The 144,179-nt window shown below is 42.9% G+C and overlaps 4 protein-coding genes and 1 pseudogene across 36 annotated transcripts; 2 read left to right on the top strand and 3 right to left on the bottom strand.

Annotated features, from left to right (window-relative positions):
- Positions 1–6,924: 6,924 nt before the first annotated feature.
- LOC107129948 (small ribosomal subunit protein eS27-like) lies at positions 6,925–8,324 on the bottom strand (annotated as a pseudogene).
- Positions 8,325–35,313: 26,989 nt separating this feature from the next.
- MARVELD2 (MARVEL domain containing 2) lies at positions 35,314–68,215 on the bottom strand. 3 transcript variants are annotated; one of them, XM_005557093.5, is made up of 7 exons: positions 67,579–68,215; positions 62,389–63,552; positions 59,378–59,413; positions 47,617–47,765; positions 47,199–47,370; positions 39,109–39,159; positions 35,314–38,061 (listed from the first exon to the last, which is right to left on the bottom strand). In XM_005557093.5, the coding sequence occupies exons 2-7, from the start codon at positions 63,535–63,537 to the stop codon at positions 37,939–37,941; spliced, it is 1,680 nt and encodes a 559-aa protein (XP_005557150.1). In that variant the 5' UTR covers positions 63,538–63,552; positions 67,579–68,215; the 3' UTR covers positions 35,314–37,938. The 3 variants fall into 3 exon arrangements, with proteins under 3 accessions (XP_005557150.1, XP_005557152.1, XP_005557151.1); XM_005557095.5 differs by having other exon boundaries at positions 67,955–68,215; XM_005557094.5 differs by having other exon boundaries at positions 68,157–68,215.
- Positions 68,216–68,528: 313 nt separating this feature from the next.
- Positions 68,529–116,202, bottom strand: RAD17 (RAD17 checkpoint clamp loader component). Of its 30 annotated transcripts, none has more exons than XM_073993579.1 (19): positions 115,836–116,202; positions 115,712–115,754; positions 114,452–114,555; positions 113,795–113,975; positions 111,936–112,193; positions 111,315–111,398; positions 103,853–104,009; positions 100,693–100,829; positions 99,313–99,365; positions 99,103–99,228; positions 98,941–99,010; positions 96,237–96,348; positions 93,391–93,573; positions 92,178–92,263; positions 91,918–92,064; positions 88,563–88,712; positions 83,724–83,844; positions 72,691–72,748; positions 68,529–69,303 (listed from the first exon to the last, which is right to left on the bottom strand). In XM_073993579.1, exons 4-19 carry the CDS (start codon positions 113,801–113,803, stop codon positions 69,042–69,044), a joined length of 2,013 nt encoding a protein of 670 aa, XP_073849680.1. In that variant the 5' UTR covers positions 113,804–113,975; positions 114,452–114,555; positions 115,712–115,754; positions 115,836–116,202; the 3' UTR covers positions 68,529–69,041. The 30 variants fall into 30 exon arrangements, with proteins under 30 accessions (XP_073849680.1, XP_073849682.1, XP_073849678.1 ...); XM_073993581.1 differs by having other exon boundaries at positions 116,063–116,202; XM_073993577.1 differs by having other exon boundaries at positions 116,122–116,202.
- Positions 115,966–138,009, top strand: AK6 (adenylate kinase 6). 2 transcript variants are annotated; one of them, XM_045393832.2, is made up of 5 exons: positions 115,966–116,350; positions 120,088–120,180; positions 134,181–134,239; positions 134,342–134,487; positions 137,480–138,009. In XM_045393832.2, exons 1-5 carry the CDS (start codon positions 116,326–116,328, stop codon positions 137,670–137,672), a joined length of 516 nt encoding a protein of 171 aa, XP_045249767.1. In that variant the 5' UTR covers positions 115,966–116,325; the 3' UTR covers positions 137,673–138,009. The 2 variants fall into 2 exon arrangements, with proteins under 2 accessions (XP_045249767.1, XP_045249766.1); XM_045393831.2 differs by lacking the exon at positions 115,966–116,350 and adding an exon at positions 116,488–116,544.
- TAF9 (TATA-box binding protein associated factor 9) lies at positions 116,456–122,244 on the top strand. Its single transcript, NM_001286228.1, is given in 3 exon segments — positions 116,456–116,544; positions 120,088–120,180; positions 121,223–122,244. A coding segment is annotated over 1 exon segment (795 nt). The 5' UTR covers positions 116,456–116,544; positions 120,088–120,180; positions 121,223–121,239; the 3' UTR covers positions 122,035–122,244.
- Positions 138,010–144,179: the final 6,170 nt, after the last annotated feature.

Genomic DNA, 144,179 nt, shown 5'->3' with positions numbered 1-144,179 from the left:
CAGGATATCCCACCACTGATGATTAGCACAGGATATACCACTACTGATTAGCACAGGTTATACCACTACTGATGATTAGCACACAATATACCACGACTGATGATTAGCACAGGTTATACTACTACTGATTAGCACAGGTTATACCACTACTGATGATTAGCACACAATATACCACTACTGATGATTAGCGCAGGATATACCACTACTGATTAGCACAGGTTATACCACTACTGATGAGCACAGGTTATACCACTACTGATGATTAGCACACAATATACCACTACTGATGATTAGCGCAGGATATACCACTACTGATTAGCACAGGTTATACCACTACTGATGAGCACAGGTTATACCACTACTGATGAGCACAGGTTATACCACTACTGATGATTAGCACACAATATACCACTACTGATGATTAGCGCAGGATATACCACTACTGATTAGCACAGATTATACCACTACTGATGAGCACAGGTTATACCACTACTGATGATTAGCACACAATATACCACTACTGATGATTAGCGCAGGATATACCACTACTGATTAGCACAGGTTATACCACTACTGATGATTAGCACAGGATATCCCACTACTGATGATTGGCACAGGATATCCCACGACTGATGATTGGCACAAGATAGCCCACGACTGATGATTAGCACAGGATATACCACTACTGATTAGCACGGGAGTTTTGAGTTGCTCCGTTTCCAACCTGGGCCAGTTCATCCCTCCTTGGGCAACCTAGTGGTCCCCACTCCCAGAATGTCACCATATTGAGGCAGAACTTAGTGAGGACACCCAATCAGCATAGTGCACTACATCCCAAAACTCCTAGGCTCCAGTGATCCTCCTGCCTTAGTCTTACTAGTAGATGGGACTACTGGTACCCCCACATAGGCACCACTGGGCCTGTCATCACCTCCACTTTATAAGTAAGGAAATTAAGCCTCAGAAGATTAAGTTATTTGTTTAAAGTGTCATAGAGTTGATAAATACTGAATTTGGGAATCAAAGTAGAATCTTTTGATACCCTGGCTCCCTTACCCACTATACTGACAGAGGGAAGAAGGTGAAGGTGCTCACTCTGTGCTGTGACACTCTTTTTTTTTTTTTTTTTTTTTTTTTTTTTTTTTTTTTTGAGACGGAGTCTCGCTCTGTCCCCGGGCTGGAGTGCAGTGGCCGGATCTCAGCTCACTGCAAGCTCCGCCTCCCGGGTTTACGCCATTCTCCTGCCTCAGCCTCCCGAGTAGCTGAAGGTCTCACTCTGTTGCCCAGGCTGGAATGCAGTGGCGCCATCACGGCTTACCGCAGCCTCAGCCTCCCTAAGCTCAGGTAATCCTCCCACCTCAGCAGCCCTCTTGAGTAGCTGGGACCACAGGCGCCCACCACCATGCCTGGCTAATTTTTTTGTAGAGATGAGGTTTTGCCACGTTGCCCAGGTTGGTCTCGAACTCCTGGACTCATGCAATCTGCCCGCCTTGGCCTCCCAAAGTGCTGGGATTACAGGCATAAGCTACTACGCCTGACCCGTGACATTCTTTTGCTTAAGGAAAAACACGCAGGAAGTCATAAGACCATTATTTGCCAAGATTATCTTCTTATGTCTCTTTTACTAAACAGACATTTCCATTCACCTTCACTGACATAGACCAAAACATCCATATCCAAAATGGCCAAGTTAATCACAGTGATTTCATTAGGATAGGCTAGGTTATGCTGAGGGAACAAAAACTCAACACAATCTTGGTGTCTTAGAACAACAAAACTTTCTTTCTTTCTCATGGCCATGTCCAGAGAGAGTTGGCTAGGGCATCTGCTTCATAATTTTGTTACTCTTGGACCCAGGTTGTTAGAGAAAACATTTCAAATGTTACCAGTCATATATATATATGTGTGTGTATGTCTATTAGATATATGGTGTGTGTATATATATGTATATTAGATATATGGGGTGTGTGTGTGTATGTGTGTGTGTGTGTGTGTATCTCAAAGGAGAAGAAAGCTCTGGAGGGTCTCACACTGGAAACTGAGTGCTTTGACTCAGAAGTGAATCACTTCCATTCACAAAAAATTGCCAGAACTAGACAGATGGCCCACCCAGCCACAGTCTTCCATGTGTATGGAAGGGGAGGAAAACTGGCTATCTCATCTGTGAACAGCAGTAAAAACCACATAATTGGTCATACATGGTAGAGTATGCCTGAATTAATACTCGTTCTTGAAATAAATCATAGTGACTGAGCGTGATAGCTCATGCCTGTAATCCCAGAATTTTGAGAGGCCAAGGCCAGAGGATCTCTTGAGCCCAAAAGTTTGAGACCAGCCTAGGCAACAAGAACCAGTCTCTATGAAAAATAAAAATAAAAAATTTAGCCAGGTGTAGTGGTGCATGCCTGTAGTCCCAGCTACTCAAAAGGCTCAGGCAGGAGAATCCCTTGAGCCCAGGAGTTTGGGGTTATAGGGAGCTATGATCATGACACTGCACTCCAGCCTGGGTGACAGAGCAAGACCCTGTCTTAAAAAGAAAAAAAAAAGCCTCATAGTTATTTAAAACTTACAGTTTGCAAATTTCATGGAACCCTTCAAAACACTTTACAAATGTATTTTTACAAACATTATGAAGGAAACCAAGATGTTTCACCACAAAACATATTTATTTCCCTGACATTGTTCAAGATATCTGTTCAAAAGGGCTAGAAATAGAAGAGCTGAAAGGCTGTTTGTTGTAGGGGAGATTTACATCTATAAAAATAAAGTCTACATCAGTCCAGTTAGGTTTTTTCCTAGGGCCTTCCCTTCTCTGACCTAAAACAAGTTAACCGAGAGTCCGACAGTTTTAAAGATCTGAAAAAAACCTTCACCATCTATTCTCTGTGAAGGCTGCTGCCTGTGAGGTTTTGCCAGGCCTCCTCTTCTCCCTCTCCCATAACCTGTTTTGCCACTATCCAAACCCCCATTCTTTATGGAACCTCAAGATGATGCATAAACTTCTACACCCTATTGGGAGCTTGGAAGTAATCGCTCTATGTGCACATTAATCCATGTATATGCCTTTTCTCCAATTAATCTCCTTTTGTGAGTTATTTTGCTTTTTTTCCGTTTCTTTTTTTTTTTCTTGAGACAGAGTCTTGCTCTGTCGCCAAGGCTGGAGTGCGGTGACGCGGTCTTGGCTCACTGCAAGCTCAGCCTCCCGGGTTCAGGCCATTCTCCTGCCTCAGCCTCCTGAGTAGCTGGGACTACAGGCACCCGCCACCATGCCCGGATAATTTTTTGTATTTTTAGAAGAGACGGGGTTCCACCGTGTTAGCCAGGATGGTCTCGATCTCCTGACCTCGTGATCCGCTTGTCTTGGCCTCCGAAAGTGCTGGGATTACAGGCGTGAGCCACCGCGCCCGGCCTCTTTTTTTCCTTTTCTTTCTGTCACCTAGGCAGTGGTGCCATCTCAGCTCACTGCAACTCCGCCTCCCGGGTTCAAGCAATCCTCCCGCGTCAGCCTCCCAAGTGGCTGGAACTACAAGCGTGCGCCACCACACTTGGCTAATTTTTGCAGGGGTTTAACTATGTTGGCCAGGCTGGTGGCAAACTCCTGACCTCTGGTGATCTGCCTGCCTTGGCCTCCCAAAGTGCTGGGATTACAGGCGTGAGCCACCACGCCTGGCTGTGAGTTATTGTTCAACAAATCTTCAGAGGGTCAAGGGAAAGCTTTCCCTACAATTACCTCATTTTATATTCACCACAATCCTGTGAAGTATGTACAGTAGATAGATGATGATATCACCCTTTTTTTAATAGAACACAGAGGCTCATGGCGCTTACCTGACTTACCCAAGGATACAAGTAATTGACCTGAGATTCAAACACAGTTTGACTGTATATCTTACATTATGTCCAATGTACTACACTGCCTTTAAGAAACTATCTTCAGGCCAGGCACGGGGCCTCATGCCTGTAATCTTAGCACTTTGGGAGGCCGAGGCAGGCAGATCACCTGAGGTCGGGAGTTCAAGATTAGCCTGACCAAAATGGAGAAACCCCGTCTCTAGTAAAATACAAAATTAGTCGGGTGTGGTGGTGCATGCCTGCAATTTCAGCCACTCAGGAGGCTGAGGCAGGAGAATGCCTTGAACCCAGGAGGCGGAGGTTGCAGTGAGCCAAGATCGTGCCATTGCACTCCAGCCTGGGCAACAAGAGCAAAACTCTATCTCAAAAAAAAAAGAAAAGAAACAAACAAAGAAAGAAACTATCTTCACCACGGAGTCTTAGCACATCAATGTATTGTCAAACATAAGGGAAAATAATAGCCTTAGAAACAAAAAGATAGGTGAGGTTTCCTTTAGCAGACTCTACAACTCCATAAATCAATAGGCTAAATAGGCTGGGTACACTGGCTCATGCCTGTAATCTCCACACTTTGGGAGGCCGAGGTGGGAGGATCGCTGGAACCCAGGAATCTGGGATCAGCCTGGGCAACACAGCAAGACCTTATCTCCACAAAAAAGTTTTAAAATTAGCTGGGTGTGGTGGCAAGCACCTATACTCCCAACTACTCGGGAGGCTGAGGTGGGAGGATTGCTTGAGCTCAAGAGGTGGAGGCTGCAGTGAGCCATGATCACACCACAGCACTCCAGCCTGGGTGACACAATGAGAACCTATCAAAAAAAAAAGTTTGGGTGTGGTGGCTCACACCTGTAATCCCAGCACTTTGGGAAGCCAAGACAGGAGGATCACTTGAGCCCTGGAGTTCGAGACCAGCCTGGGCAACATAGTGAGAACCTGTCTCTATTTTTTAAAATAGTCTGAATAATCACCCATTATCTGTACCTATAATTAGCCTGAAAGTTAGAGATGACACATCATCATCCTGGCCTTCTAGGGACAACATATCAAACTGTCAAAGTAGTGAAATTGAATATTTCTATGTTCTTCCTTCCCTTTGATATCAGTTCTGGCAGCACGAGAGAAGAAAAGAGGGAAACATCCTAAGGAAACCCACTTATGAACTCAACTCTGTCAGAAATCAGCTGTGTAGTTTTTTTTCTTTTTAATTATACTTTAAGTTCTGGGAGACATGTGCAGAGCATGCAGGTTTGTTACATAGGTATATATGTGTCATGGTGGTTTGCTGCATCCATCACCTCGTCATCTAGGTTTTAAGACCCGCATGCATTAGGTATTTGTCCTAATGCTCTCCCTCCCCTTCCTCCCAACCCTCCAACAGGTGCTGGTATGTAATGTTCCCCTCTCTGTGTCCATGTGTTCTCATTGTTCAACTCCCACTTATGAGTGAGAACATGCGGTGTTTGGTTTTCTGTTCCTGTGTTAGTTTGCTGAGAATGATGGTTTCCAGCTTCATCCATGTCCCTGCAAACAATGTGAACTCATTATTTTTTATGGCTGCATAGTATTCCATGGTGTGTATGAGCCACATTTTCTTTACCCAGTCTATCATTGATGGGCATTCGGGTTAGTTCTAAGTCTTTGCTGTTGTGAATAGTGCTTCGATAAACATGCATGTGCGTGTGTCTTAATAGTAGAATGATTGATAATCCTTTGGGTGTATACCCAGTAATGGGATGGCTGGGTCAAATGGTATTTCTGGTTCTAGATCCTTAAGAAATCACCACACTATCTTCCACAATGGTTGAACTAATTTACACTCACACCAACAGTGTAAAAGCGTTCCTATTTCTCTCCAGATCCTCTCAGCATCTATTGTTTCCTGACTTTTTAATGATCACCATTCTAACAGTTATGAGATGGTATCTTATTGTGGTTTTGATTTGCATTTCTCTAATGACCAGTGATGATGAGCTTTTTTTCATATGTTTGTTGGCCACATAAATGTCTTCTTTTGAGAACTGTCTGTGCATATCCTTCGCCCACTTTCTGATGGGGTTGTTTGTTTTTTTCTTGTAAATTTGATTAAGTTTCTTGTAGATTCTGGATATTAGACCTTTGTCAGATGGATAGATTGCAAATATTTTCTCCCATTCTACAATGTAGGTTGCCTGTTCATTCTGACGATAGTTTCTTTTGCTGTGCAGAAGCTCTTTAGTTTAATCAGATCCCATTTGTCAATTTTGGCTTTTGTTGCAATTGTTTTTGGTGTTTTAGTCATGAAATCTTTGCCCATGCCTATGTCCTGAATGGTACTGCCTAGGTTTTCTTCTAGAGTTTTTATGGTTTTAGGTTTTATGTTTAAGTCTAATCCATCTTGAGTTAATTTTTGTATAAGCTGTAAGGAAGGGGTCTAGTTTCAGTTTTCTGCATATGGCTAGACAGTTTTCCCATCACCATTTATTAAATAGGGAATCCTTTTCCCATTACTTGTTTTTGTCAGGTTTGTTGAAGATCAGATGGTTGTAGATGTGTAGTGTTATTTCTGAGGCCTCTGTTCTGTTCCATTGGTCTATATATCTGCTTTGGTACCAGTACCATGCTGTTTTGGTTACTGTAGTCTCGTAGTATAATTTGAAGTCAAGTAGCAGCTGTGTAATTTTAAGCAAGTCATTTAATCTGCCTTTACCACTCACAATAAAATAATGTCTGTGTGTTAGTCCATTTGCATTGCTATAAAGAAATACCAGAGACTGGGTAATTTATTTTTTTATTTTTTATCCAAAATGTGTTTATTGAGGCCAGGCACAGTGGCTCACGCCTATAACCTCAGCACTTTGGGACGCTGAGGTGAGATCACCTGAGGTCAGGAGTTCAAGACCAGCCTGGCCAACATGATGAAACTCCAAAATTAGCCAGGCATAGTGGCGCATACCTGTAATCCCAGATACTCAGGAGGTTGAGGCAGGAGAATTGCTTGAACCCAGTAGGCAGAGGTTGCAGTGAGCCAAGCTCACGCCACTGCACTCCAGCATGGGCGACAAGAATGAAACTCAGTCTCAAAAAAAAAAAAAAAAGTGTTTATTGAGATAATTTCCCACTCATCTTGATTCAGAGTGCTTTTAGTGCTGCTTCCTCCTGAAGGAACATCCTTGTGTAAGCCTTGCTTTTCTTCCTGTAGGCTGGCAGAGGACAGTGGAGCAGCCAACACACAACATTTCTGTTAGTGCATGGCTAAGGACTGTGGTGATTTTATAGCATCCTGGGCATTTACACCCATGAAGTAGGAATTGGGGCTCTGCACCAGGCGCTGCTTCTTGTGTTTCCTCTTCTCCTTTTCTGGAGAGGGATGAAGGAGATCTTTTGTGAGAGAGACGTTCTTGTGGGTAGGTTGTCACCGCTGGAAAGAGACTGGGTAATTTATAAAGAAAAGAGGTGGCCGGCTGCAGTGGCTCATGGCTGTAATCCCAGCACTTTGGGAGGCCAAGGTGGGCGGATCACCTGAGGTCAGGAGTTCAAGACCAGCCTGGCCAACATGGTGAAACCCTGTCTCTACTACAAATACAAAAATTAGCTGGGCGTGATGGCAGGCACCTGTAATCCCAGCTACTCGGAAGGCTGAGGCCAGTGAATCACTTGAACTCGGGAGGTGGAGGTTGCAGTGAGCCGAGATTGCACCATTGCACTCCAGCCTGGGCAACAAGAGTGAAACTCCGTCTCAAAATAAAAGAAAAAAGAAAAAAAGAGAGAGGAAAAAAAAGAGGTTTAACTGGCTCACCATTCTGCAGGCTGTACAGGAAACATGGCACCATCATCTGCTTGGCTTCTGGTGAGACCTTAGGGAGATTTTACTCATAGCAGAGGGCAAAGCAGGAGCAGACATGTCACGTTGTGAGAGCGAGTGGCAGAGGTAGAGGAGGTGCCACACTTTTTAAAACAACTAGAGCTCATGACAGCTCTGAGAGCGAGAACTCACTCATCACTGTGAGGACAGCACTAACCCATTCATGAGGAATCTGCCCCCATGACCCAAACACCTACCACAAGCCCACCTCCAACAGTGGGGATCACATTTCAACATGAGATTTGGAAGAGACAAAACATTCAAACCTTATCAGTCTGTAAAAATGTTTGGAAGAATAAAGTGCTACTAGCAGTTGAGTCATTCAATATTTAAGGGCAAGCTGCTTCCATGGGCTTGGTCTTAGGAGGGAATTAAAGAATACCTAAGGTGAAACCAACTCAATAGTCCCATAGACAGTTCTGGTCTTAAGCTTGAAACTTACATTTGTATTATCTGAGTTCCTTCCTCAGGAAAGGATCCTCAAAAGCCTTCAAAAAGCCTGAAGAAAAAGAACTGAAAAGAACTGAAACTCACCAGGTCGTTGCATCCAGACAATGAAGACACCAGGCCCTTCATTCATCATGATTGCTTCCTTATCCCTCCTGAGTTGAGTTCCTGTTTTCCCATGCATAGTTACATTTCTTCCCTGCTAGATCAACCCCTAATTTTAGTCAGTCAGGAGATGAATTTGAGACTAGCTCCCATGTCTTTAGCTGAAGCACCCAATTAAAGCCTTCTTCCTCGGCAGTACTCATTGTCTCAGTGATTGACTTTCTGTGCTGTGAGGAGCAGGACTTAGATTGAATACCTGGTATTTTGGTAACAAAGGCATGGTCTATGCCAGAAGCATCTGTGGGTTTTCCATGACTAGCTTCTATTAAGAGCACACATGCAGCTTTTCATTTATAACTTACCCTTCTTCAGCCCGGTGCAGTGGCTCATGCCTGTAATCCCAGCACTTTGGGAGGTCAAGGTGGGCGCATCACAAGGTCAGGAGATTGAGACCATCCTGGCTAACACGATGAAACCTCATCTGTACTAAAAATACAAAAAAATTAGCTGGGCATGGTGCCAGGCACCTGTAGTCCTAGCTACTCGGGAGGCTGAGGCAGGAGAATGGCATGAACCCAGGAGGCAGAGCTTGCAGTGAGCCAAGATCACGCCACTGCACTCCAGCCTGGGCAACAGAGCAAGACTCCATCTCAAAAACAAAACAAAACTTACCTTTCTTCCACTCTGTGAGGTCCTGATGGGATTATGTTCTGCCCACGCATTAGTGGATATGAGATCCAGACTGGCTCATCTGATGTGGTGATTGGTTCAAAGATGGACACATAACCCAAATCAAGGCCTATCAGAGGCTTCCAGAGACATGATAGAAGGTTGCTGGAAGAGAGTCACTTCCCTTTAACCCACTATGTGCTTATGTACTGGAGCTGACACCAGCCATCTTCCACAGTTACACAGAGAAAGTCTAAACTTGAGAGCATGAGACTAAAATATGCTGTGAGAAGCAGTGAAGACGAGAGAAACAGACTGAGAGGGAACCCTGAAGCCAAGTCAGCTCCTGAACTTCTCAGTTCTCTAAGTCAAAAGATTCCCTTGTATGCATAAGCTGATTTGAGTTTCTGTTATTTGAGACCAAAGCTGTTCTAACACAGTTTCAGTCCTCAAATAATTCATATCTTATGAAATTTGATAGTTATTTACTTAATAATAATAGAGGCCATTTAAAAAATATCGGGTAATTCTAAAACATACAAGCTCAGTTTAAGTATCTTACAATGCCCTCAGCACCCTAGCAGGCCTCTTCCTAGACACTACTTCTGCTCTCAACAATGGAGTTGGCTGGTTAGCAATGGTTGTGTTGTACCTAAACCTGTTATTCCCACTTGTACTTGTTACTGTGTGTGTGTGTATGATTTAATTAAATATTATTTAAATGATAAAATAAGATGCAGGCCTGGTGTGATACCTCAGGCCTATAATCCCAGTACTTGCAGAGGCCAAAGCAGGTGGATCACCTGAAGTCAGGAGTTCGAAACCATCCTGGCCAACATGGTGAAACCCCATCTCTACCAAAAGTACAAAAATGAGTCAGGCATGATCATGTGCACCTGTAATCCATTGCCCCCCTTTTTTTTTTTTGAGATGGAGTCTAACTCTGGCACCTAGGCTGGAGTGCAGTGGCACGATCTCGGCTCACTGCAGCCACCGCCTCCCGGGTTCAAACGATTCTCCTGCCTCAGCCTCCTGAGTACCTGGGCCTACAGGTGTGCGCCACCATGCCCGGCTAATTTTTTGTATTTTCAGTAGAGATGGGGTTTCACTGTGTTAGCCAGGATGGTCTTAATCTCCTGACCTCATGATCCACCCGCCTCGGCCTCCCAAAGTGCTGGGATTACAGGCATGAGCCACCGTGCCCAGCTGTTCATTGCCCATTTTTATATCGGGCTGTGCTCGTTCTGTTGTTCAGTTGTAGGAGTTCTTTATATATTTTGAATTTGATTTAGTTTTGAACTTGGCTAAATCCATCTGTTTGTTCATCAGAAGAGTTGTAAAAATATATTCCGGAGGCCGGGCGCGGTGGCTCAAGCCTGTAATCCCAGCACTTTGGGAGGCCGAGACGGGTGGATCACGAGGTCAGAAGTTCGAGACCATCCTGGCTAACACAGTGAAACCCCGTCTCTACTAAAAAATACAAAAAACTAGCCGGGCGAGGTGGCGGGCGCCTGTAGTCCCGGCTACTCGGGAGGCTGAGGCAGGAGAATGGCATAAAAACCCGGGAGGCAGAGCTTGCAGTGAGCTGAGATCCGGCCACTGCACTCCAGCCTGGGCGACACAGCGAGACTCCGTCTCAAAAAAAAAAAAAAAAAAATATATATATATATATATATACATACATACATATATATTCCGGAAAATAATCTCAGCTAAATTATCTTTGGATACGAAAATAACATAATCTGATAGGGGGCTTAATGATGGTGGAGTTTATCTAGGGCAACAGATGTTACTGTTGGACTGCTGGTTGGGCTGGCCAGATAAGTAAAGTAGGTCACAAAAAAATTTAAAGTATAGAAGTTAAGCAACAAGGCCAAGACTCCTTTGAGACCTGCAACTGTGTTTTCTGGGTACGCAGTACCCAAGCCTTGTGCTTGGTACTTGTCCTCTCTACTCCAAACCTGGGTGTCTATAAATTGGGTAGAAAATGGCAGAAACAGCTGGGCGGTGGCTCATGCCTGTAATCCCAGCACTTTGGGAGGCCAAGGTGGATGGATCATCTGAAGTCAGGAATTTGAGACCAGTGTGACCAACATGGTGAAACCCCGTCTCTACTAAAAATACAAAAATTTGCTGGGTGTGGTGACAGGTGCCTGTAATCCCAGCTACTTGGGAGGCTGAAGTAGGAGAATCGCTTGAACCCAGGAGGCAGAGGTTACAGTGAGCCAAGATCACACCACTGCACTCCAGCCTGGGAGACAGAGTGAGACTCCATCTCAAAAAAAAAAGAAGAAAGAGAGAGAGAAAGAAAGAAATGAGAGAGAGAAAGAGAAAGAAAGAAAGAAAAAGAAAGAAAGAAAGAAAGAAGGAAAGAAAGAAAGAAAGAGAGAAAGAAAAACAGAGAGAAGGAAGGAAGGAGGGAGGGAGGAAGGAAGGAAGGGAAGGAAAGGAAGGAAGGAAGAAAAGGAAGGAAGGAAGGGAGAAGAGAAAGAAAGAAGGAAGGAAGCAAGGAAAAAGAAAGAAAAAGAAAGAGAAAGAGAGAGAGAGAGAAAGGGCCGGGCGTGGTGGCTCAAGCCTGTAATCCCAGCACTTTGGGAGGCCGAGACGGGCGGATCACAAGGTCAGGAGATCGAGACCATCCTGGCTAACACGGTGAAACCCCGTCTCTACTAAAAAAAAAAAAATACAAAAAACTAGCCAGGTGAGGTGGCGGGCGCCTGTAGTCCCAGCTACTCGGGAGGCTGAGGCAGGAGAATGGCGTAAACCTGGGAGGCAGAGCTTGCAGTGAGCTGAGATCCAGCCACTGCACTCCAGCCTGGGCGGCAGAGCGAGACTCCATCTCAAAAAAAAAAAAAAAAAAAAAAAGAAAGAAAGAAAAAAAATGGAAGAGACAGGTTTCACACATGTTTTGTAGCAGTGGGGAGGGAGTGCTTCAGTGAATCATTCGCAGATCCTCTAAGTCAAAAGATTCTGAAGAAAATAGAACACATCCTTGGTGAAACTGTTGTGGGACATGTGAATGAAATTAGGAGTATATGATGGGAGAGCCCATTCAGAGAACTGGGAGAATGGGGATTCAGGTATAAATATTGAGTAAGAGAATAGGAAAGTAGTTATCAGAAGCAAATACTTGGGATCAGGGTATTAACATTATCGTAAAACAAACCTCCTGATTCTACTTTCCATCTCCAGAGCTGGTTTCGGTATCACTATTTTACAGGAATATTGCACCTGGCAGAGTTAAGAGGCAATCTAAATATTTACTTTCATGCTGCAACCTTTGCCCTGTTTGCAGTCTATTTTTCCTAAGCCTTTAGAAGACAAGATACAAGCATTTGAATTTTGAGATAGTTTCATAACTATCGCAAATAACTGAAGCACCATGCTAACACAACCTGACCTTTTCAAAACAGCAACACAAAGATTGGTTATATCCTTTTTATTCTTTTTTTTTTTGAGACGGAACCTTGCTCTGTCGCCCAGGCTGGAGTGCAGTGGCTTGATCTCAGCTCACTGCAAGCTCCGCCTCCCGGGTTCATGCCATTCTCCTGCCTCAGCCTCCTGAGTAGCTGGGACTACAGGCGCCCGCCACCACGCCCAGCTAATTTTTTGCATTTTTAGTAGAGACGGGGTTTCACTGTGTTAGTCAGGATGGGGTTATATCTAATGTTATAGAAAGTAATTTTTATCTAGTTATCTCATTATAATAATTCAACATATATTCTGAATAGGAGGAAGGAAAACTACTTAAAATTTTACCAAACAAACCTTTTAGCTTTTTTCTTTTTCTTTGTTTGTTTGTTTGTTTTTGTTTTTGGCTATTTCAACTCCACATAAGCCCTTTAAATAAAATAATAAACACTTTGGGAGGCTGAGGTGGAGGATCACTTGAGCCCAGGAGTTTGAGACTAGCCTGGGCAACATGTCAAGACCCCAACCCCCTCAAAAAAAAAATCATCAAGGCCGGGCGTAGTGGCTCACATCTGTGATCCCAGCACTTTGGAAGGCTGAGGCGGGCAGATCACAAGGTCAGGAGATCGAGACCATCCTGGCTAACACGGTGAAACCCCATCTCTACTAAAAAAAAAAAAAAAAAAAAAGACAAAATTTGCTGGGCGTGGTGGCGGGCGCCTGTAGTCCCAGCTACTTGGAAGGCTGAGGTGGGAGAATGGCGTGAACCCGGGAGGCGGAGCTTGCAGTGAGCCAAGATCGCACCACTGCATTCCAGCCTGGGTGACAGAGCAAGACTCCCTCTCAAAAAAAAAAAAAAATCATTAAAAATAAGGTGGGTGTGTTGGCACATGCCTGTGAGCCCAGCTACTGGGGAGACTGAGGCAGGAGGATTGCTTGAGCTCAGGAGGTCCAGGGTGCAGTGAGCTGTGTTCATGCCACTGTACTCCACCCTGGGTGACAGAGGAAGACCTTGTCTCAAAACAAAAAACAACAAAGAAACCAAACTTTGTTATGTTGCTCACCTTTCTTTTCTGAGGGGCTAAGGTGGTGTGCATTGGAGGGGTGGCCCACCAGTTCAAAAGACCAGGAAGGATGTTACTTCCTTTTCTTTTCTTTTTTTCTTTTCTGAGACAAAGTCTTGTTCTGTCATCCAGGCTGGAATGCAATGGTGCAATCACGGCTCACTGCAGCCTCAACCTCCTGGGCTCAAGTGATCCTCTCACCTTAGCCTCCCAAGTAGCTGGGACCACAGGTGCACCTCACCACGCCCAGCCAATTTTTAAAAATTTTTTGTAAAGACACTGGCTCCCTATGTCGGCCAGACTGGTCTTGAACTCCTGGGCTTAAGTGGCTCCCCTGCCTCTGCCTTCCAAAGTGTTGGGATTATAGGCTTGAGCTACTGTGCCTAGCCACTTCCTTTTTTTGTTTTCAACATTTTTTTTTTTTTTTTTGAGACAGAGTCTCGCTCTGTCGCCCAGGCTAGAGTGCAGTGGTGCAATCTCGGCTCACTGCAAGCTCCGCCTCCCGGGTTCACGCCATTCTCCTGCCTCAGCCTCCCAAGTAGCTGGGACTACAGGCGCCCGCCACCACACCCAGCTAATTTTTTGTATTTTTAGTACAGACGGGGTTTCACCGTGTTAGCCAGGATAGTCAGTCTATTATTATTTTTAATCCAGGAAGAAGGAAGAGGGAAGAGTCCATGGCTCTAATTTGCAGCTCTGAATTTCCAGGGATATAACCTACCAAATCCAGCCACCAGGCTCTTCCGTCTGTCATGAAATCTCTTGTTTTATTTTCAACTGGCTTGTGGCAGCTGACTGTGCCTCCTCTCTTCCAAGCTCTGAGATGCCCCTTTTCCCTGAATGACTGTCTTAATCCCATCCAAATACTCAAAGAGGAGGGTGGAGAGGTCTCAGAGAAGCTAATTTTTCCCTTAAATGGAAAAACGGGTGGGGTTGGAGCTGTTGTTCTTTCTGAAGCTTGCTTCTGCTAGACTTTGGCATTGTCCTCCCAGTGAAAAGGTTTTAAGTTATAAAAGCCAGCTCAGCAGAGCCCCACCCACATGAATAAAACATTCGTGCAGAAACATAGCCTCTTGTTTTCTTCTCAGTTAGAAACCTATGCATATACTTCACTCTCCCCAGGATATACATAGATAAGTAAGAGGGGATCTATTATGGCAGTTGGCTCATGCAAACAGAGAGGTCATGAAGTCCCAGAGTGTGGTGTCTGTGGGCTGCAGCTGGAGAACCAGGAAAGCCAGTGGTATAATTCAATCTGAGTCTGAAGGCCTGAGAACCTGGAGCTTTAATGTCCAAGGGCAGGAGAAGATGGATATCCCACTTCCAGAAAGAAGAGCAAGTTTGCCCTTCCTCTGCCTTTGTGTTCTATCCAGGTTCTCAACGATGGGAAGATGCTCATTCACACAGGTGAGGGTGATCTTTACTCAGTTTGATTCAAATGCTAATCTCTTCTAGAAACGCCCTCACAGACACATCCAGACATGATGCCAGCTATCTGGGCATCCCTATGTCCAGTCAAGTTTAACACATAAAATTAACCACCACATGGTGTAAGGTAAGGGTCCAATTTTATTATCTTGAATGTGGATATCCAATATTCCCAACATCATTTGTTGAAAAAAACTGTCTTTCTCCATTGAATGGTACCCTTGTTGAAAATAGCTATATATTTTTAGCAAAACAATAAACATATTCTCAATGCCATATCACAATATGATACCACGATGTACACTAGGGATACAATTGATACGCTTTGACCCATAAACAAATTGGGGTGGATATGTTGCTGGATACAAAATATACAATCACTTGATATTTACTTCATAAAAGAATATGAGCTTGTTCACATGGTGTTACGTTGTACAAAGTGCCTTATACATTTAAAAATAACCCAGTCATCGGCCGGGCGCAGTGACTCACGCCTGTAATCCCAGCACTTTGGGAGGCCAAGGCCGGTGGATCGGATCACTTGAGGTCAGGAGTTTGAGACCAGCCTGGCCAATATGGTGAAACCCCGTCTCCACAAAAAATACACAAATTAGACAGGTGTGGTGGCATATGCCTGTAATGCCAGCTACTTGGGAGACTGAGGCAGAAGAATCACTTGAACCCAGGAGGCAGAGGCTACAGTGAACCAAGATTGCGCCACTGCACTCCAGCCTGGGTGACAGAGCAAGACTCCCTCTCAAAAATAAATAAATAAATAAATAAATAAATACCCAGTCATTTCATTACAACTATCTAGCGTCCATGTTATATAAATAGCGCAAATTCATGAGAAGCACATAACCAATGAAATGTCCTAGTGCAAGCATATTTTTAGGAAATTATAGAAACCTCTGATTTAGCAATATATATATAGAAGAATCCTATTAGAATATCAAACCAGCTGGGCGTGGTGGTTTACACCTGTAATCCCAACACTTTGGGAGGCCGATGCGGGCGGACCACCTGAAGTCAGGAGTTCGAGACCAGCCTGGTGGTAGGCGCCTGTCATCCCAGTTACTCAGGAGGCTGAGGAGGGAGAATCACTTGAACCCGGGAGGCAGAGGTTGCAGTGAGCTGAGATCACATCACTGAACTCCAGTCTGGGTGAGAGCAAGAGTCTGTCTCAAAAAAAAAAAAAAAAAAAAAAAAGAATATCAAACTATACACATCTTGAAGTCTAATTCCTTGAAAATTATGGCTTAAAAAGCCTACTTGGCTGGGCCTAGTGCTCACGCCTGTAATCCCAGCACTTTGGGAGGCTGAGGCAGGTGTATCACCTCAGGTCAGGAGTTCGAGACCAACCTGACCAATATGGAGAAACCCCATCTCTACTAAAAATACAAAAATTAACTGGGTGTGGTGGTGCACACCTGTAATCCCAGCTACTCAGGAGGCTGAGGCAGGAGAATTGCTTGAACCCAGGAGGCGGAGGTTGCAGTGAGCCGAGATCGTGTCACTGTACTTCAGACTGAGCGACAGAGCGAGACTCCATGCCAAAAAAAAAAAAAATGCTTACGCAGATGAGCATTGCAGAAACTATACAGTTGGCTAAAGGAAACACCAAATTGATAATAATGAAGTTAAACTAATAATTGACATGTTAAAGGAAAGACTAAGCCAACCTAATACCTAACGAACTGTCTGAGTCAACACATAAAGTGCTGATAACAAACCTATCTTTGTTGATAACAAACCTATCTAACTAGAAAGTTGAGGAATCCCAAGGATGTAGGTATTTGCGTAGTGGGAGCTTTACATAGTTACCAGTAGCTCAACTTTTCTTTTCTTTTTTTTTTTGAGATGGTGTCTCGCTCTGTCGCCCAGACTAGAGTGCAGTGGCACCATCTCAGCTCACTGTAACCTCCGCCTCCTAGGTTCAAGCAATTCTCCTGCCTCAGCCTCCTGAGTAGCTGGGACTACAGGCGCCCACCACCATGCCTGGCTAATTTTTCTATTTTTAGTAGAGACGAGGTTTCACTCCTGCATTTGTTCTTAAGAACCACGGAAAGGACTTCCAATTTGGAATCAGTGGGCTGCCCCTTGGGAGGTGCAGTCGGAGAACATAAAGCTAACCCTGAGAAGGATGAGGGAGGTGCTTCCTCCAAGGTTTTGAAATCTGAGTGTACAATGTGAGGAGAGGGAGTAGAGGATGTAAGAGGAGAGGGAGGGATGGCTCCACAGATCCTTTGAGAGAGAGGAAAGTGACCTACATTTTCTCAGCAAAAGCAGAGCTATCTTCAGCCAAGTTGGAAAGACTGTGAGGACCAGGACAGTTTGAGATTTATAAAGTGCTCTTTAAAATTTTTAAATTTTTAAAATTTGTATTATTTATTTATTAAAATAAAATTTAAAATTTAAAAATTTAAAAAGCATTTTTGGCTGTTGAGGAATTTTCTGCTGAGTTAAAGACAAGGGAATATTTACATTTAAATAACAACACAAGAAATATCAAGGCAGGGCACACTGGCTCACACCTGTAATTCCTGCATTTATGGGAGGCCAAGGCAGGAGGTTTGCTTGAGCCAAGAGCTTGAGACCAGCATGGACAGCATAGCAAGACCTCGCTCTACAAAAAATGTTTAAAAAATATCAGCCAGGCCGGGCGCGGTGGCTCAAGTCTGTAATCCCAGCACTTTGGGAGGCCGAGACGGGCGGATCACGAGGTCAGGAGTTCAAGACCAGCCTGACCAACATGGTGGAATCCCCCATCTCTACTAAAAATACAAAAATTAGCTGGGCATGGTGGCGTGCGCCTATAATCCCAGCTACTTGGAAGGCTGAGACAGGAGAATTGCTTGAACCCAGGAGGTGGAGATTGCAGTGAGCCGAGATCATACCACTGCACTCCAGCCTGGGCAACAGAGCAAGACTCCATCTCAAAAAAGATATATATATATATATATATATATATATATATCTTTTATATATATATATTTTATATATATATCTATATATATATATAAAAGCCAGATATGGTAGAGCAAGCCTGTAGTCCCAGGTACTCTGGAGGCTGAGGCAGGAGGCAGAAGGATCACTTGAGCCCAGGAGTTCCAGGTTGCAGTGAGCCATGATCTCACCACTGCACTCCAGCCTGGGCAACAGAGCAAGATCCTGTGAAAGAAAGAAAGAGAGAAAGAGAGACAGAGAGAGAGAGAGAGAGAGAGAAAGGAAGAAAGAAAGAGAAAGAAAGAAAGAGAGAAAGAGAGAGAAAATGAGAACGAGAAAGAGAAAGAAGTACTATACTTTTACATGTATATAGTCCTTAGTCCTTATCCTTTCTTTTTCTTTCTTTCTTTTTTTTTTTTTTTTTTTTTTTGAGACGGAGTCTCGCTCTGTCGCCCAGGCTGGAGTGCAGTGGTGTGATCTCAGGTCACTGCAACCTCCGCCTCCCGGGTTAAATGATTCTCCTGCCTCAGCCTCCTGAGTAGCTGGGACTACAGGTGCCCGCCACCATGCCTGGCTAATTTTTTGTATTTTTAGTAGAGACGGGGTTTCACCACGTTGGTCAGGATTGTCTCGATCTCTTGACCTCGTGATCCACCCACCTCAGCCTCCCAAAGTGGGGGGTTACAGGCGTGAGCCACTGTACCCGGCCCTATCCTTTCTTAAATACTTTTACATAGCTCATCTCAGGATTGACAGACCTTGATAGTGCCTTAAATCCTGGGGAGAGAGATTTCCCAAGAGGGTATAGTAGAATGGAATGGTCAGAACATTTCTGAAAAAAAAAAAGACCAGATAAGACTGCAACCAGGCATGGTGGTTCATGCCTGTAATACCAGCACTTTGGGAGAACGAGGCGGGAGGATCACTTTAACCCCAGGAGTTCAAGGCTGTGGTGAGCTATGATCACACCACTGTGCTCCAGCCTGGGTGACAGAGTCAGACTCTGTCTCTAAAAAAATAAAAATAAGGCCAAAGCGGGCAGATCACCTGAGTTCAGGAGTTCGAGACCAGCCTGACCAACATGAAGAAACCCTGTCTCTACTAAAAATACAAAATTAGCCAGGTGTGGTAGCACATGCCCATAATCGCAGCTACTCAGGAGGCTGAGGCAGGAGAATCGCTTGAACCTGGAAGGCAGAGGTTGCAGTGAGCTGAGATCATAGCATTGCACTCCAGCCTGGACGACATGAGCGAAACTCTGTCTCAAAAAATAAAAATAAAAATAAACATAAAAAAATAAAAATAAAAATAGTACAGGGTGGCCGGGCGCGGTGTCTCAAGCCTGTAATCCCAGCACTTTGGGAGGCCGAGGCGGGTGGATCACGAGGTCAGGAGATCGAGACTATCCTGGCTAACATGGTAAAACCCCGTCTCTACTAAAAATACAAAAAACTAGCCGTGCGTGGTGGCGGGCGCCTGTAGTCTCAGCTACTTGGGAGGCTGAGGCGGGAGAATGGCGTGAACCCGGGAGGCGGAGCTTGCAGTGAGCCGAGATCACACCACTGCACTCCAGCCTGGGAGACACAGCGAGACTCCGTCTCAAAAAAAAAAAAAAAAAAAAAAAAAAAAAAAGTACAGGGTGCAGTGGCTCATGCCTGTAATCTCAGCACTTTGGGAGGCCAAGGTGGGTGGATCACCTGAGGCCAGGAGTTCAAGACTAGCCTTCCCAACATGGTGAAACCCTGTCTCTACTAAAAATACAAAAATTAGCCAGGTGTGGTGGCAGGCCCCTGTAATCCCAGCTACTTGGGAGGCTTAGGTGGGAGAATTGCTTGAACCCAGGAGGTAGAGGCTGCAGTGAGCCGAGATCAAGCCACTGCACTCCAGCCTGTGGGTGACAGAGTGAGACCTCGTCAAAAAATAATAATAATATGGCCGGGCGCGGTGGCTCAAGCCTGTAATCCCAGCACTTTGGGAGGCCGAGATGGGCGGATCACGAGGTCAGGAGATCGAGACCATCCTGGCTAACACGGTGAAACCCCGTCTCTAGTAAAAAAATACAAAAAAATAGCCGGGCGAGGTGGCGGGCGCCTGTAGTCCCAGCTACTCGGGAGGCTGAGGCAGGAGAATGGCGTAAACCCAGGAGGCGGAGCTTGCAGTGAGCCGAGATCCGGCCACTGCACTGCAGTCTCGGCGACAGAGCAAGACTCCGTCTCAAAAAAAAAAAAAAAAAAAAAAAAATAATAATAATAAATAATAATAAATAAAAATAAACATAAACAAATGTCTCATTTAAGTGTACTCTGTTACCTAATATATTAGAAAGTCTTATCTTAAAGTTTTGTTGTCTTGAAGATTTTGTGTGGGGTCATAATTAAAATAAATCTTCCAGCTCCTAAGTAAGTTCATCCTAAGTAAGTTACCTCCTATTGTTCAGGTAAGATAATTTTGAGGTCAACAGATTGTTGCTCTCTTACCTGACACAGCTGGGATCAGTAATTAGAATGTCAATTCGAAAAAGTAGATTAAAGCTGAACATCAAAAAGTGACATATGAATGCCATAGTTTGTCTTAAATTTTTTTCATTTTTCATTTTTAATTAATTAATTTTTTTTAGAGACAGGGTCTCGCTTTGTTATAAAGGCTGCAGTGCAGTGGTGCAAACATGGCTCACTGCAGTCTCAACCTTCTGGGCTGAAGTGATCCTCCCACCTCAGGCTCCTGAGTAGCTGGGACCACAGGTGTGTGCCACCACGCCTGGCTAATTTTTGATTTTTTCATAGAGAAGGGGTGTTGCCATGCTGCCCGGGCTGGTCTGAAACTCCTGGGCTCACAGGATCCTTCAGCCTCAGCCTCCAAAAGTGTTGAGATTACAGGCATGAGCCATCCCACCTAGCCAACAATTTTTTTTTCCAAAGCAACATCATTTTGAGTCTTTTAACAATTAACTTGATTTTTATAGAAACACCTTTTGTTTGTTTGTTTGTTTGGGACTTAGTCTCAGTATGAGTCCCAGGCTAGAATGCAATGGTGCGATTGCAGCTCACTATAACCTCTGCCTCCCGGGTTCAAACGATTCTCCTGCTTCAGCTTCCTGAGTAGCTGGGATTACAGGTGCATGCCACCACTCCTGGCTAATTTTTCTGTTTTTAGTAGAGACAAGATTTCATCATGTTGGCCAGGCTGGTCTCAAACTCCTGACCTCGTGATCCACCCACCTCACCTCCCAAAGTGCTAGGATTACAGGCATCAGCCACCAAGTCCAGCCTAGAAACACCTTTCTGTTAGGGGTCATCATATTTTATTTTATTTTATTTGTGTGGTTTTTGTTTGTTTGTTTTTATGGGAGGGTTTCACTCTGTAGCCCAGGCTGGAATGCAGTGGCACAATCTCAGCTCACTGCAACCTCCACCTCCCAGGTTCAAGTGATTCTCCTGCCTCAGCCTCCTGAGAAGTTGGGATTACAGGCATGCACCACCATGCCCAGCTAATTTAGTGTTTTTAGTAGAGACGAGGTTTCACCGTGTTGACCAGGCTGGTCTCAAACTCCTTACCTCGAGTGATCCGCGTACCTCGGCCTCCCAGAGTGTTGGGATTATAGGCATGAGCCGCTGAGCCGCCGCGCCTGGCAGTATGGCTATTTATTAAAAGAGAGAAAGAGAAAATAACAAGCGTTGGCAAGGATGTGGAGAAATTGGAGCCCGCATGCATTGCTGGCGGGAATGTCACAAAGAGGAAGAGGACTTTCTACAGTACAGTCATTCAGTACCAATTCCTCCTCTTGAGAATAGGCGGGAATCAAGGAACTGTAGGGAAAGAGTGACTCTCTGAAAGTGACTCATGAGTTACTCACAGACATTTGGCACATTGACATCAAACACCTGCAATAATGTTGTTATAGTATGTAATCTCTCATATTCTCTAATTTCAAACCCTTAGCCCTGAGGGTTTCTTTTTCTTTTTTTTTTGAAATGGAGTCTTGCTCTGTTGCCCAGGCTGGAGTGCAGTGGCGCGATCTCGGCTCACTGCAAGCTCTGCCTCCTGGGTTCACTCCATTCTCCTGCCTCAGCCTCCCGAGTAGCTGGGACTACAGGCACCCCCCACCACACCCGGCTAATTTTTTTGTATTTTCAGTAGAGACGGGGTTTCACCATGTTAGCCAGAATGGTCTCGATCTCCTGACCTTGTGATCCGCCCGCCTCGGCCTCCCAAAGTGCTGGGATTACAGGAGTGAGCCACCGTGCCCGGCCAACCCTGAGGGTTTCTAAGAAAATCCTGGGTATCACTATAAACTCTATGAACAGTGGCAGTTTCCACCGCATTGTTGCATCTGGTCAGCTATATCACATGACATGTACCTTCCAAATACTTGGGAAGCTAGTTCTGAGTAACTTTGTCTTTTAACTTGGCTTTGCCCTTTGGCAATAGCAATCCCCAGAGTACCCTTGAATATTAACACTGGCAGGCTTACTGGTCACAAACAAGATTTAAATTGGGAAGGGCAACTATTGTTCACACATTAACTAACAACATTTTCCCCACCTGTCATACACCCTTCAGCCTCCTGCCCTATACACAAAGGGAACTCATAGGCTTGAATCCAATGATGTTGAATAAAAGCATTTAAACAGGTATAAATCATCTTTAGGCCCATTCACTTGCAGACTTTTTGCTTTAGAACCACTCATAGGGGAAAAGGGGACAAAATGGTTATATCTACCATCTTAGATGTGGGATTTGGCTTAAACTCATACACACACACACACACACACACACACACACACACACAGGCTTGGGTTTCAAATATGGCTCATGAAGCCAATAGTTGTAAGATTTTTGTTTCTCCAGAGCTTTGTGAATGTTTTCCAAAGATCACTAGAACACTACAGGCAGTTCCCAATTTATGACAGGATTGTATTCTTAAATTTACATTTTCTTTGGCTGGGCGTGGTGGCTCATGCCTGTAATCCCAGCACTTTGGGAGGCTGAGGTAGGTGGATGACCTGAGATCAGGAGTTCGACTACAGCCTGGCCAACATGGTGAAACCTCATCTCTACTAAAAATACAAAAATTAGCCGGGTGTGGTGGCTCACACCTGTAATCTCAGCTACTCAGGAGGCTGAGGCAGGAGAATCACTTGAACGCAGGAGACAGAAGTTGCAGTGAGCCGAGATCACACTCCTGCACTCCAGCCCAGGTGAGGGAGTGAGACGGTGTCTCAAAAACAAAACAAACCAAAACCAAAAACAAAAACAAAAACAAACCCCCAAAAAACAACAACAAAATTACTTAAAAAAACAAACACTGGGAACATACTTTTGTTCAAACATGTATACAGTAAAACTTAGAAATTGAGGGCCAAGCACGGTGGCTCACACCTGTAATCCCAGCACTTGGGAGGCCAAGGAGTTCGAGACCAGCCTGGCCAACATAGTGAAACCCTGTCTCTACTAAAAATACAAAAAATTAGCCAGGCGTGGTGGCGGGCGCCTGTAATCCCAGCTACTTGGGAGGCTGAGGCAGGAGAATCACTTGAACCCGGGAGGCAGAGGTTGCAGTGAGCTGAGATCGTGCCATTGCACTCCAGCCCAGGCAACAGTGCAAAACTCCGTCTCAGAAAAAAACAAACAAGCAAAACAAAACAAAACAAAAAAACCATTGATATATACCAGCCTGGGCAACATGGAAACCCTATCTCTTAAAAAAAAAAAAAAAATTAGCTGGGCGTGGTAACTTGCTCCTGTGGTCCCAGGTGCCCAGCTGCCCAGCTGCTCCAGAGTCTGAGGCTGGAGGGCTGCTTGAGCCTGGGAAGCAGAGGATGCAGTGAGTTGAGATCACATGACTGCACTCCAGCTTGGGAGACAGAGCAAGAACCTGTCCGGGCACAGTGGTTCACACTTGTAATCCCAATACTTTGGGAGGCCGAGGTGGGTGGATCACTTGAGGCTAGGAATTCGAGACCAGCCTGACCAATATGGTGAAACCCTGTCACTACTAAAAATACAAAAATTAGCCCGGCATGGTGGCACATGCCTATGATTCCAGCTACTCGGGAGGCTGAGGCAGGAGAGTCACTTGAACTCTGGAGGAGGAGGTTGCAGTGAGGCGAGATCGCGCCAGTGCACTCCAGCCTGTGCCACAGAGAGAGACTCCATCTCAAAAAAGAAAGAAAAAAATTGAGGTAAAATACATGTATAATATATGTACAGTAAAAGGCACTAGTTTTAAATACTTAGCTTGATGGATTTTAAAATATGTATATATCCTGGTAAGCAATGAACCAGATGAAGGTATAGTACCCAGAAAGCTCCCTCATGCTCCTTCCCAGCCAATAAACATCTCTCACAGGTAACCCCTATTCTGAATTCTATCATCAGAGGTTGGAGTTTTAAAATAACTTTTTTTTTTTTTTCCCAAGACTGAGTCTTGCTCTGTTGCGCAGGTTGAAGTGCAATGGTGCAATCTCGGCTCACTGCAACCTCTGCCTACCAGGTTCAAGTAATTCTTTTGCCAGCCTCCCGAGTAGCTGAGATTACAGGTGCGTGCCACCATGCCCGGCTGATTTTTCTATTTTTTAGTAGAGACGAGGTTTCACTTTGTTGGCCAGGCTGGTCTTGAACTCCTGACATCGTGATCCACCTGCCTCGGCCTCCCAAAGTGCTGGGATTACAGGCATGAACCACCGCACCTGACTAAAATAACTATTTTAAAACAAAATAAATCAAATGTAGTTTTATTTATTTATTTATTTATTTATTTGAGACAGGGTCTCACTCTGTTGCCCAGGCTGGAGGGAAGTGGCACAATCACGGCTCAAGGCAACCTCAACCTCTTGAGCTCAAGTGAACCTCCCACTTCAGCCCCTCAAGCAGCTGGGACTACAGGCGCATGCAACCACACACAGCTAACTTTTTTTTTTTGTAGAGACAGAATCTTCTTACTTTGCCCAGGCTGGTCTTGAACTCCTGGCCTCAAGCGACCCGCCCACCTCAGCCTCCCAAAGTGCTGGGATTAAGGGCATGAGCCACCACCTGACGAGTGTTAAAATATAAACAAAACCTATTTGATCTAGCAAAATCTTTTTATTTAAGATTAACTCAGTTTATTGTTTTAATAAGATGACTCAATGTCTTTCATAAATATGGACATTTATAAATGTGTTCATTGTGCATGTCAATGCTTGGGTAAAAAAAGTAGAAAAATAGGAAAATAAGGAAAAAGAAAACAAATTAAGTGAACAAACAAAAAAATAAATGTTTTTATTTGAACATAGAAGATGGAGTTTATTTTTCTCAATGTCTTTTTTTTTTTTTTTTTTTTGAGACAGGGTCTCCTCTGTCTGTTGCCCAGGCTGGAGTGCAGTGCTGCGATCTCAGCTCACTGCAACTTCTGCCTCCCAGGCTCAAGTGATCTTCCTACCTCAGCCTCCCAAGTAGCTGGGACTATAAGCACACGCCACCACGCCTGGCTAATTTTTGTATTTTTTGTAGAGACAGAGTTTTACCATGTTGCCCAGGCTGGTCTGGAACTCCTGAGATCAAGTGATCTGCCTGTCTCAGCCTCCCCAAGGGCTGGGAATACAGGCATGAGTCACGGTGGCCCACCTAAAATTTAATTATTTTTAAAGACAGCATATATATGCCAGAAAAGTAGGATCCTGAAGTAATAGAAAAATACTTCAAATGCTCCAAATAGCATTTGAAGCACAAGTTACTTGATTAACATATAAATTTATAATGCTTAAATATATTTTCCTTAATATGAGGTATTAAAACATATCTTTAATCATTCAATAGGTTTCTTATATAAAGAGAATGTTTTAAAATACATATTCAATAATTATTTGCTTAATAACTTATATTCTGTTTAAAACACTAATAAAATACTTTGTAATTGATATATAACAGGCACATGTTAAGTGCACAAGGATGCATCTCAAGGATAGAGTTCTACCATGTTTCATATGTATACATCCCGTAGCTGGGCATGGTGGCATGCACCTGTGGTCTCAGCTACTTGGGAGGCTGAGGCAGGAGGATCACTTGAGCCCAGGAGGTTGAGGCTGCAGTGAACCATAATGGCACCACTACACTCCCAGCCTGCACAAAAGAGTGAGACACCCCTCTCAAAAAATAAAAATAAAAAAGTATGCATCCATGTGACTTCCATCCAAAGCAGTATAGAGCCCTAGAGGCTCCGTCATGCAGCTTCCCAGTTCATACTTGCTCTTCCAAAGCAACCTCTATTCTGACGCAAATCGCTATCACTTAATTTTACCTATATGGGGTTTTATATAAATGGAACACTTTCTCTTTTTTCATTGTTTTTGTTTTTGTTTTTCTGAGACAGTCTGGCTGTGTCGCCCAGGCTGGAGTGCAGTGGCACAATCTTGGCTCACTGCAACCTTACACTACTGGGCTCAAGTGATCCTCTTGCCTCAGCCTCCCCAGTAGCTAGGACTCCCCAGTAGCTCCCCAGTAGTTCAGCCTCCGCAGTAGCAGACAAGGCGCCACCACACCCAGCTAATTATTTTATTTTATTTTTGTAGAGACAGGGTCTGGCTATGTTGCTCAGGCTGGTTTCAAACTCTTGGTCTCAAGCAATCTTCCTCCCTTGCCTCCCAAAGCATTGGGATTACAGGTGTGAGCCACTGAGCCCAGCCAAAATGCATTTGTCTAGCTTTTGTTCTAACCAGATTATGTTTAAGACAAAACATGATGTCATAGTTTACATTTAACTGCAGTTCATTCTTTTTTATTGCTCTGTAGTATTCCACAATGTGGCTTTACCAGAATTTATTTATCCTTTCTACCACTCTGCTATTGATGGACATCTGGCTTATTGCCCATTTGGGGTTATCATGAGTATAGCTACTATGAACATTCTTGTGTATGTATTTTGGCAAACAATTGTACTCATTTTAATGAGAAGTACAGGTGTATAAGAGCATATAATAGGAAGATTTTTTAATTTTTGAGACAGCGTCTTGCTTTGTCACCCAGGATGGAGTGCAGTGGCATGAATGGCTCATCACAGCCTCAACCTCCTGGGCTCAAGCGATCCTCCACCTCAGATCCCCAGGTAGCTGAGACTACACGTGTGTCCATCATGTCTGGCTAATTTCTTGTTGTTGTTGACAGGGGGTTTCACCATGTTGTGCAGGCTGTTCTTGAGCTCCTGAGCTCAAGTGATCTGCCTGCCTCAGCCTTCCAAAGTGCTGAGATTACAGCCTCTCCTAAACTGGAGAGGCTGAGAAATTACTGTACTGCAATGCTTTTGGGGTGATAACGTTTTCTGAATCTCAAAGCTGGAGGCCAGAAACACATCTTCTGTATCTATGACATCAGGGGGGACCCTTTCTGCCTTTCCTCTCAGCCCTGGAAGCTTTCAATTTGGGGATGTTCTGGCAGTGGCTGTCATTTATATATCTGACCCATTCATAAATGAATAAGATAATCCCCACCTACACTCATAGTTAGGACAACTAGTATTCTGTAGGAGATATTGGTTATTCTTTTTGGCTGTCAGCATAGAAATCCCGTCATCCTTTTGGGGAGTTCCCTACTGATGAAGCCGATGGGAAGCCCCGCCTAGTAACTGAAGCTATAGAGGCCCTTGCTCCCTGAGCCTCCCTTGCAACCGGAGCATGGCACCTGACCTCCATCCCACCAAGCCATGTCTCACATTGGATCACTCGGAAGCTGAGTCTTGGGGGCTTCCAGGATCCGAGGGAGACAGGAGGCTTGGTGAAGCACTTGGCATACTGGGTAGCAGGAGCAGGGGAGCTGTTTTCATCAGAGGGCCTTTTAGGTATGATTTTGGACATTGCACCTGCTGCATAGTCCCCAACTCAGAACTCCAGCTCTCCCAGCAATTCTGTAAGCTCTATGATGTGTGTTAATAAATTCCTCTTGCCTGGATGCAGCGACTCAGGCCTGTAATCCCAGCACTTTGGGAGTCCGAGGCTGGCAGATCACTTGAGGCCAGGAGTTCAAGAGCAGCCTGGCCAACATGGTGAAACCCCGTCTCTATTAAAAATACAAAAATTAACCGGACATGGTGGCACACGCCTGTGGTCCCAGCTACTTGGGAGGCTGAAGGAAGAGAATCGCTTGGACCTGGGAGGCAAAGGCTGCAGTGAGCCAAGATCGCACCACTGCACTCCAGCCTGGGTGACAGAGTGAGAGACTCTGTCTCAAAAGATAAATAAATAAATAAATACATTCCTTTTTCTTTTTTTTTTGAGACGGAGTTTCGCTCTGTTTTCCAGGCTGGAGTGCAGTGGCGCGATCTCTGCTCACTGCAAGCTCCGCCTCCCGGGTTCACGCCATTCTCCTGCCTCAGCCTCCCCAGTAGCTGGGACTGCAGGCGCCCGCCACCACGCCCAGCTAATTTTTTGTATTTTTTAGTAGAGACGGGGTTTCACCATGTTAGCCAGGATGGTCTCGATCTGACCTCGTGATCCACCCGCCTCGGCGTCCCAAAGTGCTGGGATTACAGGCATGAGTCACTGCGCCCAGCTTTACATTCCTCTTCTTAAATCAACCAACTTTGGTTTCTGTGGTTTAGAACTAAGAACCTCAACAGATAAATCCTCCTACCCAAATTTCCCCATAACTGATTATTACAGATATTTATTGTTTATTGATAGCATAAAAGGGTGCTTTGTGCAAAAAGATCAACACCTTGTATACCACTTACAATTCAAACTGTCTTGGTAAATGCCTATTATGGGTGTAATATCTTGCAATAACTTCAGTTCCTCCATAACCTTTAAGTGGTGGGGTTATCTATTAAACAAATTACAGGGTAAATAGAATTAAGTTTTTAAATACATGCCTGGAGGTAGAGTGCCTGATAAGCTACTTATATTTGGGGGACTTTAAAGAAGAAAGTAAGGTGTCAATTATTTATTTATTTATTTATTTGCCACGGGGGTCTCACTCTGCTGCCCAGGCTACAGTTCACTGGCACCATCTCAGCTCACTGCCACCTCTGCCTCCTGTGCTCAAGCAATCCTACCCCCTCAGCCTCATATGCCAGCCTCATATGCCACAGACATATGCCACATGCCCGGCTAATTTTCGTATTTTTGGTAGAGATGGGGTTTCAGCATGTGCCACCACACTCCACTGTTTTTTAGTTTTTAGAAGAAATGAGGTCTCCTTATTGTTGCCCAGGCTGGTCATGAACTCCTGAGCTCAAGTGATCCTCCTGCCTCAGCCTCTCAAAGTGTCATAACATGCTTACAGGTGTGAGCCACGGAGTCTGGGTGGTGCCAAATCTTTATTCTGTTTCCCAGCCTTCTCCTCTCTTTCCTCTTCATGCTGGCATATGAAGTTGTGGCTGTGGTCAAGTGAATCAATTGAAATGGGAATGTCATGTGAACATGTAAATGCCATCATGGATCTAGTAGACTGTACCGGTATGTACAAACATCCAAAGAAGGCCCGATGATGTGATAAACACTCAGGCCATCAGGTATTAATAATGAAGCATACTTCTGTTAATGAAAATGTATCAGTAACATTAGCAAAACAGAAACTGTAAAGCTAAATGTAGGGAATTTCATTGAGTTTTATGGTTTACAGTATGATTTGAGATACTTTTATCTCATGTGATTCCGCTGCATGGAAGAGTTAAGTGACTTACCTGAGGCCACACACCTATCTCCCATTCCCTCCTCTTTCCACCATACAGTATGAACATCATAACTAAAGCAATGATAATACAATGGAATGAAATAAATAGAAAACAAAGACTCAGAATTCAGAAAAATCACATGATCTAGTTTTAGCCAAGGAGAATAAAAACAGAATAATACAAAATTAGTTTTAGTAATTCTTAATTAAAACACAAAACACAATGTACTATACAATTTCACTTTTGTAAATGCCAAAACTCTTTCTTTAAGTGTATTAATGTTTGTATAAATGTAAACATGTTGTTAGAGTTTGGGTGTTTATCTCCCCAAACCTTAGCTGAAATTTCATCCCCAATGTTGGGGATGGGGCCTAACGGGAGGTGTGCGGGTCATGGGGCAGATTCACCATGAGTAGATTCATGCCCTCCCTGGGAAGGGGAAGAGTGAGTTCTTGCTCTGTGGGTTCCCCAGAGAGCTGGTTGTTTAAACAAGCCTGGCACTTCCCCCTTGCTCTCTTGCTTCCTCTTACCATGTGGACTCTCCACACCAGCTCCCCTTTACCTTCTGCCGTGAGTGGAGGCAGCCTGAGGCCTCATCACACACAGATGTTGGCGCCATGCTTCTTGTGCAGCCTGCAAAGCTGTGAACCAAATAAACCTCTTTTCTTCATAAATTACCAAGCCTCAGGCACTCCTTTATGGCAACACAAAGCAGACTAAAACAAATGAGGAAGATAAGAATGAAAGGATGTGCTCCAATATGTCAACAGTGACTATTTCTGGGGGGTGAAATTATGGACAATTTTATTTGAGTGTGCTTGGGAGGAGAAGATTAATTCATCTTTGGCCCAGTATGGTGGTACATGCCTGTAATCCCAGCACTTTGGAAGGCTGAGGCAGGGGAATTGCTTTAGTTCAGTCATTTGAGACAAGCCTGGGCAACATAGCGAGACCTTGTCTCTATAAAAAATACAAAATAGGGCCGGCAACGGTGGCTCACGCCTGTAATCCCAGCACTCTGGGAGGCCGAGGTGGGTGGATTAACTGAGGTCAGGAGTTTGAGACCAGCCTGACCAACATGGTGAAACCCTGTCTCTACTAAAAATACAAAAATTAGCTAGGTATGGTGGCAGGCACCTGTAATCCCAGCTACTCAGGAGGCTGAGGCAGGAGAATCACTTGAACCCGGGAGGCAGAGGTTGCACTGCAGCCTGGACAACAGAGTAAGACTCCGTCTCAAAAAAAAAAAAAATAGGGCCAGGTGCAGTGGCTCATGCCTTAATCCCAGCACTTTGGGATGCTGAAGAGGATGGATCACATGAGGTCAGGAGTTCAAGACCAGCCTGGCCAACACGGAGAAACGTTGTCTCTACTAAAAATACAAAAATTAGCTGGGTGTGGTGGTGCATGCCTGTAATCTCAGCTATTTGGGAGGCTGACACAGAAGAACCACTTGAACCTGGGAGGCGGAGGTTGCAGTGACCCGAGATCGCACTACTGCCCTCCAGCATGGGTGACAGAGGGAGACTCCACCTTAAAAACAAACAAACAAACAAATACAATATAATTAGCTGGGTGTAGTGGTGCACACCTGTGGTCCCAGCTACTTGAGAGACTGAGGTGGGAGGACTGCTCGAACCCAGTAGGCAGAGACTATAGTGAGCTGAAATTGCACCTCTGCCCTCCAGCCTGGGCAACAGAGTGAGCCTCTGTCTCAAAAATAAAACAAAACAAAACCCAAAAACTTCGTTTTCTAAACCTTCCTTTTAAAAAATTTTTATTATTTTAAAAAATTTATTTATTATTCTAGAGGTAAGGTCTTGCTGTCACCCAGACTGGAGTGCAGTGGTATGATCATAGCTCACTGCAGCCTTGAACTCCTGAGCTCAAATGATCCTCCTGCCTCAGCCTCCCAAGTAGCTGGAACTATAGGTGTGTGCCACCACACCCAGCTAACTAAAATTTTTTTTTGTAGAGACAGAGTCTCAATATGTTGCTCAGGCTGGTCTCAAACTTTTGGCTTCAAGTGATCCGCCCACCTAGGCCTTCCAAAGTGCTGGGATTACAGGTGTGAGCCAGAGCCACTGTTTCCAGCCTATTTTCTCAATTTTCCCTTCCTTCCTTTCCCTCCCTCTCTCCCTCCCTCCCTCCCTTCCTTCCTTCCTTCCTTCCCTCCTTCCCTCCCTCCTTCCTTCCTTCCTTTTCCCTTTCCTTTTTCTTTCTTTCTCCTTCCTTTCCTTCCTTCCTTTCTCTTTCTTTTCTCTTTTCTCTTCCTCTTTCTTCTTTCTCTCTCTCTCCCCTCCCTCTCTCCCCTTCCTTTTTTCTTTCTTTCCTTTCTCCTTCCTTCCTTTTTCTTTCCTTTCTTTCTCCTTCCTTCCTTTTCTTTTTCTTTCTTTTCTTCTTTCTCCTTCCTTCCTCTTTCTTTTCTTTCTTTCCTTTCTCTTTTCTTCTTTCTCTCTCTCTCTCTCTCACCTCCCTCTCTCTCCTTCCTTCCTTCCTTTATGCAGAGTCTTACTGTGTCACCCAGGCTGCAGTTCAGTGGCATGATCTCGGCTAACTGCAACCTCTACCTCCTGGGTTCAAGCAATTCTCATGCCTCAACCTCTCAAATAGCTGAGATTACAGGCATGCGCCACCACATCAGGCTAATTTTTGTACTTTTTTTTTTTTGAGACAGAGTCTTGCTCTGTCACCCAGGTTGGGGTGCAGTGGCATGATCTCAGCTCACTGCAACCTCCACCTCTGGGGTTCAAGTTGTTCTCGTGCCTCAGCCTCCCGAATAGCTGGGACTACACTGTGCGACAACACGCCCAGCTAATTTTTGTATTTTCAATAGAGATGGAGTTTCACCACGTTGGCCAGGATGGTCTCAAACTCCCGGCTTCAAGTGATCCATCCACCTTAGCCTCCTAAAGGGCTGGGGTTACAGGCATGACCCACTGCCCCTGACCTGATCAATTTTCTATAATAAATATATTACCTATATACTTTTTAAAAAAGCTTTTTGTAACTTATTATTCAAAACAATAGTCACTTTGAGAGTCTATAGCCACCTTATTATTTAACACAATGGAAATATATTTTGAGTATCTAGGCACCAGTTATTGAGCAAGGACCTTTGTGGTGTTTTACATTATTTAATTTTCACAACAATTTCATCAGGTATTATTATCGCCACGTCACAGTTAAGGAGGCTGATGGTTGGAGATGTTAATTTGTCAAGGTCACATAGTAAGAAATGGAGTCTTGGTTGTGATGAGCTCAGAAGTTCACCTTCTTCTCCTTCTGCGGGGCTAAACCATCCCTCCTACCTTCTGCCTACCCCCAGTTTGTCTGTCTATTATAGGACAGGTGGTCTATTACATGCTGGAGCAGATCTGTCATAACCTCCTTTAAAAACCCATTGAAAGCAGCCGGGCACGGTGGTTCACGCCTGTAATCCCAGCACTTTGGGAGGCCAAGGCAGGCAGATCACTTGAGGTCAGGAGTTCAAGACCAGCCTGGCCAGCACGGCGAAACCCTGTCTCTACTAAAAATACAAAATTGGCTGGGCACGGTGGCATGCGCCCGTAATCCCAGCTACTCAGGAGGCTGAGGCAGGAGAATCACTTGAACCCAGGAGGTAGAGGTTGTGGTGAGTGGAGATAGCACCACTACACTCCAGCCTGGGCAACAGAGCAAGACTCCATATCAAAACAATAACAATAAAAATCCCCAAAAAACCCATTGAAAGCATTAAAGTAGACAATTTTAAAGTGATTTTACAGCCAGGTGTGGTGGCTCATGTCTGTAATCCCAGCACTTTGGGAGGCCAAGGTGAGTGGATCACTTGAGGTCAGGAGTTCAAGATCAGCCTGGCCAACATGGCAAAACCGCATCTCTATTAAAAATACGAAAATTAGCTGGGCGTGGTGGTGCGCGTCTGTAGTCCTCACTACTCAGGAGGCTGAGGTGGGAGAGTCACTTGAACTCAGAAGGTGGAGGTTGCAGTGAGCCAAGATCATGCCATTGCACTCCAGCCTGGGTGACAGAGCAACACTTCATCTCAAAAATAAAATAAAATGTCTAAAGCCATTTTTGTAAACAAATAAAGTAATTATACACATCACAAAGGTCTGGGAAGGTATACTCCAAACAGTGTATACTGCCAGGGAGCAGAATTGACACTGGTGGGACATTTGTTTTCTATTTTCTAAGCTTTTATACTCATTATTTATTTATTTATTTATTTATTTTTGAGACGGAGTCTCGCTCTGTCGCCCAGGCTGGAGTGCAGTGGCCAGATCTCAGCTCACTGCAAGCTCCGCCTCCTGGGTTCACGCCATTCTCCCGCCTCAGCCTCCCGAGTAGCTGGGACCACAGGCGCCCGCCACCTCGCCCGGCTAATTTTTTGTATTTTTTAATAGAGACGGGTTTCACCGTGTTAGCCAGCATGGTCTCGATCTCCTGACCTCGTGATCCGCCCATCTCGGCCTCCCAAAGTGCTGGGATTACAGGCTTGAGCCGCCGCGCCCGGCCTATACTCATTATTTTTTAAAATTATAATAGTTAAAAAAAATGGTCAGAAAAAATTGTAGACTTTTCCTGTGTTGTATCTTTCAAACTTCGATGCATCTCAATATCAGAAACAATTTCTGATATGTACTTCATTACCATCCCCAAAGTCTCCACCTGTTTCACTGATTTCTGTATCTTTAATGCTAACACATCTGGCACAATAAAAGCATTTGACACGTAACTGGCAAATACTTTTTTCAAGTTTTAGATTTACTGACATATCCTCATGTTAATTTTCAAATTAGAATACATGTTAAAATAATATGGAAGGGCTGGGTGCGGTGGTTCACACCTGTAATCCCAGCACTCTGAAAGGCTGAGGCAGGGGGACTGCTTTGGGAGGCCGAGACGGGCAGATCACTTGAGGTCAGGAGTTCAAGAACAGCCTGGCCAACATAAGATGAAACCCCGTCTCTACTAAAAATATAGAATTTAGCTGGGTGTGGCAGTGGGTGCCTGTAATCCCAGCTACTTGGGAGGCTGAGGCAGGAGAATCGCTTGAACCAAGGAGGCAGAGGTTGCAGTGAGCTGATCACACTACTGTACTCCAGCCAGGGTGACAGAGTGAGATTCCATCTCAAAAAATAAAAGAAAAAATCATATGGAAGAAAGAAAATGTACAGGGAAGTACTTTTCCTTCTGAATCTTGTAACTTGCCAAAGGTAGCTATTGTGGCCTCTCAAAAAGATAATGCTGAAGTTCCTAACCTCCAGTATCTCAGAATGTGACCTTATTTGGAAATAGCATCCTAGCAAATGTAATGAGTTGACAGGAGGTCGTTCTGGAGAAGGTGGGCCTCTTATTCAATATGACTGGTGTGGCCAAGACAGGGAGAAGGCCATGCGAGAATGGAGGATTGGAGAGATGCATCTACAAGCCAAGGAATGTCAAACATGGCCAGCAAACCACCGGAAACTAGAAGAGGACTCCCCTACAGGTTTTCGAGGGAGCATGTCCCAGCTGACACCTTGCTTCCAGACTTCTAGACTGCAGGTCTGTGAGACAACACATTTCGGTTGTTTTGAGTGACTCAGTTTGTAGTACATTGTCATGGCAGCCCTAGGAAACTAATACAGTGGCCTGGACTTTGAATTGTTGCAAATAATGGGGGAAGGGAAACAGTGAGTCACCTGAGCACTGTGACCTACAGGTTTTCAATGACTTTCCAGTTTATTATCTGACAAGTGAAACTATTTTCAAGAACATGCACAGTGAACACAGGAATGCTAGAAAGGCAAACATAAAAGGGCACACACACACACGACAGGTGACTGAAACTTTAACGCACCTAAGGAATTGACCACAGCATTTATAAATCAGTGTTACTACACTGGTTTTTCAAAGATTAGCATTTACATTTATAAACTTTATTTTACACGTTTCACAAAATTCAATTTCCTTAACACTTCGACACGAATCTAACTCTACAATCAAAATGGTAATATTTTACCTCTTTTTTTTTTTTTTTTAAAGCACTAGTGCTCTTAAGTGAAATGTTAACACAGGGCTCAATACATAAAAGAGAAAGTGAAGTTGATCCATTTGGGGGGTCCCATAAGGGGCCTCATGCTTCCCTAGGTGTTACTCCTTCAGACACAGTACAGCCTGAGAAGCCATGGAATTAAAATATTAACAATGAATGCGTAAAGATTTCACTGACAAATAAAAACTAGGGAGTGTATTCAGTGACCACAACTTTCTAAGCTTCTGCTTTTCCACATGCTCTTCTTTGGTTTCATCACTTCAGAAAACTCTTTGAACATTAATTGTTTGAATAGCAGCTATATTAGTCAGAAGCTGTAATGCTACACCTGGGAATTTATCTACATGATAGATACTGCTGAATAAAATCCAACAAGAACGATTTTGTTTAAAAAAAAAAAAAACTTTGTTAAGGCGGTCTATTGTTCATACTAACAGAAATAAAACATTTCTCATGAATAAAGTCCAAAGCCAAGATAATTCTTAGAAAGATGAAGCATCCCTGCTGGGCATGGTGGCTCACACCTGAATCCCAGCACTTCGGCAGGCCGAGGTTGGTGGACCATCTGAGGTCAGGAGCTCGAGACCAGCCTGGCCAACATGGTGAAACCCTGTCTCTACTAAAAACACAAAAAATTAGCTGGGCATGGTGGTGGGTGCCTGTAATCCCAGCTACTTGGGAGGCAGAGGCAGAAGAATTGCCTGAACCCAGGAGGCAGAGGTTGCAGTGAGCCGAGATCATACCACTTACTTCAGCCTGGGCAACAAGAGCGAAACTCTGTCTCGAAAGAAAGAAAGAAAGAAAAGAAGAAAGAAAGAAAGAAAGAAAAGAAGAAAGAAAGAAAGAAGGAAAAAAGGAAAGGAAAGGAAAGGAAAGAAGGAAGGAAAGAAGGAAGCAAGGAAGGAAGCAAGGAAGGAAGGAAGGAAAGAAGCATCCCAAAAATTCAAAGGAAGTTTCCAAGGAAATGCCACATCGTGGGACTGTAGCACATATGTCCAAAGGGGATAGAAAAGGAATAACAGCTGGGCGCGGTGGCTCACGCCTGTAATCCCAGCACTTTGGGAGGCCGAGGGGAGCAGATCATGAGGTCAGGAGATCGAGACCATCCTGGCTAACACGGTGAAACCCCATCTCTACTAAAAATACAAAAAATTAGCCAGGCGTGGTAGCGGGGGCCTGTAGTCCCAGCTACTTGGGAGGCTGAGACAGGAGAATGGCGTGAACCCGGGAGGCGGAGCTTGCAGTGAGCCGAGATGGCGCCACTGCACTCCAGCCTGGGCAACAGAGCGAGACTCCGTCTCAAAAAAAAGAAAAGGAAAGAAAAGCAATACCATTCATACAATTCAATGTGTCCAGGGCAGGCTGGACTATGGGGAGATGGAGAGATGTACAGTCACACTGAAGAAAGACAGGGAGGCCATGTGGAACCCCAGGGGCCACAGAGACACAGGGAAGCATCAGGCTAAGGCCATGAGTTAACACCACAAAACAGAAAGGCACCAGACACTTAGGCTCTTGGTTAAGTAAGTTGGGCTTGCTCATTAAGGACCTTTTCTTGAGACTCATTCTTTATAATTTATTCATTTCACAAACACTTCCGTAGATTTCACAAACACTAATATAGTTCTTACCATATTAGTAACTCCTTTAATTCTAACAACTCTACGAGGAAGGGACTATTGTTAGTCCCATTTTACAGAAGAGGAAACGGGCACAGAGATATTAAGCAATTTGCCCAAGATCAGGATGTCTGAAAATGTTGATCTGGGATTCAAATACCTTTCAAGGAAATAAATAACACCTCTGAAAGATGTCACCCATTTTCCCTTAGAAAAATCCTTTAGAAATCCCCTAGGAATTTCTCTAGGAAGAGAAATTTGTCCTAGAAAAATCCTAGGAACCTGCCTGAGTGAAAAAGGAAAAACTAGCACCAGAATTGATAGTCCACTTGCCCATCACACCGCCAGGATACAATCTCTAAAATGATGACACATTTAAATGCGATAGACGAATATGAAATTGGTCACAGATGAACACAGGATTTTTTCCATTCTTAGCAAAGGCCCTTGGTACATCTGAATGTGTTTAAAAATGTCTGAGTAAAATCGTTAATGTTGCATACTGGTTAAACCAACTGGAAGCTGATTCGGGAAGCACTTGCTTACCTACCACAGAGGCTAGCATCAAAAAGGCAGTAAATAAATAGTAAATCTGCTATTAAAAAAAAAAAAAAAAGTAGTTCCCCAGCCTGACCAACACGGTGAAACCCCCTCTCTACTAAAGACACAAAAATTAGCTGGGCGTGGTGGTGCATGCCTGTAATCCCAGCTACTGGGGAGGCTAAGGCAGGAGAATTGCTTGAATCCGGGAGGTGGAGGTTGCAGTGAGCCGAGATCGTACCACTGCACTCCAGCCTAGGTGACAGAGCGAGAGTTCATCTCAAAATAAAATAAAATAAAATAAAATAAAAAGTGGTTTCAAATAAGGGTTAAGAATAACCTTGTACATCCCAATTCATTACTTTATCATATTCTTGAATTCTTTGCTTTATGTGAGAAAGTTTATTCTTTAGGTAATCACAGCGTTCTTTTTTTTCCAGAAATGTAGGATCCTGTAAAAGAAATATAAGCATTATTTTGGCTCTTGGCTTCCTCAGTAAAAAAAACCAGAAACATACATTGTCACACAGGAAATGATCATACACAACGAAAGTCTCTATAGCAGATTCCGAACTCAGAGTAATAGTTAAGCTCTTTACACACTTTTTAAATGTACTTTTTTTTAGAGCAGTTTTAGATTCACAGCAAAATCAAACAGAAGTACGAAGAGCTGAGGCACCTTTCATTTTACTATCTGATGTACATAAAAAAGTAAATAAAGCCAGGTACAGTGGCATGTGCCTGTAGTCCCAGCAACTCAGGAGGCTGAGGTGGAAGGATTGCTTGAGCCCAGGTGTCTGAGGCCAGCTTAGGCAATATGCCAAGACCCCATCTCTTTAAAAAAAAGTAATAAGTATAGAAAATATTAACAAATGGTCTCTACAGCCTTGACGGATTTTTTTTTTTCCTTTTGAGACAGGGTTTCACTTTGTTGCCCAGGCTAGAGTGGAGTGGCGTACTCTGTCTCCCAGCGCAACCTCTGCCTCCCAGGCTCAAGTGATCCTCCCATTTCAGCCTCCCAAGTAGGTGGGGCTACAGGCGTGTGCCACCATTACCGGCTAATGTTTGTATTTTTTTGTAGAGACAAGGTTTCGCCATGTTGCCCAGGCTGGTCTCAAACTCCTGGGCTCAGGCGTTCCACTCGCCTTGGCCTCCCAAAGTGCTGAGATTACAGTCCTGAGCCAGTGTCCAGCCACCTCTACTGATTTTGAGATTAAGTTAGAGCTGGAAAGATGTAAAATCAGTTCATCTTTTTGAAGGAACAGGTGGAGAATTCCTGATCAATGCTCATTTCCCTAGGTTGCTAAATCAGGACACAGCAAAATGTATTCAGAACAGACATGACAAGAAATGGCATCCAGCAGCCATTTTCCCTTAAAAGGAGCATCTCACGAAATACAAAAAGGAACTATTTTAGCTAACAGAATCTAGAGTCTGTCAATTATCACATATGTACCTGGATAAGAATACAGTTTGAAGAAGAAAACTGTTTTACTCACATTCTTTTTTTTCTTAAACTCTTCATGGATTCTTGAAATTCTCTCATGTTCCTAAAAATAATATATTGTATACTTAAGTTAAAACATTTGCATTTACTCAAATCATATCTCAAAGCACACTGAGAATTAGAACAAAAAACAATTTTAACTAAGAAAATAATGAAAACAGTGACACACAAAAATTCATTTCACAGGCAAATATTTGAGAGCTTACTATCTGCTAGGCCCAGGCAATAAAAGAAAGGGCCCTGACCACATGCAACCAGACCCAAGCCCCAGGCCCTTAGGGAGGATACACAGCTTGCCCAGGGTCACACAGCTGGCAAGCTCAGTTTCCTTATTGGAAAAATGGAAATAAAACCATAATGACCTCAAAGGGTTGTAAGAAGGTTCACTTATTTGAAATGATCCTTATAAAGTGCTTGCCACATAATAACCACATTAGTTATGATTATGTACATCCTTTTTGGAAAGTTCATCCCCTTTGGAAAGTTCTTTTTCGAGTTATTAGGTGTTGGGGTTAAGCAGTTTGACAGTATGTAACTTTTGAAAATAGCTAATATAAGGCTCCTTGTAACTTTTTCCTAAGTTTTATAATAAATATGAACTTTGTTAAGGAATTGAACGGTCTATCCAAAGGAAACAGATTACTACAGCAATGCCCTCATTCATCCATGCACACCTATGCATAGGGATTGTCAGACAAAGCAAACCTAATAAATAAATATAATAACTTATAGGTTTTTTTTTTTTTCCAAGACAGTCTCCCTCTGTCACCCAGGCTGGAGTGCAGTAGCATGATCTCAGCTCACTGCAACCTCCCACGTCTCTGGCTCAAGCTATTATTGAGCCTCAGCCTTCCAAGTAGCTGGAACTACAGGTGTGCGTCACCATGCCCAGCTAATTTTTGTATTTTTAGTAGAGATGGGGTTTTGCCATGTTTCCTAGGGTGGTCTCGAACTCCTGGCCTCAAGTTATCTGCCCACCTTGGCCTCCCAAAGTACTGGGATTACAGGTGTGAGCCACTGTGCCCAGCCAATAATTTATAGTTCTAAAAGCTTGTCCTACACCTGTAATCCCAGCACTTTGGGAGGCTGAGGTGGGTGGGTCACCTGAGTTCAGGAGTTTGAGACCAGCCTGGCCAACATGGCAAAACCCCCTCTCTACTAAAAATACAAAAATTAGCCAGGCATGGTGGCTCACACCTGTAATCTCAGTCACTCAGTAGGCCAAGACAGTAGAATCACTTGAACCCAGGAGGCGGAGGTTGCAGTGAGCCAAGATCACACCACTGCACTCCAGCCTGGGCAACAGAGTGAGACTCTGTCTCAAAAATAAATAAATAAAATAATAATAAGGCCGGGCGCGGTGGCTCAAGCCTGTAATCCCAGCACTTTGGGAGGCCGAGACGGGTGGATCACGAGGTCAGGAGATCGAGACCATCCTGGCTAACACAGTGAAACCCCGTCTCTACTAAAAAATACAAAAAACTAGCTGGGCGAGGTGGCGGGCGCCTGTAGTCCCAGCTACTCGGGAGGCTGAGGCAGGAGAATGGCGTAAACCCGGGAGGCAGAGCTTGCAGTGAGCTGAGATCCGGCCACTGCACTCCAGCCTGGGCGACAGAGTGAGACTCCGTCTCAAAAAAAATAAATAAAATAAAATAAAATAATAATAAAATAAAAGCTTGCCCTGAGAACCTTTTCCATCACTGATCCATATCCTTTTCCCAGTATATTTTCTTTCTTTCTTTTTTTTTTTTTTGAGACAGGGTCTTGCTCTGTTGCCCAAGCTGGAGTGCAGTGGTGCAATAGCTTACTGTAACCAAAACTTCTTGGGTTCAAGTGATCCTCCTGTCTCAGCCTCCCAAGTAGCTGGGATTATACGGCACATCATCAGGCCTGGCTAATTTTTATTTTAATTAATTAATTTATTTATTTTTTATTTATTTTTGAGATGGAGTCTCATTCTGTCGCCCAGGCTGAAGTGTAGTGGTGCGATCTTGGCTCACTGCAACCTTCCCCTCCTGGGTTCAAGCGATTCTCCTGCCTCAGCCTCCCAAGTAGCTGGGATTACAGGTGCCCACCACTACGCCCAGGTAATTTTTCGTATTTTTAGTAGAGATGGGGTTTCACCACGTTGGCCAGGCTCGTCTTGAACTCCTGACCTTGTGATTCACCCATCTCAGCCTCTCGAAGTGCTGGGATTACAGGTGTGAGCCACCATGCCCGGCTGCTAATTTTTATTTTTTTATGAGTAGACGTGGTCTTGCTATATTGCCCAAGCTCATCTTGAACTCCTGACTTCAAGCAATCATCCTGCCTTGACTCCCAAAGTGTGGGCATTACAGCCATGAGCCCCCTTGCCCGAACAATTTTAATTCTTCAATCTCTTTTACAGACTGAGATCATCAGTATGTTTGTGTTTTCAATGCTTGCCAGCAGTTTTGAAAATAAACCTGGTGATTTAATTGCAATCTGTAATAACAGATCCTGGACAAGGAATAAACTTACTGCTAGGGTTAGCACTGCTGTGCTGGAGATGCAGGCAGAGATGAGCTGTAACATCCATCTAGAGTCTGTCACTGAATTTAAGGAGTGGTGAGGACCAGAGGGATTGTTTGGGGCAATATTTCTATTTTATGGGCTCAGAAAAGTCATGTGACTACTTTTCAGGGGTGCACAACCATGTCTGTGAGAGAACCTGCCTCCAAACAGGCCCACTGGACTTTGAAATGCCTCACATGCTTCCATGGGGACATGGTGGGAAAATGAATGAGCCTGTGGACTCCTGCCCAGGACAAAGCTCAGCCTGTGGCCAAGGAGAAGCTAACTTTTGTAATACGGTTAATATTTCTACTTTAGATAAGGACTGGAGGATACACTGATAATAATAACCACAGGCCTGCCATTGGGTTACTTACAAGCCCTGTCTTGTTAAAAATCACAGGTAGCCGGGTGCGGTGGCTCAAGCCTGTAATCCCAGCACTTTGGGAGGCCGAGGCGGGTGGATCACGAGGTCAGGAGATCGAGACCATCCTGGCTAACATGGTGAAACCCCGTCTCTACTAAAAATACAAAAAACTAGCCGGGCGTGGTGGCGGGCGCCTGTAGTCTCAGCTACTTGGGAGGCTGAGGCGGGAGAATGGCGTGAACCCGGGAGGCGGAGCTTGCAGTGAGCCAAGATCACGCCACTGCACTCCAGCCTGGGAAACACAGCGAGACTCCGTCTCAAAAAAAAAAAAAAAAAAAAAAAAATCACAGGTAATGGCTGTTGTTGATACTGGGTGGAAACATCATGGGAAGACTTGGTCTCAGCCTGTACTGTCATCAGGACCCTCTTGATTTCCCAACTGCAGACCACGTGCTGCAGCCCTTGTCCATTTTAAAGCACACAAACCAGATACCACTGGGTGTTGGCTCAAAGATTACAGGTTAAGATTTTCTTTTTTTTTTTTTTTTTGGTGAGATGGAGTCTCGCTCTGTCACCCAGGCTGGAGTGCGATGGCACAATCTCATCTCACTGCAACCTCTGCCTCCCAGGTTCAAGCCATTTTCCTGCCTCAGCCTCCCGAGTAGCTGGGATTATAGGCACCCTCCACCACGCCTGACTAATTTTTTGTATTTTTAGTAGGGACGGGGTTTCACTATGTTGGCCAGGCAGGTCTCGATCTCCTGACCTAATGATCCACCCGCCTCAGCCTCCCAAAGTGCTGGGATTATAGGCGTGAGCCACCGCACCCCGACTGTTTTTTTTTTTTTTTCTTTTGAGACACAGTTTCGCTCTTATTGCCCAGGCTGGAGTGCAATGGTGAGATCTTGGCGCGCTGCAACCTCTGCCTCCAGGTTCAAGTGATTCTCCCACCTCAGCCTCCCGAGTAGCTGGGATTACAGGAATGCGCCACCACACCTGGCTAATTTTGTATTTTTAGTTGAGACGGAATTTCTTTTTTTTTTTTTGAGATGAAGTCTTGCTCTGTCGCCCAGGCTAGAGTGCAGTGGCGCGATCTCGGATCACTGCAACCTACGACTCCCAGGTTCAAGCAATTCTCTTTTCTCTGCCTCCCGAGTAGCTGGAATTACAGGCACGTGCCACCATGCCCGGCTAATTTTTGTATTTTTAGTAGGGATGGGGTTTCACAATGTTGGCCAGGCTGGTCTAGAACTCCTGACCTCAGGTGATCCACCTGCCTTGGCCTCCCAAAGTGCTGGGATTACAGGCATGAGCCACTGCACCTGGCCGAGATGGGGCTTCTCTGTGTTGGTCACGCTGGTCTCAAACTCCCAACCTCACGTGATCCACCTGCCTCAGCCTCCCAAAGTGCTAGGATTACAGGTGTGAGCCACCACGCCCGGACTTGCAGGTCAGGATTTTCTGCATTATTTCTCCCAATAAGCCTGCTCCTCTCAACCTGTGCTGATCCAGATTCCTGGGGCCTCATGGCTTCCTGCACTCCTTTGACGGCCTCTAACCTAGGTCACCCATCTTAGACCCGTGGGCCTTGCTTATTTTCCAAATGGTACTGACATTCAACCTCAATATTTGCTGAATTTCTCTTGCTTCCTGTACTGGTGTCTCTTAGCCAACACCATTCCATTGCTCCAGGGTTAGGAAAACGTCACTGCAATACACATTTGGCTTAGTTAACTCATAATGATAAGTGATTTAAATGTACACTTAACAGAGTCTGTGGTCGAAACAAAGATACCCAACTTCTCAGGTAAAAAAATTATATATATATGGGTGGGTGTGTGTGTGTGTGTTCCCATACATAAATTTGACATTTAGTTTTTTTGGTTTTGTTTTGTTTTGGTTTGGTTCTGTCGCCCAGGCTGGAGTGCAGTGGCACGATCTCAGCTCACTGCAACCTCCGCCTCCTGGGTTCACGTGACTCTCCTGCCTCAGCCTCCCGAGTAGCTGGCACTACAGCCATGTGCTACCACAGCCAGACCAACATTTAGTTTTTACAAAGTTTTTAAAATTTAATTATACATGTAATAGATTAATACAGCCTCTTTTAAAAAGAGAATAGTACACAAATATATTCCCACCAGCATTATTCATAACAGCCAATGAGTGGAAATGTCTATATAGACATTTGGAAAAGACCAAATGTCTATCTCTTGATAAATAGATAAACAAAATGTGGTATATCCATATAGCAGAATATTATTCCACCACAAAAAGGAATAAGTATTGACTTATGCTAAAATATGGATGAACCTTGAAAACATTATGCAAAATGAAGAAGCCAGACACAAAGGATTTATATGAAATGTTCAAACTAGGCAAATCCATTCAGACAGAAAGTAGATTACTGGTTGTCAATGGCTGGACAGAGCTGAGAATGGGAAATAACTGCTAATTATTAGCAGTTATGTAATGGGTAACAGTTTCTTTTTTTTTCTTTTCTTTTCTTTTTTTTTTTTGAGACAGGATCTCGCTCTGGTGCCCAGGCTGGACAACCTCTACCTCCTGGGTTCAAGTGATTCTCCTGCCTCAGTCTCGCAAGTAGCTGAGATTACTCAGCCCGCCAATGCGCCCAACTAATTTCTGTATTTTTAGTAGAGACAGCGTTTCACCATGTTGGCCAGGCTGGTCTCAAATTCCTGACCTCAAGTGATCTGCCTGCCTCAGCATCCCAAAGTGCTGGGATTACAGGCATGAGCCACTGCCCCCCGCCAATACAGGATTTCTTTTTGGAGTGATTAAACTGTTCTGGAATTTGAGTGGTGCTGATTGCACCACTCTGTAACTATACTAAAATTCACCGAATTGTATACTTTAAAAGGGTAGATTTATTATATGTGAATGAGATCTCAATTAAAAAGAGTACATCTGGGCCAGATGCAGGGGCTCACACCTGTAATACCAACACTTTGGGAGGCTGAGGTGGGCGGATCATCTGAGGTCAGGAGTTCAAGACCAGCCTGGCCAAAATGGGGAAACGCTGCCTCTACTAAAAATACAAACATTAGCTGGGCATACACCTATAGTCCCATTTACTTGGGAAGCTGAGGTAGGAGAATCACGTAACCTGGGAGGGAAAGGTGACAGTGAGCTGAGATTGCGCCACTGCACTCCAGTCTGGGTGACAGAGCAACAGAGCAAGACTCCGTCTCAAAAAAAAAAAAAAAAAAAAAAAAAAAAAAGAGTACATCTGATTTAAAAATGGCACAGGTGGCCAGGTGCGGTGGCTCACGCCTGTAATCCTAGCACTTTGGGAGGCTGAGGCGGGCAGATCATAAGGTCAGGAGTTCGAGACCAGCCTGACCAACATGGTGAAACCCCATCTCTACTAAAAGTACAAAATTAGCTGGGCATGGTGGCACATGCCTGTAATCCCAGCTACTTGGGAGGCTGAGGTGGGAGAATAGCTTGAACCTGGGAGGTGGAGGTTGCAGTGAACTGAGATCATGCCATGGCATTCCAGCCTGGGCAACAAGAGCAAAATTCCATCTCAAAAAATAAATAAATAAATAAAAATTTAAAAATGGCACAGGTTATAAGGCATTCCTATTTCAATACTCCTATTTCAAAATGTGAAAAATGTGGGGGGTGAGGAAGAGCACTACAAAAAAGCTTAAGTCCCCTCTAACCACCATTTCTACTCCTGGTTTTCCTCTATGTCATAATCACAGCTACCAGTCTGATGTGTGTGCCCAGCAGCTCACATTTGTAGCATATCTCATATCTGCTCTTTTTTTTGTTTTGTTTTTTGTTTTTGAGACATGGTCTCACTCTGTCCACCAGGCTGGAGTGTAGTGGCAAAATCACAGCTCACTGCAACCTCGACCTCCTGGGTTCAGGCAATCCTCGCACCTCAGCCTCCTGAGTAGCTGGGTCTACAGGTGCATGCCATCACGCCTGGCTAATTTTTATATTTTTTGTAGAGATGGGGTTTCACCATGTTGTCCAGGGTCTTGCATGCCTGGGTTCAAGCAATCTGCCCGCCTTGGCCTCTCAAAGTGTTGGGATTACAGGCATAAGCCACTGTGCCTGGCCATTTCTGCTCTCCACTCTTACTCAGTGGGTGCTCTGCCTTTGCGCCTGGAGTGCTAACTGCTGGGCTCTGGCTTAGCAGGGGAATGCAATGCCCCTGGTGGCTTCCCTACACTCACTTTCTGAATAAACCTTTGTGAATTATCCTAGTTTGAATGTGCCATCTGTCTCCTTTGGGACCCTGCCTGACTTGGTATGTATCTTAGGCAAATTTATATTTTACTTAAGAAAATAAAATATGGGTAAGCACAGAGTGAAAAACAAAAAGAAAAAATACTGTTTAATAATTAAAGACAAAAGATATTAAGTTACATAATTTGAATTGTCATCTTGACTAGACACCTTGAGGATCTCAAATGCTTTCCTAGACACAGAAAGCACATGTAAATGGTTATAAATTTTTTTAAAAGCCAAATTTTGGGGGCCAGGCGCGGTAGCTCACGCCTGTAATCCCAGCACTTTGGGAGGCCGAGGCGGATGGATCCCGAGATCAGGAGATCGAGACCATCCTAGCTAACATGGTGAAACCCCGTCTCTACTAAAAATATAAAAAAATTAGCTGGACACGGTGGCGGGCACCTGTAGTCCCAGCTACTCGGGAGGCTGAGGCAAGAGAATGGCATGAACCCAGGAGGTGGAGCTTGCAGTGAGCTGAGATCACGCCACTGCACTCCAGCCTGGGTAACAGAGTAAGACTCCATCTCAAAAAAAAAAAAAACCCAGATTTCATGCTGAATGCAGTGGCTCATGCCTGTAATCGCAGCACTCTGGGAGGCCAACGTGGGTGGATTACTTGAGGCCAGGAGTTGAGACCATCCTGGCCAACATGGCGAAACCACATCTCCACTAAAAATACAAAAAAATTAGCTGGGTGTGGCGGCACATGCCTGTAATCCCAACTACTCGGGAGGCTGAGGCAGGAGAATCACTTGAACCCAGGAGGTGGAGGTTGCAGCAAGCCAAGATTGTGCCACTGCACTCCGGCCTGGCAACAGAACAAGACTCTGTCTCACAGAAAAAAAAAAAAAAAAGCCAGGTTGTATTCATCCTCTAGATTTCAGTGCTCCTCCTAGGCAGCTGCACACACTAACCTGTCGGCTTTCCGAATGATGGGGCAATCTGCTCATCACTGCATCCAGCTCATCGAACTTCCTCAGGACGGCCTGAACTTCTGCAGACAGCTCTTTGTACTCTGAAAACTGGTCTTGGAACACAGCTTTATAGCGTTCTCGCTCATCATCTGTCTGAATCACAGGGTATTTTCTGGGGGAAAAACATAAACCAAAGATATAATCGTTTCACTAAAAGAAGCTGAATGGGAAATCGGCTTAGCTTATTCCTTACTGATCATATTGTACCTTCAATTCAATACATTACCTCTCAGGTAACAACTATTTACATACATGATTTCAAGCACAGAGTATTAACTTGGAGACAAACTGGAAAATGAAAGGACCAAATGGGGCCCCTCAACTTCTACCTTGAGGAAGAATTCAGACTGATACTCACGCCACATAGTCGGGCATCACGATAGGCTTAGGAATGTGGCCTGGGGGGATGTGTCCACTCAGTAGTTCAGGTTTCATTTTTGCTGTTCTCAATTCCTTGAAATTAACTTCTGAGTCTCTTTGTCTGTCACCACTGGTGGCCATTTCACACTGCAGTTAGGGAGAAAAAGAGGATTTATTAATAAATATAGGTAGAAAAAAATCCTCTGAATTTATTCTTAGAAAATGGGGAGGAAGATCAGGTGAGCTGTCTCAAACCTATAATCCCAGCACTTCCAGAGGCCAAAGCGGGAGGATCACATGAGGCCAGGAGTTCAAGACCAGCCTGGCCATCATGGCAAGACTCTGTCTCTATAAAAAGTTTAAGGCCAGGCACAGTGGCTCACGCCTGTAATCCCAGCACTTTGGGAAACCGAGGTGGGCGGAACACTTGAGGTCAGGAGTTCGAAACCAGCCTGGCCAACATGGTGAAACCCCATCTCTACTAAAAATACAAAAATTAGGCCGGGCGCGGTGGCTCAAGCCTATAATCCCAGCACTTTGGGAGGCCGAGGCGGGTGGATCACGAGGTCAGGAGATCGAGACCATCCTGGCTAACATGGTGAAACCCCGTCTCTACTAAAAATACAAAAAACTAGCCGGGCGTGGTGGCGGGCGCCTGTAGTCCCAGCTACTCGGAGGCTGAGGCAGGAGAATGGCGTGAACCTGGGAGGCGGAGCTTGCAGTGAGCCGAGATCGCGCCACTGCACTCCAGCCTGGGTGACACAGCGCGAGACTCCGTCTCAAAAAAAAAAAAAATAATAAAAAATACAAAAATTAGCTGGGTGTGGTGGTGGGTACCTGTAATCCCAACTCCTTGGGAGGCTGAGGCAGGAGAATTGCTTGGGCCTTGGAGGCGGAGGTTGCAGTGAGCCAAGATTGTAGCACTGCACTCCAGCTTGGGCAACAGACTGAGACTCTGTCCAAAAAAAAAAAAATCTGGCAGGTGCAGTGGTGTGTGCCTGTAGTCCGCTAGTAGCTACTTGGAAGGGTTGGAGGCTGAGGTGGGAGGATTGCTTGAGTCCAGGAGGTAGAGGTTACAGGGAGCTGTGATTGCAGTACTGCACTCCAGCCTGGGTGACAGAGTGAGACTCTGGCTCAAAAAAAAAAAAAAAAAAAGAAGAAGAAGAAGGAGAAGAAAATGGGGAGCAAGACAGGAGGAAGAAAAGTGGAAATAAGAGTTAACATTTCACATCACAATTACATGTTTTATAGTCACAAAGTTGTTCTGAACGTTTCTATAATAGCTAAGGGAAGCACATTTGGGATATGGTAATACATAGTAGGTAAAACACACTCCAGCCCCAATCATGTACATGTCAAAGGTAGATGATGCAATGCCAGACACGCAGTCTTAAGAACTTACCTATGGCCGGGCGCGGTGGCTTAAGCCTGTAATCCCAGCACTTTGGGAGGCCGAGACGGGCGGATCATGAGGTCAGGAGATCGAGACCATCCTGGCTGACACAGTGAAACCCCGTCTCTACTAAAAAATACAAAAAAACTAGCCGGGCGAGGTGGCGGGCGCCTGTAGTCCCAGCTACTCGGGAGGCTGAGGCAGGAGAATGGCGTGAACCCGGGAGGCGGAGCTTGCAGTGAGCCAAGATCACGCCACTGCACTCCAGCCTGGGCGGCAGAGCGAGACTCTGTCTCAAAAAAAAAAAAAAAAAAAAAAAAAAAAAAAGAACTTACCTATTTGGAATTCACACCCCCAACTAACCATAAAAAAATAAAAAATGTAATTCAAAAAAATTCAAGGATAAAAATGGAACAAGGCTACTTAAATAGAAAGAGAAAGTAATGATACTGGCAATTTGGGATGATTTAATTGTAAGTAACCACTGAGTGGATTAGAAAAGGAAATGAGTTGGCCAGGTGCGGTGGCTCACGCCCGGAATCCCAGCACTTTGGCAGGCTGAGGCCAGCAGATCATGAGGTCAGGTGTTCGAGACCAACCCGGCCAGTATGGTGAAACCCCATCTCTACTAAAAATACAAAAATTAGCCAGGCGTGGTGGTGCCTGCCTATAATCCCAACTACTTGGGAGGCTGAGGCAGGAGAATCGCCTGAATCTGGGAGGCAGAGGTTGCAGTGAGCCGAGATTGTCCCACTGCATTCCAGTCTGGGCGACAGAGCGAGACTCCCTCTCAAAAAAAAAACAAAAACCAAAAACCAAAAAAACAGAAAAGGAAACGAGTTACATTGTTTTCATTATATGAAGAGGGAAGCAAACAAATTTACTATCAGAAAGAAACGCTTCCTGATGTTCAGTATTTTTATAGTATTTTCATTTTTTAGTATCTTTCTTTTCTTTTCTTTCTTTTTTTTTTTTGAGATGGAGTCTCGCTCTGTTGCTCAGGCTGGAGTACAGTGGCATGATCTCAGCTCACTGCAGCCACCGCCTCCCGGTTCAAGCAATTCTTGTGCCTCAGTCTCCCAGGTAGCTATGGTTACATACAGGTGTGTGCCACCATGCCTGGCTAATTTTTGTATACATATTTTTTTCTTTGAGATGGAGTCTTGCTCTGTCGCCCAGGCTGGAGTGCAGTGGCGCAATCTCGGCTCACTGCAAGCTCCGCCTCCTGGGTTCACGTCATTCTCCCGCCTCAGCCTCCCGAGTAGCTGGGACTATAGGCTCCCGCCACCACGCCTGGCTAATTTTTTGTATTTTTAGTAGAGATGGGGTTTCACCGTGTTAGCCAGGATGGTCTCAATCTCCTGACCTTGGGATCCGCCCGTCTCATCCTCCCAAAGCGCTGGGATTACAGGTGTGAGTCACCGTGCCCAGCAATTTTTGTACTTTTAGTAGAAACAGGGTTTTGCCATGTTGGCCAGGCTGGTCTCAAACTCCTGACCTCAGGTGATCCGCCCAACTTGGCCTCCCAAAGTGCTGGGATTACAAACATGAGTCACTGTGCCAAGTCACCCTGGTTTCTTAACAGCAGAGCTCTTAGAGGCCCTTTTAGTAAAAATTGTGTGTTCAAAAGAGAGAAAGAGAACACAAGGTGAAATGGCCTAGAGAGGAAGTCTCAGACAGAAAGGAGATAGGATTGGAAGATCCAGTGGATTCTACTCTAGAAAGGGCAAAAATGGATGCTCAGCTTTGGGGTTGAGAAAAAACTTTCAGGGACTCCATTGGACAGTGCCTAGAACACCAACCAAGTTGATGACATTGGTGGATGCCAGAAGAGGTGTTTCCATTTTATCCATAAAGAAGTGCCAGGCCCAGTGGCTCACACCTGTAATCCCAGCACTTTGGGAGGCCGAGGTGGGCAGATCACGAGGTCAGGAGATCGAGACCACCCTGGCTAACACAGTGAAACCCTCTCTCTACTAAAAATAGAAAAAATTAGCTGGGCGTGGTGGCGGGTGTCTGTAGTCCCAGCTATTTGGGAGGCTGAGGCAGGAGAACGGCATGAACCCATTAGGCAGAGCTTGCAGTAAGCCGAGATCGCTCCACTGCACTCCAGCCTGGGCAACAAAGCGCGACTCTGTCTTACAAAAAAAAAAGAAAGAAAGAAAATAAGTGAGGTTGAGGCCAGGTGCAGTGGCTTACATGTATAAGTCTAACATTTTGGGAGGCTGAGGTGGGAGGATCACTTGAGGTTAGGAGTTCAAGGCTGCAGGGTGCTGTGATTGGTCCACTGCACTCCAGCCTGGGCATCAGAGCAAGACCCTGTCTCTTAAAAAAAAAATCAAAAACAGAAGTGAGGTTCAGAGAGGTCAAGTCAATTCTCCAAGGTCACGTAACTATTAAGTAGAAAAGCCACAATTAAAACCCAGAACTGAGCCGGGTGAGGTGGCTCATGCCTGTAATCCCAGCCGTTTGGGAGGCAGAGGCGGGTAGATCATTTAATGTCAGGCATTCAAGACCAGCCTGGCCAACACGGTGAAACCCTGTCTGTACTAAAAATACAAAAATTAGCCGGGCGTGGTGGTGGGCGCCTGTAATCCCAGCTACTCAGGAGGCTGAGGCAGGAGAATCGCTTTAACCTGGGAGGCGGAGGTGGCAAGGAGCTGAGATCGCGCCACTGCACTCCAGCCTGGGTGACAGAGCGAGACTCCGTCTCAAAAATAAATAAATAAATAAATAAATAAATAAATAAATAAAACCCAGAACTAGACCAGGTGCAGTGGCTCATTCCTGTAATCCTAGCACTTTGGGAGGCCAAGGCAGGAGGATTGCTTGAACCCAGATGTTTGAGACCAGCCTGGGCAACATAGGGAGATCCTGTCTCTACAAAAAAAAAAAAAAAATATATATATATATATGTGTGTGTGTGTGTGTATATATATAGTTTTTTCTTGAGACACAGTCTCGTTCTGTTGCCCAGGCTGGAGTGCAGTGGCACGATCTCGGCTCACTGCAACCTCCGCCTCCGGGTTTAAGCAATTCTCCTGCCTCAGCCTCCCGAATAGCTGGGACTACAGGTGTACACCACCATGTCTGGCTAGTTTTTTGTATTTTAGTAGAAATGGGGTTTCACCATGTTTCCCAGTCTGGTCTCGAACTTCTGAGCTCAGGTAATCCACCCACCTCAGCCTCCCAAAGTATGGGATTACACACATGAGCCATCATGCCTGGCCAAAAAATAAAAAATTAACTGGGCATGGTGGCATGCACCTGTGGTGCAGGCTACCTGGGAGTCTGAGGTGGGAGGATCACTTAAACCCAGGAGGTCAAGGCTGCAGTGAAGCCTGGGTGACAGAGTGAGACCCTGTCTCAAAAAAACAAACAAACAAAAAACAAAAAACCCAGAACTATTTGGTTCATTGATACTTTTTTTTTTTTTTTTTTTTTTAGACAGTCTCGCTCTGCCACCCAGGCTGGAGTGCAGTGGTGAGATCATAGCTCACTGCAGCCTCGAACTCCTGGGCTCAACCTATCCTCCCTCCTTGGCTTCCCAAAGTGCTAAGGTTACAGGTGTGAGCCACGGTGCCTGGCCTGGTTCATTGATACTTTAAATGAATAACATAAAGAAACTTGTTTACTTAAATGTATATTGTTCATATCCTAAAGTTGCCTGAAGTTTTCTAGTAGCACATTAGAAATGAGCTTGTGATGGACAGGGCAAGCAATGCCATACTGCTACTGGAAAGTAAGATCGTGCTTGGGAACACGATTCCTCTTTGGAGCAGTAACCTCCCTCCCCTCTACTGACCCCTTAAGCCTTCGAGAAATGCTTGCTGAACTAAACTGAGAGAGGCTTGGGAGGGCCCCTACTTCACTGCAAATAAAAAACAAAACAGGATTTTAAAACCTTAATCTTCATCTTGCCAGGAAGCTTTAAAAATCTTTTGTTTCCTGATTTCCTTACCCTGAAACTGGCTTTGGTTTAACATTAGCTCATTCTAAAAACCACTAGCACTTAACTCACTATTTAAATAGCACACCCTTTAGATTAGATTAGGTGTGGAGGCTGCTAACCAGCCCTAGGGGAAGGTTATGAAAAGGAAAAGTTCTCCAACCATGGCTCCAGGTGGGACAGAAGCCAGATCACCTAGACGCAGAAAGCGTGCCTCGCCACTCGGTCCCCAAATCTGCAAAAACATGAGTGACAAGCAGAGTACCCTGAGGAAATGAAATTAAGCCAGGATATTTTTAGGGAACACATTTTGAAGTTAGTATTTATTCTGCTGTATTTCTTGCTGATTACGATGCCATTTCTTCATCCTAATGAATTCCTATATATTTAGTCTTGAAAATGAATAATGGCATTAAACATTAGGGGGAGCTTTTTTGGCTTGAATAAATGAATTTCTAGTTCTCTTTAACTTCTGTTTTCTTTTTTTTGACCCCCATATGGACACATGGTTTAACTCCTAAATGTTTAACAATCCAGATCTCATGGCACTGAGGAAGCTGCTATGAGCTTGTTGATCCTCTGGATCTCAGCAGCAGCCCCAGCATCAATCTCAGATCTCCTGGTCAAAGTTGCTTTGGGCAGAGGGTCCATCATTAATTTGTTTTCTACGTAACGTTTTTTCAAGGAAGAACTAATCATTTTTCTTACTTGCCCATCCCTAATTCTAAGACTTACCTTTTAATATAGAAAGAGACCCTGAAGAAATCAGAATATTTCCATGTAGACATTTCATCTGCTTTAAATTTATTTTAATTAATTAATTAATTTTTGAGACAGAGTCTTGTGCTATTGCCCAGGCTGGAGTGCAGCGGTAACGATCTCGATCTTGGATCACTGCAACCTCCACCTCCTGGGTTCAAGTCATGCTCCTGCCTCAGTCTCCCAAATGGCTGGGATTACAGGCTTGCGCAACCACACCCGGCTATTTTTTTGCATTTTTAGTAGATATGGGATTTCGCCATGTTGCCCAGGCTGGTCTCAAACTCCTGACCCCCGGCGATCCACCCACCTTGGCTTCCAAAAATGCTGGGATTACAAGTGTGAGCTACCATGGCCAGCCTAAATTTTTTTTATTTTTATGGTCTTAACTTTTTCTTCTGCTCTTTTTGGATGAACCTTCCTGATCATCAGTTTGGAAAACTCTTATTGAGAAAAAACTTTTTTTTTTTTGAGACAGAGTCTCGCTCTGTTGCCCAGGCTGAAGTGCAGTGGCATGATCTTGGCTCACTGCCACCTCTGCCTCCCAGGTTTAAGCCATTCTCCTGCCTCAGCCTCCTGAGTAGCTGGGATTACAGGTATGTACCACCATGCCTGGCTAATTTTTGTATTTTTAGTAGAGATGGGGTTTCACCATGTTGGCCAGGCTGGTCCCAAACTCCTGGCCTCAAGAGATCCACCTCCTTTGGCTTCCCAAAGTGCTGGGATTATAGGCGTGAGCCACCGCACCCGTTCTCTATTGGGAAGAAATCTAAAACCACATGAGACAAAGAATTAAATCCTCATTAGGCTTTTGTGGGAAGGCTGCATTAGGCTCCAGAATGGGAAAGTCCACACTTAGACAGTACTCTTGATGACAGACATGTCAAAGGAAAGGGGAAAATGGCCCAGCCCAGTGCCCCAGAGTAACATGAATAGTTTTGCTTCTAGCAAAAACTAGTCTAAATAATGTTATGAATATATTATTAAACTTTTCAACTTAAAAATGGGCTGAATGAATATCTGTCAGGTTAGAAATAGAAAGAACTAAGGGAGGCTGAGGCAGGACAATCGCTTGAACCAGGGAGTTGGAGGTTGCAGTGAGCTGAGGTCGTGCCACAGCACTCCAGCCTGGTGACAGCGAGACTCCGTCTCAAACAAACAAACAAACAAACAAACAAAAAATGGAAAAGAAATAGGGAGAACTAGCTATGTGTTTCAGTATGCATTTATTTCTCCAATTCTTGATTCTCTCTCCCTTTGAGTGTGTAATACAATAATGCACAGGGCAATGACCTCAAACCCATACCATCACGTTCCATGCCCACATTAGATTCTCGCTTTTCTAGCTTATAATATAAACCTGCACAGCACTTAAAGCATAGCTTTCAGAATTTGTTGCTGTCTCTATGTGATCTTATCTTCTATTATTTCTTTTAAAAGTGATCTTATTTGCTTTTAAAAAATTACATTAATTAAAACAAAATAAGAAGGCACCCCCTAGTATTAGACCAAACAACAGACAGGAAACTGAAGTTCAGAGAAAGCAAGCAATTTCCCCAGGACCACAGAGCTAGTAAGTAGCTGACCTAGTACTCAAATTTGGATTGTCTGATTCTAAAGTTCACTTGCTGGCTGGGCGAGGTGGCTCACACCTGTAATCCCAGTGCTTTGGGAGGCTGAGGCAGGAGGAGCACTTAAGACCAGCCCGGGCAACATAGTGAGACCTCTTCTTTACTAAAAATTATTTAGAAATTAACTGGCATGGTGGTGCATGCCTGTAATCCCAGCTACTTGGGAGGTTACGGTGGGAGGATTGTTTGAGCCCAGGAGTTTGAGGCTGCCCTCAGCCTGGGTGACAGAGGAAGAACCTGTCTCCCCCTCCAAAAAAATTATATAAATAAAATAAAGTTCATTTCCTCTTTGTCATGCTAGTCTGCCAATTCTTTCCTGCTATGAACTAGGAAGGACGCAGGTGAGAATTACACCCAGTGAAAAGCTGGAGGCCCTGATATTTTCTTTCTTTCTTTCTTTTTTTTTTCTGAGTCAGGGTCTCACTCTGTCACCCAGGCTGGGGTGCGTTGGCATGATATCAGCTCACTGCAACCTCTGCCTGCCAGACTCAAGCCATCCTCCCACCCAAGCCTCCTGAGTAAATGGGACTACAGGTGCGTGCCACCACACCTGGTCCTGATATTTTTGACAAAGTTTCTCATTGGTGAGTCCAATAGAGATTCGTTGATTAAGTCGTGAAGTTCCCTCTTATAGAGGTCTTCTTTTAGAGTATCCACAGTGATCCATCTCCAGGAAAAGACACCTCTAAAAGGATGCTCTTTGGCTTCAGCTCCTATATCTTGAAAGACCAGAAGTTAACTGGATTGATATGATATCCAGTGGAGTCCTAGGAATGGGAGTTCTTGTATCTGCTAAGGTTATTCCCAATTATTCTGGGACCTCTCAGTATCTGGGAGCCTACAATACACCCTGGACATTCTGAGCACCAACCTTCCAGGGCAGCTGGAAGAGGTACCCGGAAAGAGGTACCCTAGAACTGTCTGGCAGATCTTCCTAATCCTGCCCCACCTACGGAGCCTGCATCAGGTACATGCTTACCAAACAATGACCCTGACCACCCTATCATTTGGGGCAACTTCCTCCAACTGATCCAGGCCATTCAGGTTGACTATGTACTAATCCTACCTAGAGGGAATGCCCAGGTAGACCATAAATTCTACTCTGGCCAAAAATGACCTCCATTTCCACATCATTGCCACAATGCAGCCCAGTGAGACAGCCCTGTCCAGCCTAGTGCTGAGCAGTCAACATCTACAAAGTGTAGACTTTTAACCTCCTAAAGCAAACAGATTCTTCTCTTCCAACCCAAGGATGTGTGAAACACACTTTTTAATGTTAGTACTCTGGGCTGGGCATGGTAGCTCATGCCTATAATCCCAGCACTTTGGGAGGCCAAGACAGGCAGATCACTTGAGATCAGGAGTTTGAGACCAGCCTGGCCAACATGGTGGAACCCCATCTCTACTAAAAATACAAAATTAGCCAGGCATGGTGGTGCATGCCTGTAATCCCAGCTACTTGTCAACACATTTTCTAACAAACTGTATTAGTCAGGGTGTGAAGAAACCTGTAGCACTGCTGGAAGTGGAAATTGGTAAAACCTCTACTGGATCGTTTGGCAATCAAAATAAAAAGATACATCCTTTTGATGCAGGAATTCACTTCTCAGGATTTATCTGTCAAGTGTACTTGTACATATATGGAATGAAGTACGTAACAATATGTATTTGTATGTATAAGGTTATTCACTATAGTGTTGTTTTTAATAGTGAACGACTGGGCCAGGTGTGGTGGCTTATGCCTGTAATCTCAGCACTTTGGGAGGCCAAGGCAAGTGGATCACCTGAGATTAGGAGTTCGAAGACCAACCTGGCCAATATGGTGAAACCCCATCTTTATTAAAAATACAAAAATTAGCTGGGTGTGGTGGCGGGTGCCTATAGTCCCAACTACTTGGGAGGCTGAGGCAGGAGAATCGCTTGAACCTGGGAGGTGGATTGCAGAGAGCCGAGATTGAACCACTGTACTCCAGCCTGGGTGATAGAGCGAGACTCTGTCTCAAAAAAAAAAAAAAAAAAAAAAAGTGAAAGACTGGAAACAACCTAAATGCTTATCATGGTTAAATAAGTTATGATACATCCACATAATGCAATACTATACAGTTATAAAAAAATACGGAAACTCTTTACATATTATTAAGGAAACATCTTAGAAATGTACTGTTAAGTAAAAGTAAAACAAACAAGGGCTAGAATGTGTGTAGCATACTACCATTTGTGTAAAAGGGAAGGGAGAGCAAGTAACACAGGCAGGGGAACAGGGAAGCTGGGGTGTAGAAATGAGATGATTTTGTATTATAGACCCTTTCGAATTTTCAACCAAGTAAATATGCTCTCTTTTCAGAGAAACAAATCCAAAGATTGAATTCTCAACTCCTTGCTAAGAAATAATGTCTAGTATCTCAAAAAATGAGGGTAAAATTTTCAATGCGGGAAAAATTATGATTATTAAAATAATTACATATATGTAAATAATGATAACAGCATCTCACTGAGTCCTCTCAGCAAACTTGCGAGGTAGGAACTATTACTATTACAATCTCATAGATGAAGAAATGAAGGCATAGAAAGGTTAAATAATTTGTCTACTGCCACACAGCTGGTAAATTATAGAATAGAAATTCCCCGACACTACAAAATTTGGCATCTTTAAAAAAAAGTATTATTGGCCGGGTACGGTAGCTCACGCCTGTAATCCCAGCACTTTGGGAGGCCGAGGCAGGCAGATCATGAAGTCAGGAGATTGAGACTATCCTGGCTAACATGGTGAAACCTTGTCTCTACTAAAAACACAGAAAATTAGCAGGGCATGGTGGCGGGCTCCTGTAGTCCCAGCTACTCCGGAGGCTGAGGCAGGAGAATGGTGTAAATCCAGAAGGCGGAGCTTGCAGTGAGCTGAGATCACGCCACTGCACTCCAGCCTGGATGACAGAGCGAGACTCCGTCTCAAAAAAAAAAAAAAAAATATATATATATATATATGTTATTATTATTAATTTATTTTGTAACTGTCCTGTGACTGTCGTAAAAAAATTTGGCATCTGAAAGCAAGGGGAGAAGGATACAAAGAACAGCACAGAACTTTAAACACAAGTGAAGAAAGTTTGGGAGAATCACTTTCATTTAAAAAACAATTAAATTTCGGCTGGGCACAGTGGCTCACGCCTGTAATCCCAGCACTTTGGGAGGCTGAGGTGGGCGGATCACAAGGTCAGGAGATGGAGACCATCCTGGCTAACATAGTGAAACCCCGTCTCTACTAAAAATAGAAAAGATTAGCCGGGCGTGGTGTCGGGCACCTGTAGTCCCAGCTACTCTGGAGGCTGAGGCAGGAGAATGGCATGAACCCGGGAAGTGGAGCTTGCAGTGAGCCGAGATTGCGCCACTGCACTCCAGCCTGGGCGACAGAGCCAGACTCCGTCTCAAAAAAAAAAAAAAAAAAAAAAAATTAAATTTCAAACATATGTTGGTTTATGTTGGTTCTCCTGAACCAACTTTGTTAACTTGCATAAATTTTCATCTAACAAAATTAAAAGAAGCTATAGATAATGATTGTTTAATTTGGTCCTTTTAGTATCTGGAAAAAAGCTCAAAGTCCTAATATGAACTTGATGTAATTGCTACACTTCCTTTTCTTTTTTTTTAAAGTCTCACCCTGTCACCCAGGCTGAAGTGCCGGGATGTGATCTCGGCTTACTTAAACCTTCATTTCCCAGATTCAAGTGTTTCTCATGCCTCAGCCTCCTGAGTAGCTGGGATTACAGGCGCATGCCACCATGCCCGGGTAATTTTTGTATTTTTGGTGGAGACAGGGTTTCACCATTTTGGCCAGGCTGGTCTTGAAATCCTGGTCTCAAGTGCTCCGCCCTCCTCAGCCTCCCAAAGTGCTGGGATTACAGGTAGGAGCCACCACGGCTGGCCAATAGCTACATTTCACAGATGTATGATACTACCATATAGATAAATAGACCTAAGAGAAAAGTATTAATAAATCTAAAGTATAATGTGAAGTAAACTTTATTCTTACCATTTTCCTTTTCGATGACAATGATGGCTCATTTATCTGGAACAAAAAGAGTTCAAATAGTTTTTCAAAGGCATGTGAAGCTACTTTGCAAATATTTTCATCCATTTGTATTTATAGCTCAATCTCAATTTTAAAAGGTCGATCCTCTACTTGATGGGTGTTTCTCATCCTCTTTTTGCCTAGGTTTTGAAGGGCCAGTGGAGAACTGAGAAGAGGGATAACTGTAATTCCCTGTCAATCAGGGGCATACAGAGGAGTAGGGAATATGGGGTGGTGGAAACTGTTAGATAAACCACTCTGAATTACCCTCAAATTTTATTTATTCTTGCCTCCCATTACTTTGCATGATTAAAGAGTTAGGACAATTACTCTATAAAATTAACAGAAAAAAGCCCTGGGCTATTACATCTTCTAACCTTTAGGAAGTTACAGCAACATACAGACAGGCACAACTTTCAACATCAGGTGACTGAAGTCTAATTAGGCATTATGAAAAGTCTCATAGACGTAAGTTTTTGTTGAGAAAGGAAGAAGAAATAAAAGTATTATGTTGATCATTCTATTCACATAGAATTTTCAAATATTAAGATTTAATAACTTATGCAACTAGCATAAAATTATGAGGAAGTATGTGAGTTTCACTATTTGGATTTCATATTGATTAGAATTAAAATTTTTTATTTTGTACACAGAGATGTACATTTGAGAAATAAATTGTAACTTTAAGAACAAAAATGTAATATATGTGAAGGTTTGCTACATAAAAAAAAGGTAAGAAATATGCTTAATGTGCTAAGACAACTTTTTAGAAATAACTTGAATCTATGTAGAGTTCTAGCAAGATAAATTATTTTGTGACAATCAAGCTAGGCAAGGTGGCTTATGCCTGTAATCCCAGCACTTTGGGAGGCTGAGGGGAGAGGACTGCTTGAGGCCAGGAGTTTGAGACCAGCCTGAGCAACACAGCGAGACCCTGTCTCTACAAAAAAATTAAAATACATATATAGAGAGAGATCACATGGACACATGTCAAAGTTCTTTGTATAACATGTAGCTACTTGTTATAAAACTATTTTTTTCCACCAAGCACAGTGGCTCATACTTATCATCTCAACATGTTGGGAGGCTGAGGCAGGAGGGTTGCTTGAGCCCAGAAGTTCGAGACCAGCCTGGGTAACATAGTGATACCCTGTCTCTACAAAAAATATTAAAAAATAGCTAGGTGTAGTGATGTATGCCTGTAGCCCCAGTTGCCTGGGAGGCTGAGGCAGGAAGATTGCTTGAGCCTGGGAGGTCAAAGCTGCAGTGAGCCATGATTGTGCCACCGTATTGCAGGCTGGGTGACAGAGTGAGACCCTCCCTCAAAACAAACCATCATCAGCAACAACAAAACGATTTGTTTCCCATTCCACTAGGTGTAAAAAGAAAATTTAAGGCTGGGTGCGGTGGCTCACGCCTATAATCCCAGCACTTTGGGAGGCCAAGGTGGATGAATCACCAGAGGTCAGGAGTTCAAGACCAGCCTGGCCAATATGGCGAAACCCTGTCTCAACTAAAATACAAAAATTAGCTGGGCATGGTGGCGTGTGCCTGTAATCCCAGCTACTTGGGGGGCTGAGGCAGGAGGATTGCTTGAACCTGGGAAGCGGAGGTTACAGTGAGCCGAGATTGTGCCACTGCACTCCAGCCTGGGCAACACAGTGAGACTCCGTCTCAAAAAAAAAAAAAAGAAAATTAAAAACACCAAAAGACGGGCCAGGCATGGTGGCTCACACCTGTAATCCCAGCACTTTGGGATGCCAAGGCAGGTGGATTACTTGAGTCCAGGAGTTTGAGACCAGCCTGGACAACACGGCAAATACTCATCTTTAAAGAAAAAAAGAAAATTAAAAAAATTTTAAAACCAAAGGGCTACTTGTTGTTATGCATCAGATTCAAGCGAAATATTAAAAACAAAATACATATGTCAGTGTATGCTGTTGTAAGGACAGGATTTAATTTTTATTTATAGTTTTGCCCAATATATACCATGTGCAACTGTATAGTATCTAAGAAGTCTTAGGAAAAGTGGAAAAGCAAAAATTCATAATATAGTTAATTTAAAATTACAAAAGAAATTTAAGGTAAATACTGAAAATTTCAGTGGCATAGGAGAGTCTACTACACACATCTCCTTGGAAGAAAGCAAAGTATCAACTTACTTCAGAGAATAATGTAGCCAGTGGAACATACTCTAACATTTACTACTGTTCAACCAAAATAATTTTAGGTAGGGCTTTTATATAATCTCATCCTTCAGTGATTATTATTTTATTCTTATTGTTCTCATTATTATTTATTCTCATTATTATCCTATTAAGTTATAGAAATACAAAAACAACATAGGACTTCCATTCTCATTTTGGACCATACGTCTTCCCAAAATAAAGACAAATTATCAAAACCACTGGGCAAGTTTTCAGAGTATGTTCATTACAATTCAATCTCTCAGTACTTAAAAAAATCAAACATGGTTTACCATATTCTTATTTGGCCTTATTCAACTCACTGGGAGAAAGTAAATCATAACATTTAAATGAAAAATTAGGAGTTTTTATTAAGTTTTACCATATTACAGAATTAAGATTGTTCTCAAACTTACTTCAATGATGAGACACTTATTTTACTGACTATATTCTTCTTCTTTGTAAAAATTCAGTAGCTGTGTCTTTTCCTTAAGCTTCAGACAGACATAATAATGCAGCCAACAAACTATATATCACACATCTGGTGTCTACTTGCAATGTTATATAACAGCCAAACACCAGAGTGGGTTATCCCAGTCAAAGCATGTCAGATATTGCACTAGGACTTTTGAATCTCAAACCATTAAAAAAAAGAAAGAAAGAAAGAAAAGAAAAGATTTCTATGAAAGCTTTCTGTTTTGAGCACTATACTTTTTTTTAACAAGCGAGCAAATAACAGAAAAAACAAACATATACACACAAATGAGGGATTATGAAATCACTTACCTCTTGTTGTTCCATATATTCTCTATGTCTCCGAGCTGCCTCATGCCTCCATAACTTCAGGCAAACCAAAGCACTAATGAGATAAACTATCATGGTAACAAATAGGAAGATCATTGCAGCTATCTGTCCTCCTTCTACCCGGCAGAACACTGCGTTCACTGGTGTATTAAATAACGGATAGTAGCAGAGGCCACCTCGGTTGGTATCATTCACATAGACTATGGCTGCGGCCATATACAAAATAAACAAGGCAACGTTAATTCCAAATTCAGTTAGGGGCCACCAATTAGAGTCCAGAAGAATGGTCCGGTAATACATGGACATTCCAAGAACCAGAATAATAATGGTGGTGATCCAAGCTAATCCAGCAACCACAAGTATAAAAGGGGTCTTAGGGCCACTGTAGTAATAGCCCCCATACATACTGCCCAGTCCACCAACGCCTCCCATGCCATACGGTTGTGAATATCCAAACAAGTTGTACCACTCACTGTCCTTGTGAATGTAAGCTGTGACACAAGCAAAGACACCGGCCCCCAAAAGCAGCTCCACCACCCCCAGTATTCTCAGCAGGCCTGCCCACGACTTCATGTAGGAGTACCTGAGGTTATACTCCTCCACCTTCTCACTGTATGTTCGCACTGTTTGTGTGTGTCGGTCTAGAGATCCATAGGGATCCTGGGGAAACACTGCGTCAGCCTCTTTCCGGGAACTAAAGGTTCCTCCTGACCCTCCGTAGGGATCTTTGCAGGAGTTGGGGGGCGAATGGTGGTTTGGTCTTGCTGGAGAGGCTGGTGGTGAACACTCCACTCCATCGGAGATGTATCTGATATCAGACACTGGCTTATCCCATTCGGGGTCCTTTTTCTTCCCTCTGAAGAAGTTCTTCCAGGAGTCGGGGACAAAGCGCCTTACTGGTTTGAGATCTGGCACTACAGCTGGTTCCTCTGTGTCACTTGAGTAGAAGTCTGGCCCAAATGGTGGCTGTAATGGGAGAGGGGGTGGTGGCAAGGGATCAGCGCTCACTGCCCGCTCACTGTCGTGAAGAGTTGGGCGGGTTCTTATGGTGCTATCTTGATAGGGCAGGTCGCTTGGGACCGCATCGTAGTGCCTGTCCCGATTCCTGGATCTTCCATCATTTGATGACATTTGTGATTTTCACACCTGTGGCCAAATGTAAAGTTATCACTTATGATTAGTTACTTATCCTCTCAACGATGCTGATTTTATTCACGTAGTAGCAAAAACTATTTAGGAGACCAACAGGATCATGTCTAATTATTATGATATACAAAAATGATAAATATGAGACTGGGCATGGTGGCTCATGCCTGTAATCCCAGCACTTCGGGAGGCCAAGACAGGCGGATCATTTCAGGTCAGGAGTTTGAGACCAGCCTGACCAACATGGTGAAACACTACCTCTACTGAAAATACAAAAACTAGCCAGGTGTGGTAGCATGCACCTGTGATCCCAGCTACTCGGGAGGTTGAGATATAGATCGCTTGAACCCAGGAGGCAGAGGTTGCCGTGAGCCAAGATTGCGCCGCTGCACTCCAGCCTGGGTGACAGGGCTAGACCTTGTCTCAAAAAAAAAAAAAGACAAATATGTATATTTTAACACTATAGATTTTCTATATTTCAAACAATGATATTACCTAGGGATACAGTCATCATTCTATGCCATTTTAAATGCAATCAAGATTTGAAATGTTAGGCTGGGCATGATGGCTCATGCCTGTAATCCCAGCACTTTTGAGAGGCCAAGGCAGGAGGATCACTTAAGGCCAGGAGTGGAAGATCAGCCTGGCAACATAGTGAGACCTGTATCTACCCAAAAAATTTTTAAAAATTAGCCATGTGTGGTGCTGTGCCCAGTCTCAGCTAGTTGGGAGGCTAAGGTAGAGGAGAGAATCACCTGACCCCAGGAGTCTGAGGTTACAGTGAGCTCTGACTGCACCAGTGCACTCTAGCCTGGGTGACACAGCGAGTCTCTGTCTCTAAAAAGGGGGAAAAAAAAAAAGAAATGAAAACTGAAATATTTATAAATGTAATTTATCTGTGAGACCTATTAAACAATAAAAGAACAAAAGTGACAAAACTTTAACAAAACAGAACGCGAACATACTCCCAAGTAGAGTCATTTCCTCAAACATCTAAATCAAAATACTAAGAGTTTGAGTGTAGCGAAATTTGATGGGTCAGCAAATATTCTTCATTTTCACTTGGAATAGCCTAGGAGAAGCAGTCTGTTAAAACAAAGGGAGTGCACAGCCCTTCCCCTTCCTAAATCAACAAAGTCATTTTAGAAGACTTGCTTCTTCCAGTCTAAAATATTAACAATGGAAACTAGATGTAAAAAAATTGAATCTCAGAGACAACAATCACCAAAGGCTAAGGCTCCCCCAAGGCACAATAGAGAATGGCAGCAATGACCATTAATATTACTCTTTCCAGAGCAATTCAGGTGATTTACTGTTCCCAAGGAGAGACTCAAGTATCTCAGAAGGTATTTAATCCACTTCAAAAATAAAGCAGAAAATGCACTTTTACTAAGCCTATTGATTCATGAAATCAGTGCTCTGCACCCATACACAGGAAGAAAACCATTTGCGAATTAACTACTAGGGTTAAGGTACGCCGAATTTCTCTCTCAAATTGTTTATAAGTATTTTGCTTGAAGAATTAAAAATTTTTTTTTCATTCACACCCTGCCAAGTCTCATTATTGAAGACTTAAACTGGGCACATGGTATTGTACTTGATACTATGGTCTCAAAATTAAAATGGATAACCCCATCTTTTTTGTTATTGTTTTACTTATTTATTACTTATTTAATATTTTAAAGACAGGGTCTCACTCTGTTTCCCAGGCCAGAGAGTAGGAGCATAATCATAGCTCACTGCTGCCTCAGCCTCCTGAGTAGCTGGGACTACAGGCGCATGCCACCATACCCAGCTAATTCTTTTTTTTTTTTGAGACTCGCTCTGTCGCCCAGGCTGGAGTGCAGTGGCTCGATCTCAGCTCACTGCAAGCTCCACCTCCCGGGTTCACGCCATTCTCCTGCCTCAGCCTCCGGAGTAGCTGGGACTACAGGTGCCCACCACCATGTCTGGCTAATGTTTTGTATTTTTAGTAGAGATGGGGTTTCACCGTGTTAGCCAGGATGGTCTTGATCTCCTGACCTCGTGATCCGCCCGCCTCGGCCTCCCAAAGTGCTGGGATTATAGGCGTGAGCCACCACACTCCGCTGCTAATTCTTTAAAATTTTTAATAGACATTAAGTATCACTGTGTTGTCTAGGCTGGTCTTGAACTCCTGGGCTCAAGCGATCCTCCTGCCTTGGCCACCCAAAGTGCTGGGATTACAAGCGTTAGCCACTGCACCTGGTCTGATAACCCCAGCTTTATACTGTTGAACGATTTGGAAATTCCTAAGGCTTTATTTTATTTTACTTTGGAAAACAAAGACCCTTCATTTAACCTGCCTTGCACCAGGCATGCTGAAGGTATACTGGTGGACAAACCAGACTGAAATCCTTGCCTTCATGATGCTTTAACTGGGGGAGTGCCGGGCGGATTGACAGATGATAAATGAAATATACAGTATGCTAAAGAACAAAGTTGAGAAATGGGGTAAAGACTGCAATGGTGACAGGATGTTACAATCTTAAACCGAGTGACCAGGGAAATCTTCATAGAGAAAGGGACATCTGAGTGTAGAACTGAAGGTGAAGGAGGAAGCCCGGCCATTATCAGGGACAAGTGTTCGGGCAGATGGAACAGCTAGCGCAGATGCCCTGAGGCAGGAGTGCCTGGTATGTTCAAGAAATATTCAGGCATGGAGGCTACTGTGGCAGCAGCAAAGTGGGTAAGAAGGTGAATAGTAGAACTGAGGCCATCTGAATCATGTAGGGCCTTGAAAACCACTGGAAAGAAAGGACTTTGTCTTTTGCTGGGAGTGAGATGAGAAGCCACTGGAGAATTCTGAATAGAGGAGTGACATGATTTGACTAATTTTAACAGTATCACTATGGATGCTGTGTTGAGAGTACACTTCAGAAGGCAAGAGGTAAAACAGGAAGACTGGCTAGGCCATTGAAATAATCCAATGGATCTCTGAGATCGTGAGAAGAGGTCAAATGCTAGATAGGTATTTAAAATTTTTATTATAGAAATTTTCAAATATAATAAAAAGTAGAAAGAATAGCATTATGAACCCTTGTGTACCCACATCCAGCTTCTACATTTATCAATTTGTTGCCAAACTTGTTTCATTTATACTCCCCATACTATTTCCTCCGCCGCTGAGTCCTCTGAAGTAAACCCCAGACATCTGATCATTTTATCTGTCTATACTTCATTCTCCACCCCTCCCGCTTAGCCTTGGGGAGCAGTAGACTGAAGAGTGTTTCAGATGCGTTAAAAATCCAGGAAGAGATGTAAGGGGGCAAGCAAGGCACAGAGAATATGTACAGACTGGAGACAAGAGAATGGGGTGGAACCCTAGGGTCTTCTAATAGGGCACTCTGACCTTAAAGGATTAACTCTGATGGACCCAGCAAGGTGCCCAGTGCAAAGCAGTTCTGTATATTATAACAATCATTTATTTTTGTACCTTTCTCTTTTACTTCTTTCTCTAAAAAAAGTGTAAGTTCTAGAAATGCTATTACGACTCTAGTTTTTGAAACACATTCCTAAGAAATGTAGAAGCAAAAGCATAACAAATGATTTTAGCAAGTTTTACACAGCGTTTACAGGATACACCATGCTTAATTCAACTCACTGGTAAAAATAAGATTCACTGTAATGGATTTAACTCTTCACCTGTGAAGTGGCTTATTTGAATCAAATCACCTTATCCATTTTTAAATAAAAAACAAGCAATTATTATAGAGTTGTGGAAAAGCAAGTTAATGTGATTTTTAGAAGGTAATGGTTAGCTGTATTTCATTACATCTTAAATATCTGGATACCCCTAATGTCTTTCAGGATGTCACTGAGAGTCCGTTCTGGTCCCGCAGGCCGCGGCAGCGTGTGTCTTTGTCCCGCTCAGGCCCCGGACTCTTAATTCACTCTCGTACACTCATTTTGGAAAGCCGCGGCAGCGGCAGGAGAAATGGCTCCCCCAGCTAAGTGTCACAGGAATCATGCCTGGTCACCTTTCCACAAACAGAACCACCGGTTTACCTGGCTTAAAAGTTTTGCTGGACCCAAGAAAGGGGTAGATTTCGGATACTTCTGCGCTTCCAAGGGATCGGGAAAAGCTCTGTGGTTCTAACTAACCCACGACTGCCCGGGGGTACCGAGCATTTTCGCTGTGGGGTATCCCCCGCGCCAGCCTCTGGGCGCCCGGTCTCACAAATCTCACTGCGTCCTCGGCTCTGCCCGCGCCGGCTGGGCGTTCGTCTTCGCGTTTCTGGCTGAAACCCACTGTCTTTGGAGATTCCGCCCCAACGAGGCCGAAACTAAGCCGGGAGATCTCCCAGGTCAGGAGCACCGGGATTGCCCCAAGGTGCGCGCCGCGCCCCGCCCCGCGCCCGGAAGGACGGCGGCTCGGCCGCACCTGCGTCTGCAGAGCGAAACCCGGCGGGACGCGGGCCTCCCCGATCCCTGGCTCCGGCCTCCCCCGCGGGCTATGGCAGGCTGAGTGCCGCCGAGCGCGGGCACCCTTCGGTCCCCGCACACCTGGGCTGGGGGCCGCCGGGCCCTCCTCTCCCGGTCACGTGGCCCCACTTACCTGCGCAGTCCACCCCGGCCCCACTTACCTGCGCAGTCGCCAGGAAAAGCGCGCACACCGCCCGGGACTCTGAAACCGGTATCTGACTCCGGGGCGGGGGTGGGGCCGGGCGGGACGAGCCCAGCTTTGCCCGCCCAGCTCTGCCCCGCCCGGCTCTATCAGCCCGACTCCCACTCTGGACCCAGGCTTATCGGTGCCACCGGCCGGCACCTCGCGGCAATGACTACACACGGGGCTCTTTTGGAAAGATAGTTACAGTTCTCGTCGCAGCTTTGCCGTCCTCTTCCCTATCTTTTGAAAAGTCTGACACGGGGTGAGGGAGATTCGTGCACTGTGCCTAAGGATCTAAGGCAGACAGTGCATGCTAGGTAATTTACGTTAAAAGACAGGAGAAACAAAATGAAATTCAACATTTTAATTGTGATATAAATTATGTAAATACTTTCCAAAAAGTATCTAAGATATTCCACTGTACAACACATCAAAACTATATATGAGAAGCTGAAGACAATGAAGTGTAAATAAGGCACACAGTTTACACTCATAATTGCATCCTAAACTGTGGTATAGTTCATATTTACAACCCGCCATAACGTTTTTGCATCCTGAATTAGTCCTTCACATTTTGATATTTGGCATAATGTTGAAACACACTTTATACACACTGACCGCTCCTTAAACCACTCACAGATTTAATAAATACTACAGAAAAAATTCAGAGATTTGAAGGCTTGATCTTCTATTTACTTCAAGATGACAGAAGAGTAGGTTTCTTGTGATGAAATACTACAAGAATGAAGAATTAACAAACTGTTGTGTAATTCATCAGAAAAGCATATTAACTCTGCTGAAGTACCACTGAATGAAACAAAAATGAATCTGTGAAGTAGGAATCAGATTAGCAGGCTGGCTTCTATGTCCCATCACTCTCATAGTCTTCTATTATTATGTTTTCTTCCATGTCTCCTTGGGCTGAAAAGGGCTGGGGCTGGCTAGCAGGCAGTTCACTGGCACTATTCTGACTCAAAGGAAGAGACCAGGTTTCCGGCGCAGTGGCTTGAGTGGGTTCACCCAGAGATTCCTCTGTAGAATGTCCTCCATTAAGCTGGGCTTCATCTCCGCTGTCAGGGTCTATCATTCCATGTTCCCTGTCAGTCAGGGCTTCCATTTTCAATCTGTCAGATTCATTGCAGGCATTAACAAGAACCAAAGGGGGAGATTTTTAAATTACACCATGAGTGTGATGATTATGAAGCCATCTTTCATTTACCTACATTGTGCTGTTCAGCTAGTCCCTTTAACTACAAAAACAAAATTACAAGGTAAATGACAAACTGTGAATAAGTTCCTACAACTTAAAATACAAAAAGGAGCTGAACACGGTGGCTCATGCCTATACTATCAGCACTGTGGGAGGCCGAGGGAGGCAGATCACTTGAGGCCAGGAGTTCAAGACCAGCCTGGACAACATGGCAAAACCCCATCTCTACTGAAAATAGAAAAACTAGCCAGGCATAGTGGCATGCATCTGTAATCCCAGCTACTCAGGAGGCTGAGGCAGGAGAATTGTTTGAACCCAGGAGGCGGAGGTTGCAGTGAGCCAAGCTAGTGCCACACTGAACTCCAGCCTGGGCGGCAACAGAGCAAGACTCTGCCTCAGGAAAAAAAAAAAAAAAAAAAAAAAAAAAGAAACCAATCCAAACCACAAGAAAACACCTAAAAATAAAAAGAAATAATGTCTTCAGTAAAGATTTTTTCTTTTTTTTTATTGAGACTGTCTTGCTCTATCGCCCCAGCTGGAGTGCAGTGGTGCAATCTCAGTTTACTGCAACCTCTGCCTCTCAGGTTCAAGCGATTCTCCTGACTCAGCCTCCGGAGTAGCTGGGATTACAGGCAGGCACCACCACGCCCAGCTAGTTTTTGTATTTTTAGTAGAGATGGGGTTTCACCATGTTGGGCAAGGCTGGTCTCGATCTCCTGACCTTAGATGATTCACACACCTCAGCCTCCCAAAGTGCTGGGATTACAGGCATGAGCCACTGCGCCTGGCCTACTACTGTCATCTTCTAAACTGGCAAAGATACTTTTAAAACCCAGTGGTGGCAAGGGTTAGGAGAAAAGAACATACTGATACACTGTAAGTGGATATAAAATTGGAAAAATTTTCTTGCCAACGATTTGGCAATAAAGAAGAAAAGCCCCAAAAGGTATATACTATTGATCCAGCAATTTCATTTGTAGGAATTCATCCTAAGTAAATAGTATTTGAAGTGCATGATAACTTATCTACAAGGCTAGGATAGTAAAAGTTGAAAAGAAGCTAAATGGGCAAAAATAATGTATAGGTTGAATTACAGGAAATTAAACATCTATTAAATATTAAGTACTGGCCGGGCGCAGTGGCTCAAGCCTGTAATCCCAGCACTTTGGGAGGCCGAGGCGGGCGGATCACGAGGTCAGGAGATCGAGACCATCCTGGCTAACCCGGTGAAACCCCGTCTCTACTAAAAAATAGAAAAAACTAGCCGGGCGACGTGGCGGGCGCCTGTAGTCCCAGCTACTCCGGAGGCTGAGGCAGGAGAATGGCGTGAACCCGGGAGGCGGAGCTTGCAGTGAGCTGAAATCCGGCCACTGCACTCCAGCCTGGGTGACAGAGCGAGACTCCGTCTCAAAAAAAAAAAAAAAAAAAATATTAAGTACTAATATTTAATAAATACTAAATACTAAACATATGATGGTTTTAAATATGGTCTACATAAATAAAAGATAGTACCAGTCATTGTAACATACACCATGGAAAATACTGCCTCTCGTGGCCAGACGCAGTGGCTCACGCCTGTAATCCCAGCACTTTGGGACGCTGAGGTGGGCAGATCAGGAGGTCAGGAGATCAAGATCATCCTGGCTTACACAGTGAAACCCCGTCTCTACTAAAAATACAAAAAAAAAAAAAAAAAAAAAAAAAAAAAATTAGCCGGGCGTGGTAGCAGGTGCCTGTAGTCCCAGCTACTTGGAAGGCTGAGGCAGGAGAATGGCAAGAACCTGGGAGGTGGAGCTTGCAGTGAGCCAAGATCGTGCCACTGCACTCCAGCATGGGCGACAGAGAGAGACTCTGTCTAGGAAAGAAAAGAAAAGAAAAGAAAATACTGCCTCTGAAGTCACATCAAGTAGGTAGTTGAACCAATAATAAAATAGTGAAGATTCTCATTCAATTTAGGCTTGTGTAAAAGTAATTACTTTTGCAGCAACCCAATACAACTCAGGAGCAAAAATACAATAGAAGATACTTGTCTTTATTTTGATGCCATAAACTTAGGGGGTCAGGGAAAGGAGCCATCAAAGAGATCTGGTCCTGCTTTCATTCAGAGGGATGTGAGAAGAAACACAGTGTTTATGAAATGTATAAGCCCTGATTACATCCCAGTGGGACGATGCTTCAAGATCCATCATGGTCTTTCTGTGATAGGAAAGATGGGCTCCGCATAGCTAAGCCAGTAATCAGAAAAAAACATTAACACTACAAAGGACTTAATCAATCTCTGAGGATAGACAGGGGGAAAAACCTCACATCACAAGAGTTTTCCATTTGGGACCAGAAATAGGAGAAAAGGTAGGAGGAGTCAGAGGTGCCATTTCTATCACTTACTTTTGTCCATGCATCCAGTAAGCAAGATTTTTTAAATCTTTTTTTTTTTTGAGATGGAGTTTTGCTTTTGTGTTGTTGCACCCCAGGCTGGGACGCAATGGTGTAATCTTGGCTCAATGCAACCTCGACCTCCCAGGTTGAAGCGATTCTCCTGCCTCAGCCTCCTGAGTAGCTGGGATTACAGGAATGTGCCACCACACCCAGCTAAATTTTGTATTTTTAGTAGAGATGGGGTTTCACCATGTTGTTCAGGCTGGTCTTGAACTCCTGATCTCAGGTGATCCACCTGCCTCGGGCTCTCAAAGTGCTGGGATTACAGGCATGAGCCACCACGCCCGGCTATTTTTAAAATCTTTAAACAATTCCTGAGCGCTTAATTCAATCTTACAAATAAGCTAAGTCAAACTGAAGTATATGTTTTGTGTTAATCACTGATAATGGCACAGAAGCTACTTTCCAATAAAATGAATCTCATATATATATATATATATATATATACACACACACACACACACATATCTATTTTTTGCTTGTCTAAATTTTCTAAAATAAGAATATATCAAGGACACTGCTCCTTCTGAGGCAGTTCCTAGTCATTGCAGGTCTTCAAGCATAGGCTAAGAACATCTCTCGACAGGAAAGCTGGAAAGGGGTTTCTAGATTTGTTGAATTGGAGGATTTTAAAGATTCCTCTGCCTTTGTGATTCCCTGATTCCATTTAATCTGGTATAGTCCATTGGAAATAGGTGAAAATATGCTTTATATTTAAGAAAAGGGTCTATAATATAATGTTTATAAATTACTAGGTACAGTATGTCTTTCTTGGATGTTACAGATAACAGTTATTAATTCATATTGAACATATTCAGTAGACATTTCATTATCAGCTTTTTGGAAATTGAGATGATCAGCTTACCTTCCAAAGTGTCGCTTCAGAGGGAGCCTTCCAATATCTTGGATAAAAGAAATCTGAGCTGAAACAGATTTTTTAAAAGTTGTAAACAATTTTCCAAAGAAAATATACAAATGGCCAATAAGCACATGAAAAGATGTGCTTATTCTAATCTTTAGAGAAATGCAAATCCAAGCCATAGTGAGATGCCAATTCACATCTATTAAGGATGACTGTTATAAAAAACCAGAAAACAAGAAGTATGGGTAAGGATGTGGAGAAAATGGAACCCTTGTGCATTGCTCATGGGAATGTAAAATGGTGTAGCCGCTGTGGAAACCAGTATAGTGGGTCCTCAAAAAATTAAAAATAGAATTACTGTATGATCTAACAATTCCACTTCTGGGTATATACCCCAAAGAATTAAAAGCAGAGTCTCCAAAAGATATTTGTATGCCCATGTTCATATTAGCATTAACAATAATCAATGGGTGGAAGCAACCCAAGTGTCCGTCAACAGATGAATGGATAACCAAATGTGGTAGATACATCTAATTGAGTATTACTCAGCTTTAAAAAGGACACATGCTGTAACACAAATGAACTGTGATAACATCATTCTAAGTGAGACCAGTCACAAAAGAACAAATACTGTATGATTCCACTTATATGAAGTATTTAGAGTCATAAATTCATAGAGACAGAAAGTAGAATGGTGGCTGCCAGGGGGAAGGGAAAAGGGGAATTAATGCTAATAGTTATAGAATTTCAGTTTTACAAGAAGCAAAAGTTTCGCAAACTGGTTGCAGAACAAGGTGGATATACTTAACACTACTGCACTGTAAAATTCAAAATGGTTAAGGTGATAAACTTTATGCTTTGTATACTTTATCACAATTAAAAATTCATAAAGAAAAAGAATGACATAGTCAACTTTCAGGATGACAGCATAAGCTCTTGTGTACCCACTCCCAGACATAAGCAAAATTGGTGAAAAATTTAAAAAATCAATCATTTAAAGTCTCTGGAAATTGTCCTAATAGCATACAGCAAATGAGAAGAGATCTATTCAAGAAAATCAAACAGGAAGAATCCGAGGCATCTGAGCCACTCCCATTCTCTCCCTCCTATTCCCAATCCTGAGCTGAGAGGGCTCAGCTTGATGAACATTTTATTCCAGGTGGGTGTAGCCAAGAACTAACGACTCCTTCCTACTGGAGTATAGCAGGGTGATTGGGGCTTCCTTTCTCCACCCAGCCCTACTCACAGGATAAGAGGTTCTAACCCAAAGGCACTGTCCCCTGTCCCAACTGCAGTCTCCCTTATCCCAGTTTGTTACACAGCAGATAGTACACACTGGGAGAGGCAAGCCAAAATAATCAGAGGCTACCTCTGCAGCTGGGCACCCAACCAGAATAAGTGGCTTAGAGATTTTGCCAAGAGGAGAGGCAGTCCATAGGAAAAAGCTCTGAAGCTTTCCCCAAAGGAACTGACATTATTTGAAACATAGTGTGGGGAAATTCAAGCCTAAAGGGCACCCCTGAAACCAGCTCCTCTTAAGTAAGAACAAGCTAAACATAAGCCAACTAGTTCATAAGAAACAACCAGGGAAAGAGACAACTAAGAAGAGCCTTCCTGGTTTCAGAACAACCCTCAGAAACTGGCTTGAAAGCCTACAACTGCCCAAATTAAATTGGATCAGACTGTGGAGAAATTTTTGTCCTAGAGCACTGCTGAAAACACGGCAATTAGATAGTAATTAGGGAGTAGTCAGGCTCACGTCTGTAATCCCAGCACTGTCGGAGGCCAAGGTGGGTGGATCACTTGAGGTCAGGAGTTCAAGACCAGCTTGGCTAACATGGTGAAATGCCATGTCTACTAAAAATAGAAAAATTAGCTGCGGATGGTGGCATGCGCCTGTAGTCCCAGCTACTCAGGAGGCTGACGCATAAGAATTGCTTGAGCCCGGGAAGCGGAGGTTGCAGTGAGCCATCGTGCCACTGCACTCCAGTCTAGGTAATAGAGTGAGACCCTTCCCCTACCCTCCAAAAAGAAAAAAAGTAATTAGGGGAGCCAACAGCATGATACCAAAGGAAGCAGAGAGCTATACAGAGATATCAGGGAAAGACACAAAGTGAGCTCTGCTAAAACCACCATCATCCCAAGTAAACTGTGGGCACAGCCAAGGATGAGCTCTCTGAAGACAGAGGGAGGAAGGCTTCATATTGCAAAAGACAGCCTTCATTACATGAGTTTAGCCAAGTCACTAAACAAATAAACAAGCACACAACAATAAAAACAAGCCCCAGAGGAGGAGAATCAATATTCTCCAAAATTGCTACAATATGTTCCCTAAAACATCTAGTTTTCAACAAAAAATTATGACATGTAAAGAAACAGGAAAGTGTGACCTACACACAAGAAAAATATGGGCAAAAGAAACTGCTTTTGTGAGGGCTCAGACATTAAATTCAACCGAAAAATACTTCAGTAAGCCATTATAAGTATTTTCAAAGTAGAAAAGGAAATCACACTTAAAGTAGTAAAGAAAGCTGTGATGACAATGTCTCATGAAAAAGAGTATCAACAAAAAGACAAAAATTATAAAAAGAACCAAATGAAAATTCTGGAGTCAAAAAGTACAATAACTAAAATGAAAAATTCACTAAAGGGACTCAACAGTAGATCTGAACCAGAATCAAACTTGGACATAGGCCAGGCATGGTGCTCATGCTTGTAATCCCAGCACTTTGGGCGGCTGAGGCAGGTAGATCATCTGAGGTCAGGAGTTCAAGGCCAGCCTGGTCAACATGGCGAAACCCCATCTCCACTAAAAGTACAAAAATTAGCCAGACATAGTGGCATGTGCCTGTAATCCCAGCTACTCAGGGGGTTGAGGCAGGAGAACTGCTTGAATCCAGGAAGTGGAGACTGCAGTGAGCTGAGATGGTGCTACTGCACTCCAGCCTAAGCAACAGAGGGAGACTCTGTCTCAAAAAAAAAACAAAAAAACGATTTGGACATAGATTGACATAGAGAAAACAGAAGAAATATGAACAAAATCTCAGAAAAATGTAGAGCACTTTCAAGTGAACATAACCTAATGAAGGACTAGAAGGACAGAAAGAGGCAGAAAAATATTTAAAGAAATAATGGCTGAAAATGACATAGTAAATAAAAGCGGAAGAAACAGTATAAAAATTTGTAAGAAAAACCAAAACATCTTACTTTTACTAATTTTTATAAACTTTTTAAAGTTTGCACATCTAACACTATGAGGACCTTTGGATACTTACCTGTTAAAAATTCTACTACACAGGCTGAAGCAGGCGGATCACCTGAGGTCAGGAGTTTGAGACCAGCCTGGCCAACACAGTAAAACCCCATCTTTACTAAAAATACAAAAATTAGCTGGGTGTGGTGGTGTGTGCCTGTAATCCAAGCTACTCAGGAGGCTGAGGTAGGAGAATCACTTGAACCCGGGAAGCAGAGGTTGCAGTGAGCCAACATGGTGCCACTGCACTCCAGCCTAGGAGATACAGCAAGACTCCATCTCAAAAAAAGAAAAAAAAAAAAGCTACTACAATCAGAGTTATTTTAATTAACAAACAAAATTGTATATATTTACTGTGGGCAACATATTGTTTTAATACATACATTGTAGAATGACGAACTATAGCTAATTAACATATATATTACCTCACAGAGTTATTATTTTTGTGGCAAAGTGGCAAAGACACTTTACATTCACTCTCAGCATTTTTCAAGAATACAATATATTGGTTGGGTGTGGTGGCTCACACCTGTAGTCCCAGCACTTTGGGAGGCTGAGGTGGGAGGATTGCTTGAATCCAGGAGTTCAAGACCAGCCTGTGTAACACGGCAAAACCCCATCTTTAGGAAAAAAAATACAAAAATTAGCCAAGTGTGGTGGTGCACACCTGTGGTTACCAGCTACTCAGGAGGCTGAGGTGGGAGGATCACTTGGGCCAAGGAGGTTTAGGCTGCAGTGAGCCGTGATCACACCACCACAATCCAGCCTGGGTGATAAGAGTGATACTCTGACTCAAAAAAAGAAACAAACCCCCCCCCACACACACAAAATACTACTTATAGTCACCATGTTGTAAAACAGAACTCTTGAATTTACTCCTCCTACGTAACAAAATTTTGTATTCTTTGATCAACATCTCCCCTATCACCCAAGCCATGGTAATCCCATTGTGTGCACTACTACTATGAGATCAACTTTTTTAGCTCCTATATAAGTGAGAATATGCAATAGTTGTCTTTCTGTGCCTGGCTTATTTCATTTCAAATAAGGTCTTCCAGGTTCATCCATGTTGTTGCAAATGACAAAATTTTGTTCTTTTTTATGGCCAAATAATATTCCATTGTGTATATATACCACATTTTCTTCATCCAATGGACAATTAGACTGACTCCATACCTTGGTTATTGTGAATAATGCTGCAATAAAACATGGGAGGGAGGGCAGATATCTCTTCAACATATTGACTTCATATATATATATATTTTTTGAGATGGAGTCTGGCTCTGTCACCTAGGCTGGAGTGCAGTGACATGATCTCAGCTCACTGTTATAACCTCCAACACCTGGATTCAAGCAATTCTTCTGCCTCAGCCTCCAGAGTAGCTGAGACTACAGGAGTGTACCACCACACCTGGCTAATTTTTTATATTTCTGGTAGAGACGGGGTCTCACCACGTTTGCCAGGCTGGTCTCAAACTCCTGGCCTCAAGTGATCTGCCTGCCTCGCCTCCCAAAGTGCTGGGACTATAGGCATGAGCCACTGTGCCTGGCCTCGACTTCATATTCTTTGGATATATGTCCAGTAGTGGGACTGCTGGATCATATGGTAGTTCTATTTTTAGGGTTTGTTTTTTGAGACAAGAGTTTTGCTCTTGTTGCCAGGCTGGAGTGCAATGGCGTGATCTTGGCTCACCACAACCTCTGCCTCCCAGGGTCAAGCGATTCTCCTGCCTCAGCCTCCCAAATAGCTGGGATTACAGGCATGCACCACCATGCCTGGCTAATTTTTGTATTTTTAGTAGAGGCAGGGCTTCACCATGTTGGTCAGGCTAGTCTAGAACTCCTAACCTCAGGTGATCTGCCCACCTTGGCCTCCTAAAGTGCTGGGATTACAGGTGTGAGTCACCATGCCCAGCCTATTTTTAGTTGTTTTTTTGTTTTGTTTTGTACTTTCAGTAGAGACGGGGTTTCACTATGTTGCCAGGCTGCTCTCAAACTCCTGACTTCGTGATCCGCCTGCCTTGGCCTCCCAAAGTGCTGGGATTATAGGCGTGAGCCACCGTGCCCGGCCTATTTTCAGTTTTTTAAGGAACCTCCATACTGTTCCTCAAAACAGCTGTGCTAATTTACATTCTTACTAACTCTGTAAGGATTCCCTTTTCGCCACACCCTGGCCAACACTTGTTATCATTTGTCTTTTTGATAACAGCCATTCTAACTGGTGTAATATGAAATCTCATTGTGGTTTTAAAGTGTTTCCCTGATCATTAGTGTTAAGTTTTAATGTTAAGCAGTTTTTCATTTACCTATTGGCCATCTGTATGTCTTCTTTTAAGAAATGTCTATCCTGTCCTTTGCCTTCTAAGACAGCATCTCACTCTGTGCCCCAGGCTGGAATGTAGTAGCATGATCTCGGCTCACTGCAACCTTCCCTTTCCAGGCTCAAACCATCCGCCCACCTCAGCCTCCAAGTAGCTGGGACTATAGGTGTGTGCCACTACACCTGGCTATTTTTATCTTTTTTTTTTAAAAAAAACAGAATTTTGCTCTTGTTGCCCAGGCTGGAGTGCAATGGTGCAATCTTGGCTCACAGAAACCTCCGCCTCCCAGGTTCAAGCAATTCTCCCGCCTTAGCCTCCTGAGCAGCTGGGATTACAGACGCCTGCCACTGCACTAAGCTAATTTTTTGTATTTTCAGTACAGGTGGGGTTTTGCCATGTTGGCCAGGCTGGTCTCGATCTCCTGACCTCAGGCGATCCACCCACCTCGGCCGACCAAAGTGCTGGAGTTACAGGCGTGAGCCACCGCGCCTGGCCAATTTTATCTATTTTTTTGTAGAGACAGGGTTTCACCATGTTGCCCAGGCTGGAATTGCCTGTTTTTTAATTGGGTTGTTTTCTTACTATTGCATTGAGTTCCTTATATATTTTGATTATTAACCCCAATCAGATGTATAATTTACAAATATTTTCTCCCACTATGTAGGTTAGCTCTTCATTCTGTTGTTTCCTTTGCTGTGCAAAGGTTTTCCAGTTTTGAGGTAATCCTATTTGTTTATTTTTGCTTTTGTTGCCTATAATCAGGATCTTTAAAAAATAGCTCTTTGATATGAACAGCTTAGAGATGTGATCCCCGAATCAGAATTTTTAATTAGTGGATAAATGATAAAAGTTAACTTCACCAGCAATTTTACCATCAGTTTCTCTTTTGTAATGTGCATTTTAAGGGCCATATTTCATTAATGATCACCTGTCTGTGGTGCTAATCTTCAAAAGAGAAAACAGAATTTGTGTCATATTAAAAATATTAGTAATATACCATATAACTTACCAAAACATCTCAGAAATTTTATTTTATTTTTTTGGAGAGGGTCTCGCCCTGTCACCCAAGCTAGACAGGCTAGAGTGCAGTGGGGTGATCACAGCTCACTACACCCTTCACTTCCCGGGCTCAAGTGATCCCCCTACTCCAGCCTCCCGAGTAGCTGGGACTACAGGTGCAAGCCACCACACCCAGCTAATTTTTAAATTTTTTTTTTTTTTTTTTTTTTTTGAGACGGAGTCTCACGCTGTTGCCCAGGCTGGAGTGCAGTGGCGCGATCTCGGCTCACTGCAAGCTCCGCCTCCCAGGTTCCCGCCATTCTCCTGCCTCAGCCTCCTGAGTAGCTGGGACTACAGGCGCCCGCCACCACGCCCGGCTAATTTTTTGTATTTTTAGTAGAGACGGGGTTTCACTGTGGTCTCGATCTCCTGACCTTGTGATCCGCCCGCCTCGGCCTCCCAAAGTGCTGGGATTACAGGCTTGAGCCACCGCGCCCGGCCTAATTTTTAAATTTTTTTGTAGAGACAAGGTATCACTGTGTTGCCTAAGCTGGTCTCAAACTCCTGGGCTCAAGCGATCTTCCCACCTTGGCCACCCAAAGTGCTGGGATTATAGGCATGAGCCACCATGCCTGGCACAGAAATTTTAAACAGAGTTGACCTTATCAGTGATCAGAAGAAAGGATTAAAGAGTAAATATCTACTTTGATACAATGAAGTGTTTTATCTTATAGCTTTTGTGAGTATTGATACTTAAAGTGTTTAAAATGTTGTGTATTCATAGGCAAAAATAACGTTTATGCAGTGGACATGATGAATCTGTTGGTCAGAATCCAGATATCTTTCCTCTCCTTGCCATTTTTTTTAAGATCACTTCTGTGGTATTTCTGCCAAAAAAATACATATCCTGAATCCAGTCATGAGGAATCACCAGACAAATCCAAATTGAGGGATAGTATACACCGTAACTGTCCTGTATGCCTCTAAAATGTCATGGACAAAGAAAGACTAAAAAACTGTTCAGATGAAGGGAGACTAAAAACACATGGAAACTGAATCACTAAATGCACGAGGTTATCTTTCATTGGATTCTGGACAAGAAATGGGGAGTTATCATTTTACAAAGGATATTATTAGGGCTGGGTGCGGTGGCCTGTGCCTATAATCCTAGCACTTTGGGAGGATGAGGCCAGAGGATTGCTTGAGGTCAGGAGTTCAAGACCAACCTGGTCAACATAGCGAGATCCCGTCTCTATTAATTAAAAAAGGACATTATTAGGACAACTGGCAAAATTTGAATGGGGACTATAAAATAAATGGTATTAATGCTAATTTCCTGATTTGATGTGCATACTGTGGTTATGCAAGAAAATATCCTTGCTTTTTAGCAAGGGCAGACTTAAGTTTTTAAGAATAATGGGATATCATGCCTGCAATTTACTCAAAACTAGTTTAGCAAAATAATACATATATGTGCATGCTTATAAAGAGAGAGAATATAATTAGGCAAATATGGTAAAAAATGTAACAATGGGGAAACTTAGTGAAGGATATACAAGAATTTTTTTGTACTATTCTTGCATCTTTACGTTTAAAATAATTTCTTTTTTTTTTTTTTTGAGATGGAGTCTCGCCCTGTTGCCCAGACTGGAGTGCAGTGGCGCCATCTCGGCTCACTGCAAGCTCCGCCTTCTGGGTTCTTGCCATTCTCCTGCCTCAGCCTCTCGAGTAGCTGGGACTACCGGCACCCGCCACCACGCCCAGCTAATTTTTTATATTTTTAGTAGAGACGGGGTTTCACCGTGTTAACCAGGATGGTCTCGATCTCCTGACCTCGGGATCCACCTGCCTCGGCCTCCCAAAGTGCTGGGATTATAGGCGTGAGCCACCGCGCCCGGCCTAAAATTTCAAAATAAAGTTTAAAAACTAGTGGTCGGGTGTGGTGGCTCATGCCTGTAATTCTGCACTTTGGGAGTCCAAGGTGGGCAGATCACTTAAGGCCAGGAGTTCGAGACCAGCCTGGCCAACATGGTGACACCCCACCTCTACTAAAAATACAAAAAAAAATTAGCCAGGTGTTGTGGCACATGCCTGTAATCCCAGCTACTTTGGAGGCTGAGGCAGAAGAATCACTTGAACCTGGGAGGCGGAGGTTGCGGTAAGTCGAGATCATGCCATTGCACTCCAGCCTCGGCAACAAGAGTGAAACTCCGTCTCAAAAAAAATAATAATAAAAAGTTTAAAAACTAGTGTAATCTTTTGTTTCTTTCTTTTTTTTTTTTTCGAGCTGGAGACTCGCTCTGTCGCGCGATCTTCACTCACTGCAAGCTCTGCCTCCCAGGTTCACGCCATTCTCCTACCTCAGCCTCCCAAGCAGCTGGGACTAGGACTATAGGCGCCCGCCACCAGGCCCAGCTAATTTTATTTATTTATTTATTTTGTATTTTTACTAGAGATGGGGTTTTACCATGTTAGCTAGGATGGTCTCGATCTCCTGACCTCGTGATCTGCCCATCTCGGCCTCCCAAAGTGCTGGGATCACAGGCGTGAGCCACTGCACCCAGCCAAAAACTAGTGTACTCTTAAAGCAATTGGCAAAGAGAAGGGAAATCTCTGGATTCTGATCAACAGATTTATCATGACCACTGCCCAAAAATTATCCCATTTTTGCCTATGAATGCACAACATTTTCAAAACGTATCCAGGTGTATACTGCCACAGGCATAGTAATGTTTGTAGCATTATAATTTCATAACATAGAAACATAATGAAAATATACTATTAATAGGCATTTTTGTAATACTGAAATCAACCAAAATACACATCATAAGGTTAAATAAAATGTTTATAAATTTGGAAAAAATGAGTTAGATTTCAATACACTTTAGCATTACTGCTCTGACATTAACTTATAAGATATGAAAGGCTATCCACAGTAAGTGATATAAGCAAATGAAAGCTTGCCTCATTCTGCATGTCTCTACATTCACAGAAGAGTATCTGGAAGAGTTTACATTAATCTGTCAAAGCAATGTCAAAGCAACCTGTGGTTGTAGGGGAAGTACTTTCAATTTTTACTTTAGTAAGTTCTTTTTTTTTTTTTTGAGACAGAGTCTCGCTCTGTCACCCAGGCTGGAGTGCAATGGCCCGATCTCGACTCACTGCAACCTCTGCCTCCCGGGTTCAAGATTCTCCTGCCTCAGCCTCCCGAGTAGCTGGGATTACACATGCGTGCCACCACACCCGGCTAATTTTTTGTTTTTTTTTAGTAGAAATGGAGTTTCCCAGTCTTGGCCTCCCAAAGTGCTAGGATTACAGGCGTAAGCCACTGTGTCCAGCCCTTTATATATTTCTATATCGTTTGATGCTTTTTGTTTTTTTGAGACAGACCTCACTTTGTCACCCAGCCTGGAGTGCAGGTATGCGATCTCGGCTCACTGCAGCCTCCACCTCCTGGATTCCAGTGATTCTCCTGCCTCAGTCTCCTGAGTAGCTGGGATTACAAGCGCGTGCCACCGCACCTGGCTAATTTTTGTATTTTTAGTAGAGACAGAGTTTCGCCATGTTGGCCAGGCTAGTCTCGAACTCCTAACCTCCAGGGATCTGCCTGTCTTGCCCTTCCAAAGTGCTGGGATTACAGGCATGAGCCACCACAGCTGGCCTGTTTGATGCTTTTTTTAAAAAAACATAAAGGATGCAGAATTATCTGGATCAAAAAATAAAAGGAAAAAAAGTATCTCACTGCATATAGCAATAAGTTGGCCCACAAAAAGATACTGATATAAAACCCTAGTTCTGGCCATGCGCGGTGGCTCACGCCTGTAATCCCAGCACTCTGGGGGGCCGAGGCAGGTGGATCACAAGGTCAGGAGATCGAGACCATCCTGGCTAATATGGTGAAACCCCGTCTCTACTAAAAATACAAAAATTAGCCAGCTGTGGGGGCATGCACCTGTGGTCCCAGCTACTCCAGAGGCTGAGGCAGGAGAATCGCTTGAATCCAGGAGGCAGAGGTTGCAGTGAGCCAAGATCACGCCACTGCACTCCAGCCTGGGCGATAGAGCGAGACTCCATCTAAAAAAATAAAATAGGCCAGGTGCAGTGGCTCAAGACTGTAATCCCAGCACTTTGGGAGGCCGAGACGGGTGGATCACGAGGTCAGGAGATCGAGAGCATCCTGGCTAACACGGTGAAACCCCGTCTCTACTAAAAAAAAATACAAAAAACTAGTCAGGCGCGGTGGCGGGCGCCTGTAGTCCCAGCTACTCAGGAGGCTGAGGCAGGAGAATGGCATGAACCCGGGAGGCGGAGCTTGTAGTGAGCCGAGATCCGGCCACTGCACTCCAGCCTGGGTGACAGAGCGAGACTCCGTCTCAAAAATAAAAAATAAAAAATAAAATAAAATAAAATAAATTAATGAAAAACCCTACTTCTTAAAAGAAAAAAAAAACTTATGTTATTACCTTGATTTCTCATTGGAATGGTTAGTAGAGCAAGGTATGGCAATAGCTGAGTTTGGAGGCATAAAGCTGGCAGGCAGAAATCAGGAAAAAGTGCTTTTGCTGCCAGGCAATTTTCCCGATACTGTATAGAAAAGAAAAAAAAAGATGAAAGGAAAAACGAAATTAAAAATATGTATTCCTAGACAAACTAAGTTTACTATATAAACGTACACAGTAAGTTTATATTAACTTGTAGGTTTATATACCACAAATATACTTTTAATAGCTTATATAAGTAGTCCTTTATAGTTTGTCTAACATTGTCTAATAGAGTATTTTACCTACGTAACTATTTCACATTTGATAAACAAGAATTTTTAAAAGACATTGAATGTATAAGAAAACCAAATTTAAAACTCAAAAGAATTATTTATGAGCACACACACATCACAAATTACATGAAAATATTATTTTTAATGAAATAATTTGTTTTCTGTAGTCAACATAATGTTACGCTGAGCAAGAGAAAAGCACAATCCCTGCCTTCCAGAAGCTAACAGTCTCAGATAATTTATATGTAGCTACAAGGCAAAATTAATATATATGCTATAAAAGACAAAGCAGGCCAGGCATGGTGGCTCACACCTGTAATCCCAGCACTTTGGGAGGCTGAGGCAGACAGATCACGAGGTCAGGAAATCGAGACCATCCTGGCTAACATGGTGAAACTCTGTCTCTACTAACAATATAAAAAATTAGCCCAGCCGGGCGCGGTGAGCACTTTGGGAGGCCGAGACGGGCGGATCACAAGGTCAGGAGATCAAGACCATACTGGCTAACACGGTGAAACCCCATCTCTACTAAAACTACAAAAAAATTAGCCGGGCGAGGTGGCGGACACCTGTAGTCCCAGCTACTCAGGAGGCTGAGGCAGGAGAATGGTGTGAACCCGGGAGGCGGAGCTTGCAGTGAGCTGAGATCCGGCCACTGCACTCCAGCCTGGGAGACAGAGCGAGACTCCATCTCAAAAAAAAAAAAAAAAAAAAAAAAAAATTAGCCGGGCGTGGTGGCATGCGCCTGTAGTCCCAGTTACTCGGGAGGCTGAGGCAGGAGAATTGCTTGAACCTGGGAGGTAGAGCTTGCAGTGAGCCGAGATCGCGCCACTGCACTCCAGCCTGGGTGACAGGGCGAGACTCTGTCTCAAAAAAAAAAAAAGACAAAGCAAGTCAATGAGATATAAATTGCTTAAAAATGATTAAATTCTCGAAGAAATCTGTTGGAAAAAATGTCCTAGGTAATAAATTATAGGGTAATTTTCAGCTGTATAACTTTAGAATCAGAAGACATCTCAGAGACGACCCAGTCCAGGGGTCATGAATTCAGATATTACAGAATTCAAGCAGGCAATATAAGTGAATGAACCAGCTGGGGACAGTGGTACCTACTACTCTCATCTCAAAGGGGCAGATGCTACATGGCGAGGTGATTGCTGCCATGCAGAAATATGAGCCAGTGTTATACTTCACTTTCGTTTTTTTGAGAGATGGGGGTCTCCCTCTGTTGCTCAGGCTGGAGTGCAGTGGCACAATCATTGTTCACTGCAAACTCTGCCTCCCAGGCTTAATCAATCCTTCCAATTCACCCTCTCAAGTAGCTGGCACTAGGTAGGAAAAACAAAAAAAAATTTTGTTTTTCTTTTTCCTGTAGATTTGGGATCTCATTATGTTGCCCAGGCTGGTCTCAAACTCCTGGTGTGTGCCACCACACCCAGCTAATTGTTTTATTTTTTTTTTATAGAGATGGGATTTTACCATATTGCCCACGCAGGTCTCAAACTCCTGGGCTCCAGTGATCCTTCCACATCAGCTTTCCAAAGTGCTTGGAATACAGGTGTGAGCCACTGCACCTGGCCTTTTTTTTTTTTTTTTTTTTTTTTTCCTACCAGGAGATTCCAGAAATTCTGAAGCTAGAAATTCATATCTAACTTTTTTTTTTCCTGAGACAGAGTCTTGTTATGTCACCCAGGATGAAGTGCAGTGCTGTGGCATGATCTTGGCTCACTGCAACCTCCGCCTCCTGGGTTCACGCGATTCTCCTGCTTCAGCCTCCTGAGTAGCTGGGATTACAGGAGCGCACCACCGCACCCGGCTAACTTTTGTATTTTTAGTAGAGATGGGGTTTCACCATGTTGGTCAGGCTGGTCTGGAACTCCTGACCTCGTGTTCTGCCCGCCTTGGCCTCCAAAAAGTGCTGGGATTATAGGCGTGAGCCACCGCGCCCAGTCGAAATTTGTATCTTTTAATCATTAGTCTGATTTTTAAAGATTGGCAATTCATTTTGAAAACTTTGTTGTGTATTTTGTCTTCAACTTGTGTGCCACCCATTTTTTACCTCTAAATAATTCAATCATCTACATTTTTTGCTGTGGAGAGTAAGAACACATTAGGTAAATACCTTGTCCACATAGAGGCAAGGCCAAGATTTCCTCTCCTTTCTTTGATTAATTTAAATTGACAAGCTCTCTATTTATAGTATACAATATGATGTTCTGAAATATGTATATATGGTAGAATGGCTAAATCAAGCCAATTAACATATGCATTACCTTACATACATATATTTTTGTGTGTGTGGTGAGAACACTTAAAATCTACTGTTTTAGTGATTTTCTTTCTTTTTTTCTTTTTGAGACGGAGTCTTGCTCTGTCTCCCAGGCTAGAGTGCAGTGGCGCGATGTCAGCTCACTGCAAGCTCCACCTCCTGGGTTCACGCCATTCTCCTGCCTCAGCCTCCAGAGTAGCTGGGATTACAGGCGCCCGCTGCCACGTCCAACTAAATTTTTGTATTTTTAGTAGAGACAGGGTTTCACTGTGTTAGCCAGGATGGTCTTGATCTTCTGACCTTATGATATGCCCACTTTGGCCTCCCAAAGTGCTGGGATTACAGGCGTGAGCCACCACACCCGGCAGTGATTTTCAAAAACATGATACATTGTTATTAATAGTCACAATGTTATACAACATATCTCTTGAACTTAAAACTTATTCCTCCTGGCCGGGCACTGGCATGGTGGCTCATACCTGTAATCCCAGCACTCTGGGGGGCCGAGGCACGTGGATCATGAGGTCAAGAGATCTAGACTATCCAGGCTAACATGCTGAAACTTTGTCTCTACTAAAAATACAAAAATTAGCTAGGTAAGGTGGCGCACACCTCTAGTCCCAGTTACTAGGGAGGCTGAGGCAGAATTGCTTTAACCTGGGAGGCGGAGGTTGCAGTGAGCCAAGATTGCGCCACTGCACTCCAGCTTGGTGCAGAGCGAGGCTCAGTCTCAAAAACAAAAAACAAAAAAAAACTTATTCTGCCTGCCTAACTGAAATTTTATATACTAGGGATTTCTGTTTTCCAGTCAGCATTCTCAGGTTGAACTAGGGTTTATTTATTTATAATTTTTTTCTTTTTCTTGTAGATATGGGATCTCACTATGTTGCCCAGGCTGGTCTCAAACTCCTGGGCTCAAGTGATTCTCTTGTTTTGGCCTTCCACAGTGCTGGGATTACAGGTGTGAGCCACCATGCCTGGCCCTAAAGTTTGTTTTTAATTGAAACTAAAATATAACTATGCAGCTGGGTGCAGTGGCTCACACCTGTAATCCTAGCACTTAGAGAGGCCAAGGCAGGTGGACCACTTGAGGTCAGGAGTTCAAGAAGAGCCTGGCCAACATGGCGAAACCCTGTCTCTACTAAAAATACAAAACTTAGCTGGGCATGGAGGCACATGCCTGTAATCCTAGCTACTCGGGAGGCTGAGGTGAGAGAATTGCTTGAACCTAGGAGGCAGAGGTTACAATGAGCCGAGATGGCACCACTGCACTCCAGCCTGGTGACAGAATGACTCTGCCTCAATTAAAAAAATAAATAAATAAGGCCGGGCGCGGTGGCTCAAGCCTGTAATCCCAGCACTTTGGGAGGCTGAGACAGGTGGATCACGAGGTCAGGAGATCGAGACCATCCTGGCTAATATGGTGAAACCCTGTCTCTACTAAAAAAAATACAAAAAACTAGCCGGGCGAGGTGGCAGGCGCCTGTAGTCCCAGCTACTCGGGAGGCTGAGGCAGGAGAATGGCGTAAACCCAGGAGGCGGAGCTTGCAGTGAGCTGAGATCCGGCCACTGTACTCCAGGCTGGGCGACAGAGTGAGACTCCGTCTCAAAAAAAAATAAAAATAAAAATAAAAATAAATAAATAAATAAATAAATAATAAAATATGGCCCGGCACAGTGGCTCACATTTGTAATCCCAGCACTTTGAGAGGCCGAGGCGGGAGGATCACGAGGTCAAGAGATCGAGACCATCCTGGCCAACATGGTGAAACCCTGTCTCTACTAAAAATACAAAAAATTAGTCGGGCGTGGTGGCTGGCGCCTGTAATCCCAGCTACTTGGGAGGTTGAGGCAGGAGAACTGCTTGAACCTGGGAGGCGGAGGTTGCAGTGAGCCGAGATCGTGCCATTGCACTCCAGCCTGGGCAAAAAGAGCGAAACTCCGTTTCAAAAAATAAAAAAATAAAAAATAAAAAAAAATGTAACTATGCTTTGATTCCAATAAAACTGAACTAATAAAATATGTATATGTTTTCAAATTTTGATGGTCTTTTTTCCCTTAAAAAATTGTACAAGCATTTAAGAGTAACCTTTTTATGTTTAATAAAAACTCAGAATCTAATTGTGGACCTTAGCAACTATTTCATTAAAAATGACACATTTTTTCCTTTGTTATGTTTTAAAGAAAATAACTGCTTTGAGTTATAATTCATATACTATAAAGTTCACATATTCAAAGTATACAATTTTTTTTTTTTACCTTTTTATATATTAGAAACCACTGAGGTTTGTGCAAAGGTCGAAAACTTGATCCTCCTCCTTGGCAATGAGCATATCCTCGGGCTTTGTTGGAATGTATCACACCTCTCGTAGCTATAGATGTGCTATATTCCCTGAGTAAAGAGCATGTCTAACAAATGAGACAAGATGTGAAAGAAAATAGATTTATAAAAGAGCATTACTGGTATTCCCGATACATACAAAATACTAACCGTATTTAGTTTCTATGTGTTCACTTTCTTCAACATCACTACAGCCTTATAAATAACGGCACTATAAATTTATCTAAAGCAAATTCCACTGGGACATATCAATCAAATTAAATGTGTAAACCCTGAGTGGATCTTGGACAGGGGTAGGGGAAACAACTTTGAATACATTTTTTAGGCAAATGAGGAAATCTGAATAGGGAGAATATATTGCTAGATTAGTGTTAACTTTCTTTGGAAAGTTAATTATATAACTTATTAGTTAACGTAATTAGTTAATATAATTAAAATATAATTAAAACTAAAATATGACTATGCAGCCGGGCACAGTGGCTCATGCCTGTAATCCCAGCACTTTGGGAGGCCAGTTATATTAACTAGTTATAGTTTAGTTTCAGTTGGGTATGATAATGCTATGGTAGTTGTAATAGAACAATGTTCTTATGTTGCTTAAGTATTAAGTGCCATGATGTTCACAATTATTAACACTTTCCAATTATTCAGCCAGAAATAAATATGTAAATATACAGATTAAGAAAAAGTGGCAAAATATGCAAACTGCCAAACAAAAGTTAAGGATATGCAGCTATTCATTGAACTATCATTATTTTTTTCAATTTTTAATTTGTGAGGGTACCTAGTAGCTGTATATTTATGAGTTACAGGAGTTATTTTGATACAATGCATAATAATTACCTCCAGGTAAATGGGGTATCCACTACCTCAAGCATTTATCCTTGGTGTCACAAACAAGTCAATTATACTCTTTTCGTTATTTTGTATTATTATTTAAAACAGGGTCTCAGTCTGTTGCCCAGTCTGGAGTGCGGTGGCACGATCACAGCTCACTGTAACCTCAAAATCCTGGGCTCAAGTGATTCTCCCACCTCACCTTCCCAAATAGCTAGGACTACAGGTGCCTGCCACCATACCTAGCTAATTTTTTTTTTTTTTTTTTTTTTTTGAGGCGGAGTTTCGCTCTGTCTCCCAGGCTGGAGTGCAGTGGCCGGATCTCAGCTCACTGCAAGGTCCGCCTCCCGGGTTTACGCCATTCTCCTGCCTCAGCCTCCCGAGTAGCTGGGACTACAGGCGCCCGCCACCTCGCCCGGCTAGTTTTTTTTGTATTTTTTAGTAGAGACGGGGTTTCACCATGTTAGCCAGGATGGTCTCGATCTCCTGACCTCGTGATCCACCCGTCTCGGCCTCCCAAAGTGCTGGGATTACAGGCTTGAGCCACCGCGCCCGGCCCATACCTAGCTAATTTTTAAAATCTCTTCTAGAGATGCGGTCTGGCTGTGTTTCCCAGGCTGTTCTCAAACTTCTGACCTCAAGTGATCTTCCTGCCTTGGATTCCCAAAGTGCAGAATTAGTGGCAGGAATCACTGCTCCTGGTTCACTGTACTATCCTTTTAATTTATTTATAGGTTGGAAAATTTCAAAATAAAAAAGAAACAATTATTTTAAACGTTAAGCAAATGCAACTGCTGAGTAATGAAGCTCTATATCATAAATGGTTTTTCTGTGTCTTTCCTAATTTTACTTATTACTGTTATTTCAATGTTTTAATTTTTTGAGACAAGGTCCAGATCTATTGCCCAGGCTGGAGTGCAGTGGTGTGATCTCAACTCACTGCAGCCTCTGCCTCTCGGGCTCAAGCCATCCTCCCACCTCAGCCTCCTGAGTAGCTGGGACCACTACACCCAAGCAATCTTCTTGGCATTTTTTGTAGAGATAGGGTTTCGTCATGTTTCCCCAGCTGGTCTCAAACTCATAAGCTCAAGTAATCCACCTGCCTCGGCCTCGTTAAGTGCTGGGTTTACAGGTGTGACCCACTGAGCCCAGCCTTATTTTAGTATTTATAACACACAGAAATATTAGCATATCAAAACAGTGTTGTCCAACAGAACTTCCTGCAATGATGGAAATGTTTTGTATCTGGGCTGTTCAATAAAGTAGCCATCAGCCACATGCAGTTACCAAGTACTGGAGATGTGGCTAGTATGACTGAGGAACTGAATTTTTAAGTAAATTTAAATAGCTACTTGTGGCTGGTGGCTATTGTACTGGTAAGGGCAGTTTTAAGACGTTAAGAACAAAATACAAATTTTATAGTAAATAGTTTAAAATACGTAAAAGAAATAAATTTTAAAAACTAGCAGAAAGTGTAGCAACATGTACAGTTCCTTATCTTGTATCTACTTTTTAATGGTTGTCGTATTTTGAGTATGTATTAATTTTAAAATCAGAAAATAAGCTGGGGCCACGCATGGTGGGTCACGCCTGTAATCCCAGCACTTTGAGAGGCCAGGGCAGGCAGATCACTTGAGCTTAGGAGTTCGAGACCAGTATGGGTAACATGGTGAAACCCTGTCTCTACCCAAAAAAAAAAAAAAAAAACCAGCTAGGGATAGTGGTGCTTGCCTGTAATCCCAGCTACTGGATGGGGGAGTGCCTGAGGTTGGAGGATAGCTTGAGCCCAGAAGGTCAAGGTTGCAGTGAGCAACTACTTTGTACCACTGGACTCCAGCATGGGCAAAAAAGTAAGATACTGTCTCGAAAAAAAAAAAGAAAATAAGCTGGGCATGGTAGTGTGTATCTGTATTTCTAGCTACTTGGAAGGCAGAGAGGAGAGGATCCCCTAAGCCCAGTAGTTCAAGACCAGCCTGGGTAACATAGCTATAGCTAGAGCCTCTTCTCCAAAAAAAAAAAAAAAAAAAAAACCATAACCACAAAACCAGAAAATTTAGAGACAGGAGTGGTGGTTCACGCTTGTAATCCCAGCACCCAGCACTTTGGGAGGCTCAGGTGAAAGGACTGTTTGAGCCCAGGAATTTGAGACCAGCCTGAGCTGATCTAGTGAGACCCTGTCTACACACACACACACACACACACACACACACAGAAAATAACTTTAGAAACAATTGGTACTATATTATCAGCAGAAAAATCAGATTTGCTACTGAAGCTTCATTATAAACACTGAGTTGGATACATTAACTTTAGCATAGTTATTAAGAAGAGTCACATAAAATAATGTCAGGCAATTAGGGATAAAAGTAAACTTTCTTTTCTTAATTCTAAGGAAATACCTATAAGCATTTTAAGTCAAATGTCAAATGGTCTTACATTCCAGTCACCACTGAGGATATCTGCAAAACTTAGAAATTCACTGGCTCTCACAATATCATCAATATCCATGAAGAAATCTATGTAGTTTTGGTGAAGATATAAATTAAATAAGTCTCCAGGCATGTGTGACATTTCTACTATCTCCTATAAAAACAAGCATATATACTTAAATTTGGCAAAAATGCAATGGTCAAATATATATGCACACAAATAATATATCCTTTGTAACCTGTACTAAGTGTCATTAAAGAACTTACCTCAGGTTCAACAAGTAATGTATCCCGTTCATATTCTGATAAATGAGAGGGCAACCGAGGTGAGTCTAATTCTGTTAAAGATGCTCCTATAAAAAATTGCTGAAATTATTAAAGATAATACCTTCTTTATAATTATATAGCACCAGTCATTTGAAGAGTCTGAAAATTTTAGACATACAATACCAACATAGTAAGCAAACTGTTCAAAAATAATAAATAAAAACAACTGGAAGGAAGCATCTATTTTATCCATATTAGCAAGAACTAAATTAAGAATTCTGATGCTTAGATTACGGCTTTTCTAGACTTAAAATATTCTACTTCCTAATGCACTCCCATTTCACCTTTTCCAGCTTTGGGTTGCTTTCTTCCCTTGATCTCTCATCTCAATACAGTGGTCTTTACTCTTATCTACTATGTACGAAGATGTTGCTCTCTACATGAAAGAATACGAACTCCATTTGCTAATGCAAGAGACGATGAACGTATGTTGGAGAGGAAAAGAAAGGAGAGAAAGAAAAGAATCAGTGGGAATAGTCACTCAAGTTCAAAGTAAGAGGATCCAGTGACAGAGGAATGTCCTCACTGCCATCTAAGTGATGCCCATTTTCCTCAGATGGTATGGAGGTTTCCATTTAGAAATCCCAATTTCTTTCCTTCAGGATCATCAGACTGAATACAGGCATTTGCTATCAAAAGGAGGGACTATTTGGGACACTAAAATGGGCAATAGGGAGTGAAAGAACTGAGAGGGAGCAGTCATCAAAAAAGACAGAAAAGGCAATAAACATCTCTGGTTGGGGAGTCAGAAAGCTTGTAAACTAGAGAAATACAAGAGGATTGAAAGAAACCTTAAGCTACCTGGTAATTTGTCTAAGGCTCTGTTGGCTGGAGCCCAGTATTAAGAGGGCTTTAGGCTACCAACACTTGCCACAAAAGTCTAGATGATCTGCTGTCTTATCTTCTGCAAACTATAAAGATTTACACACATGGATATGGCCTGCAATAGCATGTTTTTACTTTTAATCCTGCTCATGGTCAGAAAATATTCTATTTTCCTACTATGTCTTAGGCCTAGGCAAACAGTATCTGACCTAGCTCTAACTCTTAGAGCAGAACCAAAATACATGACATTTTTTTAGAAGTGACATTTTATTTCCATTTTAAGACTACGTGATATCCAACAGATTTAAAAAATGTAAAAATTTCTTACTTTTACAATACAGAATTTTCCCCAAAGCTCTGAAGAGAAACAGAGAAACATCTTTGCCACCAATAGCTTGGACCTCTTGATTTTCAAAAACCCTATCAGGTTTTTTTCTTCGTTTTGATTTTGACAGCACAGCATCCGATTTTAAAGACATTCCTTTTTTCCTTGGCCATAAGTTGTTTTCTGCTGAATAATATACACCCAAGTGACAATATTTAAATTAAAATATGAAAATTAAAACTAAGAACACTTCAGATATAGTTACACTAAATATTCTAATTAAAATATGTTTTCCTAATAAACAAAAATTACAAACGACATTAACCAAGTCAGAATCCTCTTTGGGTTACAAACATTAAAATGGAATAAAATGTTATCTGCAAGTTATTTCATAATGCAGATTTCAAACTTTCACATGCACAACAGCACAATCTCCAATATAGGTTGACATTCGTGATCCAAAAATTCAAACTCCAAAATGCTCCAAAATATGAAACTTGCAGTGCCAACAAGATGCTCAAAGGCAATGGTCATTGGAGCACTTTGTATTTCAGATTTTCAGACGAGGGATTTTCAACTGGTATAATGCAAATATTCCAAAATCTAAAAAAATATCTGCAATCCTTCTATTCCCAAAAATTTCAAATAAAGGATATTCAACCTGTACTGTCATATCGCCTTGGTTTCTCGTCGTGTTATGTGCAAGATACTGTCCCTGGCATGTGATACATTTGAATTTAATCTTCATAACAATCCGGTGAAGGGAGAATTTTTTTTTTTTTTTTTTGAGATGGGGTCTCACTCTGTTGCCCAGGCTGGAGTGCAGTGGTGCCATCTCGGCTCACCACACCCTCTGCCTCCTGGGTTCAAGCAATTCTCCTGCTTCAGCCTCCCAAGCAGCTGGGATTACAGGCATATGCCTGGCTAAATTTTTGTATTTTCAGCAGAGATGGAGTTTCACCATGTTGGCCAGACTGGTCACGACCTCCCAACCACCCGACTTAGCCTCCCCAAGTGCTGGGATTACAGGCGTGACCCACCATGCCTGGCCTTTTCTTTTTGACACAGGGTCTGGCTCTATCACCCAGTCTGGAGTACAGTGGCGCAATCATAGCTCACTGAAGCCTCAACCTTCAGGCTCAAGTGATCCTCCCACCTCAGCCTCTCAAGTATCCGGGACTACAGGTATGCACCACTATGCTGGCTATATATATATTTTTATAATTAGAGATGAGGTCTCGCTATGTTGGGCTGGTATCAGACTCTTGAGGTTGAAGCTTCCTTCTACCTCAGTCTCCTATAGTGTTGGGATAACAGGTGAGAGCCACTGCACCTGACCAATTATTATTAGACAGTTAATGAAATGAGATACAAAGAGGTGAAGTAATTGGCTCAAGGTCATCAGTGAGTGAATGACTGGAATCCAGGCAGTCTGGTTCTGCAGTGTATGTTTAACAACCTCTCTACTGATGTTGAGAGTATCCAATTTATGAATACGCATGTGATCAAATTTCTCGGGTTTTTAATTTTTTTTCTTAATTTTTTTGTAGAGACAAGGTCTTGTTATGTTGCCCAGGCTTGTTTCAAACTCCTAGGCTCAAGTGATCCACCCACCTTGGCTTCAGGCATGAGTCACCATGCTTGCCCCAAGTTTCATTTTTAAGTCTACTATTTAGAACTCAAGAGTGCATGACTTAAAAGCTACCTCGAACAGCAGAAAGAGCACAGGATCTGGATTTGAATCAAAGTACTGTCTATCTCATTAGGTTGATATGAGAATTAAATGAAAAAAACATAATTGCTAACATAGTTCTTGGCCCACTCTTTAATGTCAATTTGTCAATGTTAAGCATTAAGTAAGTAGTCTGCTAAATGTCTTCTGAAGGACTATGCAGTAAACTATGATCATTACAGTAAAAATGTAACTCACTGCCATTAGTGAAACTATCTTTTTACTACATCTTTTTACATATTAACAGGAAATTTATTAAACATATCTCATAAATTTACATGTTTCAATATTAACAGGAAATAAATTTACTAAACATGTCTCATAAATTATTATAAAAATAATTTCAGGCCGGGCACGGTGGCTCATGCCTATAATCCCAGCACTTTGAGGGGCCGAGGAGGGCGGATCTTGAGGTTAGGAGATCGCAACCATCCTGGCTAAGACAGTGAAACCCCATCTCTATTTAAAATACAAAAAAATTAGCCGGGCCCAGTGGCAGGTGACTGTAGTCCCAGCTACTCAGGAGGCTGAGGCAGAATGGCGTGAAACCGGGAGGCAGAGCTTGCAGTGAGCCAAGATCACACCACTGCACTCCAGCCTGGGCGGCAGAGTGAGACTCCGTCTCAAAATAAATAATAATAATTTCAAAAGTATTATTAAACTGATTAATGGCTGGCCATTTATTGAGCACTTAATATGAATCAAGCACTGTAAGAAGCACTCTGGAAGTATCACCTCACATATTCTTCATAGGACCCTAAGAAGTAAGTGCTCACATGAAAGGTGAGAAAACAGAGGCACAGAAACATAGAGTCACCTGCATAGGACTATATAACTGGTAAGTGGCAGAGGCAGAATTTTTATCCAGGAAATCTCGTTCTAAATTAACTTTGAAAGGTAAACTATCTCAAACAGAAACAAGGATATATACTACAACATATTCATAGAAGGGTATATATGCATGAGTATATATTTAATTTTAAGCCACTGTCTCAATAACAAAGAAGGATAAATAGGTATAGACCAAATATAAGTTAAAATGTTTGATTACATTGAATGAATTAAGAGAAAGTCAGTCACCTATATAATGCCACATGACTGTATCTTCCATAGTTACCTTTTGAAGAAGAAAACTGGAGGCTGTTTATTGCACTTCTGATATCACCAGAACATCCTTGACAGAGCAACTCTAGAGAAGTTTTGTCAGGGACAGTAATTTTTCCTCCATTCTAAAATAAAAATTAAATTTTTAAAAAAGTATTTTCTTAAAAATAACAACAAAAAAAAACCCCAACCTATTTTCTCAATTTAATTAAAGTAAATTAGATTCTTTTAAACTTAAATACTAAAAAGGGCTGGGAACGGTGGCACATTCCCATAATCTCAGCAATTTAGGAGGCTGAGGTAGGAGGATCACTTGAGCTCAGGAGTTTGAGACCAGCCTAGGCAAGGTAGTAAGACCTCATCTCTACAAAAAATCAAAACAATTAGCTGGGCATGGTGGCAAGCGCCTGTATTCCCTGCTACTCGGGAGGCTGAAGTGGGAGGATCACTTGAGCCCTGGAGATGAAGGCTGCAGTGAGCTATGATCTTGCCACTGCACTCTAGCCTGGGCTATAGAGCCAGAAAAAAAAACTTATCTTAAAATAATAATAAAAAACTAAAAAGCCTCCATGTTAAACACTGGTCTATGAATGGTACAAGCTTCAATGACTTATTACAGTTTAAGGTATACTTTCAGGAAATATTAAATAATGTATTGTTTCACTTTTTCACTTTGACCAGGTTGTATTTTGAAGTTTTTACTCTCTCACTATATACACACAAATATGTAACATATATATGTACACACACACACACACACAAACCCTCAAAATGCAATAGAATGTGATAAAACTAAATATACACAAAATAATCTGACAAATTTATGAAATTTACATGAAAATTCCTTTACTCAGGTTTTCAACACATTATACAGTCTGGTGAGGATGAAAAAGCCACAATTACACCAATTATTTCTTCTTCTTCTTCTTTTTTAAACCGGAGCCACTTGAACTAATCAATTCACTAAAAAAAAAAAATTTTTGTTTTGACACAAGGTGTTACTATATCACACCTGGGCTGGTCTTGAGCTCCCTGGCTCAACTAATCCTCCCACCGCTGTCAGCCTTTGTAGCTGGGACTACAGGCATGCACCATGGCTCAATTTGCAGTTCTCACGCTTATAGTAGAGAATGTAGATTTTCTTTTAGAGACAGGGTCTAGGTCTGTCCACGACAGACTACAGTCATGTCATCTAGATCACTGCAGTCTCAAACTCCTAGGCTCCAGTGACCATCCTGCCTCAGGCTTCTGAGTAGCTGGGACTACAGGAGCATACCACCATGACCAGGTAATTTTTTTTTCTTTTTTTTGGGTGGGGGATACGGAGTTTCGCTCTTGTTGCCCAGGACGGAGTGAAGTAGTGCAATCTTGGCTCACTGCAACCTCCACCCCCTGGGTTCAAGAGATTCTCCTGCCTCAGCCTCCTGAGTAGCCGAGATTATAGGCACCTGCCACTACACCCAGCTAATTTTTATATTTTTATTAGAGATGAGGTTTCACCTGTTGGCCAGGACGGTCATGAACTCCTGACCTCAGGTGATACACCCACCTCGGCCTCCCAAAGTGCTAGGATTACAGGCGTGAGCCACTGCACCTGACCCATTAAATATTTTCAAAACACTAATGGCATAATAATTCATCACAGTAATTGCTTCCTGTATTACAGGACTCAGTTTGTTTCTCATTTTTCACTATTAATATCTGTTATTTATTCAGTTAGGTGCTCTACACTAACGTGTTTAATCCTCAAAACAACCTCTCCCTTGGAGACTTCCCTCAGTTCCTGTGGTCCTAGCAGTGCAACAAAAATTATGTTTCATGCAAGATTTGGTTGATTTATACCAGTAGGATTCCCTAGAACCATGATGCTGAGAGCAGAAGGTCCATCAGTTTTTTTTTAACATCATCTTGATTTGAGATATAGAAAAAAATGATGTACTAAAATTGAAACAAGGCCGGGCACATGGGCTCATGCCTGAAATCTCAGCACTTTCAGAGGCTGAGGAGGGAGGATCACTTGAGCCAGGAATTCAAGACTAGCCTGGGCAATAGAGGGAGACCCTGTCTCTAAAAAAAAATTAAAAAATTAGCCAGGCATGGTGGTACCAGCCTGCAGTCCCAGCTGCTTGTGAGGTTGAGGTGGGAGGAACACTTGAGCCCAAGAGGTCGAGGCTGCAGTGAGCAATGATTATGCCACTATAGTCCAGCCTGAGCAAAAGAGTGAGACCCTGTATCAAAAAAAAAAAAAAGTGACAACAGCTGTATATGAATGTAAATATACTTTACTGAACTGTATCTTTGAAAATGGTTAAGTTGATAAATTTTATGACACATGTTTTTCACTACAATGTAAAAAAATGTCAAAATTAAAAAGTGACAATAGGATAACAGGAAGAGTTGAATTGTTGATAACTACCACACCTACATGCCAGAAAACATTTTCTTGATGATAGACACAATTTAGAACAGTAAACCAAGCAAAAGAAAAATTTACCTCAATGTGAAAGTGAAAGTTTAATAGAAAAATATTAAAGATTTTGAAAATCAGTATTTCCTACATTTGCTAAAATGACATGTATGCCTTATGAATATAATAAAATGCTTTTATTCTAAAAAATTAAAATAATACATGTTTCCAACTCCTTCAGTTTACATAACACTATTTAAGCTGGGCTTTCTATAGTTATCAAGTGAGGTTTAATTAATCAGAGACTTACCTTGTTAGCTTCTATAGTCACTATTCGATTAAGAAATTTCATCATAATTGTTGGTGCCACAGGGTTGAAACTAAAAGTTTTATAAAGAAAGACAGCAGTTAAATGATTAATTTAAAAATATAATACGTATGTGACCTTTGTAAGCAGAAATTTCTTTCTTACCTAATATTTGAGATAGAACACTCTTCCTGAATTTCTTTGGGAAACAATAACCTTTGATTATTATCTCCACTGAGACTGTCCGAGATTACAAATATAAGAGGACATCGACCAATCCTCACATACTTCCTAAAATAACAAAATACAGCAATGTTGAAATTTAAGCCACTTCTCATTTAATTTGGAGTTTTAGAATACTTCACTGAAACCTACCTTAGAACTTCATGTAAAGTATGAGAATCCCGATAAAACTGGTTAGGTAAATCCTATTGAAAATAAAAAATAAATAATAGTATAGTTTTATTCCATTGCAAATTTATTTTTCAGATTCATATTTATTGAGATAGGCAAAAAAATATTTATTCAATGTATTTTAAACAGAACTTTCATAGAAGTGAAGGGAAACATGAAATAGATGATACCCCAGGAATGATACCCTCAGGAATGCAAGAGCAGCCTGGGCAACATGGTGAAACCCGGTCTCTACAAAAAAATACAAACATTAGCCAGACGTGGAGGCTTGTGCCTGTAGTCCTAGCTACTTGCGGGGCTGAGGCGGGGGGAATAGCTTGAGCCCAAAAGGCAGAGGTTGCAGTGAGCCGAGATTGTGTCCAGCCTGGGTGACAGAGTGAGACCCTGTGTAATATACATCAAAGGGGATCCCAATTTTTAGACCAAATTTCTTACGGTTGCTTTCCAGTTACAGTATTTTCACTAGGAAGTAATTTTCCAAACTTTTCTTTTGTTTTTCTATGCTTAAACCATTAAAATTTTAACGTTCCTTATCCTACAGCTATTCCATTCAAGTTTACTAAAAAAGACTTTAGGTTTCTATTACAAAGCCTTTGTGTTGTATTTTACCAATATCACTACTATAGAGACAATTAACATTATCATGTAAGATATATCTCACAATTGTTTAGTCAATACCTACAGCAAGATTTTAAAAGTTGGCTGGGTGCAGTGGCTCACATGTGTAATCCCAGCACTCGGGAGGCCAAGGCAGGCAGATTACCTTGAGGTCAGGAGTTTGCGACCAGCCTGGCCAACATGGCAAAACTCCATCTCTACTAAATATACAAAAATTAGGCTGGCATGGTGGCAGGTTCCTGTAATCCCTGCTACTCGGGGAGGCTGAGGCATGAGAATTGTTTCAACCCAAGAGGCGGAGGTTGTAGTGAGCCAAGACTGCACCACCGCACTCCAACCTAGGAGTTAAATCAAGACTGTCTCAAAAAAAAAAAAAAGATTTTAGGCTGAGCACAATGGCTCACGCCTATAATCCCAGCACTTTGGGAGGCCATGGCGGGCAGATCATGAGGTGTCAGGAGATCGACATCATCCTAGCTAACATGGTGAAACGCGTCTCTACTAAAAAATAGAAAAAATTAGCCGGGCATGGTGGCGGGCGCCTGTAGTCCCAGCTACTGGGGAGGCTGAGGCAGGAGAATGGCGTAAACCTGGGAGGTGGAGCTTGCAGTGAGCCAACATTGCGCCACTGCACTCCAGCCTGGGTGACACTGACAGAGCAAGACTCCGTCTCAAATAAAAAATAAAATAAAATAAAATAAAGATTTTAAAAATTGTCCTTACTTCAACCAGAATTATCTTCTTATCAGTTCTCAGATCATCTCCAAGCATTTGTAACTTGTTATACTTTGTCGCTCTTAGTAGAAACTCTTTGAAAACTGCTATCTGAGACTGATAGGGAAACATATGGAAGCTTGATTCTGAAAGGAAACACATAACCACTTTTATTTTCAACAAATTATATACATTAATATTAAACAACTGTATGCACACACACACATTTGATGCATCTCACAATACTGTAGACTGTTTCCTAATTAGGAAAAATCATTTAAATTTAAAATAGGATATTCCTTTCAAAAGACAAGAGTCAACATGTAGCCAGGTGCAGTGGCTCACGCCTGTGATCCCAGCAATTTGGGAGGCTGAGGCAGGTGGATCGCTTGACCTCAGGAATGCAAGAGCAGCCTGGGCAACATGGTGAAACCCAGTCTCTACAAAAAAATACAAAAATTAGCCAGGCGTGGAGGCTTGTGCCTGTAGTCCCAGCTACTTGCGGGGCTGAGGCGGGGGGAAAGCTTGAGCCCAGGAGGTAGAGGTTGCAGTGAGCCGAGATTGTGTCCAGCCTGGGTGACAGAGTGAGACCCTGTGTAATATGGAGTTAACTGACCTAAGAACATAGCCGTCAGCATAACATTCATACAATTGGTAAAAATATTTATGACTTTGGCCTACCCAATGAAGAATCTCTAAAGGAGTTCAAGCCTATTAATGAATTACCTTCAGTGATAAGGGTTTGGTTTGTTTGTTTGTTTGTTTGAGACAGAATCTCACTCTGTTGCCCAGACTGAAGTGCAGTGGCACAATCTTGGGTCACTGCAACCTCCGCCTCCCGGGTTCAAGCGATTCTCCCGCCTCAGCCTCCTGAGTAGCTGGGACTACAGGAACGCATTGCCATGCCTGGCTAATTATTGAATTTTTAGTAGAGACGGGGTTTCACCATGTTGGCCAGACTGGAGTGATAAAGGTTTAACAACAAAAACAGAATGACTGATTAGTGAACTTGAGAATGAGGGAAGCTCTCTGAAGGCATGTTTCACATGGAAGACTGTTTAAATTAAGGCTTATCAGACTATCAAAAGTAATGCTACTATTTAGAAAGCAGTAAAAGCCAGGTGCAGGAACACACGTCTGTAGTCCCAGCTACTCCAGAGGCTGGGTCATGAGAATCCCTTAAGCGCTTAAGAAGTTCAAGTTCATTCTGGACAACATAATAAGACTTTGTCTCTTAAAAAAAAAATAATAATAATGGGCCGGGTGTGGTGGCTCACGCCTGTAATTCCAGCACTTTGGGAGGCCGAGGCAGTTGGATCACCTGAGGTCAGGGGTTCAAAAACAGCCTGATCAACATGGTGAAACCCCATCTCTACTAAAAAAATACAAAAATAAGCCGGGCATAGTGGTGGGCGCCTGTAATCCCAGCTACTTGGGAGGCTGAGGCAGGAGAATTGCTTGAACCCAGGACGTGGAGCTTGCAGTGAGCCAAATCACTGCACTCCAGCCTGGGTGACAGAGTAAGACTTTGTCTCAAAATTAATAATAATAATAATAATAAGGAAAAGAAAACAGCAAAAGCACCAGCAGGAAGGAATACTAGTAGCACAAGGGAGTGCATTAAAGAGTCCAGACAAGGGATTTTGAGGAACACTCCACATTAAAATAAAATTATCCTTCCACAAGTCAGCCGGGCGCGGTGGCTCATGCCTGTAATCCCAACACTTTGGGAGGCCAAGGTGGGCGGATCACGAGGTCAAGAGATCGAGACCATTCTGGCCAACATGGTGAAACCCCATTTCTGCTAAAAGTACAAAAAAAATTAGCTGGGTGTGGTGGTCTGCAGTCCCAGCTACTTGGAGGCTGAGTCAGGAGAACTGTTTGAACCCGGGAGGCAGAGGTTGCAGTGAGCCAAGATCGCACCACTGCCCTCCAGCCTGGCAACAGAGCAAGACCCCATCTCAAAAAAAAAAAAATTATCCTTCTACAGAAACCTTTCCCTTCAAAATGGCCTAGGAGATCTGGCTGTCCCTAGTTTCACCACCTAGAGTTGCAATACGAAAAACTATGAAAGACAAAATGATAGTGCTAAAGTACATAAGCATATGCATGAACTTATAATGTATTACATCTTTAAACTGGTACTATTGCCAGGCATGGTGGCTCACGCCTACAATCCCAGCACTTTGGGAGGTAGAGGCGGGTGGATTGCTTGAGGTCAGGAGTTCGAGACCAGCCTCGCTAACATGGCAAAAACCCCATCTCTACTAAAAATACAAAAATTATCTGGTTGCGGTGGCCTGTAATCCCAGCTACTCAGGAGGCTAAGGTATGAGAACAGCTTGAGTCTGGGAGGTAGAGGTTGCACTCCAGACTGGGTGACAGAGTGAGACTCTGTCTCAATAAATAAATAAATAAGATTGTTACTATTATCAATTTTTAAGTCGTTATCTTAAGGCCTCCTTCCAAATTCCAAAGACATCTGTGTTCTTTTGCTTTCATTTGATATTGTTCTAACAGGTATTTACTGATCTAAGCTATCTTCTTGGGGGGCAAGTTCTTTTTAACACATCTTAAGGCTTGATTTAACAAATAAAATACCTTAGTTAATACTGTCTAACCTCCTAGCCAGATCTTAGTAAAAAGTAGATAAATAATGCAAACGGAACATGTTAACAAAACAGTTAAGACTTAATCTTCAAAAAATTCCATTCTCTTCCACTGGAGACATGCTTTCTTTCCTTCTCCTGAAATAACTTTTATTTATTTATTTTTTGGGACAGTGTCTCACTCTGTTGCCCAGGCTGGAGCACGATGGCACAATTATAGCTCACTGCAACCCTGAACTCATAGGCTCAACTGATCCTCCCACCTCCCACCTCAGCCCTTCAGTAGTTAGAACTACAGGTGCACAACACTATACCTAGCTAATTTTTTTATTTTTGCAGACAGGCCTTTGTATGTTGCCCAGCCTGGTCTTTAACTCCTGGCCTGAAGCAATCCTCCTGCCTCAGCCTCCCATGTGAAAGCCATCACATCTGGCCTGTGAAATTCCATCCCTCTGAAAGTGGGAAGTACGGGAAAAAATGCACTCATAGAAGTTTATCTGAAAGCTCCCTTAAGCATGGGTTTTTCCCATTACTTCCACTACCTTCACAGCCAATCTTACCAGTATTAAATATCTCCCTGAAATCATCTTTTTGGAAATCTGGTAAAACTGGATTAATCCACTCTTGTACTTGAATACCATGCTCCTTTGATAGTACTTTTATGGTCGTTGTCTTTCCACATCCAGGAGGACCTGTTATTAATAAAATAGATCCACCCTAAAATCAAATACAAATTATTATTAAAAACCAAAATCACTGGAATGCTAGAATATTATTTCTGACTTTTCATTCTAAATATCATTTACTTCTATAAATATTTGCTGAATGTCTCATATAAGCAATTAAAATTTCATAATAATGCTTGCTGGAATAAACCAACTTTATTTTTTCTTTTTTTAATTGTTTTTTCCCCCATTTTCCATACAAAAACATCTGCAAATATGGAAATAAGAGAATCGTAATTCTTCAACTCTAAATTCTGCTTCTGATAATTTCTCAATTTTTGCATTATGTCCCTCCCAAGGACTACTTAGTAGCCAAATTAAAACCACCACACTTTGGCTAAATTAGGGAGGTGATGTCTAAAACAAAGATTTTTAGAGGTTACCTGAACTCTTTTTTTTTTGAGACGGAGTCTTGCTCTGTCACCCAGGCTGCGGTGCAGCGGCGCAATCTTGGCTCACTGCAAGCTCCACCTCCTCGGTTCACGCCATTCTCCTGCCTCAGCCACCCGAGTAGCTGGGACTACAGGCGCCCACCACCACGCCCGGCTAATTTTTTTGTATTTTCAGTAAAGACGGGGTTTCACTGTGTTGGCCAGGATGGTCTCAATCTCCTGACCTCATTATTTGCCCACCTCAGCCTACCAAAGTGCTGGGATTACAGGAGTGAGCCACCGTGCCCAGCAAAATTTATTCTTAATATAGACATCTCATTGGATGATATAATTTACTGTTATACAAATACAATATTCTCATGGAAAGACTTCAGTTTGGTTACTAAATTCTTTAAGAAATGCATATTAAGATACATATTCGGGAAGAGCATGGTGGCTCACACCTGTAATCCCAGCATTTTGGGAGGCTGAGGCAGGTGGATTCTTTTGAGCCCAGGAATTTCAGACCAGTCTGTTCAACATGGCAAAACCCTGTCTCTACAAAAAACATACAAAAATTAGCCGGGCATGGTGTGCGCCTATAGTCCCACTTGGTCAGGAGGCTGAGGTGGAAGAATCGCTTCAGCCTGGGAGGTGGAGGCTGCAATGAGCCAAGATTGTGCCACTGCACTCCATCCTGGGCATTAAAGTGAGATCCTGTCTCAAAAAAAAAAGAAAAGTAAAGTAAAGAGAAAAGAAAAGAAAACAAACGTATTTACTAGAGATAGGACTCTAATGAGAGACTAGAGATTGTTAATCCCAGTAACATTCCCTGATACTGTAAATTTGATTTTTTAAAAAAAAGTTAAAGCTACAGAAATATCAAAAGATTTTCTACATACTATGGCAGGCTATAATTCTTATTTGTTTTCCTTTAATAAGAACCGATGTACCTTGGACAAAGAGAGCCTGTTCCACTTTTGAAAAGGGCAGTGTGTGAGTTATAGTGCTGTTCACTATGAGTTCAAATTATATGGATCAACAATATACAGTCAGGTGCCAGATAATCAACTTTCAGTCAATGATGGACCACATATGAACAGTAGTCCCATAAAATTATAGTGGAGTTGAAAAATTCCTAGTAATAATAATGCAAAACATCACTCACGTTTGTGGTAATGCTGGTGTACACACACCTACTGTGCTGTATAAAAGTGTAACACGTATATCTCATTATGTGTAATATATAATGCTTGATAATTATAATAAACAACTATGTTACTGGTTTATATATTTACAGTGTCATATCTTTATTATTAGAATCTACTTGTTCTTATTAAAAAAAAAAAAAAACAAAGTTGGCCGGGCATGGTGGCTCACGCCTATAATCCCAGCACTTTGGGAGGCTGAAGCAGGTGGATCATCTGAGGTCAGGAGTTCAAGACCAGTGTGGCCAATATGGTGAAACCCTGTCTCTACTAAAAATACAAGAACTACTCGGGCGTGGTGGCGCACTCCTGTAATCCCAGCTACTCAGGAGGCTGAGGCAAGAGAATCGCTTGAACCAGGGAGGCGGGGGCTGCAGTGAGCCGAAATCGCGCCACTGCACTCCAGCCTGGGCAACAAGAGTGAAACTCTGTCTCAAACAAAACAAAACAAAACAAAAAGTTAACTATAAAACAGCCTCAGGCAAGTCCTTCAGGAGGTACTGCAGAAGAAGGCACTGTTGTCATAAGAGACGACAGCTCCTTACATGTTGCTGCCTCTGAAGACCTTCCAGTGGACAAGATGTAGAGGTGGAAGACAGTGCTATTAATGACCCCAACCCTGTGTAGGCCTAGGCTAATATGTATGTTTGTGTCTTCATTTTTAATTTTAAAAGAAGCTTAAAATTTTTTTTAATACAAAAAAGTTTATAAAGATATAAAGACAGAAAATATTTTTGTATAGCCGTACCATTTATTTGTGTTTTAAGCTAAGTGTTATTATGAAGGAATCTAAAAGTTTAAGTAAAAAAGTTATATAAAGTCCTTAACATGGCATTTACAAAAAGTTCCAGTAAGTGAAGGTTTATTAAATAAAAAATTTTTTAAGTTTAGTGTAGCCTAAGTGTACAATGTTTATAAAAGTCTACAGTAGTGTGCAGTAATGTCCTTAGACTGTCACTAACCACTCACACTCACTGACTTAACCATCTTCCAGTCCCAGCTCCATTCATGGTAAGTTCCCTATATAAATCTATAATAGCATTTTTTATCTTTTATAACCATGTTTTTACCACATTTTTTTTTTTTTATTTTTTTGAGACACAGTCTCGTTCTGTTGCCCAGGCTGGGGTGCAGTGGCACTATCTTCAGCTCACTGCAACTTCCGCCACCCGGTTTCAAGTGATTCTTGTGCCTCCCGTGTAGCTGGGATTACAGGCACACACCACCATGCCTGGCTAATTTTTGTATTTTTAGTAGAGATGGGGTTTCACCATGTTGGTCAGGCTGGTCTTGAATTCCTTACCTCAGGTAATCCACCCGCCTTGACCTCCCAAAGTGCTGGATTATAGGCATGAGCCACCGAGCCTGGCCTTTTTACTGTACTTTTTAATGGTATGGTTTAGGTATGTTTATTTACACATATAGTTCCCACTGTGTTATAATTGCCTACAGTATTTAATACAGTAACACGCTATACGAGTTTCTAGCACAGGAGCAAAATATAGCCTAGGTGGAGAGCAGGCTATAGGCTATACCACAGGTTTGTGTAAGTACACTCTATGATATTCTCACAACAATGAAATCACCTAATGACGCATTTCCCAGAATGTATCCCCATCATTAACTGAAGCATGACTGAACATTAAATAACTTTAAACAAAAACACATATACAACAAGGCTATATATTGATGGGTTGACAAAAATGTAACCAGAGGTTTGCAGAAACCTAATTTAGTGTTTTTCTTAGAAATAATGGTTTAGTATTTGCTAATTCAGCAACTTTATAGAACATAACTACCTTGAATAATGATAACTATAATACCAGACAGATCACTTCTTTACAAAGAAGCCTATGCACAAGTACTATACATTTTTCTCATGTAATAATATACTTACGTGTCTGTTTTCTGACAGAGTGGGTATAGGCACATAGCAAGTTTCCCTTTCAGTAAGAGAACTAGTAGGTAGTTTCTTATCAGCACATTATAACGTGAAGTCTTTTGTTAATCCCATTTGTCTACACTGTAACAGAGTTTTACTGAATTTTGAAGGAAAGAAGTTGTCCTGAAAAATTAAACGCTGCAAATATTTGGTATATTGTACTTAAAATAAATTTTGAAAAGTAAATTTAGTTTGCCCATCGATAAATCTAGATCTTCCCAATTTTTTTGAACAAAACCGTTTTCTAATTACTGACATCACTGAAACTTCTGTAAAATAAAGGGTAAGTGATTTGGGCCAGGCATGGTGTGGCTCATGCCTATTAATTCTGGCACTGTGGGATGCCAAGGTGGGAGGTCTACTGGAGGCCAGGAATTCAAGACCAGCATGGGCAACACCGTAAGACCCCATCTCTACAAAATTGTTTTTAAAAATTAGCCAGATGTGGTGGCACACGCTTGTAGTCCCCAGCTACTCGGGAAGCTGAGGTGGGAGGACTGCTTGAGCCCAGGAGTTCAAGGCTGCAGTGAGCTATGACAGCACCTCTGCAATCCAGTGTAGGCAACTGTCTTTAGCAAGACCCTGTGTCTAAAAAGTTAAATAAACAAATAAATAGAGTATATGATTAAATTCCAACTCCTTAGGGGGAAAACTTTTGAAACCATAAAATACTTTTCCCAATACATATATATACACACACACACACACATATATATATGTACGTAAGTTTATCCAACTGGTAGAATAGTAATAGTAACACCAACTGGTAGAACAGTAATAGTAACACCAACGTAGGTTTATGACATGATAATGTTTATATTGACAGAGTATTGCTAAGTGAGAAAACACAATGGACACTGAAAAATAAAAACTATTAGCTAAGCTGACCAAAAACAAATCAATGAGGAAAAGCTTGGATGTAAGAGGTGTGTCAGAGAGACTGCCCAAAAATCTGTATTCGGAGAAGAGAGATGAGATTTCTATGAATCAGAGGAATACCAATGCTGACACTTAAAATCCATCTTGAATTCATGATCTTAGCTCTAAACCAAAAGGTTTAGATCCACAGGCCAGAGAGAAAGGAGCTTGGTTCAAGAGAGAAGGATCGGCTGGGTGTGATGACTCACGCCTGCAATCCCAACACTTAGGGAAGCCAAGGCAGGTAGATCACCTGAGGTCAGAAGTTTGAGACCAGCCTGGCCAACATGGTGAAACCCTGTCTCTATTAAAAATGCAAAAATTAGCTGGGTGTGGTGGTGCACACCTGTAATTCCAGCTACTCCGAAGGCTGAGGTAGGAGAAATGCTTGAACCCAGGAGGCACAGGCTGCAGTGAGTCAAGATCACACCACTGCACTCCAGCCTGTGCGACAAAGCGAGACTCTGTCTCAAAAAAAAAAAAGAAAGAGAAGGATCTGTTACCATCAAAGTAACTAAAACAGCAACTCCTTCATCTCAAGGTTGAAAACTAAAGGAAAAACCTAACGTAAACAACGGACTCTAGGTATTAGTGATGTGTCAATGTAGGTTCATCAATTTTAACCAATGTACTACTCTGGTAGGGGAAGGTTAGTAAAGGGAGAAGGCTATGCATGTGCCGGGGCAGGGCATATGTGGGATATCTCTGTACCTTCTACTCAATTTGGTTGTGAACCTAAAACTGCTCCAAAAATAAAAGCCTATTTTTTAAAAAAGAAAAAGATATAAAACTCATCCTACCTTTCTAGTTGGAAATGTATTTCAAGGTAACTAAACAACCCTAGCTAGTGATGGCAAACTTTTCTTTGTAGAAAAATGTCAGTAATAACTGTAGAAATAACAGAACTACAAGAAAGTCACTGTTTTACAACTCGAATAAGTGATTCAGGCAAGGGTTGAAAATTGAAGCTACAGCACTTAGGTAGACGACTGATGGAGAACTGGGCATTCACATGCTGCCACGGTATCTCCCCGTGGATTATGTGCCAGTTGTGAGGGAAAGTTACTCTACAATGAAGATTTTTGACGGTCACCTCTTCAATCTAGTGACCAAACTTAAGACAGCAGGAGAACCACAAATACTTTCCAACTTGACACACTATACAACATACACCATGACCTTTATTCTTCCAAAAATGTTCAACTTGAGTCTAATCAAGCCCTTGATTCAAAATTTCAGGTTATAGGACATGCAGGATAGAAGAACAAGTTAATCATCATTAGGAGGAAACAACCTAACAAATGCAGCGTGAGACTTCCACAAGTCAACCGGCCTGGTCTCCTTCATAAGTCAGTGCCTTGGAGAAAAAGAAAGGGTTAGTAAACTATTACTAGATTCAGGGGGAAAAAAAGGCCTAAGAGATATAACAACCAAACGCAAGGTTTGATCCTTGATTACAACCTGTTCGAAACAAACCAGCTACAAAAGACATTTTGGGGACAAATGCAGAAACGTGAATATGAATTGATCATTAGATAGCATTAGGGCATCCTGGTTAATTTTGTTAGAGAGAATAATGGTATGCATAATTAATTAGGAAAATAATTTTTTTTTTTTAAAACACAGAGACATACTGAAGTCTCTAAAAGTCTAACTGAAATGTCACAATGTTTATAATTTACTTTAAAATACTTAAGTGGGAAAGAATGAGTATATTCTGTATATATGAATATTTTTATTATTCTATTTTCTTTTATGCTTGAAAAATCTCAAAATAAAAACATTTAAAAAGAGAGATTGGGCCGGGCGCGGTGGCTCAAGCCTGTAATCCCAGCACTTTGGGAGGCTGAGACGGGCGGATCACAAGGTCAGCAGATCGAGACCATCCTGGCTAACATAGTGAAACCCTGTCTCTACTAAAAAACACAAAAAACTAGCCGGGCGAGGTGGAGGGCACCTGTAGTCCCAGCTACTTGGGAGGCTGAGGCAGGAGAATGGCATCAACTCGGGAGGCGGAGCTTGCAGTGAGCTGAGATCCCGCCACTGCAGTCCAGCCTGGGCGACAGAGCGAGACTCCGTCTCAAAAAAAAAAAAAAAAAAGAAAAGAGAGAGAGAGATTGATGGAAGGAGAGAATATTTTACCTTGGAGGTTCAGGGTAATTGTACAGTAAGGAAGTGAAACAAAAAATATCAGTCTAAAATAAATAATGACTGTTTTGGGCTATATTTAGTAGAGAAACTAATATGTAATTTGCCTGCTTTCCTCAGCCTGAGATAATCTGATGTGCTAAATACACTAGTACCCTAATTGGTTTACTGATTCTTTATGCTAACAATAAGACATAAAGAAAAAGAGTTACAAATAAAGGGGAAAATTCAAAGTCTCTGAGTCTTTTAGTCAAGTTGGAAGTAGTAAAGTCAGGAAGCTTTTTTTTCGTTTTTTGTTTTGTTTTGTTTTTTTATGGTTTTGGGTATTGCTCTGTTGCCCAGGCTAGAGTGTACTAGTGTGATCACAGCTCACTGCAGCTTCCACTTCCTGGGCTCAGGCGATCCTCCCACCTCAGCCTCCCAGGTAGCTGAGACCAGTGGCATGCACAATGCCCAGATAATTAGCTGTAGAGACAGAGTCTCCCTATGTTGCCCAGGCTGCTCTTGAACTCCTGGGCTCAAGTGATCCTCCTGCCTTGGCCTCCCAAAGTGCCGGGATTACAGGCATGAGTCACCACGCCCCAATAGGGAGCTTTCCACTGGAGGAGATCTAGACTTGTTTTGAGCAAAATCATCATAAAACTTTAACTTCTAACAACACACTGTAAGAAAAATATTTGATGTTAAATATTTAAAAACACATTTCTTACCTGTTTTGGTTGCCTTTCTAAGACTTGAGCTTTTAACCAGGTTTCAACTTCTTCAATTTTCTTTTTATGCACAGCAAGTTCATGCTACAACAAAAATTTCAAATTTAAAACAAAACTTCTTAACTGAAGATTTTTTTGGTACATCAGCACATATGAACCTAAGCATTATTAACGAAAAGAAGTAGCAAATCAGTAACAATCTATATAATAAAATGGTCCTTTTGATTATACTTGAATTTTTATACTATTATGGAAAAATTATATTCTTAAGTTGATAACTCTGTATGATAATTTTGGCAAGTTTGTTGTTATAACATTTTTTAAAATTCAGAAATACATTTTGAGAAGACAGTAGAGAGGAGTATTACATTTAGTACAAAAACTTTTAAAAAGATCAATTCTATGTTGGGATTAAATTAAATCTAAGAGAACTAATAATACAACTTTAGAGTAACTATTGAGAAAAATCTGAGCCTTGGAAAATAAAAAAATCCAGAATTTTTTCTAACCCTTAGATTCTTATGAGTAAAAAATCTGAAAATGTACATCTCTCTGCTTCCCATCCACCCTTATGCACCCTGAAATTAAATTATGTAGACATGTCTGCATGCTTTTCAGTACCTGAGTTTCTGGTTTATATTTATCCACCCATGGTTCATTTTCAGACAGAGATTCTTTTGAATTTTCTAAACCATAAATCTGTTCTAAGGAAGACAGATTTCCTCTTTTTCTCGCTGGAAATTTACTACTTTCTAATGTAGAAGGTCCATTTTTTCTTCTATGACTTGAGTTATTCACACCTAATGACGTGGCAGTAATAGTAGAGATGTCTCTACACTCTAGAAAATCATCAAATGATGGGTCGACCCAGTCTGTTACCTGAAAAAAAAAAGAAATCTTGTAAATATAGTCACATTTTCTCCCATCTATTCGCCCAAATAACTGAACTACTCTGGAAACAGCATACTCATAAATTTAGAACCTTTAAAACTAAAAAAAAAAAAATTTTTTTTTTGAGACAGGGTCTCGCTTTGTCGCCCAGGCTGGAGTGCAGTGGTACAATCTCAAGCTCAAGCAATCCTCCAGCCTCAGCCTCTTGAGTAACTGGGACTATAGGCATGCACCACCATGCCCAACTATTTTTTTGTACTTTTTGTAGAGATGGGTTTTTGCCATGTTGCCCAGGCTGGTCTCAAACAATTCTTGGGCTCAAGCGATCCTCTCACCTCAGCCTCCCAAAGAGCTGGGATTACAGGTATGAGCCAAGACACCCGGCCTAAAAATCTTACAAATTAACTCTTTTTAAATAAAACTCTCTCTGTAATAGTTGTTTTTCTACTTTACAGTAAGTGCAAGTGCATACTTGTCTACTTGACCTTAAAGGAGTAAAGAACACAAACTTATTTTTATTCATTGTAATCTTCCCAGCATAAAGACTAGAATGATTTTTTTTAACTCTCTGTAGGATTGAAACATATTAAAATTACCTATTAAAAAAAGCAAAACAAAAGAAAAAAATAATAATATTTTAACAGAAATCGCAATAAGAGTAACACATCTGCCTTGGCCAGGTTAATACATTCACAAACTAAGAACCATTTCATATATCCAAATAATCCATATCAGCTTTAAGACTTAGTGAAGATATAGACCAAGGATCATAACGTTGCAATCTGTAATTATGACTGGATTATATTTTTCTTCAGTGCAAGAAGCAACTAATATTTTTATAATTGAGACAGGCTTTTCACGGGGGAACTGTCACTCAGAAACGCCTAGTAATGGTTGGGTGTAGTGACTCACACCTATAATTCCAGCATATTCAGAGATAGAAGCAGTAGGATTGCTGAGCCCAGGAGTTTGAGAACAGCTAGCATAACACAGGGAGACCCCAACCCTACAAAAAATAAAAAATTAGCCAGGCATGGTGGCGCACACCTGTATTCCCAGCTACTTGGGGTGCTAAGGTGGGAGAATCACTTGAGCCTGGGAGGTCAAGGTTGCAGTGAACCATGGTCACCCCACTGCACTCCAGCCTGGGCAACAGAGTGAGACCCTGTTTTTTTTTTTTTTTTTCTTGCTAAAATTTAGAAATTATTAGTTAATTATTACAAATAATTAGAAATTAGAAAGTTTTACCAGATTTTTTAACACTCTAATAGCATTAATCTAGAAAAACATAGCTTCAGATCTGGTTGTTGAATCTACTGCCTGGCTAACAAAAAGAAACCAAGTTATGTTTTCCTTCAAGAATACTCAGCCATAGTTGTGAGCTACCAATTAGACAATGTTCCTCTCTTGAAGAAAACGAACCAGAAGTTGGAGCTGAAAGTAGGCTTAGAGGAGGTAATTTAGGGCTTACAAATACTTTACAAATGCTAAGTCATACTTCACTCTTCTTTTAAGACAGAGAGTTAGAAATATTATTGGCAGTGGATTAAAAAAGGAAGACCACTGGAAAAAATTTCAGTCATAGCTACCTGATTCATTTCGTCCTCATCAAAAGATTGTGACTGGTACTATAATTTTGGCCCCTTTCCTCTATATTTTTGAGTGTATGAAAATATCTTTCATTATAAACCTTTCGACAGCAATTCTGATTTGCAAATTATTTATACATTTTATAGTTTCATTTCTTACATAAATGTGGACTCCCATATACTAGAAAAAAGAGAAAGATAAACAGCAAAGTTAAGTAATTTACTTAACATCAAAGAAAATTTAGAGCCACCACTTAGGGAAATAGCTACCCTGCATGCACGAAACTGTCTGACCCCCATCCCACTTTAACCCCTATCTTGCTGAGAACTGACACACTGAATCACATTACTTCTAAGAAGTAGGGCTTTTGCTTAAGCTATAACACCAACTACCACTCTTATTTCTCTCTTCTATGTTCTTCCATTCAAATGTTTTCAGCCTTTGTGACTGGGACTGTAAAACACTTTTTCAAAATTAAGGTTGTACTTTTAGAGAACATTTGTTTCACAACTTATTACCAGACTTGCTGAAATCATTAATTACAATAGATACTGGGCTCTATTACTTTGATAGCAGTAATAAGTTATTAAGAATATGTATAAAAATTTATAATTATTTTAAGGCAATTATTACATGGCCATTCTAGTGTATCATACCTTTGTGGAAGATACCTTTGGTCTAAGAAAAGTTTTTGACATTATAAACTGTAATAGTTCCCATCCGTAGTTCAGGACCTGTAGTACATTAAACTATAATTCACCTAGGGGGGAAAAAAAGAAGCCCTCAAATGAAGAAAAACTGTAATTGCAGAATTACAGTAATAAATGTATACTGATATAATCAACAACACAATAAAGGCTCAAGAACTAGTGAAAAGGAACAGTAAATTTAAGTGATACAAGAAATCAAAATTCTAAAATAATTTTACTTTTAATGACTATAACTGTATTAAATAATCTACTTGTGGTGTTACTATCGGAGTTTTTCACATGAACTCAATGATGTATCAGAGGAAAAACAGAAAAAAACCACACATACTATGTACTTACCTTTTGTCATTAAAATTAGGCAATTTTATTTGAGCAATTTTTATACTGAAAATTAAAGTTTTCCTAATTTCAAATTACAGTTGCAGTTCTTCATTTCCAATATTTCCCAAAAAAGTAAAATACCATGAATTCACTTGCTGTGGACGAAGAATTTAAGTCTTACTGTAAAATTTTTGTTTTCATTTGAACACGTTATTAGAACATTTCTTGGTAACACTGTGGTTTTCAACCGTGTTTTCAAATGCTTAAACGTTTATGCAAAACTAGTGAATTCAACAATTTTAAGTTAGCCAGAAAAAAATTTTAAGGCCTACAAACTTATACACCGGAAAGTATACCGGACTATTTTACAGTTTGGAGGCACACATAGCCTATAAGCACCCCGACACACTAGAAAACACATTGTTCAGCCCTCCGCCCCAAATCGTTCGGGATTAGAGACTGTGACGTTTCAACAGATACACAAGTGGGAAAAAACCACCTATTTGAGTAAATATAGTTTGCAGCTCAAAATAAAAGATGCAGACCAGGGGCCGGGCGCGGTGGCTCACGCCTGTAATCCCAGCACTGTGGGAGGCCACGGCGGGAGGATCACCTGAGGTCAGGAGTTCGAGACCAGCCCGGCCAAAACATGGTGAAACCCCATCTCTACTAAAAATGCAAAAATTAGCCGGGCGTGGTGGTGGGCGCCTGTAATCCCAGCCCTTCCGGAGGCTAAGGCAGGAGAATCACTTGAACCCGGGAGGCGGAGGTTGCACTCCAGCCTGGGCGACAAGAGTGAGACTCCGCACCCCCCCGCCAAAAGAAAAGAAGACTACTGTCACGGTCAGGGCTCTATTCACCCTTGAAAACAAGATTGACAATTACCTCCTTTAAAAAGCAAGTAACTGTCCCTGAAGATGCCAGGTTCCTGAAATGAGATGTCAGAGGCAGACCTTCAAGACTATTCCTAGCCGACCCACCACCACCCCACACAGTGAACAGGGTATACCAAGCTCAAATATTCGTTCAACGTAATCCTATAATCAGTGGGGTGCCGGGTTGAGCTCGCAAATCCCCGCTGCAGGACAGGGCTTTGCACCCTCAATCTTCTCATCCCCAGATGGGATGGGCGGGTCGGGAGGAGGAGCGACGCGAGCCCAGGAAAGCTCGAAGGCAGAGATAGACTCGCGTCTCTAAGACATACACGTAATATAGCCGCAACCGCGGCGGCCTTACTTTCCCGGAGTTGCATCCCCTTTTGGGCAAAGAGCTGAGGCGACCGGGGTCTAACCTACGTGAAAGGGCAGCCACCTGGCCCTACCCGGGCTCAACGCCGAGCCTCTCGGAGGTACGGCCTCCCGGGGACCTTCCAGACTGGTCGGCGCATCAGCGACGCAAGCGAAGGGCGGGGACCTCCGAAGGAGTGTGTTACTTAGACATCCAGCGCACTGCCTGACCCGAAGTACCGACCCGAGTTACGCCCACCCTCCAACTTTGCGATGGAAATGTGTCATCGAAAGCCAGGTAACCAGTGGGCCGCGGCTGGGTCGCAGGGACAGGCTAGGGGCGCCGCGGTGGGCCTCGAGGCCCTTGGGGCCGTGGGCTTTTGCTGTCGCCCACCCCTTCCGGCTCCTCCCCGTAGAGCAAAGGGCACGTGAGCTAGGCGCCCGGAGCCGTCGCCGCGGGGACCATGTTGCTTCCGAACATCCTGCTCACCGGTCAGGGCGCGCGGCCGGGAGGGGATGGGCGGGGGCAGGTGAGGGGCGCGGAGTGTTCTGGGCATCGGGCGCCCAGGTAGGAGTTTCTCAGTGCCGTCTTCGGAGGCCTGCAGAGGGCCACGAGGCGGTTGTCAGCGTCCCGGGAGCCGACCCTCACGGGCGTTGCGGCAGGCGGGGGAGGGGACGCGGAACGTTATTTCCGTTGGCCCGAGGCTCCCGGGGGAGGTGAAGAGAGGTCGGCAGATCCAGCTCTTCTGCTTAGCAACCCGCTTAGTCTTTCGGAATCTGGTATTTCGTTTGTAAAATGGATTGTTAATTCTTTGGCAGGGTAGGCTTTGAAATTTTCAGGGAAATAAGGCCATATCTGCTTCCCAGTAGTGCCATTAATGGTGGATTCCTCACTCCTTAGGCCTCCGTGGGCCGTATTTTATTTTTTCCTTTGCTTCTGATAAACGCCTCAGATTAGATTTCGGTAAATGAGTTCAGATGTTTGTGGCGTGACGAAATTACTGTATGCTTTTGTTGAGTTACATCAGAGGCTCCCCCCGCCCCTTAAAAAGAAGGCATCTAGTGAGCATTTCGGGTCGTTTCTCGCGTAGGAGTGGGTCTTTGAAGCCATACTCAGGGTGCGTGTTATCAGTAAAGGGAACTAAAATGCTGCAAAACGACTTCAACGAATATTTTTGCTAGCCGTTCAGTCCTGAAAGCGTTTATTAAATTGTAGGCCATTCGTGGAAAAATCTAATGCATGTAGATTTTATTGTAGCGTACAGAAAAATTAAGACTCTGTGGAAACAGTACAGTTACATCATTCACCCAAACGTAAGATTGTTGGCAGCGCACAAGACATGTCTGTTTCTGAGAGATGCAGATTAACCACCCCACAAATAATGTTTAGCATTTTAGATTCCTTAAGCAGAAGATTTTACATCTTTTTGTATGGATCAAACATAGTGCCCTGGTTATTAAGTCATTGTCAAAACATTTTATTGAAAATGTTTTGACAATAAAAGTGAGCATTTTATTGAAAACATGTTGAGTCCAGACTTCAGACTTGGTGTATTATAGTGGACTTGGGGTGGCTGTTATTCTCCTAGATAAGGGAACTGGATTATCCCTGTTATCTGTATGCTCAAGTTTAATTTCAGGGATGTTAAACCTGAATAGCTGAAAATTATGAATTTGATGATCTTGAAATGTAATTATAATAGGTATCATAAGAGGAAGGTAAAGAACAATGTATATAGTATTGTCATTTATGTACAAGGGAATATATATTGTATTTATTACAAAGAGTATGTACATACATACATGTACATTTATATGCAAACATAAATAGGGTTTTTTTGGGAATATATACCTGTATAGGAAACTGGTTTACAGTGGTTATCTCTAGGGAAGGGTGCAAGGGGTCAGTAGAGGTAATACGGTGTCTTTCAGACTGCTTAATTTTTTTTTTTTTTTTTTTTTTTTTTTTGAGACGGAGTCTCGCTCTGTCGCCCAGGCTGGAGTGCAGTGGCCGGATCTCAGCTCACTGCAAGCTCCGCCTCCCGGGTTCGGGCCATTCTCCTGTCTCAGCCTCCCGAGTAGCTGGGACTACAGGCGCCCGCCACCTCGCCCGGCTAGTTTTTTGTATTTTTTAGTAGAGACGGGGTTTCACCGTGTTAGCCAGGATGGTCTCGATCTCCTGACCTCGTGATCCGCCCGTCTCGGCCTCCCAAAGTGCTGGGATTACAGGCTTGAGCCACCGCGCCCGGCCAAGACTGCTTAAATTTTAACATGAACAGTTTTTGTTTTTGTTTTTGTTTGAGACAGTCTCATGTTGGCCAGGCTGGTGTCGAACTCCTGAGCTTAAGTGATCCTCCCACCTTGTCCTCCCAAATTGTTGGGATTACACGCGTGAGCCACCACACCTGGCCAATGAACAGTTTTTAAATCTTTTTAAATTAAAGCAAATAGGCCAAGCAAACGAGCCTGTAAATTAAAGCTCATGCCCGTAAATCCCAGCACTTTGGGAAGTGGAGGTGGGGGGATGGCTTGAGCTCAGGGGTTTGAGCTTAGCTTAGGCAATATAGCCAAATCCCGTCTCTACAAAAATTAACCAGGGCATGTTGGTGCATACCTGTGGTCCTAGCTACTGGACAGGCTGAGATAGGATTTGAGCCCAGGAGGTGGAGGCTCCAGTGAGCCAAGTTCCACTGCACTCTGGCCTGGGTAACAAAGAGATATCTTGACTTTAAAAGAAGAAAAAGGTTGCCGGGCGCGGTGGCTCAAGCCTGTAATCCCAGCACTTTGGGAGGCCGAGGCGGGCGGATCACGAGGTCAGGAGATCGAGGCCATCCTGGCTAACACGGTGAAACCCCGTCTCTACTAAAAAATACAAAAAACTAGCCGGGCGAGGTGGCGGCGCCTGTAGTCCCAGCTACTCGGGAGGCTGAGGCAGGAGAATGGCGTAAACCCGGGAGGCGGAGCTTGCAGTGAGCTGAGATCCGGCCACCGCACTCCAGCCTGGGCGACAGAGCCAGACTCCGTCTCAAAAAATAAAATAAAAATAAATAAAAAGAAGAAAAAGGTAAATAAAGTATTGTAATTGATTCGAGGTGGCTAATTTTTTTTTTTTTTTTTTTGGAGACGGAGTCTCTGTCACCACGCTGGAGTGCTGTGGCGCGTCCTCGGCTCACTGCATCCTCCAACCACCCGGTTCAAGGGATTCTCCTGCCTCAGCCTCCTGAGTAGCTGGGATTACTGGCATGTGCCACCACGCCTGGCTAATTTTTGTATTTTCATAGAGATGGAGTTTCACTATGTCGGCCAGGATGGTCTCGATCTCCTGACCTCATGATCTTCCCGCCTCGGCCTCCCAAAGTGCAGTGATTACAGGCATGAGCCACTGCGCCCAGCACGAGGTGGCTAATTTTATTCTGAGTAGTTCCATGGTAGCAGCAGGCAGTTTGAATTGGCGTCAGAATTTGCTGAGCCCCACCCCTGGAGAATCAATACACTGGGTAATATTCTGACATTCAATTAGCTTTGGAAAATTTTTATTAGATCGAAGTACATGCTGATTTACATATGGCCAGGCATGGTGGCTCACGCCTGTAATCCCAGCACTTTAGGAGGCCTAGGCGGGCAGATGACATGAGGTTAGGAGTTTGAGACCAGCCTGGCCAATATGGTGAAACCCTGTCTCTACTAAAAATACAAAAATTAGCTGGGCATGGTGGTGGGCACCTGTAATTCCAGCTACTCAGGAGACTGAGGCAGGAGACTCGCTTGATCCTGGGAGGTGGAGATTGCAGTGAGCCAAGATCGCACCACTGCACTCCAGCCTGGGTGACAAGAGCGAAATTCCGTCTCAAAAAAAAAATTTTTTTTACATGTTATTGCTAATTAGGAAATTTTTCATTTCAGTCATCAAGATCTTTAAGGGCAGAGGCCAGGTGAGACTCTGCCTCAGAAATAAAAAAAGGAAGGGCACAAGGTGGGCTGCAGTGTGATAAGTAGTATTTCACAAACAGTATTTTTCTGTGGCTTGTCTTACAGGTACACCAGGGGTTGGAAAAACTACACTAGGCAAAGAACTTGCGTCAAAATCGGGACTGAAATACATTAATGTTGGTGATTTAGCTCGAGAAGGTAAGGGACACTTTGGTGTTAGATTTGTTTTGTTTTGTTTTGTTTTAAGTCTGATAGTGGAGTGTTAGTGCTGGGTATTGTCAGAAGGTACAAAAAACAGATTGCCATTAAAGAATATATACTCTTGCCTGTAATCCCAGCACTTTGGGAGGCCGAGACGGGCGGATCACGAGGTCAGGAGATCGAGACCATCCTGGCTAACACAATGAAACCCCGTCTCTACTAAAAATACAAAAAAATTAGCCGGGCGAGGTGGCGGGCGCCTGTAGTCCCAGCTACTCGGGAGGCTGAGGCAGGAGAATGGCATAAACCCGGGAGGCGGAGCTTGCAGTGAGCCGAGATGGCGCCACTGCACTCCAGCCTGGGCGACAGAGCGAGACTCCGTCTCAAAAAAAAAAAAAAAAAAAAAAGAATATATACTCTTTTAGGGAATCCACAGAAATATTAAGTGTCTAATGCTATGTCCTGGTTATTTTGAGCATTTTCCCTTCCTCCTTGAAAATGGCTAGCAATTCTTGTGAATAGTTGGGAAGGCTCCTATGAAGAGACTGGATTTCGGAGAGGTAGAATGTGAATAAGGAGAATGTTTTCAAGTTGAGCAAACAAAGGTTTGGTACTGCTGAACATATATATGAGCACAGTGAGTGTATTGGTCTCACTGGAAAGAGATTGTTTTGAGCTCAGGTGTAGGACATGACTATGCTGTGGTATCTTAGTGTGAGGTTTGCATGCAACTGCATATATTCTAAGATGATAGATGTTTTTATTTATTTTACCCTGTTTTCCCCTAATCTTTTATCACTCCCTTATTTGTGTCTTCATCTTTTTATAGTTGACAATGATTTGTACATGGTAGGAACTCAATAAATTAAAGAGATTTTAAGTATGCCTCATTAAAATTAAGAAAACATATGGTTTAAATTTAAAAAATTTTTTTACAGTTTAACATAGATTAAAAAAATTTTTAAGTTCCTGACAGTTGCTACTAAAGTAACTATTTCAGATTGATCTAATGTACATATTTTTTTCAAATGATCTAAAGTCTGATCATCGGATATCATGGAGTCTGGCAAGATGGCTTCTCCCAAGAGCATGCCGAAAGATGCACAGATGATGGCACAAATCCTGAAGGATATGGGGATTACAGAATATGAGCCAAGAGTTATAAATCAGATGTTGGAGTTTGCCTTCCGATATGTGACCACAATTCTAGATGATGCAAAAATTTATTCAAGCCATGCTAAGAAAGCTACCGTTGATGCAGATGATGTGCGATTGGCAATCCAGTGCCGCGCTGACCAGTCTTTTACCTCTCCTCCCCCAAGAGATTTTTTATTAGATATCGCAAGGCAAAGAAATCAAACCCCTTTGCCACTGATCAAGCCATATTCAGGTCCTAGGTTGCCACCTGATAGATACTGCTTAACAGCTCCAAACTATAGGCTGAAATCTTTACAGAAAAAGGCATCAACTTCTGCGGGAAGAATAACAGTCCCGCGGTTAAGTGTTGGTTCAGTTACTAGCAGACCAAGTACTCCCACACTAGGCACACCAACCCCACAGACCATGTCTGTTTCAACTAAAGTAGGGACTCCCATGTCCCTCACAGGTCAAAGGTTTACAGTACAGATGCCTACTTCGCAGTCTCCAGCTGTAAAAGCTTCAATTCCTGCAACCTCAGCAGTTCAGAATGTTCTGATTAATCCATCATTAATTGGGTCCAAAAACATTCTTATTACCACTAATATGGTGTCATCACAAAATGCTGCCAATGAATCATCAAATGCATTGAAAAGAAAACGTGAAGATGATGATGATGACGATGATGATGACGATGACTATGATAATTTGTAATCTAGCTTTGCTGCATGTAACATGTATACTTGGTCTTGAATTCATTGTACTGATATTAAACATGCATGCTGGATGTTTTCAAGTTGTGTTTTAGAAAACTTTAATAATAATTAATGAGTAAATACAGTTACCATACTTTTCAATTGAAATGAAGGTTTTTCATCAGCCTTAAAAGTGTAAGAGAAATAAAGTTGTCATTCATTACTTTGATTGTTGGTGCTTTGGCAGTTATGTTTTTAAAAGCAATTTTCTCCCTGTTGTCACCAAGGGGAGTAACAGTTGACAGTTGCAGCAACTTGCAGTACTGTAGTCTATTGTTGACCACTAGAATGTCACCTCAAGTGTCTTCAGATATATAGATCACAGTATGATCTCTGGTGTACGTCACTCTTGTGATCTGTTCTCTCAGTTGCTGAAGTATAACCGTGACTCCTCTTTGGAGAGACTAGTTGGTCAGGATTTTTATTCATAGTGAATTCTTAACCTGCTTTGATTATCTTCCTCAATTGTCCAACTTCCTAGGTCCCATTTTTCTGTCCCTTTGGTTATATTAAGGACCCTTAGTGTCTCCCAGTATGTCTCCACTTTTAAAAAAAAAATTTATCAGTGTCTCTTTTTGCAGGTTAATTTTGAGCATCTTTGTTTTTCATATTCCTGATACTATAAGCCAGTATCATGTTCATTTTTGATCCAGGGCTGATGATTAGGTTATAGTTTATATTTTTTTAATTTTTAAAATTTTTTTGTCCAAAAGAACATCAATTTATCAAGGTTATAGTTTCTGAAACCTAGATCTTTATTTGCTATCATACAAATACTCATTTTCCATTTCATTTTATTTCCTGAAACAGAATCTCATTCTGTTGCCCAGGCTGGAGTGCAGTGGCACAATCTCAGCTCACTGCAACCTCCATGTCCCAGGTTCCAGCGATCTTCACACCTCAGCTTCCCAGTAATTCCAGTAGCTGGAATTACAGGTATGCACCACCACACCTGGCTCATTTTTATATTTTTAGTAGAGATGAGCGTTTGCCATGTTGTCCAGGCTGGTCTTGAACTCCAGGCCTCAAGTGATCTGCCCACCTCGGCCTCCCAAAGTACTAGGATTACAGGTGTGAGCTACCGCACCTGGCCTTCCTTTCTTTCTTTTTTTTGAGACAGAGTCTCACTCTGTTGCCCAGGCTGGAGTGCAGTGGTGCAATCTCAGCTCACTGCAAGCTCCACCTCCCGGGTTCATGCCATTCTCCCGCCTCAGCCTCCCTAGTAGCTGGGACTACAGGTGCCTACTACCACGCCCAGCTAAGTTGTATTTTTAGTAGAGATGGGATTTCACCGCGTTAGTCAGGATGGTCTCAATCTCCTGACCTCGTGATCCACCCGCCTTGGCCTCCCAAAGTGCTGGGATTAAATAGGTATGAGCCACTGTGCCCAGCCCAGCCTTTACGTTTTATATCTATGAAATCTGGTTTTGTTCCTCATTGTTGAACACCACTATTTTGACAAGTGATTTCTGAGTCACATAATAGTCAATTTCATTCATGCATTCTAATGTTACTTTCACTTAATTTAACACTTCTAAGCTAATTAGAGCATTAATAGCATTGAGAGCAATGGTTACACTAGACCAAGGAAAATCCAGTATAAGGCACTTGTCTTCCTCTTCTTTAGGTCCTCTCCTACCAGTACTCACACCATTTCATTTGGTTAAGACAGAGTCTTGCTCTGTTGCCCAGGCTGGAGTGTGGTGGCCTGATCATAGCTCATTGCATCCTTGAACTCCTGGGCTCAAGTGATCATCCTGCCTCAGCCTCCCTTGTAGCTGGGACTACAGGCACACACCATCTTTCCTGGCTAATTTAAAATTTTATTTGCAGAGGGCTGGGCGCGGTGGCTCACGCCTGTAATCCCAGCACTTTGGGAGGCCGAGACGGGCGGATCACAAGGTCAGGAGATCGAGACCATCCTGGCGAACCCGGTGAAACCCCGTCTCTACTAAAAAATACAAAAAACTAGCCGGGTGAGGTGGCAGGCGCCTGTAGTCCCAGCTACTCGGGAGGCTGAGGCAGGAGAATGGCGTAAACCCGGGAGGTGGAGCTTGCAGTGAGCTGAGATCTGGCCACTGCACTCCAGCCTGGGTGACAGAGCGAGACCCCGTCTCAAAAAATAAAAAAATAAAAATAAAATTTTATTTGCAGAGACAGGATCTGGCGTTGTTCCCCAGGCTGGTTTATTCCTTGGCTCAAGTTGTCCTTCTGCCTTAGCCTCCCAAAGTGCTGAGATTACAGACAAGAGCCTCTGTACCTCGAGTACTCAACACCATTTTAGTCAGTTGTGTATAGTCCCAACCATTCTCTTTGTTATTAGGGAGATTATTTCATGAAATGGGATCTAAGTCTTAAAGGAAAAGTGTGGGTTTTTTTTCCCGCCTATAATGCCAGATAAAAGATTTCTGGTCTGACTTGACATGGGGTTTGATGGAGGTACTTTGTGGGGTTTTTTTGTTTGTTTGTTTGAGACAGGGTCTTGCTCTGTGGCCCAGGCTGGAGTGCAATGGCACAATTTCCCTTCACTGCAACCTCAGCCTCTGGGGCTCAAGTGATCCTCCCACTTCAGCTTCCCCAGTAGCTGGGACTACAGACACAAGGCCTCACTGTGTTGCCCAGACTGGTCTCTAATTCCCAGGCTCAAGTGATCCTCCCACTGTCGCCTCCCAAAAGTGCTGGGATTACCCACGTTAGCCATCGCGCCTGGCCTGATGAGGTACTTTGTAAAGTTTGACATCCCAGATTTTTTAACCCAAATCTTGTTTGAATATATCTGGAAATATTCTGAGGCAGCCAACCTCATTTTTGTTTCAAGTGGTGATATATTTTAAGGGAAACCAGGCAATCATCTATAATGCAGTGATTCTCAACTAGGTAATTTTTGCCCTTTGTGGGTATAGCAGTGTGTGAAGACGTTTTGGGTTGTCACATGGAGGGGGAGGTGATGGCCAGGTTTACTACTAGCATCTAGTGATCAGTGACCAAGGATTCTACTAAAGATCCTATAGTTCACAGGACAGTTCCCTGTCTCCCCTAATAACAATTACCAGATTCAAAATGGCATTAGTAACAAGGTTGAGAAACCTTGCTGTAAAGAAATGAGGCTTATTCTGATGCTCACTAAAGTCAGAAAAAAAGAAACAAGGCTTTAAGAAAACCCTAGTTTTAAACATATTTCTGAAAGTTTAGTATCATCCTAGTGATCATGTGGAATTGCAGTAGTAATTGAGAGAGGTCATCTTTACTCCCAAAACCAAGGCAAAAAAAAAAAATTAGGTGGGGAAGTAAGTTTAAGAAAACTGGCCGGGCATGGTGGCTCATGCCTGTAAATTCCAGCACTTTGGCCTAGCACGGTGGCTCATGCCTGTAATCCCAGCACTTTGGGAGGCCGAGGCGGGTGGATCACCTAAAGGTCAGGAGTTCAAGACCAGCCTGTCCAACATGGTAAAACCCCATCTCAACTAAAAATACAAAAAATTAGCCAGGTATGGTGGTGGGCCCCTGTAATCCCAGCTACTTGGGAGGCTGAGACAAGAGAATCACTTGAACCTGTGAGGCAGAGGCTGCAGTGACCTGAGATCACACCACTGCACTCCAGCCTAAGCAAGACGGAGCGAGACTCCGTCTCAAAAAAAAAAAAAAAATCAGCTCAGCGTTGCTGAGGGCGCCTGTAATCCCAGCTACTCGGGAGGCTGAGGCAGGAGAATCACTTGAATCTGGGAGGCAGAGGTTGCAGTGAGCCGAGATCACATCACTGTACTCCAGCCTGGGTGACAGATTCCGTCTCAAAAAAAAAAAAAAAAAAAAGAGAAAACTATTAGGAGTCTTACTGTGGGCCGGGCGCAGTGGCTCAAGCCTATAATCCCAGCACTTTGAGAGGCCGAGGTGGGCAGATCACGAGGTCAGGAGGTTGAGACCATCCTGGCTAACATGGTGAAACCCTGTCTCTACTAAAAACACAAAAAATTAGCTGGGTGTGGTGGCGGGCGCCTGTAGTCCCAGCTGCTTGGGAGACAGAGCTTGCAGTGAGCTGAGATCACACCACTGCACTCCAGCCTGGATGACAGAGCAAGACTCCATCTCAAAAACAAAAACAAAAACCATGAGTCTTACTGTGGTATGACTATAAGAATGCTTCTCTTATCCCTATTCTCCTAGTCTCAAGACTCCTCATTTGACATCCTTTCCTATATGCAATCATTTTTTATACTCTTACTAGCATCCTTAATTTTCCTGGCAGCAGTTTTTCAGTCTTCAGCCTCTTCCTAACTGCAGGATACCCATAGGTCTAGACAAAGTAGTATATTGACATTGGATCCATTTCCAGTAGAAACTGTAAAGCATAGCTTGGCTTTGAACACTTAGGATCTTGATATATCTTTAACCTAGGGGTTGGCAAGCTACTGTTGTTTTTGTATGACTTCTGAGCTAAAGACTAGCTTGCAAAGTGTGAGGTATTTATGATCTGGCCCTTTACAGGAAAAAAAAAAAGATGCTGATCCCTGTTCTATCCTTTTCTGAATCCCATTTTTCTCTCCCCTTATCAACTCCCGCTGGAAGCCTTGGAAACTAACTCCTCTATTGGCCTCTCTGACACTGCTCTCTCCCCATCTTTGCCTCTGATCCTTCCCCTTCCACTCATTTCCCCCGTGATTTCATTGCAGTCATATTGTGATTCTGCCCCTCCCACTAGTAATCTCACTCATTCAGGACTATTCACTCCCCTTGTGCTGATGACTTAAATTTACAATTAAAACAGCCCAATTTCTAGACACCTATTAGACATAACCATGTGGATAGTTCCCAGATGTTTACACCTCTAAAGTAATATGTTTAAAGCACATGCTCTGACATCATCCTTGACTGTACTTGCCCACTCTGATTTCTACCTCCCAAGCATATAAATACACATTCACTCTCTCACAAAGATCCACTTGGCCTTTAAATCTTGATGGTTTCTCCAACACATCCCTGCAGTACCCCTATTTCATCAAGACCACTGGTGCTTTGCCTAGAATCCTACCTAGAATCTCTTATTTGACCTCTTCAGTAACTCTTTCCTCCCTCTTCTACACTATCATTTTCTCAAAAGCAGGGAAGGAGAATGACATGATTTGAATTTTTTACTCACATAGTCCATCCTCCTTAAGGAAATATAGCAGACTCTTTATAAAATGGCCACAGTTTACCTGCAGCCATTCCCCTGTGTCCCCTTCAGTGTAGCCATTATACCCTGTTGTTCTCAAACACTAGGAATTTTCCACCTCGAGTATTTATGCATGCTGTTCTCTTTATCTGTAGGTTTCCTTATCTTCCTTGCAACTCCTTAGCGGCCCAACTCCAATGTCATATCTTTAGCTTTCTAACTTCACTATGCAGAATTAATTGCCCTTTTCTTTTTGCATAAAAAAACAGGTATTTTATTTTATTTTTGAGACGGAGTCTCGCTCTGTCGCCCAGGCTGGAGTACAGTGGCGAGATCTCAGCTCACTGCAAGCTCCGCCTCCTGGGTTCATGCCATTCTCCTGCCTCAGCCGCCTGAGTAGCTGGGACTACAGGCGCCCGCCACCACACCCGGCTATTTTTTGTATTTTTAGTAGAGACGGGGTTTCACCGTGTTAGCCAGGATGGTCTCGATCTCCTGACCTCGTGATCCGCCTGCCTCGGCCTCCCAAAGTGCTGGGATTACAGGCGTGAGCCACCGCGCCCAGCCAAAAACAGGTATTTTAAAGGCACCCAATCACTTTAAACCAGTTAATGTCTTGTTTTAATTGCTTTAGCGTTACCAGCTTCTTGTTGAGTTGAGGTAAATGTGGTGAATATGTTTCAAAAAGAAGAAATACGAAAATAAAAATTTTAAGTATTGGCAGCAGTATCAAAATAACTAGCATCCCAATATGATTAAAGAACAGCTTTCACTTGAGTGCATATAAGTTCTAGGATGGCAGTTAAACATAATGTCATGATTTTACAGTTTGACAAACAGCAGCAGCTGGGAAGGTTTTTTAAGGTAAGAATGAGCTTTAAAAAAATTTTTGGTGGGGCCTGGTGCAGTGGCTCACGCCTGTAAACCCAGCACTTTGGGAGGCTGAGGCAGGCGAATCACCTGAGGTCAGGAGTTCAAAACCAGCCTGGCCAACATGGTGAAACCCCATCACTAAACATACAAAAATTAGCCAGGCTTGGTGGCGAGCGCCTGTAATCCCAGCTACTTGGGAGGCTGAGGCGGGAGAATCGCTTGAACCCAGGAGATGGAGGTTGCAGTGAACCAGGATCATGCCATTGCACTCCAGCCTGGGTGACGAGTAAAACTCTGTCTCAAAATAAAAAAAATAAAAATAAATTTAAAAAAAGGTTTTTTTTGAGACAGGGAATCAATGTCACCCTAACTGGAATACAGTGGTGCAATCGTGGCCCACTCCAACCTCAAGCAGTCCTCCCACCTCAACCTCCAGAGTAGCTGAGACTATAGGCTGGCACCACCATGCTGGGCTAATTTTTTTTCTTTTGGTAGAGGTCAGGTGTTGCTGTGTTATCCAGGGTGATCTCGAATTCCTAGGCTCAAGCGATCCTCCCACCTTGACCTCTGAAAGTGCTGGGATTATAAGCGCAAACCGCCATGCTAAGCTTTTTAACTCTGGTCCCACAGTTGATTTTTTTTAGAAAGTAATATATCTGTACCTAGAATTTTAACCGCAAAACTTTCTTTAGAAAATTGATTTAATTTTCTAATTTCTCAGTCATTTAAGCAAATCAACCTTTTTGATCTTTGCTTCAGATCCTATGTATAGGCAAGTATAAATTTGGCTTCCAATTGAAATTTTCTAAAGTAGCATAAAATTTATTCTTTTTTTGAAATTTGAAATGAAGTTTAGGATCCGTTCATTTCTCTGGTACAGGCTACAATCATCACTTACCTAAAAATCTGTGGTAGACTTGATAAGAAGTCCCTGCTTCTGGATTTGGTTCCTTCCAACTCATTCTGCATTAAAAAAAAAAAAAATGATTTTTTTGAATTTGGAATTCATCATGTCATTTAATGCTGAAAATCCTTTAATGATTTTCCTTGGCCTTGGGATAAAGTCTAAACTCCTTCATGCAGCCTTCAAGGCCCTTTTTGATCTGGCCTCAGCTTACCTGACCCCTTACCACTTATTTTCTCATTGTTCTGACTTTCCCTCACTTGAAAGGGCCTGCTCCTTCCTAGTCTCTACCTTTGAATATCTTGTTTTCTCTATTTAGAAGAGTCTTCCCTAGTGTTTTTTTTTTTTTTTTAATGTATCTACTGCAAGTCTATGCTTAGAGGTCGCTTCCTCCAGGAAGCCTCCCTTAATATCCCAAGTTTATGTTAGGTGCCCATCCTTATTGCTCCCATATCACCATGAACCGTAACATTAAAATATTATATTTCCAGGTGCCTTGTCTGTCCTCTCCCATTTTATTTTAAACTCTTTGAGGGAAGGATTATTTGTCTACTTGCTCACTTTATAAATTATGTGCTCATTATCCCTTAGGTCACTGGTATATGGTGTTTGATAAATGTTTTTTGGAATGAGTGTTTAAAAGTTTGGATTACAGCCAGGCACGGTGGCTCATGCCTGCAGTCCCAGCACTTTAGAAGGCCAAGGCGGGCAGATTGCTTCGATTCAGCCTGAGCAACATGGTGAGGCCGTTTCTCTACAAAAAGTACAAAAATTAGCCAGACATGGTGGGACACACCTGTAGTCCCAAATACTGGGGGGAACTGAGACAGGAGGATCACCTGAACCCAGGAGGCTGAGGCTGCAGTGAGCTGAAATCGTGCCACTGCACTCCAGCTTGGGTGACAAAGTGAAACCCTGTCTCAAAAATAAAAAAGTAAAAGTTTAGATTACACTATTTTATTAAAATACATTAACATGGCTGGGCGCAGTAGCTCACGCCTGTAATCCCAACACTTTGGGAGGCTGAGGCGGGCGGATCATTTGAGGTCAGGAGTTTGAACCCAGCCTGGTCACAATGGTGAAACTCCATCTCTATTTTAAAAATTGGCTGGGCGTGGTGGCTCTCGCCTGTAATCCCAGCACTTTGGGAGGCTGAGGCAGGCGGATCACAAGGTCAGGAGATCGAGACCATCCTGGCTGACACGGTGAAACCCCGTCTCTACTAAAAATACAAATAATTAGCCAGGCATGGTGGTGGGCACCTGTAGTCCCAACTACTAGGGAGACTGAGGCAGGAGAATGGCGTGAACCCGGGAGGCGAAGCTTGCAGTGAGCCCAGATGGCACCACTGCACTCCAGCCTGGGCAACAGAGCGAGACTCGGTCTCAAAAAAAAAAAAAAAAAAAAAAAAAAGCCAAGCATGATGGCACGCACCTGTAATTCCAGCTACTTGGGAGGCTGAGGCTGAGGCAGGAGAATCACTTGAGCCCAGGAGGCAGAGGTTGCAGTGAGCCAAGATTGCACCACTACACTCCAGCCTGGGCGACAGAGCGAGACTGTCTCAAAAATGAATGAATGAATGAATAATATATTAACATGATTTAAGAAATTCTGCACTTCACCATTAGTATAAAGACTTTAATCCTGTCTGGGCATGGTGGCTCACACCTGTAATCTCAGCACTTTGGGAGGCCGAGGCAGAAGGATTACTTGAGCCCAGGAGTTCAAGACCAGCTTGGGCAACGTAGTACCTCGTCTCTATAAAAAATATAAAAATTCACCTCTACAAAGAACGGAACAATTAGCCAAGTGTGGCGGCACACGCCTGTAGTCCCAACTACAAGGGAGGCTGAGATGGGAGGATCACTTGAGCCCAGGAGGTCGAGGCTGCAGTGAGCCGTGATTGTGCCACTGCACTCCAGCCTGGGCCACAGACTGAGACCCTGTCCGTATACAAATAAAGACTTGACTTTGGGAGGCCGAGGCAGGCAGATCACAAGGTCAGGAGATTGAGACCATCCTGGCTAACACGGTGGAACCCCGTCTCTACTAAAAATATAAAAAAATAGCCGGGTGCGGTTGCGGGCACCTGTAGTCCCAGCTACTAGGGAGGCTGAGGCAGGAGAACTGCGTGAACCCGGGAGGCGGAGCTTGCAGTGAGCGGAGATCGCGCCACCGCACTCTATCCTGGGCGGCAGAGCGAGACTCCGTCTAAATAAATAAATAAATAAATAAATAAAATAAAGACTTTAATCCTGAAAGTTAACACATCTATTTTAGACAGCATATATTGGTTCAAGTCTTTTTTTTTTTTTTTTTCCTGAGACAGAGTCTTGCTTTGTCACCCAGGCTGGAGTGCAGTGGCATGATTTCGGCTCACTGCAACCTCCGCCTCCCGGGTTCAAGCAATCTGCCTCAGCCTCCCAAATAGCTGGGATTACAGGCGCCCGCCACCACGCCTGGCTAACTTTTGTATTTTTAGTAGAGACGGGGTTTCACCATGTTGGCCAGGCTGGTCTCAACTCTTGACCTTGGGTGATCCACCCGCCTCAGCCTCACAAAGTGCTGGAATTACAGGCATGAGCCACCGCGCCCGGCCAGAGCCATCTTTTAAAAGGCAAAGATTTAAAATATAAAGGAACCTCCATGTTTATCTATTCAAGATTACCACATAGTACAGAATCAGCTATAGGTATTCTTAGATTTTGTGGTACTGTTTAAAAAAATACAATATTGTAAAAATAGTATATGGAAAAATACTCCAAATCTTTTTTCTTCTAATCTTTATCCCTAGTAAAGACAACTTTGAATTCTGCTTTTTATGTTTTACACTTGTATATGTGAGCATTTATGTTGCTGTCTAGTCTATACTACATGGTTTTTAAAACTATATTAACTATAATACTATAATACATATTTAATTTTAATTACATAATTATTACAAAATTAATTACATAATTTATAAAGTTGGTAAATCAAGATTTAACTATTTTCTTATTTGGCATTTTTTATTATTTTCTAATTTTATCCATTAGAAATTAAATGGTAGTGTAAATTTCTGAATGAATTGAACATATAACAGGCATAAATACAGACTCATTTTAATTTGCATCTCTTTAATAGCTAGGAAAGTTCAATATCTTTTCATGTGTGTTTACTGATTTTTTTCTACTTTTTCATCTTGTGTGAATTATTTTCTTGTTTATTGAGCAATTTATTGTTATTTTGGTTTTAAGGTCTTTTATATTATCTACATTTCAGTCCTTTGTTATTTCTCCCATTCTGTTACTTTTCTTAGAATTTTATTATTTCTCAAGGAGCAGAGAGTCAACATTTTAAATGACTGGATCAGTCTTTATTTCTTCTGCCACTCAACAAACTCAAATGGCCGGGCGCGGGTGGCTCAAGCCTGTAATCCCAGCACTTTGGGAGGCCGAGGCGGGCGGATCACGAGGTCAGGAAATCGAGACCATCCTGGCTAACACGGTGAAACCCCGTCTCTACTAAAAATACAAAAAATTAGCCGGGCGTGGTGGTGCACGCCTGTAATCCCAGCTACTCGGAGGCTGAGGCAGGAGAATGGCGTGAACCCGGGAGGCGGAGCTTGCAGTGAGCCAAGATCAGGCCACTGCACTCCAGCCTGGGTAACACAGCAAGACTCCGTCTCAAAAAAAAACAACAACAACAACAAACTCAAATGAATCATTCCTTTGTAGCTCCATCTGGAGTTTGTAGTATAAAGTAAGGATTTAGATTGTTTTCTAAAATGTTAACCAGTCCAGTTTTCTTCACACCAAGACAGTTTAATTGTTTAGGTTGATAGAGTTTCTGGTAGGTGAGCAATAGCCCAAGGAGGCAGAGGCCACACTAGGGTGCTAGAAAGGTGGTTTATGTGCCCAGAATCAGTCCACAGACCCTCCAGGCAAGACAAGGAGTTACAACTGCTTCTGTGCCCCCCAGTGACCATCAGACTACTCCTGTGTCCCTTCAGAATTTATGTTCACTTTAACCTCATTTCAACCTGTACCAAAATATTAAGGGGAAAGAGGTGGGAAGACTGCTATGTAACATGCTCTCAGAGATGGTGAGTGGATGATCTAAGCCTGCCTTAGATTAATACCTCCTAGGGGCCGGGGCTAAGGGTAAGATGGGGTGTGTCTTACCTCCTGAAAGAAAACTTATTTTGAAAGCCAGCTGTGATTTATTGGAAAGTTCTGTTAAATTTAAATTTGCCTCCCTTGTAACTTTGAACGTTATTTTTGTTTTGTCTTCTGAAATAAGACTATTTGACTTTTATGAGGAATGGCAGTTTGGGATGCTGGAAATCTAGAAGTAAAGATACTATTCAGAAGCATCTGGGTCCTGACCCTTCTCAGTCCCCATTGAGGATGTGAGCTCAGTGACAGAGGGTTCATTTCTGAAATCAAGAATCTGTTGCTGCTTTTTTCTTCCTTTTTTTTTTTTTTTTTCTCGAGACAGGGTCCCACTCTGTCGCCCAGCCTGGAGTACAGTGGTGTGATCTCAGCTCATTGTAACCTCCGCCTTAAGCAATCCTCCCACCTCAGCCTCCCAAGTAACTGGGACTACAGGTGTGCACCACCATGCCTGGCTAATTTTTTTTTTTTTTTTTTTTTTTTTGTAGAGACAGGGTCTCAACATGTTGCCCAGGCTGGCTTGAACTCCTGGGCTCAAGAGATCCTCCTACCTCATACTGCCAAAATGCTGGGATTACAAGCACGAAGCCACCACACCTGGTCTGTTACTGCTTTTGATACATTAATCTGCTTTTAAATGTATGTGAGTGTGTTTGTATCTGTTCAGGTATTTCCTCTTTCCACCAATCTGTAGTTCAACAAAAATAGTGTAGTCCTCTTCTAATAACCCCACAAATTCTGAAGTTGGCTATTCACTCTTTTTAGTTGGTTTCAGTTTTGATATTTAAAGCAGTTTCAGAGATATTGCTATCCAAGTTTCCCTCTAGACAAAATTCCAATTTATCAGTTAGTATGACTCCTTTGTATTTGGTGTCTATATGACATTTATTTTGTTAGTACACACCCTTGTATCTGAAAGAATAATTGATGATACATTTCCTTTCCTAAAGTCTAGAATTAATTGAAAATTACTTAAAGTTACTTAGAAAATATTATTTCAACAAGCAATTCTCAATCTCTTTTAGAGCAATTGTATGATGGCTATGATGAAGAGTATGATTGTCCCATTTTAGATGAAGACAGAGTAAGTATGACTTTTTCATAAAGTATGCATTTGTTGAATTTCATAGGAAAGTTGACTTCAGTTTTCTTAAGAAGCATTTTATTTTTTTAACTTTTCTTGCAGGTAGTTGATGAGTTAGATAACCAAATGAGAGAAGGTGGAGTTATTGTTGATTACCATGGTTGTGATTTCTTCCCTGAACGCTGGTTTCATATAGTTTTTGTGCTGAGAACAGATACCAATGTATTGTACGAAAGACTTGAAACAAGGTAAGAAAGGAGAAACATCAGATTCTTAAAGCATAATATTAACTTTTATTCAGATTCCTGAAATTGGCCAGTAGTACCATGATAAAGGGTTTTTGTTTTTTGGGTTTTTTTATTGTTGTTTTGAGACAGAGTCTTGCTCTGTCACCCACGCTGGAGGGCAGTGGTGTGATCTCGGCTCACTGCAACCTCCACCTCCCTGGTTCAAGCAATTCTTGTGCCTCAGCCTCCTGACTAACTGAGACCACAGGTACATGCCACTATGCCTGGCTAATTTTTATATTTTTTGTAGAGATGGAGTCTCGCCATGTTGCCCATGCTGGTCTCAAACTCCTGGGCTCAAGCAATCTGCCCACCTTGGCCTCCCAAAGTGCTGGGGTTACAGGAGTGAGTCATAGCACCCAGCTAATAAAGGGTTTTGTTTGAAAATATGACTGCTTTAAAATATGGGCAGTACTTTTTGAGTAAATTGATATCTCAACTGACAGTCTGATTGAGTAAAATGTACTGTGTAGAAATCCAATTTAGCCGGCCAGGCGCGGTGGCTCAGGCCTGTAATCCCAACACTTTGGGAGGCCAAGGTGGGCGGATCATGAGGTCAGGAGTTCAAGACCATCCTGGCTAACATGGTGAAATCCCATCTCTACTAAAAATACAAAACAAAATTAGCTGGGCATGGTGGTGGGTGCTACTCGGGAGGCTAAGCCAGGAGAATGGTGTGAAGTCAGCGGGCGGCGGCAGGGGGCGCAGAGCTTGCAGTGAGCTGAGATCGCGCTACAGCACTCCAGCCTGGGCGACAGAGCGAGACCCTATTTAGCCATGCCTTTTTTTTTTTTTTTTTTTTTGATGTAAACCTTTGCTAGGAAAACAGTCAAGCCCCTAACATATTCTTTGCTTACTGACTGAACACTACCCACTCAAATTATCCCTGCATCAGGAATAGGAAAGCTTATGAAAAACTAACAAAATAAACCAGCATCTCACAGTCTTTAACAGATACCCAAGTTAAACCCACAAATAGAGCATCAGATTTAATGCGGAAGAACCAGTAAAGAGAAACTTTCAGGAAAGTCTTTTTTCCCCAGTGTCTTTTGATCAAAGCTGTGGGAGTATGGGGATCCTAGAGAAATTAGAGGGCAATCTCAGAAAGGAAAGCTCCAGAATTTTGCTTAAGGTCGCGGTCAGAATTCGTGGTTTTCACTGATTATAGTCAACTCTGACTAACCACTCTTGTTTGGGATACTTGTAAATCCTTGCACGGACTAGTATGGCACCAAATATACACATAGAAAAAGTAAAATTGGGGCTAGACCTAAAACTTTTTTTTAGGCAGTGAAAAGCCATTAAAAGTTTTGGGCCAGAGAAGTAATAGGGACTATATGGTACATATGCTTTTTTTCAATCAAGACAATTTAAAATTTTGATTTAAAGATTACTGTTTTACATATATAGCCAAGTCATACCAAGTATGACTAAGGTATGAAAAAACTATGAGAGAGCTAGTTAGTATTTTTAACTATTGAAAAGGTTATAAAAAAGTAACAGCTTTAGGCTGGGCATGGTTGGGTGGTGAGGGGGAGGCAGGACGGCTCATACCTCACACCTGTAATCCCAGCAATTTGGGAGGCTGAGGCAAGGTGATTGCTTGAGCCTAGGAGTTTGAGACCAGCCTGGGCAACATAGCAAGATCCTGGTCTCTACAAAAAATAAAAATAAAAAATTTAGCCAAGAGTAGTGGCATGCACCTGTGGTCCCAGCTACTTTGGAGGCTGATGTGGGAGGAATGCTTGAGCCTGGGAGGTTGAGGCTGCTGTGAGCTGTGATTGCACCACTGCACTCCAGCCTGGTGCCAAAGCAAGACCCTGTCTCAAAAGCAACCTAAAAACAAAAATATCCTCTTTATTGAAATGTAATTTACATTCACCCATTTAAAGTAGATAATTCAGGTTTTTTTTTCCAGTTTTGTGGGTACATAGTAAGTGTATATATCAGTTGCTCATTTGTGTTTTTTTTAGCATATCAAAAAGTTGTACAGTCATTACCACAACCAATTTTAGAGACTCTTGGGGCCAGGCACGGTGGCTCATGCCTATAATTCCAGCACTTTGGGAGGCTGAGTTGGGCGGATTATGAGGTCAGGAGCTGGAGACCAGACTGACCAACATGGTGAAACCCTGTCTCTACTAAGAATACAAAAATTAGCTGGGCATGGTGGCGCGTTCCTGTAATCCCAGCTACTGAGGAGACTGAAGCAAGAGAATTGCTTGAACCCAGGAGGCAGAGGTTGCAGTGAGCCAAGATCACTCCAGTGCACTCCAGCCTGGGTGACAGAGCGAGATTCTGTCTCAAAAAAAAATAAAATTTTTGTCACCCCAAAAAGAAACCCCATACCCAGTAGTAGTCACTCCCCATTTACCCTCAGTTCCCCAGCCCTAGGCAACCAATAATCTACTTTCTATCTTTATGGATTTGTCTATACTAGACATTTCATATAAATGAAATCATACAGGATGTGGACTTTTATGCCTATCTCCTGTCAATTAGTTTGTTTTCAAGGTTCATTCGTATTGTAGCATATACCAGTACTTCATTTCTTTTTATTGCCAAATAATATTCCATTGTATGGATATATCATTTTTAAATACATTTATCAGGTTGTGGACATTTGGGTTGTTTCTACTTTTTGGCTGATATGAATTGAATATTTGGTTATGAGAGTTTTCCTAATTTACTAATTCACTGGGAATTTATTGAGTAGCTGACAAATTGTGGGCAGAAAAATTCAAACCTAAATGCTGGTCTCGTGATCTTTAGTTTAACTCTAGTGTCAAGAAACTGTCATATAAACAGGTACCAGTCATTCCTCTCTAGGTGAAGAGGCCATTTCTGTAATTTTTCACGTATTGAAAAGTGTCCAGTTTTCTGGTATGTTTCTAAAACTCCAGTTAATGCCATTTATTTTGCTTTTTGTTTGGTTAACCTCCCTGCCTTCTAGGGGTTATAATGAGAAGAAACTAACAGACAATATTCAGTGTGAGATTTTTCAAGTTCTTTATGAAGAAGCCACAGCATCCTACAAGGAAGAAATCGTGCATCAGCTGCCCAGTAATAAACCAGAAGAGCTAGAAAATAATGTAGATCAGATCTTGAAATGGATTGAGCAGTGGATCAAAGATCATAACTCTTGACTTATAAGGCTAGCTACTTTATAATCACTCTTGTTGATATCTCTGCTGACATCATAGAAATTGTTCAAGTATCAGTAACACTTGATTAAAATCATGTTGCAGGACCAGCAGGTGGATAGTGTATAGGTTTATGCCTGTGTTTCTTTTTCTCCATGAGAAAGCTAAACATCTGAAATATAATGAATATAGTATTATTAAGGATTGAGACAAAACCTGTGATTTTGATACTTAAATTGCTAAAGAATAAATAAATCTAACAAAATGGGTGGATATCTTTTAAGTTTATTACAGAAAAAAATGCAGATGATCTCTTCAAATAAAACTAAAGAAAAAGCAACAGAGTATTCCTTTTCTCTTTCTTTAAATTAGAAAAAAAGTTAAGTGTTGTACTCGATACAGAGTTCAAAAGGTACAAAAAAGCACGCTGAAAAGTTAGGTCTCCCTTCCCGACCACCCTATCCCCAGGCACCCCAGGTTCCTTCCTTTTAGGAAATAATGTTACTGGTTTCCCATGTCTTTTTAGAGGTTTTATGCCTACACAGTGTATATATATGTGTGTACATTTTTTAAAGAATATAATAGTATATTGTGCACACTATTCTGTACCTTTCTTTTTTCACTTAATACATTTGGAGATTATATCATCTCAGTACAGCTCTCCCTGTTCTTTTTTTTAGTTGAGATATACCTATCATACAATAAAATTGACTATTTTGAAGTATATAATCAGAAGCGAGTATGGTGGCTTATGCCTGTACTCCCAGCAACTGGGGAGGCTGAGGTGGAGAACCGCTTGAGGCAGGAATTCAAGACTAACCTGGGCAACATAGTAAGACCTTAGACTCAAAATAAACATAAATGAAATTTATAATCCATTGGTTTTTAGCTTATTAACAAGGTTATGTAACTGTCACCACTGTGGGGGAAGCAGTGATGATAAAGGGAAATCCTATACCCTTTAGCAGTCACTTGCTATTCTTTCCTCCTCATCCCCTTGCAGTCACTAGTCTACTTTCTGTCTCTATGGATTTGCATATTCTGGATATTTCATATAAATGGGATTATACAATATGTGGCCTTTTGTGTCCAATTTCTTTCACTTAGCATAATGTTTTCAAGGTTCATTTAAGTTGTAGCATGTACCAATATCTCATTCCTTTTTATGGTTGAATAATATTCCATTATATGCATATACCACATTTTGCTTATGTTTTCTATCACTTGCACAATTGGGTTGTATCCACTTTGGGTGTTGTGAAGTTGAATACATAACAGTAGCATACTGTGAGCATTCATGTACAAGAATCCATGTGAATGTATGTTTTCAGTTTTCTTAGGCATATACCTGGGAGGGGAATTGCTGGGTCATAGGGCAACCATGTTTAACTTTTTGAGGAAATGCCAAACTGGTTTCCAAAGTGGTTGCAGCATTTTATATTCCCACCATCAATGTATTAGGGACTCAGTTTCTTCACATTCTTGCCAACACTTGTTACCATCTATCTTTGTTGATTTTTACCATTTTAACGATTTTTATTAGGGTAAGTGTGTGTATGTTCTGTAACTTACTTCACTTGCAGGCATGACGGGGTGAGGTCTCTGTCTCTACATGGGCCACTCCGGGGTCTGGTCACAGTAGACCACCACAGGGGGCAAAGCGTCAGTCGTAGACCACCAGGTAGGATTTCTTCCTCCCGGCTTTCCCTCTGCAGTTTCTTCCACTGCTCTCTCTTGGCTAAGTAATCAGGGTACATTGCCTTCTCAGAAGGATTCCAGTCATCTAAGCAGCACTCCAGAGACTTGTAGCATATCACTCGGATCTCTCATAGGAAGTACCCCCAGAGAGTCAGGGAAGAGAGTGGCTCTGAATGCTGACGATACCGGAATTCCTCTGCCTCCCTCAGCAGCGCGGTACCTCCATCATATCCTTTTTTTTCCTATGCTCTTCAAACCAGGCTCTCATCAAACAGACAAAATAAACCATTATTTATCTCTGGATGCACCGTGGCTTGAGGTGGTGCAGCACCTGGTTACAAAGCAGCAACACTAGGCCGGGCGCGGTGGCTCAAGCCTGTAATCCCAGCACTTTGGGAGGCCGAGGCGGGCGGATCACGAGGTCAGGAGATCGAGACCATCCTTGCTAACCTGGTGAAACCCCGTCTCTACTAAAAAATACAAAAAACTAGCCGGGCGAGGTGGCGGGCGCCTGTAGTCCCAGCTGCTCGGGAGGCTGAGGCAGGAGAATGGCGTGAACCCGGGAGGCGGAGCTTGCAGTGAGCTGAGATCCGGCCACTGCACTCCAGCCTGGGCGACAGAGTGAGACTCCGTCTCAAAAAAAAAAAAAAAAAGCAGCAACACCTTCTGGTGATGGGTCAAGTAGGCCCTCCAGTATCGAGAACACCATGACTGCCTGCTCCCATTTTTTTTTTTTTTTTTTTTTTTTTGAGACAGAGTCTTGCTCTGTTGCCCAGGCTGGAGTGCAGTAGCACAATCTCGGCTCACTGCAAGCTCCTGGGTTCACGCCATTCTCCTGCCTCAACCTCCCAAGTAGCTGGGACTACAGGCGCCCGCCACCATGCCAGGCTAGTTTTTGTATTTTTAGTAGAGATGGGGTTTCACCATGTTAGGCAGGATGGTCTCGATCTCCTGACCTCATGATCCGCCCACCTCAGCCTCCCTAAGTGCTGGGATTACAGGTGTGAGCCACCGCTCCCGGCCCTTTTTTTTTTTTTTTTTTTTTGAGACAGAGTCTTGCTCTTGTTGCCCAGGTTGGAGTGCAATGGTGCAATCTCAGCTCACTGCAGGTTCAAGACTTCAACCTCCACCTCCCAGGTTCAAGTGATTCTCCTGCCTCAGCCTCCCAAGTAGCTGGGGTTACAGGCATGTGCCACCATACCTGGCTAATTTTGTATTTTTAGTAAAGACAGGGTTTCTCCGTGTTGGTCAGACTGGTCTCGACTTGCAACGTCAGGTAATCTGCCCGCCTTGGCCTCCCAAAGTGCTGGGATTACAGTCGTGAGCCACCTCGCCCAGCAACTCCCATCTTTTTTATTATAACCATACTAGTGGGTGAGTAGTATATCACATTTTGGTTTTGATTTACATTTCTCTAATGATTTATGATGAGCATCTTTTCATGTGCCTATTGGTTTATCTTCTTTGGATCCCTCATCTTTTTAATGTTTGCATAAAATGCCATTAATGAGGCTGGGCCCAGTGGTTCACACCTGTAATCCCAACACTTTGGGAGGCCGAGGCGGGTGGATCACCTGAGGTCAGGAGTTTGAGACCAGCCTAACTAACATGGTGAAACCTGATCTCTACTAAAATACAAAAATTAGCCGGGAGTGGTGGCAGGTGCCTGTGATCTCAGCTACTTGGGAGGCTGAGGCAGGAGAATCACTTGAACCGAGGAGGTGGAGGTTGCAATAAGCTAAAACTGCACCATTGCACTCCAGCCTGAGCAATAAGAGTGAAACGCCCATCTGAAAAAAAAAAAAAATGCCATGCCATTAACGATATGCCAAGTACCCAGGCACTGTGGCTCACACTTGTAATCCTAGCACTTTGGGAGGCCAAGGCGGGCAGATGGCTTGAGCCCAGGAGTTTGAGACCAACCTGGCCAACATGGTGAAACTCTGTTTCTAAAAAAAATAATAGTAATAAATAGGCCAGGCCGGGCACGGTGGCTCATGCCTGTAATCCCAACACTTTGGGAGGCCGAGGTGGGTGGATCATGAACTCAGGAGATCAAGACCATCCTGGCTAACACAGTGAAACCCCGTCTCTACTAAAAATACAAAAAATTAGCCAGGCGTGTTGGCGGGCGCCTGTAGTCCCAGCCACTCGGGAGACTGAGGCAGGAGAATGGCGTGAACCCGGGAGGCGGAGCTTGCAGTGAGCCGAGATCGCGCCTCTGCACTCCAGCCTGGGCGACACTCCATCGCGGAAACAACAACAGCAGCAACAACAACAACAAACATAGGCCAGGCGCGGTGGCTCACTCCTGTAATCTCAGCACTTTGGGAGGCTGAGGTGGGAGGATCACTTGAGCTCAGAAGTTCAAGACCAGCCTGGGCAACATAGTGAGACCTTGTCTCTATTTAAAAAAAGAAAAAAGGCTGGGCACAGTTGCTCATGCCTGTAATCCCTGCACTTTGGGAGGCTAAGGCAGGTGGATCACTTGAGGTTAGGAGTTCAAGACCAGCCTGGCCAACATGGTGAAATCCCATCTCTACTAAAAATACAAAAACTAGCCAGGCATGGTGGAGCATACCTGTAATCCCAGCTACTCAGGAGGCTGAGGCAGGAGAATCGCTTGAACCCAGGCAGTGGAGGTTGCAGTGAGCTCAGATCATGCCACTGCACTTCAGCCTAGGCAACAAAGTGAGACACTGTCTCCAAATAAATAAATAAATAAATAATAAAATAATAGCCAGGCGTGGTGGCATGTGCCTGTTGTCCCAGCTACTCAGGAGGCTGAGGCAGGAGGATCACCTGAGCCTGAGGAGGTCGAGGCTGCAGTGAGCCGTGATTGAACCACTGCACTCCATCCTGGGCGGACAGAGTGAGAACTTGTCTCAAAAAAAGACATGCCAAGTTTGATTTCATCAGTCCTCTACTGATGGACATTTAGGTTGTTTCCAGGTTTTTACTATTACAATGATGCAAGAATAATAAAGAGTAAATATATTACTATGCCACAAACTTCTAAACACATTTCGAAAGTGAATTCTTTATCCACATGACCACTCTCTGAGGTAGGCATTATTATTATTTCCATTACAGGAACCAAGGCACAGGTGAGTTAAGTGGCTTATCCAAGATAATAGCTAAAATGTATTAGCTTCAGGGTTCTATCTTAGGCAGGCTTTCACCCACTAAGTTGTGTTCCCTAATGCATATGCAGTCATGCATATGAGCAAGTTTATCTGTTGATTGAGCAAATTCTCAAAGACAAATTGTACGCAAACTTGCCATTTAGTAGACTCTTTTTTTTTTTTTTTTTTTTTTTTGAGACAGGCTCTTGCTGTGTCACCCAGGCTGGAGTGCAGTGGCGCCATCATAGCTCACTGCAGCCTTCACCTCCTGGGCTCAAGGGATCCTCTGACCTCAGCCTCCCAAGTAGTTAGTGAAACCTTGTCTGTACAAAAGATACAAAAATTAGGCCAGTGATTCGTGCCACTGCACTACAATGTGGGCAACAGAGCGAGACTCCATCTCAAAGAAGAAAAAAAAGAAAACCCAACAAAAATTAGCTGCGTGTGGTGGCATATGGCTGTAATCCCAGCAACTCAGGAGACTGAAGCGGGAGAAGCGCTTACACCCAGGAACTCAAGGCTGCAGTGAGCTGAGATTGCACCACTGCACTCCAGCCTGGGCAACAGAGACAGACCCTGTCTTAAAAAAAAAAAGAAAGAAAGAAAGAAAAAAGAAACAAAGAAATCCACATATATGGGCACATTTTTTTTCTAATGTTTTCTTTTTAAAGTTTTTTCTTTTTCCCCCACGAACCTGAGAGTAGTTGATGGGCCTTTTATTTTGAGACAGGGTCTTGCTCTGTCTCCCATGCTGGAATGCCATGGCATGCTGTTTGCTCACTGCAGCCTCAATCTCCCCACGCTCAGGTGATCCTCCCACCTCAACCTCCAAGTAGCTGGAACTACAGGCACTCACCAGTACACCTGGCTAATTTTTGAATTTTGTGTAGAGACGAGGTTTCACCACATTGTCCAGCCTGGTCGGGAACTCCTGGCCTCAATCAATCCTCCTGCCTCAGCTTCCCAAAGTGTTAGGGTTACTGGCGACAGCCACTGAGCCCTGTGGCAATTTTTGATGGAAGTCCAAAGGCAAATCAATGCGGGAAAGAATAATCTTTCAAAAAGTGAAAAATTTTAGTGCCTTGGATTAGGCAAAATTTTTCTGATAGGACATAAAAAGCACAAATCATAAAGGGATTGATACACAGGACTTCAGCAAAATTCATAACTCTCTCTCTTCAAAAGACAACGTTAAGAAAATGAAAGCACGGCCGGGCGCGGTGGCTCAAGTCTGTAATCCCAGCACTTTGGGAGGCCGAGACGGGCAGATCACGAGGTCAGGAGATCGAGACCATCCTGGCTAACACGGTGAAACACCATCTCTACTAAAAACACACACAAAAAAACTAGCCGGGCGAGGTGGCGGCGCCTGTAGTCCCAGCTAGTCGGGAGGCTGAGGCAGGAGAATGGCGTGAACCCGGGAGGCGGAGCTTGCAGTGAGCTGAGATCCGGCCACTGCACTCCAGCCCGGGTGACAGAGCGAGACTCCGTCTCAAAAAAAAAAAAAAAAGAAAAAAAAAAGAAAATGAAAGCACAAAGATCCAGGGCAGTGGTGCTCACCCTAGTCCCAACTACTCCCAGCTACTAGGGAGGCTGAGGTAGGAGGATCACTTGATCCCAGGAGTTGAAGGTTGTAGTGAGGTATGACTGTGCCTGCGAATAGCTACTGCATGCCAGCCTGGGCAAC

This window comes from Macaca fascicularis, chromosome 6, assembly GCF_037993035.2.
Source record: "Macaca fascicularis isolate 582-1 chromosome 6, T2T-MFA8v1.1".
NCBI lineage: Eukaryota > Metazoa > Chordata > Mammalia > Primates > Cercopithecidae > Macaca > Macaca fascicularis.
This window is presented reverse-complemented; position numbering and strand designations above follow the sequence as displayed.

What these genes read in the sequence shown, in the direction of transcription:
- MARVELD2 (XM_005557093.5), bottom strand. Translation starts at nt 63,537, where the DNA reads ATGTCATCAAATGATGGAAGATCCAGGAATCGGGACAGGCACTACGAT. An exon ending in AATATATGGAACAACAAGAG is followed by an intron (nt 59,414 to 62,388) that starts GTAAGTGATTTC and finishes TTTTTGTTCCAG; the next exon opens with ATAAATGAGCCATCATTGTC. An exon ending in ATCATTCGGAAAGCCGACAG is followed by an intron (nt 39,160 to 47,198) that starts GTTAGTGTGTGC and finishes TATTATTTTTAG; the next exon opens with GAACATGAGAGAATTTCAAG.
- RAD17 (XM_005557077.4), bottom strand. Translation starts at nt 114,493, where the DNA reads ATGTCAAAAACTTTTCTTAGACCAAAGGTATCTTCCACAAAG. An exon ending in CAAAGGTATCTTCCACAAAG is followed by an intron (nt 112,194 to 114,451) that starts GTATGATACACT and finishes TTTTTTTTTCAG; the next exon opens with GTAACAGACTGGGTCGACCC. An exon ending in CATTCCAATGAGAAATCAAG is followed by an intron (nt 72,749 to 83,723) that starts GTAATAACATAA and finishes AATCTGTTTCAG; the next exon opens with CTCAGATTTCTTTTATCCAA.
- AK6 (XM_045393831.2), top strand. Translation starts at nt 116,517, where the DNA reads ATGTTGCTTCCGAACATCCTGCTCACCG. An exon ending in TGGTGATTTAGCTCGAGAAG is followed by an intron (nt 120,181 to 134,180) that starts GTAAGGGACACT and finishes AATCTCTTTTAG; the next exon opens with AGCAATTGTATGATGGCTAT. An exon ending in CCATTTTAGATGAAGACAGA is followed by an intron (nt 134,240 to 134,341) that starts GTAAGTATGACT and finishes CTTTTCTTGCAG; the next exon opens with GTAGTTGATGAGTTAGATAA.